The following is a 144,179-nucleotide window of genomic DNA, read 5'->3' as shown; positions in this document are numbered from 1 at the left end:
CCATGCATTGCACGAAACATCAAGATGCATTTGTATGAGTAGTTTATCTTGTGGGAGAAAAGGATGAATGAGGGAAGGCCTTATTTACAAATGTGGAGAGGGGTGTGGGTATCCTTTTGCAAAATTGCCAAAGTTTCCTTCATATCCGTCTGATATAAATCGGGAAAGGACTCTTATAAAAAACAGAGTTGGTGATGATGGTGTGCCTACCATCCTGCAATATAGGTCGTCTGATTTATATCTGATGGATAGGAAGGAAACTATGGCAATTTTGCAAAAAGGTACCCACTCACCTCTCCACAATTGCAAATGCATCTTGATGTTACGTGCAACGCACGGGCATCTTGCTAGTAGGAGTAGAAATATGATCATTTACAATAGCAAATATATATGATGTGAAAGTATATTCAATAATGAATCTAATGGTATTGATTTGTTATTGTATATGTTATTATTTCTGTCTATGAACTTTGTAAAAGTTTACAAAGTTTGACTTTGAGCAAAGCTAAAATGCAGAGTAAATAAACATAGAGGGCGTACATAGTGACTAGTATAGTTACTACTGCCGGGACATGGTAAGTTGGACCCCTAAATGCGGGCACGGACCAGGCACACCTCAATTATTCTTTCAAACAGTCAGACACCTATATTTAGCACACCATCCGACTACTTAATCAAGTGTTATGCTTCACTACTTGAAAAGGAAAAGGGCGGTACCGTACACAAAACCACCACACTTGGGGCTAGGGTAACAACTTGGTGTTGTACCACATTTGAACCAGGGCACAAAAACCACCTGTTCTACGCCTAATGTGCAACGCAGAGCACCGATGCTCGAATATGGCCGGGAAAACAGGGAAATCGACATGTGGGGCACACCTGTCGGGACGACGTGGCGCAGACTAGTCCAATGGAGGACCTGGCCCATGACCTCCTCGCCACCGGCAACCGTTCATGTGGGTCGTGGGGGCCAGCAATGTGGCGCAGCTCCATCACCGCCTCCAGACAAGGCGACCGCGGTGAGCGACACGCTCATCGTTGTTGGACACGGTCGGTTTCAGTGTGCCGAGGGTGGCGTTAGCGCTGGGGCATGACCAGCAGATCAACACCCGACACGTCGAGGATGCACGGGGCGCCGAAGTGCGCACGCACCGCGACGCTTCCGCGGAGTGGTGTAGCGCGACCACCTGCATCCCTAGGACCTGAGACCATGCCAGGTCGTCTTGCTTTTTTAATGACATGTGGGGTGGCATGTGAGCAAAGGGCATCTCCAACGTTGCCACGATCGCAGTTGACTATCCTTGCACACCAAAAACCCTCATCCCTCATGTCGTCATGCAGTGTGTTCCTAGACAGCGCCAGCTGCCCGCATTCATGTCGTCCGTCTGTATGCCGTCATTAAGAGGCTCGATGCCCGAGGAACAAACTCTGGCGACTTAATGACGTTTCCGGATGCTTTGGCCTCACCGGAATGCGCTACTTAAAGCGGCAATGCGCAGCTAACCTCCACAGCATAGCGCATCGTCCTGCTACCTGGCACCACATCCGCCATGACCGCGAGCGCGAACGCTCTGCGGAAGAGCTTTGTCTTCGGGGATGAAGCTCGAGGTCACTGCCCTCGCTCAAGTCGCCGCTCGTGACGCAATAGCGGAGTAGCTGGACACGGACGCGACCGCACAAGCAGTGGCCACGATGGCGGCCGACGACGGGAGCACCGTCAGCCATGCGTCCTACTTGCCGCCGCCCAACGTCCGGCACCACCGAGGTCGGGGACTCCTCCGAGGATGAGTAGGGCATGGGAGGCGGCAGGGCATGGTGTGCCAACTGGCCGGTCTGTCTCCCATGTTCTACTCTTCCTCGCCGGAGACCACACCTTCGTCTTGAACCCTGCCCCCGTACATGGAGATCGCAGATGGAGGACATCAGTCGCCGCCGTAGAATAGGTTTGGGGTCGGGTTTCTTTTATTTTTCTGCCCTATAAAAGTTTGAAATGTAATGAAAATCTACCTTGTTTGCATTAATCTCGGCTGGTGTATATGAACTTTCACAATAATATAGTATATTGTAGGAGTACTAGCAAGATCCTCGTGCATTGCACGGAACATCAAGATCTTGTGGGAGAAAGGATGAACGAGGGAAGGCCTTATCTACAAATGTGGAGAGGAGTGCGGATAAATTGTCATAGTTTCCTTCCTATCTGTTAGATATAGATTGAACGGCCTTTATTGTAGGATGGCAGGCACACCATCATCACCAACTCTGCTTTTTATTGAACCGAGACAAAGCTAACATGCGAAGTAAATAAACACATAGGGTCTACATACACAATTTATCTTACGCACTCCAATAGTACGTCCACTACACATTCATGCATTTCACATCTGTCTACATCTACAGGAACCTACGAAAGGGTTAACGTAAATTGCCCCTCTCTCTCCTCCCTGATTTTCTTGGTGGTGGGCCCCTCCCCCCAATCTATAATCGACATCTCTCACGTTTCACATTATGTTAATTACGTAACTGGGATTACATAGGTGTTGAAGGAAATATGCCCTAGAGGCAATAATAAAGTTATTATTTATTTCCTTATATCATGATAAATGTTTATTATTCATGCTAGAATTGTATTAACCGGAAACATAATACATGTGTGAATACATAGACAAACAGAGTGTCACTAGTATGCCTCTACTTGACTAGCTCGTTGATCTAAGATGGTTAAGTTTCCTAACCATTGACATGGGTTGTCATTTGATTAACGGGATCACACCATTAGGAGAATGATGTGATTGACTTGACCCATTCCGTTAGCTTAGCACTCGATCATTTAGTATGTTGCTATTGCTTTCTTCATGACTTATACATGTTCCTATGACTATGAGATTATGCAACTCCCGTTTACCGGAGGAACACTTTGTGTGCTACCAAACGTCACAACGTAACTGGGTGATTATAAAGGTGCTCTACAGGTGTCTCCAAAGGTACTTGCTGGGTTGGCGTATTTCGAGATTAGGATTTGTCACTCTGATTGTTGGAGAGGTATCTCTGGGCCCTCTCAGTAATGCACATCACTTAAGCCTTGCAAGCATTGCAACTAATGAGTTAGTTGTGGGATGATGTATTACGGAACGAGTAAAGAGACTTGCCGGTAACGAGATTGAACTAGGTATTGAGATACGACAATCGATCTCGGGCAAGTAACATACCGATGACAAAGGGAACAACGTATGTTGTTATGCGGTCTGACCGATAAAGATCTTCGTAGAATATGTGGGAGCCAATATGAACATCTAGGTTCCACTATTGGTTATTGACCGGAGACATGTCTCGGTCATGTCTACATAGTTCTTGAACCCGTAGGGTCCGCACGCTTAACGTTTCGATGACAGTTATATTATGAGTTTATATCTTTTGATGTACCGAAGGTTGTTTGGAGTCCCGGATGTGATCACGGACATGAAGAGGAGTCTCGAAATGGTCGAGACATGAAGATTGATATATTGGAAGCCTATGTTTGGATATCGGAAGTGTTCCGGGTGTAATCGGGATTTTACCGGAGTACCCGGAGGTTACCGGAACCCCCCGGGGACTTAATGGGCCTTAGTGGAAAGAGAGGAGAGGCGGCCAGGGCATGGGCCGCGCCCCCTCCCCCCTAGTACGAATAGGACAAGGAGAGGGGGGCGGCGCCCCCCTTCCTTCTTCTCCTCCACCTCTTTCCCCTCTCTCTCCTAGTCCAACAAGGAAAAGGGGGGAGTCCTACTCCCAGTAGGAGTAGGACTCCTCCTGGCGCGCCCCTTCTCTAGGCCGGCCGCACCCCCCTTGCTCCTTTATATACGGGGGCAGGGGGCACCCCATAGACACAACAATTGATCGTTTGATCTTTTAGCCGTGTGCGGTGCCCCCCTCCGCCATAGTCCACCTCGATAATACTGCAGTGGTGCTTAGGCGAAGCCCTGCATCGGTAGAACATCATCATCGTTACCACGCCGTCATGCTGACGAAACTCTCCCTCAACACTCGGCTGGATCGGAGTTCGAGGGAAGTGATCGGGCTGAACGTGTGCTGAACTCGGAGGTGTCGTACGTTCGGTACTTGATCGGTCGGATCGTGAAGATGTACGACTACATCAACCGCGTTGTGCTAACGCTTCCGCTTTCAGTCTACGAGGGTACGTGGAAAACACTCTCCCCTCTCGTTGCTATGCATCACCATGATCTTGCGTGTGCGTAGGAATTTTTTTTAAATTACTACGTTCCCAAACAGTGGTGTTAGAGCCAGGTTTTATGCATAGATGTCATATGCACGAGTAGAACACAAGTGAGTTGTGGACGATATAAGTCATACTTCTTACCAGCATGTCATACTTTGGTTCGGAGATATTGTTGGATGAAGCGGCCCGGACCGACATTACGGGTACGCTTACGCGAGATTGGTTCTACCGACGTGCTTTGCACACAGGTGGCTGGCGGGTGTCAGTTTCTCCAACTTTAGTTGAACCGAGTGTGACTACGCCCGGTCCTTGAGAAGGTTAAAACAGCACCAACTTGACAAACTATCGTTGTGGTTTTGATGCATAGGTAAGAACGGTTCTTGCTAAGCCCGTAGTAGCCACGTAAAATTTGCAACAACAAAGTAGAGGACGTCTAACTTGTTTTTGCATGGCATGTTGTGATGTGATATGGTCAAGACATGATGCTAAATTTTATTGTATGAGATGATCATGTTTTGTAACCGAGTTATCGGCAACTGGCAGGAGCCATATGGTTGTCGCTTTATTGTATGCAATGCAATCGCCCTGTAATGCTTTACTTTATCACTAAGCGGTAGTGATAGTCGTGGAAGCATAAGATTGGCGAGACAACAATGATGCTACGATGGAGATCAAGGTGTCGCGCCGGTGACGATGGTGATCATGATGGTACTTCGGAGATGGAGATCACAAGCACAAGATGATGATGGCCATATCATATCACTTATATTGATTGCATGTGATGTTTATCTTTTATGCACCTTATCTTGCTTTGATTGACGTGTTGGAAATATGCCCTAGAGGCAATAATAAATTGGTTATTATTATATTTCCTTGTTCATGATAATCGTTTATTATCCATGCTATAATTGTATTGATAGGAAACTCAGATACATGTGTGGATACATAGACAACACCGTGTCCCTAGTAAGCCTCTAGTTGACTAGCTCGTTGATCAATAGATGGTTACGGTTTCCTGACCATGGACATTGGATGTCGTTGATAACGGGATCACATCATTAGGAGAATCATGTGATGGACAAGACCCAATCCTAAGCATAGCACTAGATCGTGTAGTTCATATGCTATAGCTTTTCTAATGTCAAGTATCATTTCCTTAGACCATGAGATTGTGCAACTCCCGGATACCGTAGGAATGCTTTGGGTGTATCAAACATCACAACGTAACTGGGTGACTATAAAGGTGCATTACAGGTATCTCCGAAAGTGTCTGTTGGGTTGGCACGAATCGAGACTGGGATTTGTCACTCCGTGTAAACGGAGAGGTATCTCTGGGCCCACTCGGTAGGACATCATCATATGCGCAATGTGACCAAAGAGTTGATCACGGGATGATGTGTTACGGAACGAGTAAAGAGACTTGCCGGTAACGAGATTAAACTAGGTATTGGATACCGACGATCGAATCTCGGGCAAGTAACATACCGATAGACAAAGGGAATTGTATACGAGATTGATTAAGTCCTTGACATCGTGGTTCGTCCGATGAGATCATCGTGGAACATGTGGGAGCCATCATGGGTATCCAGATCCCGCTGTTGGTTATTGACCAGAGAACGTCTCGGTCATGTCTACATGTCTCCCGAACCCGTAGGGTCTACACACTTAAGGTTCGGTGACGCTAGGGTTGTAGAGATATTAGTATGCGGTAACCCGAATGTTGTTCGGAGTCCCGGATGAGATCCCGGACGTCACGAGGAGTTTCGGAATGGTCCGGAGGTAAAGAATTATATATAGGAAGTGCTATTTCGGCCATCGGGACAAGTTTCGGGGTTATCGGTATTGTACCGGGACCACCGGAAGGGTCCCGGGGGTCCACCGGGTGGGGCCACCTGCCCCGGGGGGCCACATGGGCTGTAGGGGGTGTGCCTTGGCCTATATGGGCCAAGGGCACCAGCCCCAAGAGGCCCATGCGCCAAGAGATGGGAAAAGGGGAGAGTCCTAAAGGGGGAAGGCACCTCCGAGGTGCCTTGGGGAGGATGGACTCCTCCCCACCCTTGGCCGCACCCTTCCTTGGAGGAAGGGGCAAGGGCTGCGCCTCCCCCTCTCCCTTGGCCCTATATATAGTGGGGAAAAAGGAGGAGCAAACCAATCTAAGGCATGGCGCCTCCCTCTCCCTCCCGTGACACATCTTCCTCCTCCCGCAGCGCTTAACGAAGCCCTGTTGGAATCCCGCTACTTCCACCACGCCGTCGTGCTGTTGGATCTCCATCAACCTCTCCCTCCTCCTTGCTGGATCAAGGCATGGGAGACGTCTCCCTTCCGTACGTGTGTTGAACGCGGAGGTGCCGTCCGTTCTGCACTTGATCATCGGTGATTTGAATCACGACGAGTACGACTCCATCAACCCCGTTCACTTGAACGCTTCCGCTTAACGATCTACAAGGGTATGTAGATGCACTCTCCTTCCCCTCGTTGCTGGTTTCTCCATAGATAGATCTTGGTGATACGTAGGAAAATTTTGAATTTCTGCTACGTTCCCCAACATGACGGTAGCATTATAAGATTATCCCTCACTAAATTATCAAAGTATAAGTGTTCTCCCTGAGTATGCGCCATTGCAAAAGTTCTTCGTGCTGAGACACCACGTGATGATCGGGTGTGATAGGCTCTACGTTCAAATACAACGGGTGCAAAACAGTTACACACATGGAATACTCAGGTTAAACTTGACGAGCCTAGCATATAACAGATATGGCCTTGGAACACGGAGACCGAAAGGTCGAGCATGAATCATATAGTAGGTATGATCAACATAGTGATGTTCACCATTGATTCTACTCCATCTCACGTGATGATCGGGCATGGTTTAGTTGATATGGATCACGTGATCACTTAGAGGATTAGAGGGATGTCTATCTAAGTGGGAGTTCTTAAATAATATGATTAATTGAACTTAAATTTATCATGAACTTAGTACCTGATAGTATCTTGCTTGTCTATGTTGATTGTAGATAGATGGCCCGTGCTATTGTTCCGTTGAATCTTAATGCGTTCCTTGAGAAAGCAAAGTTGAAATATGATGGTAGCAATTACACGGACTAGGTCCGTAACTTGAGGATTATCCTCATTGCTGCTCAGAAGAATTACGTCCTGGAAGCACCGCTAGGTGTACCACCAGCACCAGCAACTGCAGACATTGTGAATGCCTGGCAGATACGTGTTGATGACTACTCGATAGTTCAATGTGCCATGCTTTACAGCTTAGAGCCGGGACTTCAACGACGTTTTGAACGCCATGGAGCATATGAGATGTTCCAGGAGTTGAAGTTAATATTAGATATGAAGTCTCCAATAAGTTCTATAGCTGCAAGATGGAGGAGAATAGTTCTGTCAGTGAGCATATACTCAAGATTTCTGGGTACTGCAATCACTTGATTCAACTGGGAGTTAATCTTCCGGATGATAGTGTCATTGACAGAATTCTCCAATCATTGCCACCAAGCTACAAGAGCTTCGTGATGAACTATAATATGCAAGGGATGGATAAGACAATTCCCGAGCTCTTCGCAATGCTAAAGGCAGCGGAGGTAGAAATCAAGAAGGAGCATCAAGTGTTGATGGTCAATAAGACCACCAGTTTTAAGAAAAAGGGCAAAGGGAAGAAGAAGGGGAACTTCAAGAAGAACAGAAAGCAAGTTGCTGCTCAGGAGAAGAAACCCAAGTCTGGACCTAAGCCTGAGACTGAGTGCTTCTACTGCAAGCAGACTGGACACTGGAAGCGGAACTGCCCCAAGTATTTGGCGGATAAGAAGGATGGCAAGGTGAACAAAGGTATATGTGATATACATGTTATTGATGTGTACCTTACTAATGCTCGCAGTAGCACCTGGGTATTTGATACTGGTTCTGTTGCTAATATTTGCAACTCGAAACAGGGGCTACGGATTAAGCGAAGATTGGCTACGGACGAGGTGATGATGCGCGTGGGAAATGGTTCCAAAGTCGATGTGATCGCAGTAGGCACGCTACCTCTACATCTACCTTCGTGATTAGTATTAGACCTAAATAATTGTTATTTGGTGCCAGCTTTGAGCATGAACATTATATCTGGATCTTGTTTGATGCGAGACGGTTATTCATTTAAATCAGAGAATAATGGTTGTTCTATTTATATGAGTAATATCTTTTATGGTCATGCACCCTTAAAGAGTGGTCTATTTTTGCTAAATCTCGATAGTGGTGATACACATATTCATAATATTGAAGCCAAAAGATGCAGAGTTGATAATGATAGTGCAACTTATTTGTGGCATTGCCATTTAGGTCCTATCAGAGTAAAGCGCATGAAGAAACTCCATACTGATGGACTTTTGGAACCACTTGATTATGAATCACTTGGTACTTGCGAACCGTGCCTCATGGGAAGATGACTAAAACGCCGTTCTCCGAAACTATGGAGAGAGCAACAGATTTGTTGGAGATCATACATACAGATGTATGTGGTCCGATGAATGTTGAGGCTCGTGGCAGATATCGTTATTTTCTCACCTTCACAGATGATTTAAACCATGAGTAGGGCAATTACGTGATGATTCCTCCCGCGGATACAAAAATTTTATGCCGGATAATCCGGCATAAAAATTTTGTATAATCCGGCATAAAAGTGCCTCCCGCGGCCGAATCTAAAAGATTTCTAGAAGCAAAATTCAATCCAGCATAAAAAATTGTATAATCATCCATAAATTTAAACCATGAGTAGGGCAATTACATATCATTAATTTCATTCTCTCCCAAGCTTGTGCAACATGTTCATAATCAAGTTGCTTAAAGTTCATAATATCGTTTCTAAGAGAGATGATCTTAGCAGGAGGAAAATACTTACAGATAAAAACATCTTTGCACTTGTTCCATGAATCAATACTATTTTTAGGCAAAGACGAAAACCAAGCTTTAGCACGATCTCTAAGCGAAAAAGGAAATAGTCTGTTCTCTGGCCTTCCTAGTGAAGATGCCGCTACCCATCTAAATAGCTTCGTTGATTTGTGTGACATGCAAAAGAATAAAGATGTGGATAATGATATTGTTAAATTGAAGCTATTTCCTTTTTCGCTTAGAGATCGTGCTAAAGCTTGGTTTTCGTCTTTGCCTAAAAATAGTATTGATTCATGGAACAAGTCCAAAGATGCTTTTATCTCTAAGTATTTTCCTCCTGCTAAGATCATCTCCCTTAGAAACGATATTATGAACTTTAAGAAACTTGATCATGAACATTTTGCACAAGCTTTGGAGAGAATGAAATTAATGATACGTAATTTCCCTACTAATGGTTTAAATTTAGGGATGATTATACAAAAAATTTATGCCGGATTGAATTTTGCTTCTAGAAATATTTTAGATTCGGCCGTGGGACGCACTTTTGTGGAAATCACTTTAGGAGAAGCTACTAAACTCCTAGATAATATTATGGTTAATTATTCTCAATGGCACACTGAAAGATCTACTAATAAAAAGGTGCATGCGATAGAAGAAATTAATGTTTTGAGTGGAACGATGGATGAACTTATGAAATTATTTGCTAATAAGAGTGTTTCTTCTGATCCTAAGGATATGCCCTTGTCTACTTTGATTGAGAATAATAATGAATCTATGGATGTGAATTTTGTTGGTAGGAACAATTTTGGTAATAACGCGTATAGAGGAAATTTCAATCCTAGGCCTTATCCAAGTAATCCCTCTAATAATTATGGTAATTCCTACAACAATTCTTATGTAAATTATAATAAGATGCCCTCTAATTTTGAATCTAATATTAAAGAATTTATTACTTCGCAAAAGAATTTTAATGCTATGATTGAAGAAAAATTTCTTAAGATTGATGATTTGGCTAGGAACGTTGATAGAATTTCTCTTGATGTTGATTCTTTGAAACTTAGATCTATTCCACCTAAGCATGATATCAATGAGTCTCTCAAAGCCATGAGAATTTCCATTGATGAGTGCAAAGAAAGAACCGCTAGGATGCGTGCTAAGAAAGATGCCTTTATAAAAGTGTGTTCTTCTAGTTCCTATGAAAATAATGATGAAGATCTAAAAGTTATTTATGTGTCCCCTATTAAATCTTTGTTTTGCAATATGAATCTTGATAATGATGGGACTGAATATGATCCACCTTTACCTAGAAGGCGTTCCAAGAATTCTGAATCTTTTGATCTTGATGCTAAATTTGATAAAAGTGGGATTGAAGAAATTAAAACCATAGATGTTGCTAAACCCACTATTATGGATTTCAAGGAATTTAACTATGAAAATTGCTCTTTGATTTATTGTATTTCCTTGTTGCAATCTGTAACGCCCCGAGACCGATGTGCCAGGTGTCTCCCGGTTATTCGCCGTCGTTGCCATGTCATTTGCTTGCGTGTTGCATCTTGTCATGTCATCATGTGCATTGCATCATCATGTTTTCAAAACTTGCATCTGTTCCGGTCTCCTCGTTCTCTTTGTTGTTCGTTCTGAGCCCAGACACACTTGCACGCGCCCGCGGCATGTCCGAAATATTTTTTATAAGTGGACGGAAAATGTTCTCGGAATGGGAAGAATGTTGGCATGCGGTGTTTTTATGTTGTAGGTAGGCCGCCTGCCAAGTTTTATCGCGTTCGGAGTCCGTTTGATAGCCCAACCGTTAACTATAGCGGCAGTATAGCCGGTCTAACGTCGGACATTTTCGGTCTCCGAAAACTATTGCCGGGCCTCCCTCTCTTATCTTCTCTCAGCTCGAGAACGTCTCCACAGTCCCCTACCTACCGCCAGGCCCAACCTAACCTCTCTCGTCAGCCCGTGGCCCTCCTCTCGCATGCGTGTCCGAAATTGTCCCGGACCCGACCCGAACAGTTGTCACCGTTGTGTCCGGATCATCCCCAAACATCTACAAAACGTCTCCGTTTTGTTAATTGGACTCCCTAGCCTATTTTTCCCAACAGTCCGATTTCGATCGGAGGGACGAGGTAGTCCCTATCCAAATATCCACATGCTATATATATATGTATCAGTCCAACCCTAAAATCAAGGAGAGCTGTCCCATCCTTCCCCCTCGCATCGCCACTCTCCAGATCCCACATCGGGATCCTCCCTGATCCCCTCGATCTGCGCCGGCGAGCGAACCAGCAGCCAACCAGATGAGCGCCGAAACCGCCTCCTCCTTCCTTGTTTTCCCCATTGAGCCTACCACCTTCCCTGATCCAGCTAGATCGATCCATCCGTCGTCCTACCACCTCGCCTCCTCGTTCCTGTGCCTGCAGCCAACCTCCACCTTCCCGATCCGCCCGTGCACACAGGAGCCCGAGCTCCCAACCGAGGAGACCGCGTCCCGCCTCACTGCCGTTTGCCTCCAGCAGTTGCGCCGGCGAGCTCTGCCGCCGGACCACCGGATCTCCTCCCCCGCACCTCGTTCTCCCCTTCCTCTGTCTGCCTTATTTTCTCTTCCCTACTCTCAAACTCTCTCCTTGTCTTGTTCTGGGCAGGGAACCAAAGGAGGCGCAATGGCCTGAGCTCGGCCTCAAGGGCTCATCGCCGTCACCGGGGGAACGCCGGATACAGCCGTCCCGAACATCTGCCTCCCCCGCCTCGGATCCGGCCATTTCCGCGCCAAGTTTGCCGTCGCCACTCCCCTGCATCGCCATGACCTGCAACTGTCTTTGTTTTCAGACGAGAAGGAGCAGCTCGCTCGCCTTCCGTTGACCACGGCCAGGCCATGTCTCGCGCCTCTCGGCCTAGCGCCAACTCCTGCGGCCCCATTCGCCTGGCGGCCCGCCTCCCCTTCGCCCGTTTGACCGCGGCCCAGCTGCCCCTCTCACCCGACTGGGCCTGGCCCATGGTGAGCGCACAGACTGCCCCGATTCAGCCCGCCTATGTTTTTTCTGTGCTCTGCGATTTTGTCTAATTATCCAGGAGTTTGCAGTTTTATAGAAAACCCCCCTAGTTTCATGCATTTAATAACTTCACAACCGTGCATCGGATCTAAATAAATTATATATGAAAGTTGTTTAGAATTTTGTCTAGTTTAATAATATCCAACTTTCATCCATGTTTGAAATGTTTAAAATGCTGTTTGGTTAAATTTGCCCCTATGCCATGCTAAAATGCTTTTATTCATAACTATTTAACCGTAGCTCCGATTTTAACAAACTTTATATGTAAATGGGGTAGAAAAATGCCTAGTTTAACATGATGCACTCTTCTAGCATGTTTAACAACTCTAAAATTGTGTTTAGGGCAGATCAGTACCAAACCTAAAATATGCACATGAGGAGTTTCCGGACTTGTTGTTTGTTGTACCGGCCTCATTTAAATTTTCCTAGATAGGTAGTTTTAATATGCTTCACCCTCTTTCCATGTTAATCAACATTTTAATATTGTTTGGTACATAAACAAGATCGAACTAAATAAGTCACATGGTGTTCCGTCAATATGCAACTCGTTGCATATTGAGCTCCACTTAATTTGTAGGATTGTTTGTGCATCTTTGCCATGCCTCATTAAACCGGACATGCATCATACTTGTTTGCGCATCGTGCCATGTTGTTGCCGTGGTTGTTTACTATGCTGTGTGCTTCTTTCCAGTGTTGCTTCTTTGGGTTGGTTCCGATAACGTCGCGTTTGTGAGGATCCGTTCGACTACGTCCGTTTGTCTTCTTCATGGACTCGTTCTTCTTCCTTGCGGGATTTCAGGCAAGATGACCATACCCTTGAAATCACTTCTATGTTTGCTTGCTAGTTGCTCGCTCTTTTGCTATGCCTATGCTGCGATACCTACCACTTGCTTATCATGCCTCCTATATTGTTGAACCAAGCCTCTAACCCACCTTGTCCTAGCAAACCGTTGTTTGTCTATGATACCGCTTTGCTCAGCCCCTCTTATAGCGTTGTTAGTTGCAGGTGAAGATTGAAGTTTGTTCCTTGTTGGAACATGGAGATGTTGTTCCTTGTTGGAACATGTTTACTTGTTGGGATATCACAATATATCTTATTTAATTAATGCATCTATATACTTGGTAAAGGGTGGAAGGCTCGGCCTTATGCCTGGTGTTTTGTTCCACTCTTGCCGCCCTAGTTTCCGTCATATCGGTGTTATGTTCCCGGATTTTGCGTTCCTTATGCAGTTGGGTAATAATGGGAACCCCTTGACAGTTCGCCTTGAATAAAACTCTTCCAGCAATGCCCAACATTGGTTTTACCATTCGCCACCTAGCCTTTTCTTTTCCCTTTGGGGTCGCGCGCCCAAGGGTCATCATTTTTTTAAACCCCCGGGCCAGTGCTCCTCTGAGTGTTGGTCCAACCTGTCAGCTGTCGGTGGCCACCAGGGGCAACTCTGGACTGGCCTACCCGTACCTAAGACAATCTGAGTGTGCCCTGAGAAAGAGATATGTGCAGCTCCTATCGGGATTTGTCAGCACATTCGGGCGGTGTTGCTGGTTTAGTTTTACCCTGTCGAAATGTCTTGTAACCGGGATTCCGAGTCTGATCGGGTCTTCCCGCTAGAAGGAATATCCTTCGTTGACTGTGAGAGCTTGTTATGGGCTAAGTTGGGACACCCCTGCAGGGTTTTGAACTTTCGAAAGCCGTGCCCGCGGTTATGGGCAGATGGGAATTTGTTAATGTCCGGTTGTAGAAAACCTGAAGTTGACCTTAATTAAAAATGCATCAACCGCGTGTGTAACCGTGATGGTCTCTTTCTGGCGGAGTCCGGGAAGTGAACACGGTGTTGGAGTTATGCTTTACGTAGGTTGTTCTAGGATCACTTCATGATCATAGTTTCTCGATCGTGCTTTGCCTTCTCTTCTCGCTCTCATTTGCGTATGTTAGTCACTATATATGCTAGTCGCTTGCTGCAGCTCCACCTCATACCTTTACCTTACCTATAAGCTTAAATAGTCTTGATCGCGAGGGTGCGAGATTGCTGAGTCCCTGTGGCTCACAGACACTTCAAAAACTAGCTTGCAGGTGCCGTTGAGTCCGTGCAGATGACGCAACCAAGCTCAAGGAGGAGCTCGATGAAGATCTTGTCCTTTATGTTGTTCCGCTTCCAGTTGATCAGTAGTGGAGCCCAGTTGGGGTCGATCGGGGACCTTGTAGCATTTGGGGCAGTCTTCTTTTATTTTGGTTCCGTAGACGGACCTTGATTGTATTTGAATGATGTATTGCTTTATTCATGTATTGTGTGAAGTGGCGATTGTAAGCCAACTATGTATCTCTTTCCCTTATGTATTACATGGGTTGTGTGAAGATTACCTCACTTGCGACATTGCTTTCAATGCGGTTATGCCTCTAAGTCGTGCTTCGACACGTAGGAGATATAGCCGCATCGAGGGCGTTACACAATCCGTGCTAAATTCTCCTCACGCTTATAGTCAAAATAAAGCGTTTACTAAACATATCGTTGATGCCTTGATGCTATCTTATGAAGAAAAACTTGAATTGGAAGTTTCTATACCTAGAAAACTTTATTATGAATGGGAACCAACTATTAAAATTAATATTAAAGATCATGAATGCTAGGTTTCCATGATTCCAAAGACTTTGTGTGATTTATTGCTAGTGTTTCCATGATTCCAAAGACTTTGTGTGATTTGTTAGGTTTCCGTGATTTTGATGATTGCTCTCTAAACTTGCACCTTGCGGATTCCACTATTAAGAAACCTATGGGAATAATTAATGATGTTCTTATTGTTTCAAATAGGAATTATGTGCTCGTATATTTTATCGTTCTTGACATAGATTGCAATCCTTCATGTCCTATTATTCTTGGTAGACCTTTCCTTAGAACGATTGGTGCAATTATTGATATGAAGGAAGTAAATATTAGATTTCAATTTCCATTAAGGAAAGGCATGGAACACTTTCCTAGAAAGAAAATTAAATTACCTTATGAATCTATTATGAGAGCCACTTATGGATTGCCTACCAAAGATGGCAATACCTAGATCTATTCTTGCTTGTTATGCCTAGCTAGGGGTGTTAAACGATAGCGCTTGTTGGGAGGCAACCCAATTTTATTTTTATTCCTTGCTTTTTGATCCTGTTTAGTAATAAATAAATTATCTAGCCTCTGTTTTGGTTGTGTTTTTTTGTGTTTAATTAGTGTTTGTGCCAAGTAGAACCGTTGGGAAGACTTGGGGAAAGTCTTGTTGAACTTGCTGTAAAAAACAGAAACTTTAGCACTCACGAGAACTTCTTTCATTTTTATTTGGAAAGTGATATTTAGTTAATTATTTTTGAAGATGATTAATAGATAAATTACTCACGTCCAGAAATTTATTTTAGAATTTTTGGGGTTCCATATCTTGCTCTAGCTACAGATTACTACAGACTGTTCTGTTTTTGACAGATTCTGTTTTTCGTGTGTTGTTTGCTTATTTTGATGAATCTATGGCTAGTAAAATAGTTTATAAACCATATAGAAGTTGGAATACAGTAGGTATAACACTAATATAAATAAAGAATGAGTTCATTACAGTACCTTGAAGTGGTATTTTATTTTCTTTCGCTAACGGAGCTCACGAGATTTTCTATTTAAGTTTTGTGTTGCGAAGTTTTCAAGTTTTGGGTAAAGATTTGATGGATTATGGAACAAGGAGTGGAAAGAGCCTAAGCTTGGGGATGCCCATGGAAACCCCAAGATAATCTAAGGACACCTAAAATCCAAAGCTTGGGGATGCCCCGGAAGGCATCCCCTCTTTCGTCTACTTCTATCGGTAACTTTACTTGGAGCTATATTTTTATTTACCACATGATATGTGTTTTGCTTGGAGCGTCTTGTATGATTTGAGTCTTTGCTTGTTAGTTTACCACAATAATCCTTGCTGTACACACCTTTTGAGAGAGCCATACATGATTTAGAATTTGTTAGAATACTCTATGTGCTTCGCTTATATCTTTTGAGTTATATAATTTTGCTCTAGTACTTCACTTATATCTTTTAGAGCACGATGGTGGATTTGTTTTATAGAAACTATTGATCTCACATGCTTCACTTAGATTATTTTGAGAGTCATAATAGCATGGTAATTTTCTTAAAATCCTAATATGCTTGGTATACAAGATTAATAATAAAACTTTCTTATGAGTGTGTTGAATACTATGATAAGTTTGATACATGATAATTGTTTTGAGATATAAATATGGTGATATTAAAGTTGTGCTAGTTGAGTAGTTGTGAATTTGAGAAATACTTGTGTTGAAGTTTGTGATTCCCGTAGCATGCACGTATGGTTAACCGTTATGTGATGAAGTCGGAGCATGATTTATTTTTTGATTGCCTTCCTTATGAGTGGCGGTCGGGGACGAGCGATGGTCTTTTCCTACCAATCCATTCCCACTAGGAGCATGCGCGTAGTACCGAGGTTTTTGATGACTTGTAGATTTTTGCAATAAGTATGTGAGTTCTTTATGACTAATGTTGAGTCCATGGATTATACCCACTCTCACCCTTCCATCCTTGTTAGCCTCTTCAGTACCGTGCATTGCCCTTTCTCACATTGAGAACTGGCGCAAACTACGCCGGTGCATCCAAACCCCGTGATATGATATGCTCTTTCACACATAACCTCATTATATCTTCCTCAAAACAGCCACCATACCTACCTATTATGGCATTTCCATAGCCATTCTGAGATATATTACCATGCAACTTTCCATCATTCCGTTCATCATGACACATTCATCATTGTCATATTGCTTAGCATGGTCATGTAGTTGACATAGTATTCGTGGCAAAGCCACCGTTCATAATTCTTTCATGCATGTCACTCTTGGTCCATTCCATATCCCGGTACACCGCCGGAGGCATTCATATAGAGTCATCTTTGTTCTAGTATCAAGTTGTAATCATTGAGTTGTAAATAAATAGAAGTGTGATGATCATCATTTTCTAGAGCATTGTCCCATGTGAGGAAAAAAAAAAAGAAGAAAGGCCATAAAAAAGAGAAAGGCCATAAAAAAGAAAAGGCCCAAAAAGAAAAAAAAATGAGAGAAAAAGAGAGAAGGGACAATGTTACTATCCTTTGCCACACTTGTGCTTCAAAGTAGCACCATGATCTGCATAGTAGAGAGTCTCTCATGTTATTACTTTCATATACTAGTGGGAATTTTTCATTATAGAACTTGGCTTGTATATTCCAACAATGGGCCTCCTCAAGTGCCTTAGGTCTTTGTGAGCAAGCAAGTTGGATGCACACCCACTAGTTTCTTTTGTTGAGCTTTCATACATTTATAGCTCTAGTGCATCCGTTGCATGGCAATCACTACTCCTTGCATTAACATCAATTGGTGGGCATCTCCATAGCCCATTGATTAGCCTCGTTGATGTGAGACTTCCTCCTTTTTTGTCTTCTCCACATAAACCCCCTCATTATATTCTATTCCACCTATAGTGCTATGTCCATGGCTTGCGCTCATATATTGCGTGAAAGTTTATAGGTTTGAGATTACTAAAGTATGAAACAATTGCTTGGCTTGTCATCGGGGTTGTGCATGATGATAGCATTCTTGTGTGACGAAAATGAAACATGACTAAACCATATGATTTTGTTGGGATGAACTTTCTTTGGCCATGTTATTTTGAGAAGACATAATTGCTTAGTTAGTATGCTTGAAGTATTATCATTTTTTATGTCAATATGAACTTTTGTCTTGAATCTTTCGGATCTGAATATTCATACCACAATAAAGAAGAATTACATTAGAATTATGCCAAGTAGCACTCCGCATCAAAAATTCTGTTTTTATTATTTACCTACTCGAGGACGAGCAGGAATTAAGCTTGGGGATGCTTGATACGTCTCCAACGTATCTATAATTTTTGATTGCTCCATGATATATTATCTACTGTTTTGGACATTATTGGGCTTTATTATCCACTTTTATATTATTTTTGGGACTAACCTATTAACCGGAGGGCCAACCCAGAATTGCTGTTTTTTGCCTGTTTTAGGGTTTCGAAGAAAAGGAATATCAAACGAAGTCCAAACGGAATGAAACCTTCGGGAACGTGATTTTCTCATCGAATACAACTCAGGAGACTTGGACCCTACGTCAAGACACGTAACAGGAGGCCACGAGGTAGGGGGAGCGCCTACCCCCCCCCCCCCGGCGCCCCCCCCCCCCCCGTGGGCCCCCTGTTGCTCCACCGACGTACTTCTTTCTCCTATATATACCCACGTACCCCCAAACGATCAGATACGGAGCCAAAACCCTAATTCCACCGCCGTAACTTCCTGTATCCATGAGATCCCATCTTGGGGCCTGTTCCGGAGCTCCGCCGGAGGGGGCATCGATCGCGGAGGGCTTCTTCATCAACACCATAGCCCCTCCGATGAAGTGTGAGTAGTTTACCTCAGACCTATGGGTCCATAGTTAGTAGCTAGATGGCTTCTTCTCTCTTTTTGGATCGCAATACAATGTTCTCCCCTCTCTTGTGGAGATCTATTCGATGTAATCTTCTTTTTGTGGTGTGTTTGTTGAGACCGATGAATTGTGGGTTTATGATCAAGTCTATCTATGAATAATATTTGAATCTTCTCTGGATTCTTTTATGTATGGTTGGTTATCTTTGCAAGTCTCTTCGAATTATCATTTTGGTTTGGCCTACTAGATTGATCTTTCTTGCAATGGGAGAAGTGCTTAGCTTTGGGTTCAATCTTGCGGTGTCCTTTCCCGGTGATAGTAAGGGCAGCAAGGCACCTATTATATTGTTGCCATCGAGGATAACAGGATGGGGTTTTCTTCATATTGCATGAGTCTATCCCTCTACATCATGTCATCTTGCTTAAGGTGTTACTCTGTTTTTAACTTAATACTCTAGATGCATGTTGGATAGCGGTCGATGAGTGGAATAATAGTAGTAAATGCAGGCAGGAGTCGGTCTACTTGTCTCGGACGTGATGCCTATATACATGATCATACCTAGATATTCTCATAACTATGCTCAATTCTGTCAATTGCTCAACAGTAATTTGTTCACCCATCGTAGAATACTTATGCTCTCGAGAGAAGCCACTAGTGAAACCTATGGCCCCGGGGTCTATCTTTATCATATCAATCTCCTACTACTTAGTTATTTACTTTGCCATTTACTTTGCCTTTATTTTACTTTGCACCTTTATCATAAAAATACCAAAAATATTATCATATCATATCTATCAGATCTCACTCTCGTAAGTGGCCCTATAGGGATTGAAAACCCCTATTTGCGTTGGTTGCGAGGATTTATTTGTTTTGTGCAGGTGCGAGGGACTCGCGCATAGCCTCCTACTGGATTGATACACTGGTTCTCAAAAACTGAGGGAAATACTTATGCTACTTTGCTGCATCATCCCTTCCTCTTCGGGGAAAACCAACGCAGTGCTAAAAGAGGTAGCAAGAAGGATTTCTGGCGCCGTTGCCGGGGAGGTCTACGCAAAAGTCAACATACCAAGTACGCATCACATACCCTTATCTCCCGCATTACATTATTTTCCATTTGCCTCTCGTTTTCCTCTCCCCCACTTCACCCTTGCCCTTTTATTTGCCCTCTCTCTCTATCCTCCCTCTATTTGCCTCTTTTTTCCCGCTTGCTTTTTGTTTGCTTGTGTGTTAGTTTGCTTGCTTGTCACGATGGCTAAAGATAATACTAAATTGTGTGACTTCACCAATACCAACAACAATGATTTTATTAGCACTCCGATTGCTCCTCTTACCAATGCTGAATCTTGTGAAATTAATGATGCTTTGCTGAATCTTGTTATGAATATCCGTTCTCCGGCCTTCCTAGTGAAGATGCCGCTACCCATCTAAATAGCTTCGTTGATTAGTGTGACAATCAAAAGAAGAAAGATGTGGATAATGATATTGTTAAATTGAAGCTATTTCCTTTTTATCTTAGAAGTCGTGCTAAAGCTTGGTTTTCGTCTTTGCCTAAAAATAGTATTGATTCATGGAACAAGTGCAAAGATGCTTTTATCTCTAAGTATTTTCCTCCTACTAAGATCATCTCTCTTAGAAACGATATTATGAACTTTAAGCAACTTGAACATGAACATGTTGCACAAGCTTGGGAGAGAATGAAATTAATGATACGTAATTGCCCTACTCGTGGTTTAAATGTATGGATGATTATACAAAAAATTTATGCCGGATCGAATTTTGCTCCTAGAAATCTTTTAGGCTCGACAGCGGGTACAACGTGCCTCCCGACTGGGGATGACTCCTCGGAAGGTCGTGCTGCTTTGCTCAATGCGGATTCTGTCTATTTCCATTTTTTTGAAGAGTCTCCTCAGAAATGAGGTTTAATCCGCTGCCGCCGTCCATGAGCACTTTAGTAAGCCGAAAGCCGTCCACAATTGGACTGAGGACCAAGGCGGCTGGTGCTCGGGCTGTTCGGAATTTAGGTTCGTCACTGGCATTGAAGGTGATAGCCGTGTCGCTCCATGGATTTATTGTTGCCACGTGGCAGACTTCGGCAAGGCTGCGGAGTGCTCGCTTATGCCTATTATTTGAGGGGAAGGTCTCAAAGACTGTCAATACTGTATTGTTATCCACGGGATGATGCTCTGTGGTGTTTTGAATGAGGAGATCCTCACCACTCTTGGCCACCTGCCGGAGTACCTAACATGCTCTAAGGCTGTGTGTTGGTATGGTATCCGCTGTACTATGAATTTTGCAGGGCCCATTAAGCCATCCCTCCAATACGGTTCCACGCCCTGCAGTGGGCTTTTGCTTCTTTGTAATTGAGTCGGGTGACTTATGAGAGTGCACCCTTTTAGTTCGGACTGGGGGGTTTGTCAGAGCCGGATTATCCCAAAATTTTGGTTGGGTTTTCCAGGAGCTTTCCATCGCACAGTACTTCCGTACTATGGCCACCAAGTCAGCGAAGTGTGCAATGTCACGGCGACTTATGGCGTTGAGGATTCCCTTGTCCGTGCAATTGTTGCAGAAGAACGAAATTGCGTCTTCCTCACGATAGTCCTTGACCTTGTTCATTACAAGGAGGAATCTAGCCCAATGGTGATGTACTGTCTCTTGGGGCTCTTGCCTAATGTGAGAAAGATCGTTTATATCTGGGTGGGTTGGTGGATTTAAGTCCATACCTTGACCCAATCTAAAACCCAGGGGAGGAGGAGTTTCCGATCTTGGAAGTTCGGGCTCCGGGATGTTGCCCCACAGGTTTGGCATGCAGCCTGGTTCTAGGTTCAGGTTTAGGGCGATGTCCTCCCGTGGACGGGTATTCGGCTCGGAGAGCTCGGGAATCCGGACATAGTTCGTCCTCAGGATAGAGGAAGAATCGCCGCATTGCTCCTCTACCACCGCTATCTGATGGGTGACCGGCGGAGAGTTAATCTCCCTTTGGTCGGGTTTAAGCCCAATCCGATCATAGTCCGTAGCGACTCCCAGAGCGGCGATGCGATCCAAGAGCTCGTTCAAAGAGGAGAGCTCCATTGGATCCATCTGCTCGGTGAATTTCGAGCCAATGTGGAGGCTATTTTTGATGACCCGAGAAGTCATTGTCGGTGCAGCGGCCGAGCGGGCGGTCATGACAAAGCCGCCTAGTCGGAGAGTTTGGCCTACAGCCAGGGCTCCCCCAGAGGTGATGTTGTTCTTGACAACGAGACGAGCCATCCCTCCTTATGAGGACGACACAGTGGAACTCTCAATGAAAGCACCAATGTCGGTGTCAAAACCGGCGGATCTTGGGTAGGGGGTCCCGAACTGTGCGCCTAAGGCGGATGGTAACAGGAGGCAGGGGACACGATGTTTACCCAGGTTCGGGCCCTCTCGATGGAGGTAATACCCTACGCCCTGCTTGATTGATCTTGATGATATGAGTATTACAAGAGTTGATCGACCACAAGATCGCAGAGGCTAAACCCTAGAAGCTAGCCTATGGTATGATTGTTGTTGTCCTACGGACTAAACCCTCCGGTTTATATAGGCACCGGAGGGGGCTAGGGTTACACAGAGTCGGTTACAAGGGAGGAGATCTGCATATCCGTATTGCCAAGCTTGCGTTCCATGCCAAGGAGAGTCCCATCCGGACATGGGACGATGTCTTCAATCTTGTATCTTCATAGTCCAACAGTCCGGCCAAAGGATATAGTCCGGCTGTCCGGAGACCCCCTAATCCAGGACTCCCTTAGTAGCCCCCGAACTTGGCTTCAATGACGATGAGTCCGGCGCGCAGATTGTCTTCGGCATTGCAACTCGGGTTCCTCTCCAAATTCTGAATATCTGCTGAGTAGTGTCTGACTCCCCATAAATGGTGCACTCCTTGGCTTCCGCGCCCAATAAGGGCTATCTTCCACGTGTCGAGCGAATGAGAGGAGCCAGGGCATTTTTACATTTGCCACCTGAGCCATGTAAGTAAGCTGTCTATTAAAGAGACGGGGATTCTTAGATCCAGACCACACCATCCTCCCTCGGCGAGTATCCATCGGAGCGCGCTCGGAAAAATCCATTCCAACATGGCTGGCCATCGCAGCTGCTCCTCTCGCTCCCGTAGCCCTAAGCCCGGTGATTGGGAGAAGTGTTCCATCCCGCACAGCCAATTAGTAGGGTTACAGACCCAGGGGTTTCTCCCTCCAGCGTATATGGTCCCTGTTCGAGCCGGGCTCGGCACCTATAATGGCGGGGAGCAAGCGGAGAGCTTCCCTAATCCCTCCAAGGGGGTGCGGGTATGCCTCGTCCCTTATTTACTAAGGGGACTTGGATTTCCAATCCATCTGTTCCTCCGCGGGCTCCTGGAGTTTTATGGCCTCCAGTTGCATAATTTCACCCCTGCTTCCATATTACATATCGCTGGTTATGTTGCCTTTTGTGAGCTGTTTCTGGGCTGCGAAGCTCATTTCGAGCTGTGGAAGAGGCTATTCTGCCTTGTGCCCCGCACAAAGGAGGGGTCAATATATCAAGTGGGTGGAGCCGAAATATGGCGCATCGCCGGGACCGAATACCTGTCCGGTACCCCGAAGAAGACGTCCAAAGACTGGCCTTCGGAGTGGTTTTATATGGACGACGTCCCCCTTCCAGATCCTATTCGGATGGGTCTTCCTGAGTTCGACAATGCCCCTTTGAAGAAACGCCGAAGCTGGCGTCCACGGAGCCCTCAAGAGGAAGATAACGAAGAAGTCCTTTACCTGATGGGCCGGATAAAAGTGTTGGCTCAATCAGGACTGACAATAATCAAAGTTATGTCCATATGTATAATGCGGGGGGTGCAGCCTCTTCAATATCGAGGGCACCCCATGTGGCGTTTTAACGGGGAAGATGACACCACCCGCTGCGGGCGTAAGGGACCGGACTCAGCTGCCGCTCTAGCAAAAATTCTGTCCGATCTGTTCAAGGGAGAGGAAGAGGAGTTCATCCGTATTAAGCCATGGGATGGATTCTCCATGTACAACCCTCCAAGCTAGGTGAGCTGTCACTTTTTACTCCCAACCTTCCCGCATTCTTCGTCATAAGTACTCACCTTGCCGTTTCATGGCAGGAACTGCGAAAGGCTATAGGGGAGGTCAACAGCCCACCTCCACAACCGGAGGATCCTGACCGGGCCCTCGATCCCAGACTCGAAGAGGATCCGTACATATTTGTGGAGTTGATCGATAGAAGATTTTATCAATTGAGCTGCGATGATGCCATGGTGGCCATCATAGCCGACTATCCTGGGCTACTCCCTGCATCGCATGTAAGAAAAACTGGAGCCCCAGCTTCCGAGGAGGATCACCTTTAATGCACTTCACCTACTATGCCGAACCCGCAGTGACTCGCAAACAAGGGACACCAAAGCCGGGTAGGCCAAAAAGGAAGGCGGTCAGGACTGAGACGCCGGCGCAGAGGTATGATACAGAACCTCGCTCCATGGTTGTCGTCTTTCTTAAAATATAATGACGTCCATGTTTCCTAGTAGGAAAAACGCTTGCCGGACTATATCCGGAGAGGTTGCCAATCATGCCTCCACCAGTCGGGCTCTAGGGCCAGACATAGAGGCGGAAGCTAACACAGGGCGAACACCGGATGCTCCTCCTACAGAGGATGCGGATAGATTATCCGCTACAAATTCCGAAGTGGAGAGCGCCATGAATCACAGGCGTCACCGGGCCGTACTTCGTAACGCTTGTTTCTCCCAAGAGGCGTTCGATGCCTTCAACTCAGGTAAGGATAGCAATGGGTCGGGTTTGGATCGGGTTGAACAATATTAAATCCATATCCATATCCATGAAGACAGTCTTTGTCCATCCACGAAAAAATCCATGGGTGATAATTTGTGTCCATGTCCAAACCCGATGGATATCCATACCCACTGGATATCCATTGGGTCCTCTCAAGAAATATAAATTACACATAACACAGCATTAACATAAGCTCCTCCATTCTTCACCTTGTGGCAGGCTAGGCCTCACTTATGCTAAACATCAACTTATGGTAAATCAACATCCACTAACATGCTAAGATCATTTAGTATTTTTCTAATAGTTGTGAATGACGAGTCATTTAACAAGGAGGTAAAAATAAGGGAAGGGGCATTGGAGTATGTTACAGAGGGAATTGAATGTCAACTAATAAAAGTTACGACGGAGATTGTGCAATTTCTTTTACATGTTTTAGATAACAAAGTGTAAAATTGTAGTGGGACATGTGACTGTGGGGTAGGGATAGCAGATTTTGGCCCATTAAGTCACACTATCGAGTCGGATTTGGATATATCCACGGGTACAATATTATATCCATGACCTACCCATGAGCAATCGGGTCGGGTTTGGGCGGCGTCCATGGACACAAAAGCATATCCAGACCCTGTCCATTCGGGTCGGATATCCATGGATATCCATGTCCATGGGTAAAATTGCCATCCTTAAACTCAGGAGACGCGTACATCCCTGCTGCTCAAAATGGTCTTGCCAGAGCCACAGAGCAGTATGTAAAGGATATACGGGTAAGAAAATCTGACGATTATATATATATATCAGTAGCCCCTGAGACTTGAAACAGTTGACACAACTAATTTAAGGATCATTATTTGTGTAGGTTCTTACAGAGAATAATACCCAATTGTCTCAAGAGCTGGAAGATTGCAAAGCCCAGCTACGGACCGCGGTTGCCGCGTTGAAGGAGTCTGAGAAAGCCCCCTCTGGTAACACTTGTTTCCATTTCAAAGAATGACAGGTACCAGATAGTATGCGGCAGGCATGCAAATCTAACAATAGACGTTGCAGATGACTCCGGAGTGAATCCGGAGGCCGTGCCGGAGAATGCGCAACGTGCTAATCGACAGCTAAATGCTGGCGAGCGTGTGCTTACGCAGGTCAGGCAGGAGAAAAATAATCTCCAGGACGCCAATATCCGGCTGGGCGTGGAACTGAAAGATGTCCCAGCCCAACTTGCGGACTCCGTGAAGGAGAATAAGCGGCTTCGACGCTGCATTTTTAGTAAGTGCTTGAGCGAACTTTTGAAAGAGTTCGGTGAAGAAGCCGGCTAACAGAGTTATGTCTGCAGGTATGATGACGGGTCGTCCCGCGGAGGAGATGCCCGGGTCTGCGGGTGATCTTCTACCAGAGCTCTCACAACTGCACGAACAAGTTCGACAGGTGGTGCAGGGTATTGCCCAAGCCTTGTGGCCATCCGTCTCCCCGCCAGGAGGCATGGGGGAGCTTATAAAGAAGCTCAAGGGAGCACGGCGGCGCTTCCGATTATGGAAGATGTCAGCCTGCCGACAAGGTGCAAGGGAAGCCTGGGCCATGGTGAAGACGCGATATACCAAAGCTGACCCAAACCACATGGCCGAGGTCGGACCTGTGGGGACCGATGGGAAAGAGATCCCCGTCAGTTTGGTGTATGACCAAGTAGAATTAGCCGCAAAGTATTCCCAACAGGATTGTAGGATAGACAGCCTATTGGATGGTATAGAAGAAGAATTTAATCAGTCTTAGTGATTGTGTACTTTAAGTGACATGTATAATGTCCCTAGCCGGATTGTAAAAATCATTTGTCATGGCGGACCTTTTCACTTCGACCTCTGGACCCGATAGTCCGGAGTGTATCCGAATACCCGCTCGGTTATGTAAAAACCGGGGTATGCATGGAAACCTGGCGTAGGGGTCATAAGTGCTTGAACAGACAAGTACCCAACTAGCTATGTTATATTACATGGATAGTAAGAAACATCTTCCAGGGAGAATAGTTCCGTTAAGGGTTCCTTTCCCTGGGTACGTATGCCCTAATGTGCATGTCCGAACTGCGAAAAGAGACGTGGGCTATAAACATCTGGGGGCATGTATCAAAATAAATAAAAGTCATCTTTTGTTCACCGACCGAATATTCCCTTAAGAACGCTAGCTTTCGGCTTCACCCAGTCTGAGGTACAGATCAGGCTGACCCGGCAGTAACAATCACAGAGGTGCTCCCCTTATGCCCTAGCCGAATTAACGGGAACATAGGGCATAAATACAAGAGCCAAGCAACCCAGCTTGGCCAAAACTTAAGTCATATCGATGCATATAATGGAGAAAAAAGGTACATGTGGAAGAATGACACATGGAACATGTGTGGGGCATTAGGCCAAGAAAAATAGTTATATTAAGCTTCTGTATAAGAAGCCCCCAGGTATAATGAGCGCGGTTAGCGCGTCAAGATTGTGTAACGAAGACACAAGTTAGACTTTTAAGGCCTTGAGGAGAACAAAAAAAGAAGAGAGAAAGAGAGAAAAGATAGATAATTGATATGCAAAAAATTGACGGAGGTTAGGAGACGAACATAGAGTCCGGCACTAGGCGTAGAATCTTTGGAGTCTGGATGCGTTCCATGGGCTTGGCTCGAGTCGATTGTCCGATGCATCCCACAGACGGTACGCTCCACCGGTCAAAACCTGGTCAATAATGAAGGGACCTTCCCATTTGGGCTTGAGCTTGTTCTTTTTCTTCTCCGGCAAGCGTAGAACTAGTTCGCCAACGTTATAGGTTTTGGCCCGTACTTCTCTGCTTTGATACCTTCGAGCCTATTGCTGATAGAATGCGGAACGGGCTTTTGCCACGTCGCACTCCTCCTCCAAGGCGTCCAAACTGTCCTGCCGATCGAGCTCGGCCTCTTTTTCTTCATACATGTGCACAGGAGGTGAGTCATGAATTATGTCGCAAGGCAGAACCGCCTCTGCACCGCACACCATAAAAATGGTGTGTATCCGGTAGTGCGATTCGGCATGGTCCGCAGCCCCCATAGTACGGAGTCGAGCTCCTCTACCGAGTGCGTGTTTGATTCCTTTAAGGACCGCACTAATCTGGGTTTGATGCCGCTCATGATAAGACCATTTGCTCGCTCGATTTGACCGTTAGTTTGCGGGTGATAGACAGAAGCATAATCAAGCTTGATGCCCATCTTGCTGCACCAAAGTTTTACCTCGTCGACTGTAAAGTTCGTGCCGTTGTCAGTGATGGTGCTGTGGGGGATGCCATAACGGTGTACAACCCCATATATGAAGTCTATCACCGGTCCAGATTCAGCCGTTTTAACGGGTTTTGCTTCTATCCATTTGGTGAATTTATCCACCATGACCAGTAAGTATTTTTTCTTATGGGTTCCCCCTTTAAGGGGTCCGACCATATCAAGCCCCCAGACCGCAAAGGGCCAAGTAATGGGGATTGTTTGGAGAGCGGTAGGCGGCATATGGCTTTGGTTTGCAAAAAGCTGTCATCCGACGCAATGTTGGACCAGATACTGTGCATCTACTCGGGTCGTCTGCCAATATAAACCTGTACGGAAGGCCTTGCTTACAAGGGCCCGGGCTGCGGCGTGGTGGCCGCCGAGTCCAGCATGGATTTCTGCCAAAAGCTTCCGCCCTTCCTCTTCAGAGATGCACCTTTGAAGGATTCTGGTAGTGCTTTTCTTATAAAGCTCTCCCTCGTGGACCTTGCAGGCTTTAGATCGCCGCACTATGCAGCGTGCCTCATTTTGGTCCTCGGGTAGTTCTTGCCTGGTTAGGTAGGCCAGGAATAGTTCTGTCCACGGGGCGATGACGGCCATTATCACGTGGGCTGAAGGTGTTATTTCTATGGCAGAGCCTCCGATTGTGTCAGAATGTTCGGTATCTGGTGTTGTGGCTGGGTCCGGACTATTGTTAGCGGTGTCCCCTTCCGATACCATGGATGGCTTAAACATCCTTTCCAAGAAGATGTTAGGTGGGACAGGATCACGCTTAGTGCCGATACGGCCGAGGATATCCGCCGCCTGATTGTTTTCCCGAGCCACATGGTGGAATTCAAGCCCCTCGAACCGAGTTGACATTTTGAGGACGGTGTTGCAATATTCCGCCATTTTCGGATCCTTGGCATCGAAGTCTCCATTTATTTGAGATATTGTGAGGTTCGAGTCCCCATGCACCTCCAGGCGTTGAATGACCATGGAAACTGCCATCCGAAGACCATGTAATAGGGCCTCGTATTCGGCTGCATTGTTGGAGTCTATATATAGTATTTGGAGTACGTATTGGGCTGTATCTCCAGTAAGGGACGTCGGGACGACGCCAGCCCCCAGACCAGCCAGCATTTTAGAGCCGTCAAAGTGCATGATCCAATTGGAGTATGCGCCGTACTCTTTAGGGAGTTCGGCTTCTATCCATTCGGCGACGAAATCGGCCAGAACTTGCGACTTAATGGCTCGCCGTGGTCTATATGTTATGTCGAACGGGAGGAGCTCGATAGCCCATTTGGCAATCCAGCCCGTGGCATTGCGGTTGTTTATTATGTCGTTGAGTGGTACTTCTGAGGCCACCGTGATTGAACACTCTTGAAAGTAGTGTCGTAATTTCCAGGATGCCATGAATACCGCGTATGCTATCTCTTGATAATGTGGGTACCGTGATTTGCATGGAGTGAGGACAGTGGATACATAATATACCGGCTTTTGAAGTGAGAACTTATGTCCGTCCGTCTCTCGTTCGACGACGAGCACTGCGCTTACAACTTGGTGAGTTGCCGCTATATATAACAGCATTGGTTCGCCAACATTTGGCGCGGCCAAGATTGGGTTGGTGGCTAGGATGGCTTTTATTTCTTCCAATCTGGCTGTGGCTGCGTCCATCCACTCGAAGTGTTCGGTGCGCCGAACAAGGCGATAAAGGGGGAGTGCCTTTTCTCCTAACCGGGAGATAAAGCGGCTTAAGGCCGCCACACATCCAGTTAACTTCTGGATTTGCTTGAGGTCAGTTGGTATAGCCAACTGCGACAGAGCTCGGATTTTAGCCGGATTTGCTTCAATTCCTCTACTGGAGACTATGAAGCCCAGGAGCTTTCCGGCGGGTACGCCGAAAACGCATTTTTCTGGATTGAGCTTAATGTCGTATGTTCGGAGATTGTCGAACGTGAGCCTCAAGTCGTCTATTAAGGAGTTGACGTGTCTAGTTTTAACGACCACATCGTCTACGTATGCCTCCACTGTTTTGCCGATCTGCGTTTCAAGACATGTCTGAATCATGCGTTGATACGTTGCGCCGATGTTTTTGAGCCCGAAGGGCATTGTGTTAAAATAGAACGGGTCGTATGGAGTGATAAATGCCATTGCGGCTTGATCGGACTCCGCCATCTTAACTTGGTGGTAACCGGAGTATGCATCGAGGAAGCACAATGAGTCGTGTCCTACGGTGGCGTCGATAATTTGATCGATGTGAGGGAGGGGGGAGGGGTCCTTTGGGAAAGCCTTATTAAGGTCCTTGAAGTCGACGCATAGGCGCCAGGATTTGTCCTTGGTACCATTACCAGGTTTGCTAGCCAGTCCGGATGTTTTATTTCTCTAATGAATCCGGCCTCCAGTAATTTGGCTAGCTCCTCTCCCATGGCTTGTCGCTTAGGTTCGGAGAAACGCCGAAGAGTCTGCTTGACCGGCTTGAATCCCTTTAGAATGTTAAGGCTATGCTCGGCCAGCCTGCATGGGATTCCTGGCATGTCTGAAGGATGCCGACCGCCAGATCTTGGAGGAGCACCTCGTCTTCGAGGCCACCGTCGACACCGCCACGCGATTGTCTACTTTGAAATACAGTTCGTGTTGTTTTCTCGAGGCCACCGCCAGTGCCTTCTAGTGATTTGTCCTCTATAATGTTAAGATGCAATCTGATGTTCAGGTAACAGTTTGGTCCACTGAAATGTAATGTTCAGTTAATAGTTTGGTCCTCTGAAATGTAATGTTTAGTTAACAGTTTGGTCCAACAATTGCTACATTTCGTAGTACTATTCTCAAGCGTTGTTTGTTTTGTTAGCTGTCTTATCTTCTAGTACATGCTTCTATTCTGCAATGTTGTGCTCCGTTAACTGTTTTGGTTCATTTGGTCTCCTGTCCATTTAACTATTTGGTTCAATTCTGCAATTTGATTTTCATTTGCCGTGGTTACAATTTTGTATTGTTAGGCATGTGAGAAATAAATCGAATTTGGCTGTACTCAATACATATTCTACTGATAGTATGGCAACTCTCAGTTAACCTGATGAAGATCTGCCTTATGTGTGTTGCAGGGAAACAATGGGAGACACTGCGGTTTACCATCAAGGTTTGCTCATGCATGGCCCTTTCGCTAATAGCACATTATTGTGTAGTTTCAAGAATCATTCTAATATTTAGGTTTCTTACAATTTGGTTTTGCACATGCAGGTCCTGCTATCAGAGCCTTAGACCCACTGTTCAACCCATTTTGTATATGGGGAAATGAGATGTCCATGAATATCAGTCAAGTCAAGAAACTCAGAAAGATTGTTAGGATGAAAGAAACTTGTGACGAGTAACAACAAGATCTTTGTTTCCACAATGAAGAAGACATCAGTCAACTATAGGATGGTACTATCTCTTTTACCTTGTTTTTAGCCCTTGTGCTATTTCAAAATTTATAACTGCATATCTTTGTTTTCAGTACTTTTCAAAGCAGTTCATTGATAATTACCTCTCAAACCACCTGCATGGTCAAGAGGCGAGGAAGGCATTCATTCAACACCCATGGTACAATATTGAGGTCTTCCTGAAGAGGACGAAGGTTGGGTGGGCAATTATCCATAGCCACCGGCCTAAAGTTGCAAGGACATTCAACATCACTGAAGGCTCAGTGTTTGCCTTCCGCTTCTCCAGTTTCCCAGATGAGATTCATCTCTCTATTTACTGTGTATGATGCTACTTTCCAAAGGTTTTCGATGTTGCATGTGAAACTTGGTGTTGTTGTGTAATGGCGTAACTGAGTGTCGAAGCTATACGATGTAATTCAATTATGAATTCCTGGTTGCCGTTATACGGATATGAAATATCTGGTGTGTTTTATAAGAAATGTCAATTTGATTACTACATGGATTATCAGTAATAGGCTAATTACCCCGCTAATTGGGTTTTTCTATTTCAGAGGTTACTCAGACAAGCCGTGGGCGATGAACTCAAACAACCCACACAATTTCTAGAAAGTAAGCGTGTTCGATCAACTAACAATCACACACGGCTTCCGGCAGAGAAATGTTTGTGTTAGGCCACCATGCACAAACATTTCCACACAAAAAACTATGTGTGATATACATACGAACATAAATGTTTTTATGGGATTCACCGTGTGGGATGTACATACGAACAGAAACGATTGGATTTCGATGCCTCGCCAGATCGCACACGAGCTCATTTTGCCCCAGCCTATGTGCCAGGAGGGCCTATCCTCGACGGTTTCTGGGTCGTGTGCGAAGGACCCCCTATCGCCCACACTCACTTGACGGTTCCAAATGCCGTCACGGAAAGGGGTTAAAAACCATTTGTATAGTAGGTCTCTGCACCAGTGTGTCGTGTTGGGGACGAAGCCCAACAAGGAAGTTCCTCTGCTTCTTTGTCGTTCGCCCAACTACCTCCTATTCCTTCGCCACGTCTCTGGGACAAGTGGCAGTGAAGTTGATCTTCTGGAAATGCGCTGACACATGCCCCGACAAGCCTCACCTAATGACTAGCCCACAAGACACCTATTGACAAGCGACTAGTTGGTCCTTGAGGTGGAGAAGTGGAAAGGTAGTGGGAGCTTGCCGGCACGAAGCTTTCCGGCTCAATACTTGCTGGTGTACGGCTTGCCGGGAACTTGATGCTTGATCTTCAGTACTATCTTAGTACTTTCGATCACCTGCTTGGAGGTCTTCTTCACGGTTTTATCAACCAAGTCTTGAGTCTTGATTAAAGCCATCCTCCGGCAAGCCCGCGCCGTCGGGAAAGCTTCTACTACTTGTGCACAAGTCAGGGTATTAAAGCACCCATGTTTTAGTACACCGACACTTTGTGTAAATGTAACCAAACAAGATCTCCTGGTCAAACACAATATGTCTTCTACCCTTATCGTCAACAAGTCTGTATAAAGCATTCATGCGCTCAATGTTTTCCTTAGTTAGCTTGTGCATTTTTAAGATCAATTTAGCACGTTGTTTAGCATCAAAATTAACCTTCTATCAAGATGGAAGAGTCAACAAATCAATGGGTGTACGAGGTAGAATACCATAGATAGTTTCAAAAGGGCACATCATAGTAGTTGAATGCAGCGAACAATTATAAGCTAATTCAATATGAGGCAAGGATTCTTCCCACCTTTTAAGGTTATTCTTCAAAATAGCCCAAAGCATACTTGACAATGTTCTATTGAGTACTTTAGTTTTTCCATCAATTTGGGGTGACATGTAGTACTAAAAAGCAATTTCATCCCCAACTTATCCCATAAGTATCTCCAAAAGTGGGTAAGAAATTTAGTATCACGATTTGAAATAATAGTATTTGGCACACCATGGAAGAACAATTTTACGAAAGAACAAATCAGCAACTTTAGCAGTCATCACTTTTATGACATGGTATAAAGTGTGCCATTTTCGGAAATCTATCCACGAAAACAAATATGTTATCCATCCCCTTCTTTGTGCTAAGTAAACCTAAACTAAATTCCATAATATGTCCTCCCACTAAACATTAGGTATAGGAAAAGGCATATACATACATACGTACATATATAAACCATGAGGATTGAGTTGTTACTTAGATTTTTGACATGTCGTGCAACGAGTAACAAAACGCTCAACACCCTGTCTCATCTTTGACCAGAAGAAATGTGTAGCAAGTACAACCTCCATCTTCTTTACGCCAAAGTGTCCCATTAAGCCACCTCCACAGGCCTCCTGCAAAAAAAGACGAACGGAGCTAGCTGGAATGTATAGCTTATTAGCACGGAACACAAATCCATCATTAATGACAAACTTGTTCCATGTTCTTCCTTCTTACAATTTCGCATCACATCTTCAAATTCAGCATCATGCACATATTGATCTTTAATGGTCTTCAAACCAAATATTTTAAAGTCAAGTTCTGAAAGCATAGTATAACAATGATACAATGCATCAGCAATAACATTTTCTTTACACTTGTGTTTAATGACATAAGGGAATCATTTAGCATGTCCATAGTTCAATTTTTCTTGACTTCTAATATGTTTCAAAGATTCATGATCAGAATATATAACAAATTATTTGGGCCATAAATAATCTTGCCATGTTTCTAAAGTCCGAACGAGAGCATTAATTCTTTATCATAAGTAGAATAGTTCAAACTAGGACCAGTTAATTTTTCAGAAAAGTATGCAACAACACTGGTACAACGAGGTGCTATACAAACGGTTTTTAACCCCTTTCCGCGACGGCATTTTGTACTGTCACCAAGTGAGTGTGTACGATAGGGGGGTTCCTTCCCACACAACCCAAAAACTGTCGGGGATAGGGAGCCACGATGCGTACAGTTGTCCCTATAAAACTATTTCTGATATCTTGAATATCCCAAATGCTTCATCCTTGCAACTCGTTTGTGCTCGCATTGCCATCGCAGTCGGACTTCTGTTGTTTTACCTAAAGCCAGGGGCAGTCCAGGCACATTCCAGGCACGGGATTTTCCAGGCACATACCAAAATAGCTCTACATTTACGATGCCTGGCACATCACAAATAGTTCATGAATGTAAAATGTGTACCATAGGTCGACAATCACACACATTTAGTTTTCCCGCACCATTTGTGATATTGTCTGACATCACACACGCTTTGCAAATGGCAATTTTTTGCATGGTTACACACGTTTCCTCTCCGCCAACCATGTGGGATTATGATGTATATCGCACACGCTGTGCTTTATAGACCGTGTGCACCATAATGACCTACAGAGCGTAATTTCACCCTAATTTAATTGCTGCTATTTAAAATTGTACCTAATTTGAATTTGAAAGTAGGCTATAGCTTTATCGTATCCATCAGGATCAAACAACCAATGCATTATTCGATTCACAGGTACATATGTTCAAGAATTACATAAGCACCAAATAAAGAATAATGAACCAAGGTTGTATATTAAAGATGGCAAAGAAAGAGGCGAAAGACATTCAGGTTGCTGAGCAAGGTGAAGCGGAATGGCCCCATTGTGCTCTCCTCGATGCAGAAGGCACGCATGACTCTAGTACAACCCCTTGTGATGGTCGACCGTCAATCATGTAGTTTGAGAGGTAATCTTGAGTAAACTTCTTCAGGATCCACTTTAAAGGAAAAGGATTCTGGCATTGCCATCTAACACAACTCAGTACTGGCAGTAAAAATAAGGCTACAGAGTTCTCACTTACTGATACGTCTCCAACGTATCTACTTTTCCTAACGCTTTTCCTCTTGTTTTGGACTCTAATTTGCATGATTTGAATGAAACTAACCCCGGACCGACGCTGTTTTCAGCAAAACTACCATGGTGTTGTTTTTGTGCGGAAATAAAAGTTCTCGGAATAGAACGAAACTTTGCGAGGAATTTTTATATAATATATAAGAATTTCTGGAGCCAAGACCTACCGGAGAGGGGCCCCTGGGTGGGCACAACCCACCAGGGCGCGCCCCCCCTCTCCTGGTGCGCCCAGGTGGGTTGTCCCCACCTGGTGGCCGCGCAGACCCTGAACCCAACGCTATAAAATCCTATTTTCGGAGAAAAAACCAGGGAGAAAGAATTATTGCGATCCACGAGACGGAGCCACCGCCAAGCCCTACTCTTCCTTGGGAGGGCGGATCTGGAGTCCGTTTGGGGCTCCGGAGAGGGGGATCTTCGTTCTTTGTCATCACCAACCCTTCTCCATCGCCAATTCCATGATGCTCCCCACCGAGAGTGAGTAATTCCTTCGTAGGCTCGCTGCTCGGTGAGGAGTTATGAGATTCATCATGTAATCGAGTTAGTTTTGTTACGGCTTGATCCCTAGTATCCACTATGTTCTTAGATTGATGTTTCTATGACTTTGACATGCTTAATGCTTGTCACTTTGGGCCCGGGTGCCATGATTTCAGATCTGAACCGTTTATGTTATCACCATTATATTCATGTTCTAGCTCCGATCTTGCAAGTTATAGTCACCTACTACGTGTTATGATCTGGTAACCCCAGAGTGGCAATAACCGGGACTTCTTACGGTGATTATTGTAGTTTGAGGAGTTCATGTATTCACTATGTGTTAATGCTTTGTTCTGGTTGTCTATTAAAATGAGGCCTTAATATCCTTTAGTTTCTGATAGGACCCCGCTGCCATGGGAGGGTAGGACAAAAGATGTCATGCAAGTTCTTTTAATAAAGCACGTGTCATGGATTTGTCACGGCAGATGTCCTAGTGTGAGGACTTAGTCGTGAGGCCAACGCATCTATGTGGTAGCTTGAGAGGGGTTGATCGGAATGAGAGACGCGAGGAGGATTAACACACAAGACAAGGGTTTAGATAGCTTTGGGCCCTGAGAAACATCATCTGGTAACAACCCTACATGTTGTTTGTGGCTAGGTCTCATAATGATCATGATGGAGTCGCCGTAAACCAGTTCTCCTAGTTGTGTCTAGGCTTAACAATTATTCAGCCCATTCCCTCTCCCTCTTGGGGTGCCCCTCCCCTCCTTATATTAGTTGAAGGGGTGGGTTACATGTAGAGTCCAACTTGGATTGGGACTTAAACTATTCTGAATTCTCATCACGGGCTTCTCTCCATGGGCTTCTTAACGTCTTGGGCTTCTTAACGTCTCAGGCTTATTAACCCCATGTGACTCTGTTACAATCTGACTTACCATCTGACTTAACATCTGCCGGCTTACCATCTCGCTTAACATCTGCCAGCTTACCATCTGACTTAACATGTATCGGCTTACCATCTGGCTTAACATCTGCCGGCTTACCATCCGACTTATTATCTACCAACTTACCATCTGGCTTAACATCTGTTGGGTCACCAACGAGTCACCAGGCTCGGGTGGTTTGTCAATGAAACACCAAGTCCTAGCTGGGTCATACTTCCGTCCGGGTCATACTGCGGGGTATATCCCCGACATTAGCCCCTAGTTTAATTTGGGTTTATCCATGTTAAACTGATCCTGCAAAATAAACACAAGAACAAATTTGACAGGTTGTGCTCCGGGTTAAGAGTTCTTGTAAGCCGGCACCTGATCATCCTTAATTCCTTGTCATTTCCTTCTTCTAGAAAATCCGGGTTAATAAGCCAGCTTCATAATCAATTTGCTAACGTTGGTTTCTCACCGAGAAACATTGTAAAGAATAAATCATTTGACTCAGATCCCAATGCTTTAACAAAAATATTGGTCTTTGAAATACTCATCTGATCTTCAACAGGCTTGAAGATGTAAAACTTGTCGGTTTATCATTGCCAAAACTGCCGATTTGTAAATATTTATGACACCCTTATATGCCTATCACCTGTAGCCCCCAAGTCTTAAAAAGGGAGCATAGTAACACCTTAAGACTTGCTTCAATATAAATGTTACAATGTTGAAGATATCCAAGTAGTTCAACTCAGTCACTAGTCAAAACCGAATATTCCACATATGTAGGCCCCAAGTGCCGGGTTGTCATGCTTGTAGCAACATGGGACTTATAATTGCCTTATGCTCATAAAAAACTTCAACCAGTGTAGTCCCCAAGGGTCAGGTCATTATGCAATAATGAGCAAGGACTTTGTAGATATGATCATGTAAACTTAAGCAGCAACATGAGTAGCCCCCAAGGGCCGGCTCAGTAAGATAATACTGAGCTGGGACTTTATATAAGCTTCATTGAAAATAACATCATATGATGTAAACCCCACCTTGAGGCTCGAACCCACGTCCATAAGGTTAAGAGCTTTGTACTCTACCAACTGAGCAATGAACCCTTCAAAATAATGGATTAAGGCTTGTGTACCTTGAATTTTTGACAGGAGCAATTGGTAGCCCCCAAGGGCCGGCTCATTACGATGTGATGAGTCGGGTCTTCAATAAGGCAAGTAAAAAAGAATGATCTTGCATTATCCCCCAAGTGTCATGATGCATGCTTGCAGCGAAATGGGACTTCCATATTTGCTATAATCATGATTTGAATAATGTAGCCCCCAAGTGCCGGGTCGTAAGCCTATAGCGACTCGGGACTATTCCTTTCATTGCAGAATAAATCATATCCATTGATAAAGAAATAATAGCCATTGCGCTGAAGCGACTTTGAAAACCTCAGTCATAATACTGGTTATTGATAATCATAATAAAAATCCAGCCATGTTGGCTATTCATGTTTTGAATAATATAATCCGGTATGAAACTCTCAATCATTCAATACCATCATAACAATCCAGCCAAGTTTTGGCTATTAAATATTTGAATAATATAATCCAAATGATTTATAAGTGCATGATTCCAATGGTGCAATCCAAAATATACTGGCGACTTAACGTCCAAAACCAGGGCCGGTTTAATAACAACCTCATAACAAAATATCATACCTGTGATATTTGCTCACACGGCCGGCTCATCATACCTGTACGGTATGGGTTACAACCCAAAAGGTTGAGCGCACAATGCCCTGTTCAATTGATATATACTGCCGGCTTACAACTCCGTATGCAGCAAGGGGAATATCCCAAAACTTAGAGCATAACGCTTCCAAGTATATAAGATCATCATACACTGGCGACTTATAGTCCAAAGCCAGGCCGGGTTAATAAACAATGGGTAATTTCATATATGAATCATAAGGCATCATAGCCCTCATCAGTTTTTAACCATGTATTAATATGTCACAGGAGAGGAACCTCAAAAAATATTCAAATCAAATATCAAAAAATCAAGCCTGACACGGGCGGCCAGGCCTAAAAATCAAGTGCGTTCAAGGGCTGCACAGCCACTGAGTTAAACCTTCACACAAACCTTATAATCCGGACCTCACATAACCAATCGTTGTTTTAACTTTGACAAATTCAGGGTCTGTATAAGATTGACTTATCAAAAGTACTGTGGGTCGTTCCAGGATTACCTGGGCGGAGTGGCAGACTTAAAAAGGCAGGATAACCTGGGTTTTTAGGTGAATACACCTGGCTTCCAAGCCCGGCTTTTAAGCCTATTACAAGGGTCATAAAAACTCTTGTCCGTTGAACAAAGAGCCCCCAAGTAACATTTTATTTTAGGCATATAAGTCGGATCAACAAGGGTAGTCATAGCTATGCTCGATGAGCAGGAAGCCCCCAGGTGATATATTTCTGAGCTGTGCTCGCCGAGTACCTATGTTTGAGTTGTGCTGCACAACATACTCTCTTTGGTCCCTATAACTCGGGCATCAAGCCTCCAAGTGATCTGTAATAAGGCGTGTAAGCCGGAGCAAGAGGGTAAGCACAGCTATGCTCATTGAGCAGGAAGCCCCCAAGTGACCAATAAGATAAGCCAATAAGGCAGGATACCCATGTTTGAACCACGCATCATGGCAGCAAGCTCTCTTGGGCAACCTTTAGTTTTGCTGAGAATTCGAACTTGCGAGAGATGGATTCTTTTTGAACCGGATGTTAAACCGGATATTGGGAGCATCAAAGCTTTAGGGTAGAGAGATGTCCCTTGAGCCGGACTTTAAACCGGAATCTTCATTTTGAGCCGGAAATTTTCTGACTGCCTTTAAATTTTCATCAATATGGCAGCAGCATCCGGGACAGGGTTATCTTCCCCTTGAACGTCCTGGGGTTCTTGAATTTTCTGAAACTAGCAAGACTTGCTGAGTCATATCATTGTGTAGCCCCCGAGTCTAAAGACAACTCGAGGAGTTGGCTTGAGATTCTCCATACTTGACCGTGATATAAACCGGCATATAGTTGAACTGCGAAACGCTGGAATGTGTTGAAGCTGGAGGCAAGGTGGCGAGTTGATGATCTTCGCAACACTCATTGTATATTCTTAGCGTTGATAACGCGAGATAAATCCACAGAAGGTTGAGGCCGACCATACCGGGTTATCAATGATCCCGTATGAGCTGTATCAGTAATCCGACCGATGATTCCTTCCGGCTGGTTGTTGAAGTTTAACCAAACCGCAGTGGCGATGACTTGTGGATCTGTCCATTAAACAACGAGCAAGCGTGATCCCGGCAAATTGATGTAGACTGGGCCGCAAGAGTGGCGGCTTGTGCGCGTTCATTCATTAGGTAATGTGGTACGGACTATTGTCGGGCGGAATATTGCCAGTGCGTGCTTCATATCCGTGGTATAAACCACATTTGTAACAAATAATTATCCTGCATATAAAAATATATGGATCAAAGTAACTGTTCTTTGATGAACACAGTATGTGCTAAAAATAAATAGAAAATATAGCATCTGGTATTTTTCATCGGATAAATAGAGATGGAGCACACCAGGTTTCAATACGCAGATATATCCATAGTTTGAATTATGGACAGCATCCAGCAGCCCAGCGGCAGGTCAAATTGTCTGGCATCTTTGACGTGATATTGCTTTAAGTGGTAAAGTAACAACAACACCCTCCCCGTCTTTTCCTCCTTTGTCTTTTCTTGTTTTTACATGAGGTGAAGTTGTACGTTCATAGAACGTCTTGATTGAAGTACCATCGGAAGCTGCGGTTAAACCCCGTGTTGGCGGCTTCCTACGAGTGGATACATAGGCGACTTGAGGCCACGCGGTGTGTAAGCAAACGCAGTAGAAACGAAGCAGGGCGGGGCGGCAGGCCAGTTCAAGGTGCGGCAGTAGTCGTAGAAGGCGGCTCAGACGGAGTCGAGGACCATGACGGTAACTCGGAGCAGGGGCGAAGGCAAGACCACTTCAGCGACTCAGCGCGGGACGGAAAAGGCCGTCGGCCCGAGCGGCTAACGGTGAGTCAATCGGGCGGCTCACAGGATCCGGCGGCCGCAGCTCAATGTCGTGGCGGCAACCCACCCGTGGCGTGGGTCGCAAATACGTGAGCCCATTGTAGCTCGCATCAAGCTCAACTAACAATATGTACTTTGAGATGCTATCTGGCAGTGTTCTTAGCTTGTTAATCGACATATTCAGAATCTTCAGATTGGACCGAAGCCCAATAGTATCTGGGAAAGTCGGCTCAGTAGATGCGGCCCTCGGCGTAAGCGGCGCGTGGTCTTGGTGGTCCAGCAACAGAGGCCGAGGTGATTCAGAGTCGGAGACAACTCGCAGCGGAGGGAAGGGCCGTGGAAGGTCATGGAAACTCCGAGCGGGTGGCTAGCCGGCTGCGGATCAGCAACAAGGGTGGCAGTGGCGACTTTTTGTGAGGCCGAGGCGGCTCACAGACTCGAAGTAGGAACGGCTCTCATATGCCACACTTGAGGAGGCCGTGGAGGAAGGCAGCGCGGTCGCGCCGACGAGCCCACAGCGGTGAGGCACGGCTCACGGCGGAGGCTGACAAGGCACAGAGGCATAGCAGAGGCGCCTTGAGGCCAGGCGGCTCACAAACTGAAGCGGGTCGACCGTAGCAGCGGCTCGGCACACCGACGAGGGAGGCTCGGAGGCCGCGAGGGTTGCGGCGGCTCACAGTCCGGCCACAGCAGAGGCGGATTCGATCAGACGGCAATGGCGGCTCAGAGGCGGGAGCAAGGCCGCGGCCTGGAGGTAGCGGCTCGATGAGGCCGGCCACGACAATAGTGGCAGAGGCCGGCTCGTGGCGGTGGAGGTGCCCCGCCGAGGCGGCTCAGCGAAAGCCAGCGGAGGCGGCGATTCACGTCGACGGAAGCGGCGACTCAAGGTGAATTGAGATAGGTGGAGAAGAGGTCGCACGGGGGTGACTCAGGGCAACCGGCCAGCTTGCAAGTGTAAGTAAGGTGCGACGACGACTCCGCTAGGCGGCGACTTGGCAAATCGGTAGGTCGACGGCAAAGGCAAACCGGACGGGCCGACGCGCAGCCGCCACTGCAACAGAGACAGAAACCATGGAGATGCGGAGGTTGGCCTGCAAGTGCGGCCGCAGTAGAGATAGATCGAGGCTAGACGGCGGAAGCCGGCAGGGCGACCGAAAGCAGCAGGGCGGTTCGCGCTCAAACGCGGGCTGACTCTCGGGCGCGGTGACTCGAGGCAGAAGGCCAGCAGCCTGATCCACCGGAGGAAGTGGCGATTCGAAGGTCGAAAAATTCGAGGCGAAACATGGCCGCGACAACTTGAGGCGAACAGATACGGCCTCGTCAGCTGTGGTGAATCCAGGTCGTGCCCGGGCAGGGCCACGTTGACCCGAGGCGGCTTCAGTTTTTGTGGCCCGACGCACCAAGACCCGGACAGGAGATGAGGTGCGATGGCGACTCGGACCAGCGGCGAGGTGCAATAGCGACTCAGACGGGATGTAACTCGCAGCCCGTGGTTGCCGAGGGCGGAGCTGGCGATTTGGTAGCTCGAACCATGGTCCCAGTCCTTCACCGGGTCAAGGTTGATTTGACCATAGTTTTCACGTTGAAACAATGATAATACGTCTGTGACTGCTTCCTCGGCGACTTATGATGGCTCTGTTGATCTCGGCGACTTGTGGTGGTACACAGACGTCGTCTTAATCTTAAATTTCGCCGATTATAACTCTGAACTGATGAATATGAAGCGAACTAGCATCAACTACAAGAAGTAATCAACATTACTAGCAACCCACAGGTACCAATCTGAGATTTGAATACAAAGATTGGATATAAGAGATGAACTAGGGTTTGAGATAAGATGATGCTGGTGAAGATGTTGATGGAGATTGACCCCCTCCCGATGAGAGGATCGTTGGTGATGACGATGGTGATGATTTTCCCCTCCTGGATGGAAATTTCCCCGGTAGAACAACTCCGCCGGAGCCCTAGATTGGTTCCGCCTCGTGGCGGCGGAGTTTCGTCCCGTGAGCTAGCTTATTATTTTTTTCTCGGACGAAAGACCTCATATAGCAAAAGATGGGCATCGGAGGGCCATCAGGGGGCCCACGAGGCAGGGGGCGCGCCCATGGGGGTAGGGCGCGCACCCACCCTTGTGGCCAGGGTGTGGGCCCCTTCTGGAACTTTCTTCGCTCATTATTTTTTATATATTCAGGAAATAACTTCCGTGAAGTTTCAAGACTTTTGGAGCTGCGCAGAATAGGTCTCTAATATTTGCTCATTTTCCAGCCCAGAATTCCAGCTGCCGGCATTCCCCCTCTTCATGTAAACCTTGTAAACTAAGAGAGAATAGGCATAAGTATTGTGACATAATGTGTATTAACAACTCATAATGCAATAAATATCGATATAAAAGCATGATGCAAAATGGACGTATCAACTCCCCCAAGCTTAGACCTCGCTTGTCCTTAAGCGAAAACCGAAATCGAAAAATATGTCCACATGTTTGGAGATAGAGGTGTCGGTAAAAATAAAATACATACATGAGGGCATCATGATCATTCTTAGAGCAGCAACATATATATATATATATATATATATTGTTGGGGAACGTAGTAATTTCAAAAAAATTCCTACGCACATGCAAGATCATGGTGATGCATAGCAACGAGAGGGGAGAGCGTTGTCCACGTACCCTCGTAGACCAAAAGCGGAAGCGTTAGCACAACGCGGTTGATGTAGTCGTACGTCTTCATGATCCGACTGATCAAGTACCGAACGTACGGCACCTCCGAGTTCAGCACACGTTCAGCTCGATGACTTCCCTCGAACTCCGATCCAGCCGAGTGTTGAGGGAGAGCTTTGTCAGCACGATGGTGTGGTGACGATGTTGATGTTCTACCGACGCAGGGCTTCGCCTAAGCACCGCTACAATATTATCGAGGTGTACTATGATGGAGGGGGGCACCGCACACGGCTAAGAGATCAATGATCAATTGTTGTGTCTCTGGGGTGCCCCCTGCCCCCGTATATAAAGGAGCAAAGGGGGGGGTGCCGCCGGCCATAGGAGGAGGCGCGCCGGAGGAGTCCTACTCCCACTGGGAGTAGGACTCCCCTCCTTTTTCCTAGTTGAATTAGAAATTGGGGGGAAGGAGGAGAGAGGGGAAAGGAAAGGGGGGGCGCCGCCCCCCTCCTTGTCCAATTCGGACTTGGGGGGAGGGGCGTGCGGCTGCCCCTTGGCCGCCTCTCCTCTTCCTCCACTTGGGCCCATAAGGCCCAATAGCCTCCGGCGGGGTTCCGGTAACCCCTCCGGTACTCTGGTAAAATCACTATTTCACCCGGAACACTTCCGATATCCAAACATAGGCTTCCAATATATCAATCTTCATGTCTCGACCATTTCGAGACTCCTCGTCATGTCCGTGATCACATCCGGGACTCCGAACAACCTTCGGTACATCAAAACACATAAACTCATAATAAAATTGTCATCGTAACGTTAAGCGTGCGGACCCTACGGGTTCGAGAACTATGTAGACATGACCGAGACACATCTCTGGTCAATAACCAATAGCGGAACCTGGATGCTCATATTGGCTCCTACATATTCTACGAAGATCCTTATCGGTCAGACCGCATAACAACATACGTTGTTCCCTTTGTCATCGGTATGTTACTTGCCCGAGATTCGATCGTCGGTATCTCAATACCTAGTTCAATCTCGTTACCGGCAAGTCTCTTTACTCGTTCCGTAATACATCATCCTGCAACTAACTCATTAGTTGCAATGCTTGCAAGGCTTAAGTGATGTGCATTACCGAGAGGGCCCAGAGATACCTCTCCGACAATCGGAGTGACAAATCCTAATATCGAAATACGCCAACCCAACAAGTACCTTCGGAGACACCTGTAGAGCACCTTTATAATCACCCAGTTACGTTGTGACGTTTGGTAGCACACAAAGTGTTCCTCCGGTAAACGGGAGTTGCATAATCTCATAGTCATAGGAACATGTATAAGTCATGAAGAAAGCAATAGCAACATACTAAACGATCATGTGCTAAGCTAATGGAATGGGTCAAGTCAATCACATCATTATCTAATGATGTGACCTCGTTAATCAAATGACAACTCATGTCTATGGCTAGGAAACTTAACCATCTTTGATTCAACGAGCTAGTCAAGTAGAGGCATACTAGTAACATATTGTTTGTCTATATATTCACACATGTATTATGTTTCCGGTTAATACAATTCTAGCATGAATAATAAACATTTATCATGATATAAGGAAATAAATAATAACTTTATTATTGCCTCTAGGGCATATTTCCTTCAGTCTCCCACTTGCACTAGAGTAAATAATCTAGTTCACATCGCCATGTGATTTAACATCAATGGTTCACATTACCATGTGATTAACACCCATAGTTCACATCGTCATGTGACCAACACCCAAAGGGTTTACTAGAGTCAATAATCTAGTTCACATCGCGATGTGATTAATACCCGAAGAGTACTAAGGTGTGATCATGTTTTGCTTATGAGGGAAGTTTAGTCAACGGGTCTTCTACATTCAGATCCGTATGTATTTTGTAAATTTCTATGTCAACAATGCTCTGCACAGAGCTACTGTAGCTAATTGCTCCCACTTCAATATGTATCCAGATTGAGACTTTGAGTCATCTGGATCAGTGTCAAAACTTGCATCGACGTAACCCTTTTACGACGAACCTTTTGTCACCTCCATAATCGAGAAACATATCCTTATTCCACTAATGACAATTTTGACCAATGTCCAGTGATCTACTCCTAGATCACTATTGTACTCCCTTGCCAAACTCAGGGCAGGGTATACAATAGGTCTGGTACACAGCATGGCATACTTTATAGAACCTATGGCTGAGGCATAGGGAATGACTTTCATTCTCTCTCTATCTTCTGTCGTGGTCGGGTTTTGAGTCTTACTCAACTTCACACCTTGTACACAGGCAAGAACTCCTTCTTTGACTGTTCCATTTTGAACTACTTCAAAATCTTGTCAAGGAGTGTACTCATTGAAAAACTTATCAAGTGTCTTGATCTATTTCTATAGATCTTGATGCTCAATATGTAAGCAGCTTCACCGAGGTCTTTCTTTGAAAAACTCCTTTCAAAACATTCCTTTATGCTTTGCAGAATAATTCTACATTATCTCCGATCAACAATATGTCATTCACATATACTTATCAGAAATGTTGTAGTGCTCCCACTCACTTTCTTGTAAATACAGGCTTCACCGCAAGTCTGTATAAAACTATATGCTTTGATCAACTTATCAAAGCGTATATTCCAACTCCGAGATGCTTGCACCAGTCCATAGATGGATCACTGCAGCTTGCATATTTTTTTAGTACCTTTAGGATTGACAAAACCTTCTGGTTGCATCATATACAACTCTTCTTTAATAAATCCATTAAGGAATGCAGTTTTGTTTATCCATTTGCCAGATTTCATAAAATGCGGCAATTGCTAACATGATTCGGACAGACTTAAGCATAGATACGAGTGAGAAACTCTCATCGTAGTCAACACCTTGAACTTGTCAAAAACCTTTTTGCGACAATTCTAGTTTTGTAGATAGTAACACTACTATCAGAGTCCGTCTTCCTCTTGAAGATCCATTTAATCTCAATGGCTCGCCGATCAATGGGCAACATGGATCTCATCTCGGATTTCATGGCCTCAAGCCATTTTGCGGAATCTAGGCTCGTCATCGCTTCCTCATAGTTCGTAGGCTCGTCATGGTCAGGTAACATGACCTCCAGAACAGGATTACCGTACCACTCTGGTGCGGATATCACTCTGGTTTACCTACGAGGTTCGGTAGTAACTTGATCTGAAGTTACATGATCATCATCATTAGCTTCCTCACTAATTGGTGTAGTAGTCACAGGAACAGATTTCTATGATGAACTACTTTCCAATAAGGGAGCAGGTACAGTTACCTCATCAAGTTCTACTTTCCTCCCACTCACTTCTTTCGAGAGAAACTCCTTCTCTAGAAAGGATCCATTCTAAGCAATGAATAACTTGCCTTCAGATCTGTGATAGAAGGTGTACCCAACATTTTCTTTTGGGTATCCTATGAAGACGCACTTCTCCGATTTGGGTTTGAGCTTATCAGGTTGAAACTTTTTCACATAAGCATTGCAACCTCAAACTTTAAGAAATGACAGCTTAGGTTTCTTGCCAAACCATAGTTCATACGGTGTCGTCTCAACGAATTTAGATGGTGCCCTATTTAACGTGAATGTAGTTGTCTCTAATGCATAACCCCAAAACGATAGTGGTAAATCGGTAAAAGACATCATAGATCGCACCATATCTAATGAAGTACGGTTACGACGTTCAGACACACCATTACACTGTGGTGTTCCAGGTGGCGTGAGTAGTGAAACTATTTCACATTGTTTTAACTGAAGGCCAAACTCGTAACTCAAATATTTTACTTCTGCGATCATATCGTAGAAACTTTTATTTTTGTTACGATGATTCTCCACTTTACTCTGAAATTCTTTGAACTTTTCAAATGTTTCAGACTTGTGTTTCATCAAGTAGATATACTCATATCTGCTCAAATCATCTGTGAAGATCAGAAAATAATGATACGTGTCGCGAGCCTCAATATTCATCGGACCACATACATTAGTATGTATGATTTCCAACAAATCTGTTGCTCGCTCCATTGTTCCAGAGAACGGAGTCTTAGTCATCTTGCCCATGAGGCATGGTTCGCAAGCATCAACTGATTCATAATCAAGTGATTCCAAAAGCCCATCAACATGGATTTTCTTCACGTGCTTTACACCAATATGACCTAAACGGCAGTGCCACAAATAAGTTGCACTATCATTATTAACTTTGCATCTTTTGGCTTCAATATTATAAAAATGTGTATCACCACGATCGAGATCCAATAAACCATTTTCATTGGGTGTATGACCATAGAAGGTTTTATTCATGTAAACAGAACAACAATTATTCTCTAACTTACATGAATAACCGTATTGCAATAAACATGATCCAATCATATTCATGCTCAACACAAACACTAAATAACATTTATTTTAGGTTTAACACTAATCTCGAAAGTATAGGGAGTGTGCGATGATGATCATATCAATCTTGGAACCATTTCCAATACACATCGTCACTTCACCCTTAACTAGTCTCTGTTCATTCTGCAACTCCCGTTTCAAGTTACTATTCTTAGCAACTGAACTAGTATCGAATACTAAGGGGTTGCTATAAACATTAGTAAAGTACACACCAATAACATGTATATCAAATATACCTATGTTCACTTTGCCATCCTTCTTATCCGCCAATTACTTGGGGTAGTTCCGCTTCCAATGACCAGTCCCTTTGGAGTAGAAGCACTCAGTTTCAGGTTTAGGTCCAGACTTGGGTTTCTTCACTTGAGCAGCAACTTGTTTGCCGTTCTTCTTGAAGTTCCCCTTTCTTCCCTTTGTCCCTTTACTTGAAACTAGTGGTTTTGTTTACCATCAACACTTGATGCTTTTCTTTATTTCTACCTTCGTCGATTTCAGCATCACGAAGAGCTTGGGAATCGTTTCCGTTATCCCTTGCATATTATAGTTCATCATGAAGTTCTACTAACTTGGTGATGGTGACTAGAGAATTCTATCAATCACTATTTTATCTGGAAGATTAACTCCCACTTGATTCAAGCGAGTGTAGTACCCAAACAATCTGAGAACATGCTCACTGCTTGAGCTATTCTCCTCCATCTTTTAGCTATAGAACTTGTTGGAGACTTCATATCTCTCAACTCGGGTATTTACTTGAAATATTAACTTCAACTCCTGGAACATCTCATATGGTCCATGGCATTCAAAACGTCTTTGAAGTCCCAATTCTAAGCCGTTTAAGCATGGTGCACTAAACTATCAAGTAGTCATCATATTGAGCTAGCCAAACGTTCATAACATCTGCATCTGCTCATGCAATAGGTTTGTCACCTAGCGGTGCATCAAGGACATAATTGTTCTTTGCAGCAATGAGGATAAACCTCAGATCACGGATCCAATCCGCATCGCTGCTACTAACATCTTTCAACTTAGTTTTCTCTAGGAACATATCAAAAATAAAACAGGGGAGCTAAATGCGAGCTATTGATCTACAACATAGATATGCTAATACTACCAGGACTAAGTTCATGATAAATTTAAGTTCAATTAATCATTTTACTTAAGAACTCCCACTTAGAAAGACATCCCTCTAATCTTCTAAGTGATCACGTGATCCAAATCAACTAAACCATAACCGATCATCACGTGAAATGGAGTAGTTTTCAATGGTGAACATCACTATGTTCATCATATCTACTATATGATTCATGCTCGACCTTTCGGTCTCAGTGTTTCGAGGCCATATCTGCATATGCTAGGCTCTTCAAGTTTAACCTGAGTATTCTGCATGTGCAAAACCGGCTTGCACCCATTGTACATGGACGTAGAGCTTATCACACCCGATCATCACGTGGTGTCTGGGCACGACGAACTTTGGCAACGGTGCATACTCAGGGAGAACACTTTTATCTTGAAATTTAGTGAGAGATCATCTTATAATGCTACCGTCAATCAAAGCAAAATAAGATGCATAAAGGATAAACATCACATGCAATCAAAATATGTGACATGATATGGCCATCATCATCTTGTGCCTTTGATCTCCATCTCCAAAGCATCATCATGATTTCCATCATCACCGGCATGACACCATGATCTCCATCATCTTGATCTATATCAATGTGTCGTCACATGGTCATCTCGCCAACTATTGCTCTTGCAACTATTGCTATCGCATAGCGATAAAGTAAAGCAATTATTTGGCGCTTGCATCTTATGCAATAAAGATACAACCATAAGGCTTCTACCAGTTGCCGATAACTTCAACAAAACATGATCATATTATACAACAACTTATATCTCATCACGTCTTGACCATATCACATCACAACATGCCCTGCAAAAACAAGTTCGACGTCCTCTACTTTGTTGTTGCAATTTTACGTGGCTGCTACGGGCTGAGCAAGCACCGTTCTTACCTACGCATCAAAACCACAACAATAGTTTGTCAAGTTAGTGCTGTTTTAACCTTCTCAAGGACTGGGCGTAGCCACAATCGGTTCAACTAAAGTTGGAGAAACCGACACCCGCCAGCCACCTGTGTGCAAAGCACGTCGGTAGAACCAGTCTCGCGTAAGCGTACGCGTAATGTCGGTCCGGGCCGCTTCATCCAACAATACCGCCGAACCAAAGTATGACATGCTGGTAAGCAGTATGACTTATATCACCCACAACTCACTTGTGTTCTACTTGTGCATATGACATCTACGCATAAAACCAGGCTCGGATGCCACTGTTGGGGAACGTAGTAATTTCAAAAAATTCCTACGCACACGCAAGATCATGGTGATGCATAGCAATGAGAGGGGAGAGTGTTGTCCACGTACCCTCGTAGACCGACAGCAGAAGCGTTAGCACAACGCGGTTGATGTAGTCATACGTCTTCACGATCCGACCGATCAAGCACTGAACGTACGGCACCTCCGAGTTCAGCACACGTTCAGCTCGATGACGTCCCTCGAACTCCGATCCAGCCGAGTGTTGAGGGAGAGTTTCGTCAGCACGACGGCGTGGTGACGATGTTGATGTTCTACCGACGAAGGGCTTCGCCTAAGCACCGCTACAGTATTATCGAGGTGTACTATGGTGGAGGGGGGCACCGCACACGGCTAAGAGATCAATGATCAATTGTTGTGTCTCTGGGGTGCCCCCTGCCCCCGTATATAAAGGAGCAAGGGGGTGCGGCCGGCCATAGGAGGAGGCGCGCCGGAGGAGTCCTACTCCCACCGGGAGTAGGACTCCCCTCCTTTTTCCTAGTTGGATTAGGACTTGGGGGGGGGGGAGGAGGAGAGAGGGAAAGGAAAGGGGGGCGCCGGCCCCCCTCCTTGTCCAATTCGGACTTGGGGGCGGAGGGGCGCGCGGCTGCCCCTTGGCCGCCTCTCCTCTTCCTCCACTTGGTCCCATAAGGCCCAATAGCCTCCGGGGGGTTCCGGTAACCCCTCCGGTACTCCGGTAAAATCACTATTTCACCCGGAACACTTCCGATATCCAAACATAGGCTTCCAATATATCAATCTTCATGTCTCGACCATTTCGAGACTCCTCGTCATGTCCATGACCACATCCGGGACTCCGAACAGCCTTCGGTACATCAAAACACATAAACTCATAATAAAACTATCATCGTAATGTTAAGCGTGCGGACCCTACGGGTTCGAGAACTATGTAGACATGACCGAGATACATCTCCGGTCAATAACCAATAGCGGAACCTGGATGCTCATATTGGCTCCTACATATTCTATGAAGATCTTTATCGGTCAGACCGCATAACAACATACGTTGTTCCCTTTGTCATCGGTATGTTACTTGCCCAAGATTCGATCATCGGTATCTCAATACCTAGTTCAATCTCGTTACTGGAAGTATCTTTACTCGTTCTGTAATACATCATCCCGCAGCAAACTCATTAGTTGCAATGCTTGGAAGGCTTAAGTGATGTGTATTACCGAGAGGGCCCAGAGATACCTCTCCGACAATCGGAGTGACAAATCCTATTCTCGAAATACGCCAACCCAACAAGTACCTTCGGAGACACCTGTAGAGCACCTTTATAATCACCCAGTTACATTGTGACGTTTGGTAGCACACAAAGTGTTCCTCCGGTAAACGGGAGTTGCAAATCTCATAGTCATAGGAACATGTATAAGTCATGAAGAAAGCAATAGCAACATACTAAACAATCGTGTGCTAAGATAACGGAATGTGTCAAGTCAATCACATCATTCTCTAATGATGTGACCCCGTTAATCAAATGACAACTCATGTCTATGGCTAGGAAACTTAACCATCTTTGATTCAATGAGCTAGTCAAGTAGAGGCATACTAGTGACATATTGTTTGTCTATGTATTCACACATGTATTATGTTTCCGGTTAATACAATTCTAGCATGAATAATAAACATTTATCATGATATAAGGAAATAAATAATAACTTTATTATTGCCTCTAGGGCATATTTCCTTCATATATATATATATATGTATATATATATTGTCATATGATCTCTTATGCTAAAGTAACACTTAAATCACAATTTCAAGTATGAATCATAAACTTCATTGAACCAAAAAACTCTAATCTCAGTCATTGAGGCAATTGCAATTTATCATAACGTAGGAAAGAGTCGATATTAGAGCTTTTCAGCAAGTCCACATACTCAACTATCATTTAGTCTTTCACAATTGCTAACACTCATGTAATATTTATGGGTATGAAGTTTTAATCAGACACAGGGAGAGATAGGGGCTTATAGTGTCGCCTCCCAACGTTTTACCTCCAGGGTAATGTCAACAATAATAGTTCATGCAAACCCACATCCAACTAGCCATATATATCAGGATCTTTCCAACACATTGTGCTTGCCAAAGGATAAAATGTAAAAAGGAAAGGTGAAGATCACCATGACTCTTATATAAGGTAGAAGATAAAAGTAAAAGATAGGCCCTTCGCAGAGGGAAGTAAAGGTTGTCATGCGCTTTTATGGTTGGATGCACAAAATCTTAATGCAAAACAACGTCACTTTATATTGCCACTTGTGATATGGACCTTTATTATGCAGTCCGTCGCTTTTATTTCTTCCATATCACAAGATCGTATAAAGCTTATTTTCTCCACATTAATAGATCATATATATTTAGAGAGAAATTTTTATTGCGTCCCCCGATGGCAACTTATTTGAAGGATCTTACTCAATCCATAGGTAGGTATGGTGGACTCTCATGGCAGAACTGGGTTTAGGGATATTTAGAAGCACAAGTAGTATCTCTACTTGGTGCAAAGAAATTGGCTAGCAAGAGAGGGAAAGGCAAGCTCAACATGTTGGATGATCCATGACAATATAATTTATCTCCGATGTAAGAAAACATAACCCATTACGTTATCTTCCTTGTCCAACGTCAACTCTTTAGCATATCATACTTTAATGAGTGCTCACAATTATAAAAGATGTCCAAGATAGTATATTTATATATGAACCTCTCTTTCTTTATTACTTCCTATTAATTGCAACGATGACCAAAACTATGTTTGTCAACTCTCAATAATTTTTATTCATCACACTCTTTATATGTGAGCTCATTACTCTCCATAAGATCCATATGATCTCTTTATTTATTTTTATTTCTTCTCTTTTATTTTATTCCCTCAAGATCATAGCAAAATAATCAAGCCCTTGAATCAACACTAATCTTTATTATATATAGCTCACGGACTCGATTACATAGAAAGATCATAAAGCAAAACTCACAACTAGATCATACTAAAACTTTATTCTACTAGATCAAGATGTTATCAAAAGGATCGAACTAAGAAAAACGGTAAAGATAAAAGGTGTGATGGTGATACGATACCGGGGCACTCCCCCAAGCTTGGCAGTTGCCAAGGGAGTGCCCATACCCATGTGATTATGTCTCCTTCTTTGTTGGTGAAGAAGGTGTTGGTGATGATGGATAGTCACACATCAAGCGTAGGAGATCCTCCAATTTGCGGATAATGCCCTTGAGTGCGATGATATGCTCCTTCAACAAAATATTTTCACTTGTGAGATACTTGTTTTGAATGTGAGCTAACTCAATCATCTTGAAAGCCTCAATCTCCGTTGGGGTAAAGAGATTGTGGCGAGGTTGAAGGATGTCTTCTTCTGCTACTGCCGGGGCTTGGTCCCCCATGGCCTTCTTGATACCATCATCCTTGTTGATCTCTCCAGGTTCTCTCTTCAGCTCTATCTGTTGGGTTCCGTAGTAATTTCAAAAAATTTCCTACGCACACGCAAGATCATGGTGATGCATAGCAACGAGAGGGGAGAGTGTTGTCTACGTACCCACGCAGACCGACTGTGGAAGCATTGACGCAACGTAGAGGAAGTAGTCGTACGTCTTCACGATCCAACCGATCAAGCACCGAAACTATGGCACCTCCGAGTTTGAGCACATGTTCAGCTCGATGACGATCCCCGGACTCTGATCCAGCAAAGTGTCGGGGAAGAGTTCCGTCAGCACGACGGCGTGGTGACGATCTTGATGCACTACAGCAGCAGGGCTTCGCCTAAACTCCGCTACAGTATTATCGAGGAATATGGTGGCTGGGGGCACCGCACACGGCTAAGGAATAGATCACGTGGATCAACTTGTGTGTTTCTGGGGTGCCACTGCCTCAGTATATAAAGGACTAGAGGGGGGGAGGCTGGCCGGCCATAGGAGGCGCGCCAGGAGAGTCCTACTCCCTCTGGGAGTAGGATTCCCCCCCCCCCCAATCCTAGTTGGAATAGGATTCCTTGAGGGGGGAAAGAGAGAGAGGGGGGCCGGCCACCTCTCCTAGTCCTAATAGGACTAGGGGAAGGGGGGAGGCGTGCGGCCACCTTGGGCTGCCCCTTTCTCCTTTCCACTAAGGCCCATCAAGGCCCATATGGTTCTCGGGGGGGTTCCCGTAACCTCCCGGTACTCCGGTAAAATCCCGATTTCACCCGGAACACTTCCGATATCCAAACATAGGCTTCCAATATATCAATCTTTACGCCTCGACCATTTCGAAACTCCTCGTCATGTCCGTGATCACATCCGGGACTCCGAACAACCTTCGGTACATCAAAATGCATAAACTCATAATATAACTGTCATCGTAACCTTAAGCGTGCGGACCCTACGGGTTCGAGAACAATGTAGACATGACCGAGACACGTCTCCGGTCAATAACCAATAGCGGGACCTGGATGCCCATATTGGCTCCTACATATTCTACGAAGATCTTTATCGGTCAGACCGCATAACAACATACGTTGTTCCCTTTGTCATCGGTATGTTACTTGCCCGAGATTCGATCGTCGGTATCCCAATACCTAGTTCAATCTCGTTACCGGCAAGTCTCTTTACTCATTCTGTAATACATCATCTCGCAACTAACTCATTAGTTGCAATGCTTGCAAGGCTTATGTGATGTGTATTACCGAGAGGGCCCAGAGATACCTCTCCGACAATCAGAGTGACAAAACCTAATCTCGAAATACGCCAACCCAACATGTACCTTTGGAGACACCTGTAGTACTCCTTTATAATCACCTAGTTACGTTGTGACGTTTGGTAGTACCCAAAGTGTTCCTCCGGTAAACGGGAGTTGCATAATCTCATAGTTATAGGAACATGTATAAGTCATGAAGAAAGCAATAGCAACGTACTAAACGATCGGGTGCTAAGCTAATGGAATGGGTCATGTCAATCAGATCATTCTCTTAATGATGTGATCCCGTTAATCAAATAACAACTCATTGTTCATGGTTAGGAAACATAACCATCTTTGATTAACGAGCTAGTCAAGTAGAGGCATACTAGTGACACTTTGTTTGTCTATGTATTCACACATGTATTATGTTTCCGGTTAATACAATTCTAGCATGAATAATAAACATTTATCATGATTATAAGGAAATAAATAATAAATTTATTATTGCCTCTAGGGCATATTTCCTTCAGTCTCCCACTTGCACTAGAGTCAATAATCTAGATTACACCGTAATGATTCTAACACCCATGGAGCCTTGGTGCTGATCATGTTTTGCTCGTGGAAGAGGCTTAGTCAACGGGTCTGCAACATTCAGATCCGTATGTATCTTGCAAATCTCTATGTCTCCCACCTGGACTAGATCCCGGATGGAATTGAAGCGTCTCTTGATGTGCTTGGTTCTCTTGTGAAATCTGGATTCCTTTGCCAAGGCAATTGCACCAGTATTGTCACAAAAGATTTTCATTGGACCCGATGCACTAGGTATGACACCTAGATCAGATATGAACTCCTTCATCCAGACTCCTTCGTTCGCTACTTCCGAAGCAGCTATGTACTCCGCTTCACATGTAGATCCCGCTACGACGCTTTGTTTAGAACTGCACCAACTGACAGCTCCACCGTTTAATGTAAACACGTATCCGGTTTGCGATTTAGAATCGTCCGGATCAGTGTCAAAGCTTGCATCAACGTAACCTTTTACGATGAGCTCTTTGTCACCTCCATATACGAGAAACATATCCTTAGTCCTTTTCAGGTATTTCAGGATGTTCTTGACCGCTGTCCAGTGATCCACTCCTGGATTACTTTGGTACCTCCCTGCTAGACTTATAGCAAGGCACACATCGGGTCTGGTACACAGCATTGCATACATGATAGATCCTATGGCTGATGCATAGGGAACATCTTTCATATTCTCTCTATCTTCTGCAGTGGTCGGGCATTGAGTCTTACTCAATTTCACTCCTTGTAACACAGGCAAGAATCCTTTCTTTGCTTGATCCATTTTGAACTTCTTCAAAATTTTGTCAAGGTATGTTGTTTGTGAAAGTCCAATTAAGCGTTTTGATCTATCTCTATAGATTTTTATGCCTAATATGTAAGCAGCTTCACCGAGGTCTTTCATTAAAAACTCTTATTCAAGTATCCCTTTATGCTATCCAGAAATTCTATATCATTTCCAATTAGTAATATGTCATCCACATATAATATCAGAAATGCTACAGAGCTCCCACTCACTTTCTTGTAAATACAGGCTTCTCTGAAAGTCTGCATAAAACCAAATGCTTTGATCACACTATCAAAGCGTTTATTCCAACTCCGAGAGGCTTGCACCAGTCCATAAATGGAACGCTGGAGCTTGCACACTTTGTTAGCTCCTTTTGGATCGACAAAACCTTCTGGTTGCATCATATACAACTCTTCTTCCAGAAATCCATTCAGGAATGCAGTTTTGACATCCATTTGCCAAATTTCATAATCATAAAATGCGGCAATTGCTAACATGATTCGGACGGAGTTAAGCATCGCTACGGGTGAGAAGGTCTCATCGTAGTCAATCCCTTGAACTTGCCGAAAAACCTTTCGCGACAAGTCGAGCTTTGTAGAAAGTAACATTACCATCAGCGTCAGTCTTCTTCTTAAAGATCCATTTATTCTCAATTGCTTGCCGATCATCGGGCAAGTCAACCAAAGTCCATACTTTGTTTTCATACATGGATCCCATCTCAGATTTCATGGCTTCAAGCCACTTTGCGGAATCTGGGCTCACCATCGCTTCTTCATAGTTTGTAGGTTCATCATGATCTAGTAGCATGATTTCCAGAACAGGATTACCGTACCACTCTGGCGCGGATCTTACTCTGGTTGATCTACGAGGCTCAGTAGTATCTTGATCTGAAGTTTCATGACCATCATCATTAGCTTCCTCACTTATTGGTGTAGGTGTCGCAGAAACAGTTTTCTGTGATGTACTACTTTCCAATAAAGGAGCAGGTACAGTTACCTCGTCAAGTTCTACTTTTCTCCCACTCACTTCTTTCGAGAGAAACTCCTTCTCTAGAAAGGATCCATTCTTAGCAACGAATGTCTTGCCTTCGGATCTGTGATAGAAGGTGTACCCAACAGTCTCCTTTGGGTATCCTATGAAGACACATTTCTCCGATTTGGGTTCGAGCTTATCAGGTTGAAGCTTTTTCACATAAGCATCGCAGCCCCAAACTTTAAGAAACGACAACTTTGGTTTCTTGCCAAACCACAGAACATAAGGCGTCGTCTCAACGGATTTTGATGGTGCCCTATTTAACGTGAATGCGGCCGTCTCTAGAGCGTATCCCCAAAACGATAGCGGTAAATCAGTAAGAGACATCATAGATCGCACCATATCTAGTAAAGTACGATTACGACGTTCGGACACACCATTACGCTGTGGTGTTCCGGGTGGCGTGAGTTGCGAAACTATTCCACAATTTTTCAAATGTACACCAAACTCATAACTCAAATATTCTCCTCCACGATCAGATCGTAGAAACTTTATTTTCTTGTTACGATGATTTTCAACTTCACTCTGAAATTCTTTGAACTTTTCAAATGTTTCAGACTTGTGTTTCATTAAGTAGATATACCCATATCTGCTTAAGTCATCTGTGAAGGTGAGAAAATAACGATATCCGCCACGGGCCTCAATATTCATCGGACCACATACATCGGTATGTATGATTTCCAACAAATCTGTTGCTCTCTCCATTGTACCGGAGAACGGTGTTTTAGTCATCTTTCCCATGAGGCACGGTTCGCAAGTACCAAGTGATTCATAATCAAGTGGTTCCAAAATTCCATCAGTATGGAGTTTCTTCATGCGCTTTACACCGATATGACCTAAACGACAGTGCCATAAATAAGTTGCACTTTCATTATCAACTCTGCATCTTTTGGCTTCAACATTATGAATATGTGTATCACTACTATCGAGATTCATCAAAAATAGACCACTCTTCAAAGGTGCATGACCATAAAAGATATTATTCATATAAATAGAACAACCATTATTCTCTGATTTAAATGAATAACCGTCTCGCATCAAACAAGATCCAGATATAATGTTCATGCTCAATGCTGGCACCAAATAACAATTATTTAGGTCTAATATTAATCCCGAAGGTAGATGTAGAGGTAGCGTGCCGACCGCGATCACATCGACTTTGGAACCGTTTCCCACGCGCATCGTCACCTCGTCCTTTGCCAGTGCCCGCTTATTCCGTAGTCCCTGTTTCGAGTTGCAAATATTAGCAACAGAACCAGTATCAAATACCCAGGTGCTACTGCGAGCTCTAGTAAGGTACACATCAATAACATGTATATCACATATACCTTTGTTCACCTTGCCATCCTTATTATCCGCCAAATACTTGGGGCAGTTCCGCTTCCAGTGACCAGTCTGCTTGCAGTAGAAGCACTCAGTTTCAGGCTTAGGTCCAGACTTGGGTTTCTTCTCCTGAGCAGCAACTTGTTTGCTGTTCTTCTTGAAGTTCCCCTTCTTCTTTCCTTTGCCCTTTTTCTCGAAACTAGTGGTCTTGTTAACCATCAACACTTGATGCTCCTTCTTGATTTCTACCTCTGCAGCTTTCAGCATTGCGAAGAGCTCGGGAATAGTCTTGTTCATCCCTTGCATATTATAGTTCATCACGAAGCTCTTGTAGCTTGGTGGCAGTGATTGGAGAATTCTGTCAATGATGCAATCATCTGGAAGATTAACTCCCAATTGAATCAAGTGATTATTATACCCAGACATTTTGAGTATATGCTCACTGACAGAACTGTTCTCCTCCATCTTGCAGCTATAGAACTTATTGGAGACTTCATATCTCTCAATCCGGGCATTGGCTTGAAATATTAACTTCAACTCCTGAAACATCTCATATGCTCCATGACGTTCAAAACGTCGTTGAAGTCCCGATTCTAAGCCGTAAAGCATGGCACACTGAACTATCGAGTAGTCATCAGCTTTGCTCTGCTAGACGTTCATAACATCTGGTGTTGCTCCAGCAGCAGGCCTGGCACCCAGCGGTGCTTCCAGGACGTAATTCTTCTGTGCAGCAATGAGGATAATCCTCAAGTTACGGACCCAGTCCGTGTAATTGCTACCATCATCTTTCAACTTTGCTTTCTCAAGGAACGCATTAAAATTCAACGGAACAACAACACGAGCCATCTATCTACAATCAACATAAACAAGCAAGATACTACCAGGGACTAAGTTCATGATAAATTTAAGTTCAATTAATCATATTACTTAAGAACTCCCACTTAGATAGACATCCCTCTAATCTTCTAAGTGATCACGTGATCCAAATCAACTAAACCATAACCGATCATCACGTGAGATGGAGTAGTTTTCAATGGTGAACATCATTATGTTGATCATATCTACTATATGATTCACGCTCGACCTTTCGGTCTCCGTGTTCCGAGGCCATATCTGCATATGCTAGGCTCGTCAAGTTTAACCTGAGTATTCTGCGTGTGCAAAACTGGCTTGCACCCGTTGTAGATGGACGTAGAGCTTATCACACCCGATCATCACGTGGTGTCTGGGCACGACGAACTTTGGCAACGGTGCATACTCAGGGAGAACATTTCTTGATAATTTAGTGGGAGATCATCATATAATGCTACCGTCAATCAAAGCAAGATAAGATGCATAAAAGGATAAACATCTCATGCAATCAATATAAGTGATATGATATGGCCATCATCATCTTGTGCTTGTGATCTCCATCTCCGAAGCACCGTCGTGATCACCATCGTCACCGGCGCGACACCTTGATCTCCATCGTAGAATCGTTGTCGTCTTGCCAAACTTATGCTTCCACGACTATCACTACCGCTTAGTAATAAAGTAAAGCATTACATCGCGATTGCATTGCATACAATAAAACGACAACCATAAGGCTCCTGCCAGTTGCCGATAACTCGGTTACAAAACATGATCATCTCATACAATAAAATTCAGCATCATGTCTTGACCATATCACATCACAACATGCCCTGCAAAAACAAGTTAGACGTCCTCTACTTTGTTGTTGCAAGTTTTACGTGGCTGCTATGGGCTTAAGCAAGAACCAATCTCACCTACGCATCAAAACCACAAATAGACTCCGTTTTAACCTTCGCAAGGACCGGGCGTAGCCACACTTGGTTCAACTAAAGTTGGAGAGACAGTCGCCCGCAAGCCACCTGTGTGCAAAGCACATCGGGGAAACCGGTCTCGTGTAAGCGTACGCGTAATGTTGGTCCGGGTCGTCTCGTCCAACAATGCCGCCGAACCAAAGTATGATATGCTGGTAGGCAGTATGACTTATATCGCCCACAACTCACTTGTGTTCTACTCGTGCATATAACATCAACATAAATAACCTAGGCTCTGATACCACTGTTGGGTTTCGTAGTAATTTCAATAAAATTCCTACGCACACGCAAGATCATGGTGATGCATAGCAACGAGAGGGGAGAGTGTTGTCTACGTACCCACGCAGACTGACTGCGGAAGCGTTGATGCAACGTAGAGGAAGTAGTCGTACGTCTTCACGATCCAACCGATCAAGCACCGAAACTACGGCACTTCCGAGTTCGAGCACACGTTCAGCTCGATGACGATCCCCGGACTCCGATCCAGCAAAGTGTCGGGGAAGAGTTCCGTCAGCACGATGGCATGGTGACGATCTTGATGCACTACAGCAGCAGGGCTTCGCCTAAACACCGCTATAGTATTATCAAGGAATATGGTGGCTGGGGGCACACGGCTAAGGAATAGATCACGTGGATCAACTTGTGTGTTTCTGGGGTGCCTCTGCCTCAGTATATAAAGGACTAGAGGGGGGAGGCTGGCCGTTTCTGGGGTGCCTCTGCCTCAGTATATAAAGGACTAGAGGGGGGGAGGCTGGCCGGCCATAGGAGGCGCGCCAGGAGAGTCCTACTCCCTCTGGGAGTAGGATTCCCCCCCCCCCCAAATCCTAGTTGGAATAGGATTCCTTGAGGGGGGAAAGAGAGAGAGGGGGCCGGCCACCTCTCATAGTCCTAATAGGACTAGGGGAAGGGGGAGGCGCGCGGCCACCTTGGGCTGCCCCTTTCTCCTTTCCACTAAGGCCCATCAAGGCCCATATGGTTCCCGGGGGGGTTCCGGTAACCTCCCGGTACTCCGGTAAAATCCCGATTTCACCCAGAACACTTCCGATATCCAAACATAGGCTTCCAATATATCAATCTTTACGTCTCGACCATTTCGAGACTCCTCGTCATGTACGTGATCACATCCGGGACTCCAAACAACCTTTGATACATCAAAATGCATAAACTCATAATATAACTGTCATCGTAACCTTAAGCGTGCGGACCCTACGGGTTCGAGAACAATGTAGACATGACCGAGACACGTCTCCGGTCAATAACCAATAGCGGGACCTGGATGCCCATATTGGCTCCTACATATTCTACGAAGATCTTTATCGGTCAGACCGCATAACAACATACGTTGTTCCCTTTGTCATCGGTATGTTACTTGCCCGAGATTCGATCGTCGGTATCCAATACCTAGTTCAATCTCGTTACCGGCAAGTCTCTTTACTCGTTCTGTAATACATCATATCGCAACTAACTCATTAGTTGCAATGCTTGCAAGGCTTATGTGATGTGTATTACCGAGAGGGCCCAGAGATACCTCTCCGACAATCGGAGTGACAAAACCTAATCTCGAAATACGCCAACCCAACATGTACCTTTGGAGACACCTGTAGTACTCCTTTATAATCACCCAGTTACGTTGTGACATTTGGTAGTACCCAAAGTGTTCCTCCGGTAAATGGGAGTTGCATAATCTCATAGTTATAGGAACATGTATAAGTCATGAAGAAAGCAATAGCAACATACTAAACGATCGGGTGCTAAGCTAATGGAATGGGTCATGTCAATCAGATCATTCTCTTAATGATGTGATCCCGTTAATCAAATAACAACTCATTGTTCATGGTTAGGAAACATAACCATCTTTGATTAACGAGCTAGTCAAGTAGAGGCATACTAGTGACACTTTGTTTGTCTATGTATTCACACATGTATTATGTTTCCGGTTAATACAATTCTAGCATGAATAATAAACATTTATCATGATTATAAGGAAATAAATAATAACTTTATTATTGCCTCTAGGGCATATTTCCTTCACTATCTTCATTAGCCAAGCATCGTTGCCCTCATTGTTGGAGGAGGGAGACGACATGATGATTGGCCTTGACAACCCTGGCAGAAAACAGCTCGAAACAAGTACAGGAGATTTTTGCGTGATATGGTGGTCAAAACCTTCGGAAGATTATATAATGATTTTTTACCGACGAAAAGAAGTATCGTGCAAGAAAACGGAGTCCGGAGAGCACACGAGATGCCCACGAGGCAGGGGGCGCGCCCAGGGGGTAGGGCCCGCCCTCCACCCTCGTGGAAGCCTCGTGTCCTTTCTGGTTTTCTTCTTATTTTTCTATTTTCTTAAATACTCCAAAACGGAGAAAAATTGCCATTAGAACTGTTTTGGAGTCAGTTTACTTACCGTACCACGTACCTATTCCTTTTCGGAGTCTGAAACGTTCTGGAAAGTGTCCCTTATGTACTCCTCGGGGGTTACGGTTTCAATAACATTATTTTCAACATTTATAGGATCACCTAACATATAATGTTTGATTCTTTGACCATTCACCACCTTCGGATTTGTGCCTTCAAAGTTGTTGATTTTTATGGCACCGGAATGATAGACCTCCTCGATGACTGATAACCCACAAGTATAGGGGATCAATTGTAGCCTCTTTCGATAAGTAAGAGTGTCGAACCCAATGAGGAGCTAAGGTAGAACAAATATTGCCTCAAGTTCTATCGACCACCGATACAACTCTACGCACGCTTAACGTTCGTTTACCTAGAACAAGTGTGAAACTAGAAGTACTTTGTAGGTGTTTTTGGATAGGTTTGCAAGAATATAAAGTGCACGTAAATAAAAAGTAGGGGCTGTTTAGGTAAAGAAGCAATAAAGTTAGTATAGAGAGTGTCGAAAAGTGGTGGCAGGAGTTGCGAAATTGTCCCTAAGCAATTGACTATGTTACTAGACCGATAGCAAGTTTTATGTGGGAGAGGCCACTGCTAGCATGTCATCCCCGACTTGGAATTCTATGCACTTATGATTGGAACTATTAGCAAGCATCGACAACTACTAACGTTCATTAAGGTAAAACCCAACCATAGCCTTAAGGTATATTGGTCCCCCTTCAATCCCGTATGCATCAATTTCTATGCTAGGCTGAAGTTTCTGTCACTCTTGCCCTCCAATACATAGTCCTATCAACATACAACTAACCCTATGGTGTGATCCACGCGCGCTCTCATATGATGGGCACCAAAGGACAGCAACATAACCACAAGCAAATTAAATCAATCATAGCAATTCATCAACCACCGATATGACAACGAAAATCTACTCAGACATCATAGGATGGCAACACATCATTGGATAATAATATGAATCATAAAGCACCATGTTCAAGTAGAGGGTACAGACGGTTTCGGGAGAGTGGACCGCTGTAGATAGAGGGGGAAAGGTGATGGAGATGTTCGTGAAGATGGCGGAGGTGTTGGTGTAGATTGTGGTGATGATGATGGCCCCCGGAGGCGTTCCGGCTCCACTGGAAGCGAGGGGGAGAGAGCCCCCCTTCTTCTTCTTCTTCCTTGACCTTGTACCTAGATGGGAGAAGGGTTTCCCCTCTGGTCCATGGCCTCCATGGAGGTGGAGGGGCGAGAGCCCCTCCGAGATTGGATCTGTCTCTCTGTCTATCTCTGTTTCTGCGTTCTCTGATTCTTCCCTTTCACCGTTTCTTATATTCCCGGAGATCCGTAACTCCGATTGGCCTAAAATTTTAACACGATCTCTATCCGGATATTAGCTTTCTTGCGGTGAAAGAAGGGCATCAACCGCCTTACAGGGTGGCTACAAGGGCCCAGGGCGCGCCCCCTGCCTCATGGCCCCCTCGTGCATCGTCTCGTGTTGATTTTTCTTCGCAAAAATCACATATATTCCAAAAAAATATTTGTCAGTTTTTATCCTGTTTGGACTCTGTTTGATATGGATTTACTGTGAAACAAAAAACATGCAACAAACAGGAACTGGCACTGGGCACTGGATCAATATGTTAGTCCCAAAAATAGTATAAAAAGTTGCCAAAAGTATATAAAAGTTGTAGAATATTGGCATGGAACAATCAAAAATTATAGATACGACGGAGACGTATTAGCATCCTCAAGCTTAATTCCTCCCCGTCCTCGAGTAGGTAAATGATAAAAAAGATAAATTTCGATGTGGAATGCTACCTAGCATAATCTTGATCATGTAATCTAATCATGGCATGAATATTAAGACACGAGTGATTCAAAGCAATATTCTATTATTTGACATTAAGATAATAATACTTCAAGCATACTAAAAAAGCAATCGTGTATTTTCAAAATAACATGGCCAAAGAAAGTTATCCCTACAAAATCATATAGTCTGGCTATGCTCCATCTTCACCACACAAAATATTCAAATCATGCACAACCTCGCTGACAAGCCAAGCAATTGTTTCATACTTTTGATGTTCTCAAACCTTTTCAACTTTCACGCAATACATGAGCGTGAGCCATGGATATAGCACTATAGGTGGAATAGAATATGATGGTGAAGGTTGTGTGGAGAAAACAAAAGGGGGAAAAGTCTCACATCAACGTGGCTAATCAACGGGCTATGGAGATGCCCATCAATTGATGTCAATGTGAGGATTAGGGATTGCCATGCAACGGATGCACTAAGAGCTATAAGTGTATGAAAGCTCAAACTGGAAATTAAGTGGGTGTGCATCCAACTTGCTTGCTCATGAAGACCTCAGGCATTTGAGGAAGCCCATCATCAGAATATACAAGCCAAGTTCTATAATGAAAATTCCCACTAGTATATGAAAGTGATAACTCCATGAGACTCTCTATATGAAGAACATGGTGCTACATTGAAGCACAAGTATGGCAAAAGGATAGTAACATTGTCCCTTCTCTCTTTTTCTCTCATTGTTTTTTTTGTTTTTTTCCTTTTTTGGTGGGCTTCTTTGGCCTATTTTTTTGGGCTTCTTTGGCCTCTTTTATTTTGATAACCTCACATGGGACAATGTTATAATAATGATGATCATCACACTTTTATTTACTTACAACTCAATACTAGAACAAAGATATGACTATATGAATGCCTCCGGTGGTGTACCGGGATGTGCAATGATATAGCATAGCAATGACATCAAAAAACGGACAAGCCATGAAAACATCATGCTAGCTATCTTACAATATCATGCAAAGCAATATGACAATAAATGCTCAAGTCATGTATATGATGATGATGGAAGTTGCATGGCAATATATCTCAGAATGGCTATGGAAATGCCATGATAGGTAGGTATGGTGGCTGTTTTGAGGAAGATATAAGGAGGTTTATGTGTGATAGAGCGTATCGTATCACGAGGTTTGGATGCACCGGCGAAGTTTGCACCAACTCTCGAGGTGAGAAAGGGCAATGCACGGTACCGAAGAGGCTAGCAATGATGGAAGGGTGAGAGTGCGTATAATCCATGGACTCACATTAGTCATAAAGAACTCATATACTTATCGCAAAAGTTTATTAGCCCTCGAAGCAAAGTACTACTATGCATGCCCCCAGGGGGATAGATTGGTAGGAAAAGACCATCGCTCGTCCCCGACCTCCACTCATAAGGAAGACAATCAATAAATACCTCGTGCTCCAATTTCGTTACATAACGGTTCACCATACGTGCATGCTACGAGACTTGCAAACCTCAACACAAGTATTTCTCAATTTCACAATTACTCAACTAGCACGACTCTAATATCACCACCTTTGTATCGCAAACTATTGCAAGGAATCAAACATATCATATTCAGTGATCTACAAGTTTTATGTAGGATTTTATGACTAACCATGTGAATGACCAGTTCCTGTCATCTCTCTAAATAGATATAAGTGAAGCAAGAGAGTTTAGTTCTTTATACAAAAGATATGCCCATGCTCTAACAAATATAAGTGAAGCAAAAGAGCATTCTACAAATGGTGGTTTTCTATGTGAAGAGAAACAGGCAATCCAATCTTCAAATGATATAAGTGAAGCACATGAAGCATTCTATAAAGCCATACTCAAAAGATTTAAGTGAAGTGCAAAGATCATTCTATAAATCAACTAAGGACTATCTCATACCAGCATGGTGCATAAAAGAAAAATGAAAACTAGTTGCAAAAGACGCTCCAAGATTGCACAAATCGCATGAACGAAACGAATCCGAAAACATACTGATACTTGTTGAAGAAAGATGGGATGCCTTACGGGGCATCCCCAAGCTTAGATGCTTGAGTATCCTTGAATATTTACTTGGGGTGCCTCGGGCATCCCCAAGCTTGATCTCTTGCCTCTCTTCCTTCTTCACACATCGAGACCTCCTCGATCTTCGAACACTTCATCCACACAAAACTCAACAGAAAGCTCAGTAAGATCCGTTAGTACAATAAAGAAAATCACTACTCTAAGTACTGTTGCAAACCAATTCACATTTTGTTTTTGCATTGTAGCTACTGTAATATAACTTTTCCATGGCTTAATCCACTGATATAAATCGATAGTTTCATCAAAACAAGCAAACTATGCATCAAAAACAGAATCTGTCTAAAACAGAATAGTCTGTAATAATCTGAACATTCACCATACCTATGGTACTCCAACAATTCTACCAAAATTAGGAAAAAAATTGTATAGAAAGACAGTGCAGAAAGTTTTAGAACCGTTTGATGTTCCAGTAAAAAATGTAAAATCGCGCACTATAGCCAAAGTTTCTGTCCTGCACCGTACAAACCAACAAGCATCTAAAACATCCGAAAGGCAAACCTTGGCTCATTATTTTTATTTTTAAACCTTATAAAAGCACACAACAGAAATAAATGACTCTCTAAAACTTCCGGGTTGTCTCCCTGGCAGCGCTTTCTTTAAAGCCATTAAGCTAGGCATATAGTGCTCAAGTAATGGATCCACCCGGATCCCAAGGTATATCAAAGCCAATTTAATTAACAATGATTTGTAATTTAGTAGTGAGCACAAAGTAACATATATCAAGAAATGATGAAGTCTAACTCTCTTCTTATGCATCAGGATGTCATACAAGAACAATTCATGCACATCAAGTAAAGGCCAATACATAGCATAAGCAGTTTCCTGCAATTTTTTCGTGTTGGAAACATAAAGAGGCGGAGATGTAGTTCCTCTCTCATAATAATTGCAAGTAGGAGCAGCAAGCACATGCATATTATATCTATCAAAATCATCCTGTGTAATAGTAAAACGCAACCCATCAATATAATCCTTAATAAGGGCAAACTTCTCTGATATAGTGTAGTCGGGAGAATTCAAAAAGATAATAGGACTATCATGCGTGGGTGCAATAGCAACAATTTCATGTTTAACATAAGGAACTATAGAAAGTTCATCTCCATAAGCATAATTCATATTGGCATCTTGGATAGCAAGCATAATCAGAAAGGGATATTTCAAGATAATCAACGGGGTCATAACAGTCATCATAGCAATCATCCTTCGGTAAGCACGAAGGGAAATTAAACAATGTATGAGTTGAAGAGTTACTCTCATTAGAAGGTGGGCACGGGTGATCAATCTGCTCTTCCTCCTTTTGTTCTTCGCTCTCCTCCTCATCTTTTTCATCCAATGAGCTCACAGTTTCATTAATTTCTTCTTCCATAGACTCCTGCAAAATATTAGTCTCTTCTTGGATAGCGGAGGAGTCCTCAATATATGGTTTAACATAGGCATTAGAAGCATAATTATCATAACAATATTTAAGTATGGCAAAATTTTCTGATTTGTAAAGAGTAGCATCATACTTTTCAATCAAAGAAGAAATTTCATAAGCACCCTTAAAAGCAACAAATTCTTCAATTTGTTGAACATCATATTAAGTATAAACACCCTTAGCATATGAAGATACAATTCCATTATCACTAAACTCACATTGATAGGGAAGGTGTTTCTTAGGGTTTTCAGAACAACAAGTAACATCATATATTTCACATAAATTCCAAGCATAGCACTACAAACGATGAATTTGATCCAGTAAAAGTTCCCCTTTTGAGATAAGCGGTGTTGCACATAACAAGCATGCTCATTTAAAGATTTGCCCTCAACTAAGCTAGTTGGGGTTTCAGCACGAGCACAAAGGGACCGAAGATTATCCAAGTAAAAAGCTTTATGAGTGTGATGGATTTTGAGTAGTTCTTCAACAATTGGTGTAGCAGGTACAACTAATTGTTTTGGTATTTTGCGTTTCCTACCCATAACTAAAGATAGAAAACAACTTAGAACAACAAATAAAAATTACTTAGTGATAAAGCAAACAAGCACACACGAGAATATTCACCCCATGCTATAACTCCCCGGCAACGGCACCAGAAAAAGGTCTTGATAACCCACAAGTATAGGGGATCAATTGTAGCCTCTTTCGATAAGTAAGAGTGTCGAACCCAACAAGGAGCTAAAGGTAGAACAAATATTCCCTCAAGTTCTATCGACCATCAATACAACTCTACGCACGCTTAACGTTCGCTTGACCTAGAACAAGTATGAAACTAGAAGTACTTTGTAGGTGTTTTTGGATAGGTTTGCAAGAATATAAAGTGCATGTAAATAAAAAGTAGGGGCTGTTTAGGTAAAGAAGCAATAAAGTTAGTATAGCGAGTGTGGAAAAGTGGTGGTAGGATGTAGCGACCCGACCTCAGACGGTCAAGTCTCTGTGTATCTGTGCCATCCCTGGATCGGTATGCTAGCACACATAGTACATCAATGTATATATCAAAGTGCAATCACATGTATAAATACTGTAAAACTGATATATACCTCATAAGTCTCGACGGAAACAAATAATCGGGTATGGAGTCCAATCAACGCCATCGGCAGGTTGAGTGTAGACCGTAACCCTGTACCGTACTCTTACTCGTCGGAAGGAACATATCTGCAACATGAGATGTTGCAGCCGTGTAGGTCGGTACATTGAATGTACCGGCAAGATCACAATATGAGGAAAGCAGATGATAAAACTATTCTATATGCAATATGGCTTTGTGGCTCTGTGTCTGATGTTTTTGCGTAAAAGCTGGTTTTATTTTCCCTACAGCAAAGGAGTATCAGGAGTCTGTACTATGGAGTTTTCTGTCATGACATGGTTCCGCCAACCGATGTCTCATACCCAAAGCATCATAAGTTGCCCACAATTAAATTATCAGTCCGGTGTTGAGAGTTCCGAGATAGATCCAAGTCCAGAGGCTCAAATTGTCCATAACCGGGGACACGGCTAATCGATTAGGTTTTAACCCTCTATAGAGGTTTGTACACTTTACTCGCAAGATTCGATCCCTCTCTTTACATTCTCGCACTTCAGGGTGTTTGAGAACAAGATGACCGAAACATGGTCTTTCGAAGAGTTCCTCTGACCACTGTCCGGTGCTCATCCAATCCTACCGTAGTTCTACATCTGCTAGCACCGTCCCAGCCAGAGTCACAACTAAGGTCAACCAAGCCAGAGCCCATAGTGACTTGCGGTTGCACAGGTAAGCTTCCGGGCATGAAGTATTCTTCCGTCTCTTTGAGTCTGGGTGAAGCTTTCCACAAGATGTCATGGCGCTTCTCCATGCATCCCGGCCAACCACTGGCTTCTCCAGGGTGCCCGTCAACCGTCCTTCACCCAGTAGTGTGTATTGAATATTGTCTCGAGTCTCGAAATCTTGAGGAGTCCTGAAGATGCAATCCTTGCAGATGCCATCATGAAGTTGTCATCTTTGACGTAAAGTCCTTCATTCTCACACCACTCCCGAGCACTCATACCAAACCCCGTCTACTACAGCGTAGCATTAAAACTATATACGTCCCGGGCTTGGTAATAGGGAGGTGGGTTCCTACCTCATGCATTCTACTCAACTACAAGAATTCAATATCACTACTGGAGGGATTGAAATAATGGTGCCACTAAACGCAATAAAAACATTGGTATGAAAATATGGTCAAAGTGAACTTGCCTGGCCAGTTGTTGAAGATATTATCGCTCTTAAAAACTTGATAAACTAGTCGTCACTCTCCGATGAAATCTATACAAGCAAGCATAGTATTCACATAAGCAATCATTCTAGCACTCAATCATAACAATCAAAATAACAACGAAATCGAAATAGGATCGAAGGTAAAAACCAAAGAAAACTCCAAATCACTCAAATAATCTTATAGGGCTAATCTACACCACAACAACTCTACCTAACAACAAGTAAAAATCCTAAAACAAAAAAAATACTTAACACACGGTAAAAATAATTATCCGCTATGTAACATAAAGTATTTTTCCTATAATAAAATTCTAACAGTACCTAGAACCTCTAACACTATTCCTATTGCTAGCAACTAGTCATACAACAAACAACACCTAGAACCTCAAGAATACTAAGTCTAATAAATCCTAGAAATCGCCTACTGTTAACCAATAGAATATATGACACACTGGCGAAAACTAGCAAAAGAAACTAATTAAAACTAATTTATAATAATTAAACTACAAACAGTACTAAAAACAGAGTAATCAGTACTGTTTACAATAAAAAGCTAATCTAACTAACTCACTAACATGCAAATTAAACACTACTGCGTAGCTAGTCTAATAAGTAACCAGGAGCAAAAAGAATCGGTCAAAAATAATATTCCTAACTCAAAATAGCTCAAATCTAGTGATTTGAGCAAATTCATACAAACACAAATTTAAACTCCTCAAATGTGAAATAAAATTGAACTAACAGAAACTTCATAAAATTTGTGATCGAAGGCAGTTGGAATCACTCAAAAGTACCTCGTAGATAATTAACTATGGATTTTACAAGATTGAAACTATTCTGTTTTAAAAACAGAACGAAACAAAACAGTAGGTCGGGATTTACTGTAGCAGTTCCGGTGATGGGGTCCTGGTGGAGCTCCGGCGACGTCCTCCGGTGGCCCTCTGGCGTCGGGGAAGGGACGGTCGGGGGCGATAGTGAAGGAAATATGCCCTAGAGGCAATAATAAAGTTATCATTTATTTCCTTATTTCATGATAAATGTTTATTATTCATGCTAGAATTGTATTATCCGGAAACATAATACTTGTGTGAATACATAGACAAACCAAACGTCACTAGTATGCCTCTACTTGACTAGCTCGTTAATCAAAGATGGTTATGTTTCCTAACCATAGACATGTGATGTCATTTGATTAATGAGATCACATTATTAGGAGAATGATGTGATTGACATGACCCATTCCATTAGCTTAGCACTCGATCGTTTAGTATGTTGCTATTGCTTTCTTCATGACTTATACATGTTCCTATGACTATGAGATTATGCAACTCCCGTTTGCCGGAGGAACACTTTGTGTGCTACCAAACGTCACAACGTAACTGGGTGATTATAAAGGAGCTCTACAGGTGTCTCCAAAAGTAAATGTTGGGTTGGCGTATTTCGAGATTATGATTTGTCACTCCAATTGTCGGAGAGGTATCTCTGGGCCCTCTCGGTAATGCACATGACATAAGCCTTGCAAGCATTGCAACTAATGAGTTAGTTGCGAGATGATGTATTATGAAACGAGTAAAGAGACTTGCCGGTAACGAGATTGAACTAGGTATTGAGATACCGACGATCGAATCTCGGGCAAGTAACATACCGATGACAAAGGGAACAATGTATGTTGTTATGCGGTCTGACCGATAAAGATCTTCGTAGAATATGTGGGAGCCAATATGAGCATCCAGGTTCCGCTATTGGTTATTGACCAGAGACGTGTCTTGGTCATGTCTACATTGTTCTCGAACCCGTAGGGTCCGCACGCTTAAGGTTTCGATGACAGTTATATTATGAGTTTATACATTTTGATGTACCAAAGTTTGTTCGGAGTCCCGGATGTGATCACGGACATGACGAGGAGTCTCGAAATGGTCGAGACATAAAGATTGATATATTGGAAGCCTAAATTTGGATATCGGAAGTGTTCCGGGTGAAATCGGGATTTTACCGGAGTACCGGGAGGTTACCGGAACCCCCCGGGAGGTATATGGGCCTTAGAGGGCTTTAGTGGAAGAGAGGAGAGGTGGCCAGGGCTGGGCCGCGCGCCCCTCCCCCCTAGTCCGAATAGGACAAGGAGAGGGGGGCGCCCCCCTTCCTTCTCTCTCTCCTCTTTCCCACTCCCGAATCCTATTCCAACTAGGAAAGGGGGGGAATCCTACTCCCGGTGGGAGTAGGACTCCTCCTGGCGCGCCCTCCTCCTGGCCGGTCGCACCCCCCCTTTGATCCTTTATATACGGGGGCAAGGGGCACCCCTAGAGACACAAGTTGATCCACGTGATCATATTCTTAGCCGTGTGCGGTGGCCCCTTCCACCATAATCCTCGATAATATTGTAGCGGTGCTTAGGCGAAGCCCTGCGACGGTAGAGCATCAAGATCGTCACCACGCCGTTGTGCTAACGGAACTCTTCCCCGACACTTTGCTGGATCGGAGTCCGGGGATCGTCATCGAGCTGAACGTGTGCTAGAACTCGGAGGTGCCGTAGTTTCGGTGCTTGATCGGTCGGGCCGTGAAGACGTACGACTACATCAACCGCGTTGTGCTAACGCTTCCGCTGTCGGTCTACAAGGGTACGCAGATGACACTCTTCCCTCTCGTTGCGATGCATCACCATGATCTTGCGTGTGCGTAGGAATTTTTTTGAAATTACTACGTTCCCCAACAGTGGCATCCGAGCCTAGGTTTTATGTGTTGATGTTATATGCACGAGTAGAACACAAGTGAGTTGTGGGCGATATAAGTCATACTGCTAACAGCATGTCATACTTTGGTTCGGCGGTATTGTTGGACAAAGCGGCCCGGACCGACATTACGCGTACGCTTACTCGAGACCGGTTCTCCCGACGTGCTTTGCACATAGGTGGCTTGCGGGTGACAGTTTCTCCAACTTTAGTTGAACCGAGTGTGGCTACGCCCGGTCCTTGCGAAGGTTAAAACAACACCAACTTGACAAACTATCGTTGTGGTTTTGATGCGTAGGTAAGATTGGTTCTTGCTTAAGCCCATAGCAGCCACGTAAAACTTGCAACAACAAAGTAGAGGACGTCTAACTTGTTTTTGCAGGGCATGTTGTGATGTGATATGGTCAAGACATGATGCTAAATTTTATTGTATGAGATGATCATGTTTTGTAACCGAGTTATCGGCAACTGGCAGGAGCCATATGGTTGTCGCTTTATTGTATGCAATGCAATTGCGCTGTAATGCTTTACTTTATCACTAAGAGGTAGGATAGTCGTGGGAGCATAAGATTGGCGAGACGACAACGATCCTACGATGGAGATCAAGGTGTCGCACCGGTGACGATGGTGATCACGATGGTGCTTCGAAGATGGAGATCACAAGCACAAGATGATGATGGCCATATCATATCACTTATATTGATTGCATGTGATGTTTATCTTTTATGCATCTTATCTTGCTTTGATTGACGGTAGCATTATAAGATGATCTCTCACTAATTGTCAAGAAGTGTTCTCCCTAAGTATGCACCATTGCAAAAGTTCTTCGTGCTGAGACACCACGTGATGATCGGGTGTGATAGGCTCTACGTTCAAATACAACGGGTGCAAAACAGTTGCACACGCAGAATACTCGGGTTATACTTGACGAGCCAAGCATATACAGATATGGCCTCGGAACACGGAGACCGAAAGGTCGAGCGTGAATCATATAGCAGATATGATCAACATAGTGATGTTCACCAATGAAACTACTCCATCTCACGTGATGATCGGACATGGTTTAGTTGATTTGGATCACGTAATCACTTAGAGGATTAGAGGGATGTTTATCTAAGTGGGAGTTCTTAAGTAATATGATTAATTGAACCTAAATTTATCATGAACTTAGTACCTGATAGTATCTTGCTTGTTTATGTTTGATTGTAGATAGATGGCCCGTGCTGTTGTTCCGTTGAATTTTAATGCGTTCCTTGAGAAAGCAAAGTTGAAAGATGATGGTAGCAATTACACGGACTGGGTCCGTAACTTGAGGATTATCCTCATTGCTGCACAGAAGAATTATGTCTTGGAAGCACCGCTGGGTGCCAGGCCTGCTGCTGGAGCAACACCAGATGTTATGAACGTCTGGCAGAGCAAAGCTGATGACTACTCGATAGTTCAGTGTGCCATGCTTTACGGCTTAGAATCGGGACTTCAACGACGTTTTGAACGTCATGGAGCATATGAGATGTTCCAGGAGTTGAAGTTAATATTTCAAGCAAATGCCCGGATTGAGAGATATGAAGTCTCCAATAAGTTCTATAGCTGCAAGATGGAGGAGAACAGTTCTGTCAGTGAGCATATACTGAAAATGTCTGGGTATAATAATCACTTGATTCAATTGGGAGTTAATCTTCCAGATGATTGCATCATTGACAGAATTCTCCAATCACTGCCACCAAGCTACAAGAGCTTCGTGATGAACTATAATATGCAAGGGATGAATAAGACTATTCCCGAGCTCTTCGCAATGCTGAAAGCTGCGGAGGTAGAAATCAAGAAGGAGCATCAAGTGTTGATGGTCAACAAGACCACTAGTTTCAAGAAAAAGGGCAAAGGGAAGAAGAAGGGGAACTTCAAAAAGAATAGCAAGCAAGTTGCTACTCAAGAGAAGAAACCCAAACCTGGACCTAAGCCTGAAACTGAGTGCTTCTACTGCAAGCAGACTGGTCACTGGAAGCGGAACTGCCCCAAGTATTTGGCGGATAAGAAGGATGGCAAGGTGAACAAAGGTATATGTGATATACATGTTATTGATGTATACCTTACTAATGCTCGCAGTAGCACCTGGGTATTTGATACTGGTTCTGTTGCTAATATTTGCAACTCGAAACAAGGACTACGGATTAAGCGAAGATTATCTAAGGACGAGGTGACGATGCGCATAGGAAATAGTTCCAAAGTCGATGTGATCGCAGTCGGCACGCTACCTCTACATCTACCTTCGGGATTAGTATTAGACCTAAATATTTGTTATTTGGTGCCAGCGTTAAGCATGAACATTATATCTGGATCTTGTTTGATGCGAGACGGTTATTCATTTAAATCAGAGAATAATGGTTGTTCTATTTATATGAGTAATATCTTTTATGGTCATGCACCCTTAAAGAGTGGTCTATTCTTATTAAATCTCGATAGTAGTGACACACATATTCATAGTGTTGAAGCCAAAAGATGCAGAGTTGATAATGATAGTGCAACTTATTTGTGGCACTGCCGTTTGGGTCATATCGGTATAAAGCGCATGAAGAAACTCCATACTGATGGGCTTTTGGAACCACTTGATTATGAAACACTTGGTACTTGCGAATCGTGCCTTATGGGTAAGATGACAAAAACACCGTTCTCCAGTACTATGGAGAGAGCAACAGATTTATTGGAAATCATACATACAGATGTATGTGGTCCGATGAATGTTGAGGCTCGTGGCGGATATCGTTATTTTCTCACCTTCACAGATGACTTAAGGAGATATGGGTATATCTACTTAATGAAACATAAGTCTGAAACGTTTGAAAAGTTCAAAGAATTTCAGAGTGAAGTTGAAAATCATCGTAACAAGAAAATAAAATTCCTACGATCTGATCGTGGAGGAGAATATTTGAGTTACGAGTTTGGTGTACATTTGAAACAATGTGGAATAGTTTCGCAACTCACGCCACCCGGAACACCACAGCGTAATGGTGTGTCCGTACGTCGTAATCGTACTTTACTAGATATGGTGCGATCTATGATGTCTCTTACTGATTTACCGCTATCGTTTTGGGGATATGCTCTAGAGACGGCCGCATTCACATTAAATAGGGCACCATCAAAATCCGTTGATACGACGCCTTATGAACTGTGGTTTGGCAAGAAACCAAAGTTGTCGTTTCTGAAAGTTTGGGGCTGCGATGCTTATGTGAAAAAGCTTCAACCTGAAAAGCTCGAACCCAAATCGGAGAAATGTGTTTTCATAGGATATCCAAACGAAACTATTGGATACACCTTCTATCACAGATCCGAAGGCAAGACTTTTGTTGCTAAATTCGGAAATTTTCTGGAGAAGGAGTTTCTCTCGAAAGAAGTGAGTGGGAGGAAAGTAGAACTTGACGAGGTAACAGTACCTGCTCCCTTATTGGAAAGTAGTACATCACAGAAACCTGTTTCTGTGACACCTACACCAATTAGTGAGGAAGCTAATGATAATGATCATGAAACTTCAGAACAAGATACTACTGAACCTCGTAGATCAACCAGAGTAAGGTCCGCACCAGAGTGGTACTGTAATCCTTTTCTGGAAATCATGCTACTAGATCATGATGAACCTATGAACTATGAAGAAGCGATGGCGAGCCCAGATTCCGCAAAATGGCTTGAAACCATGAAATCTGAGATGGGATCCATGTACGAGAACAAAGTATGGACTTTGGTTGACTTGCCCAATGATCGGCAAGCAATTGAGAATAACTGGATCTTCAAGAAGAAGACTGATGCTAACGGTAATATTACTGTCTACAAAGCTCAACTTGTCGCAAAAGGTTTTCGACAAGTTCAAGGGATTGACTACGATGAGACCTTCTCACCCGTAGCGATGCTTAAGTCTGTCCGAATCATGTTAGCAATTGCCGCATTTTATGATTATGAAATTTGGCAAATGGATGTCAAAACTGCATTCCTGAATGGATTTCTGCAAGAAGAGTTGTATATGATGCAGCTGGAAGGTTTTGTCGATCCAAAGGGGGCTAACAAAGTGTGCAAGCTCCAGCGATCCATTTATGGACTGGTGCAAGCCTCTCGGAGTTGGAATAAACGGTTTGATAGTGTGATCAAAGCATTTGGTTTTGTACAGATTTTTGGAGAAGCCTGTATTTACAAGAAAGTGAGTGGGAGCTCTGTAGCATTTCTGATATTATATGTAGATGACATATTGCTAATCGGAAATGATATAGAATTTCTGGATAGCATAGAAGGATACTTGAATAGAAGTTTTTCAATGAAAGACCTCGGTGAAGCTGCTTAAATATTGGGCATTAAGATCTATAGAGATAGATCAAGACGCTTAATTGGACTTTCACAAAGCACATACCTTGACAAAGTTTTGAAGAAGTTCAAAATGGATCAAGCAAAGAAAGGTTTCTTGCCTGTGCTACAAGGTGTGAAATTGAGTAAGACTCAATCCCCGACCAATGCAGAAGATAGAGAGAAAATCAAAGATGTTCCCTATGCTTCAGCCATAGGCTCTATCATGTATGCAATGCTGTGTACCAGACCTGATGTGTGTCATGCTATAAGTCTAGCAGGGAGGTACCAAAGTAATCCAGGAGTGGATCACTGGACAACGGTCAAGAACATCCTGAAATACCTGAAAAGGACTAAGGATATGTTTCTCATATATGGAGGTGACAAAGAGCTCATCGTAAATGGTTACGTTGATGCAAGCTTTGACACTGATCCGGACGATTCTAAATCACAAATCGGATACGTGTTTACATTAAACGGTGGAGCTGTCAGTTGGTGCAGTTCTAAACAAAGCGTTGTGGCGGGATCTACATGTGAAGCGGAGTACATAGCTGCTTCGGAAGCAGCAAACGAAGGAGTTTGGATGAAGGAGTTCATATCCGATCTAGGTGTCATACCTAGTGCATCGGGTCCAATGAAAATCTTTTGTGACAATACTGGTGCAATTGCCTTGGCAAAGGAATCCAGATTTCACAAGAGAACCAAGCACATCAAGAGACGCTTCAATTCCATTCGGGATCTAGTCCAGGTGGGAGACATAGAGATTTGCAAGATACATACGGATCTGAATATAGCAGACCCGTTGACTAAGCCTCTTCCACGAGCAAAACATGATCAGCACCAAACCTCCATGGGTGTTAAAATCATTACTGTGTAATCTAGATTATTGACTCTAGTGCAAGTGGGAGACTGAAGGAAATATGCCCTAGAGGAAATAATAAAGTTATTATTTATTTCCTTATTTCATGATAAATGTTCATTATTCATGCTAGAATTGTATTATCCGGAAACATAATACTTGTGTGAATACATAGACAAACCAAACGTCACTAGTATGCCTCTACTTGACTAGCTCGTTAATCAAAGATGGTTATGTTTCCTAACCATAGACATGTGATGTCATTTGATTAACGAGATCACATTATTAGGAGAATGATGTGATTGACATGACCCATTCCATTAGCTTAGCACCCGATCGTTTAGTATGTTGCTATTGCTTTCTTCATGACTTATACATGTCCCTATGACTATGAGATTATGCAACTCCCGTTTGCCGGAGGAACACTTTGTGTGCTACCAAACGTCACAACTTAACTGGGTGATTATAAAGGAGCTCTACAGGTGTCTCCAAAGGTAAATGTTGGGTTGGCATATTTCGAGATTAGGATTTGTCACTCCGATTGTCGGAGAGGTATCTCTGGGCCCTCTCGGTAATGCACATCACATAAGCCTTGCAAGCATTGCAACTAATGAGTTAGTTGCGAGATGATGTATTACTAAACAACTAAAGAGACTTGCCGGTAACGAGATTGAACTAGGTATTGAGATACCGACGATCGAATCTCGGGCAAGTAACATACCGATGATAAAGGGAACAACGTATGTCATTATGCGGTCTGACCGATAAAGATCTTCGTAGAATATGTGGGAGCCAATATGAGCATCCAGGTTCCGCTATTGGTTATTGACCGGAGACGTGTCTTGGTCATGTCTACATTGTTCTCGAACCCGTAGGGTCCGCACGCTTAAGGTTTCGGTGACAGTTATATTATGAGTTTATACATTTTGATGTACCGAAGTTTGTTCGGAGTCCCGGATGTGATCACGGACATGACGAGGAGTCTCGAAATGGTCGAGACATAAATATTGATATATTGGAAGCCTAAATTTGGACATCGGAAGTGTTCCGGGTGAAATCGGGATTTTACCGGAGTACCGGGAGGTTACCGGAACCCCCCGGGAGGTATATGGGCCTTACTGGGCTTAAGTGGAAGAGAAGAGAGGTGACCAGGGCTGGGCCACGCGCCCCTCCCCCCCTAGTCTGAATAGGACAAGGAGAGGGGGGCGGCGCTCCCCTTCCTTCTCTCTCTCCTCTTTCCCACTCCCGAATCCTATTCCAACTAGGAAAGGGGGGGAATCCTACTCCCGGTGGGAGTAGGACTCCTCCTGGCGCGCCCTCCTACTGGCCGGCCGCACCCCCCTTTGATCCTTTATATACGGGGGCAGGGGCACCCCTAGAGACACAAGTTGATCCACGTGATCATATTCTTAGCCGTGTGCGGTGCCCCCTTCCACCATAATCCTCGATAATATTGTAGCGGTGCTTAGGCGAAGCCCTGCGACGGTAGAGCATCAAGATCGTCACCACGCCGTCGTGCTAATGGAACTCTTCCCCGACAATTTGCTGGATCGGAGTCCGGGGATCGTCATCGAGCTGAACGTGTGCTAGAACTCGGAGGTGCCGTAGTTTCGGTGCTTGATCGGTCGGGCCGTGAAGACGTACGACTACATCAACCGCGTTGTGCTAACGCTTCCACTGTCGGTCTACAAGGGTACGTAGATCACACCCTTCCCTCTCATTGCGATGCATCACCATGATCTTGTGTGTGCATAGGAATTTTTTTGAAATTACTACGTTCCCCAACAGGTAGAGCGGGGCGGAGCGATTGGTGGGGTCCGTGGGTGGCGGGGATGGCCGGAGGTGGTGGGTCGGGGCGGCAATGGTGGCGGTGGTCCGCGAACTCCGGCGAGGTGGCGCGGTAGTGTGGGGCGAGGAGAGGCAGCTCTAGGGGCGGGAATGGGTGCGGGAGGTGGCCTTTTTATAGGGGGGGAGGTCGGTTTGGAGGAGGGGGCAAGGGATTTCACGAATCCCGCGATCTCCGCCGATGGCCGACGCGGCTGTGCTCGGGAACGAAATCCCGTTCATGAGGAAGGAGATGATCTGGCACTATCGGGCCGGATTTGTCCCAAAACAAAAAATACCTTTCCTTTTTAAAAAGATTCCGCGAACAAAAATCATTTAAATAAAATAAAATATAGGAGTATTATATATCAAAACGATCAGAAAATTAAGCACAATTTAATGGGATAATTTCCAAGGGCAAATAAAATACTTTTTGAAAAATCATTTTTTTAAATTCAAACAAAAATCCAAATGACTTTCAAAACTCTATGAAAAAAATATTCCAACATTTTGGGGTGTCATGTTACTCCCTCTCAACACTTTTGTTCAAGTGTTCTTTGTCAGAAAAGTTTTTGAATAAAACTCAAATGCCACTTTGAGTTAAAATAAATAAATTAAATGACAACTTCAAAATGAAATTTTTCTTTACTTCCCACTCTCTTTCATTGAAGAAATCATGAGGATCATTGAGTGGCATGAAGTTTGAAATATTTCCAAATTCAAATATTTTCAAACAGAAACTTTTTTTTGGAAAGTCCTTTTTATTCCCTCTCAACAAAACTTCAAAAGTTTAAAATTCTAATAAATTTCACTCAATCAATCACTCAACAATCATATATTTTAATTATTATAACATTCCAAAATTTATAATTTTGGGGTGTTACAAACTACCACACTTAAAATGAATCTCGTCCTCGAGATTCGAAGAGGCTAGCAAGAAAAGGTTAGGGGTTGGGGGTCTTCTAGAAAATATTTTGGCTGGAAGGGTTAGGGGTGCTACCACACTTAAAAGCAAGGTTACAGTTCCAATAAACTCAGATACTTCCTCCGGAGTGCCGACAATATCTATCTCTTCACATATCTTACAATAGCTCCTTCATTAATGCTCTTCTGTCAGAAGCATAGCGTTTTCCTCAAAATCTTTGGTCGCTTCGTCAAAGATGAAGTTCGTCCGAGACTGGATCTTAGCTGATAGGTCTGCGTCCATTATAGACAACTATCGAAATACTCATGGTGGCCTACCATTAAAGGTTTCTACAGAAAAAGGGCATTGGCTTCATTCTCACCGTATAATCTACGATTGGCAACAGCTGCCATGTACATGGGTTTATCATCATACCATTCTAAGGCTTAAGAAAGGCTTCAACGAGCGTCGTTACTTTACTATGGGTAGGTCTCTCAGATTTACCATTCCAAATATCAAGAGTGAATGATAAGAGTAAGACGGTATGGTGATCAATTCATTCCGCACCCAGATCATTACCCTGTATAAGGTTTAGTGAATCTCGTATTTCTAACAGTCGGGCATCCTCACAAGCTTTGCAGAAATTTCTCTTGTCCTCGAACTGGGTTCGGGTAAACCAATTGATTCTGCAAGCTGAACAAAACATCAATCGTTCTTCACAATCTCGGGGTTTACGTAACATCCTATGTAACGTCTACTGATCAATTCACAGCTTCTTCCAGAATTCTTCCTTCAACAAGATTGTGCTTGTGCCTTTGTCAAATCCTGGGCATGTGGGTTATGGGTCCACTTCAGTGCTTGCATAATGTTAACTCATCCGTGGAGTTACAGTTGTTCCATATTCCAACATTAAACCTCCTTTAAATCCAATAGTACTTCATTTTGTCATACTCTTGGGGTAACGATCATACAAAACTCCAACTTATTTGGTCCCGCTCCCTTCTATGGACCGTCATGAATAACACATTTCTTTCTTCATTGATCTTGTGGCTTTACGGAGTACTACCACACCAAAAAGCACTAGTTTATCCATAAATAATATTATTTTCATATCAAATCTTTTATTACATCCTTAACCATTTTTCGTAAATCCAAATTCCAAAAAGTACTTTGTTACAAATGCTGCCACCCACATGGTTTGGTATGGTCAGGCATTACTTCCTACTTTATTCATTTTTCCTCCTTGAGGATTCTTCAGTCCCACTGGAATTGTGCGACATGCGCCTTGAAATCTTCAATCTTCTGTTTCATCGTGGTGGCCTTGAGCTTCATTTCCATCATCTCTGCATGCACTTCTCTTAGGTATTCCTGAGTATAACGGAGTCTTGCTTCAAGTATTTCTCCGATCTGGCGTATGGCTTCCATGGCTGCTTCACGAACAGCGTCGAAGAAAGTTTCTTGTGGTACACGTGAGATGAAAAAGTACTGCCCCATCATCTTCGGGCAAACTCCTTTCATACGGTGAAGGTGTACCTCCACATACCAAAGTTCCACTCCCTTTTGCATGAAGGGGTAGCCTTTGTAGACTGCATCTCCTTCAAGGTGAATATGCTTCATCATGTCCTTCAGGATCTTCGGGTAATCATGATCACTTGTCAGGGTCATGATCGTTTCCGGAACTTTAAGGAAAGACTCATAAAGGGTCGTCATCTGCAGTTGTAAAACAAAAATGGTGCTCAGAATAAGGTACATATCTCCTTGGGTACACATTCATATCATCCAAACAGAACTTCAAACTCAATTTCCAACATCCAGTTTATGCATCACAACTCATTTTCTTCCATGTTCACCCAGAATATTAATTTCCAAGATAAAACATAACAACTCCTTAAAGCCTTTCAGCATAGGACATATCAAATTTATTGAGTCATGAATTTTTTTTACAATCTCTGAGTAATCTATTACATAACTCAGCCCCGCATTCTCACGAAAAAGTGTTTTCCATACTACCCTTATTACTGATATCAACATCTCCACTACTCAGCTCTAGCTTTCTCATGATTTGAACAATCCCTAGCAAAATGTCCTGCTTCCTTGCAACGGAAACAAATAACTTCCGGCATGTCTCGAGTCTTCTTGGTGATGGTGCCTGCTCCTTGAGTACCTTGCTTCCTTTCGAGACAATCATTGGCATAATGCCCGACGTCCTTACATTCAAAACAGGTAATATGACTCTTGTCCCTCTTTGCAGAAATTGGGATGTTCTGAGGGTGTCTTTGTTTTCTCTTCTTGGTTTTCTTCGTTCTGATCAAATGTCCTATTCCCTGTGGATCAAACTCCACTGCTTCTGTCGGGAAGTATCCCAGATACTCTTTTCTTTCCTTGGTGCAATACTGTGAAAAATGTCCTTCTCCACATGAATAACAGGCATTGGAGTAAAATCTGTTGAGGCTTTCTCCATCAGGGTCTTCAACACTTTCCTTAATCATATGTTCTTTCATAACTTCTCGGAGGGCTTCTTTCATTCCTTCTTCCTGCTTCTGAATAGTTTGTTGCACCGTGGGGTAAAGGTGACACTGAGCTGGGTAGTGGGTGGTTCCTTCACACAAGAAACAAGTCACCTGACTAGTTGGGCATTCCTCAGCTGGGTGTTTCTCCTCACAATGAGGGCATCCATCCTTGTGTTCCTCCTGGGTGTGTCCTATTTCTCCGCAAATCTTGCAGGCACAAGGTTTATTTCTTGGGATATCATGGTGCTTCCGGATAAGACGGGATCTTGTCAGAGTCTTCTTGAATTCTTCCCAAGTCCTTGCTCCATTCCATCCCTGTATAGCTTGATGCATCTGCCACCATGTTGCAGCATTTCCTTCAAAGTACTGAAGAGCATACGATACTTCATTCTTCCTTGAAACCAAATTGCTCCCGAAGTGATTCTCCATGTTCTCAATCCATAGCTCTGCTTTCGGCTGGGTTTTTGGTCCAGAGAATACCAGTCCAACTTCATTCATCATCTACTGGGTCCAAGGGTTTTATGGTGAGATAAGAGAGAGGTGGGAAGGAATATACACAATACAAACAATAGTTTTTGAAGAAATGAGTTTTATTTTATGGCTGTCGGAAAAACATCAAACAAATGACAGCTCACAATCGTCGCATCTAACGTAAGTGTATAATAGGGGTTTGGTCCTCTAACGGTTGAATAATTCTTCTGATTCTTCAAGTCGTCGGAGTCTTCGACTGGTGTAGCTTCAACTCTTCTAATGCATGGTCAAATCCTGTTTACTCTGAAATGGTCATCGGTTGTCCGATATCTTGTCCTTCTTGGAGCAGCTTCGGTTGATCCTCTGTGTGGTCAAAAGGGAAAGGGGTATATTCTAACTATTTGAGGTAAGAGAGGATATTTGATAAAATCAGAAAAATATGAGAAGTAATGGATTCTTTTGAAAATAGAGTTTTAGAGATTTCCTGTCCTAGGGGCTTTCTGATTTCTAGGGTCACGTCCTACAGTCAACATGTGCTCTGATACCATATCTGTAGCGACCCGACCTCAGACGGTCAAGTCTCTGTGTATCTGTGCCATCCCTGGATCGGTATGCTAGCACACATAGTACATCAATGTATATATCAAAGTGCAATCACATGTATAAATACTGTAAAACTGATATATACCTCATAAGTCTCGACGGAAACAAATAATCGGGTATGGAGTCCAATCAACGCCATCGGCAGGTTGAGTGTAGACCGTAACCCTGTACCGTACTCTTACTCGTCGGAAGGAACATATCTGCAACATGAGATGTTGCAGCCGTGTAGGTCGGTACATTGAATGTACCGGCAAGATCACAATATGAGGAAAGCAGATGATAAAACTATTCTATATGCAATATGGCTTTGTGGCTCTGTGTCTGATGTTTTTGCGTAAAAGCTGGTTTTATTTTCCCTACAGCAAAGGAGTATCAGGAGTCTGTACTATGGAGTTTTCTGTCATGACATGGTTCCGCCAACCGATGTCTCATACCCAAAGCATCATAAGTTGCCCACAATTAAATTATCAGTCCGGTGTTGAGAGTTCCGAGATAGATCCAAGTCCAGAGGCTCAAATTGTCCATAACCGGGGACACGGCTAATCGATTAGGTTTTAACCCTCTATAGAGGTTTGTACACTTTACTCGCAAGATTCGATCCCTCTCTTTACATTCTCGCACTTCAGGGTGTTTGAGAACAAGATGACCGAAACATGGTCTTTCGAAGAGTTCCTCTGACCACTGTCCGGTGCTCATCCAATCCTACCGTAGTTCTACATCTGCTAGCACCGTCCCAGCCAGAGTCACAACTAAGGTCAACCAAGCCAGAGCCCATAGTGACTTGCGGTTGCACAGGTAAGCTTCCGGGCATGAAGTATTCTTCCGTCTCTTTGAGTCTGGGTGAAGCTTTCCACAAGATGTCATGGCGCTTCTCCATGCATCCCGGCCAACCACTGGCTTCTCCAGGGTGCCCGTCAACCGTCCTTCACCCAGTAGTGTGTATTGAATATTGTCTCGAGTCTCGAAATCTTGAGGAGTCCTGAAGATGCAATCCTTGCAGATGCCATCATGAAGTTGTCATCTTTGACGTAAAGTCCTTCATTCTCACACCACTCCCGAGCACTCATACCAAACCCCGTCTACTACAGCGTAGCATTAAAACTATATACGTCCCGGGCTTGGTAATAGGGAGGTGGGTTCCTACCTCATGCATTCTACTCAACTACAAGAATTCAATATCACTACTGGAGGGATTGAAATAATGGTGCCACTAAACGCAATAAAAACATTGGTATGAAAATATGGTCAAAGTGAACTTGCCTGGCCAGTTGTTGAAGATATTATCGCTCTTAAAAACTTGATAAACTAGTCGTCACTCTCCGATGAAATCTATACAAGCAAGCATAGTATTCACATAAGCAATCATTCTAGCACTCAATCATAACAATCAAAATAACAACGAAATCGAAATAGGATCGAAGGTAAAAACCAAAGAAAACTCCAAATCACTCAAATAATCTTATAGGGCTAATCTACACCACAACAACTCTACCTAACAACAAGTAAAAATCCTAAAACAAAAAAAATACTTAACACACGGTAAAAATAATTATCCGCTATGAACATAAAGTATTTTTCCTATAATAAAATTCTAACAGTACCTAGAACCTCTAACACTATTCCTATTGCTAGCAACTAGTCATACAACAAACAACACCTAGAACCTCAAGAATACTAAGTCTAATAAATCCTAGAAATCGCCTACTGTTAACCAATAGAATATATGACACACTGGCGAAAACTAGCAAAAGAAACTAATTAAAACTAATTTATAATAATTAAACTACAAACAGTACTAAAAACAGAGTAATCAGTACTGTTTACAATAAAAAGCTAATCTAACTAACTCACTAACATGCAAATTAAACACTACTGCGTAGCTAGTCTAATAAGTAACCAGGAGCAAAAAGAATCGGTCAAAAATAATATTCCTAACTCAAAATAGCTCAAATCTAGTGATTTGAGCAAATTCATACAAACACAAATTTAAACTCCTCAAATGTGAAATAAAATTGAACTAACAGAAACTTCATAAAATTTGTGATCGAAGGCAGTTGGAATCACTCAAAAGTACCTCGTAGATAATTAACTATGGATTTTACAAGATTGAAACTATTCTGTTTTAAAAACAGAACGAAACAAAACAGTAGGTCGGGATTTACTGTAGCAGTTCCGGTGATGGGGTCCTGGTGGAGCTCCGGCGACGTCCTCCGGTGGCCCTCTAGCGTCGGGGAAGGGATGGTCGGGGGCGGTAGAGCGGGGCGGAGCGATTGGTGGGGTCTGTGGGTGGCGGGGATGGCCGGAGGTGGGGGGGCGGGGCGGCAATGGTGGCGGTGGTCCGGCGAACTCCGGCGAGGTGGCGCGGTAGTGTGGGGCGAGGAGAGGCGGCTCTAGGGGCGGGAATGGGTGCGGGAGGTGGCCTTTTTATAGGGGGGGGGAGGTCGGTTTGGAGGAGGGGGCAAGGGATTTCACGAATCCCGCGATCTCCGGCGATGGCCGACGCGGCTGTGCTCGGGAACGAAATCCCGTTCGTGAGGAAGGAGATGATCTGGCACTATCGGGCCGGATTTGGCCCAAAACAAAAAATATCTTTCCTTTTTAAAAAGATTCCGTGAATAAAAATTATTTAAATAAAATAAAATATAGAAGTATTATATATCAAAACGATCAGAAAATTAAGCACAATTTAATGGGATAATTTCCAGGGGCAAATAAAATACTTTTTGAAAAATCATTTTTTTTAATTCAAACAAAAATCCAAATGACTTTCAAAACTCTATGAAAAAATATTCCAACATTTTGGGGTGTCATGTTACTCCCTCTCAACACTTTCGTTCAAGTGTTCGTTGTCAGAAAAGTTTTTGAATAAAACTCAAATGCCACTTTGAATTAAAATAAATAAATTAAATGAAAACTTCAAAATGAAATTTTTCTTTACTTCCCACTCTCTTTCATTGAAGAAATCATGAGGATCATTGAGTGGCATGAAGTTTGAAATATTTCCAAATTCAAATATTTTCAAACAGAAACTTTTTTTGGAAAGTCCTTTTTATTCCCTCTCAACAAAACTTCAAAAGTTTAAAATTCTAATAAATTTCACTCAATCAATCACTCAACAATCAATCAACAATCATATATTTTAATTATTATAACATTCCAAAATTTATAATTTTGGGATGTTACATAGAAGTTGCAAAATTGTCCCTAAGCAATTGACTATGTTACTAGACCGATAGCAAGTTTTATGTGGGAGAGGCCACTGCTAGCATGTCATCCCTGACTTGGAATTCTATGCACTTATGATTGGAACTATTAGCAAGCATTCGCAACTACTAACGTTCATTAAGGTAAACCCAACCATAGCCTTAAGATATATTGGTCCCCTTCAATCCCGTATGCATCAATTTCTATGCTAGGCTGAAGTTTCTGTCACTCTTGCCCTCCAATACATAGTCCTATCAACATACAACTAACCCTATGGTGTGATCCACGCGCGCGCTCATATGATGGGCACGAAAGTATAGAAACATAACCACAAGCAAATTAAATCAATCATAGCAATTCATCAACCATCGATACGACAACGAAAATCTACTCAGACATCATAGGATGGCAACGCATCATTGGATAATAATATGAAGCATAAAGCACCATGTTCAAGTAGAGGGTACAGACGGTTTCGGGAGAGTGGACCGTTGTAGATAGAGGGGGAAAGGTGATGGAGATGTTCGTGAAGATGGCGGAGGTGTTGGTGTAGATTGCGGTGATGATGATGGCCCCCAGAGGCGTTCCGGTGCCACTGGAAGCGAGGGGGAGAGAGCCCCCCTTCTTCTTCTTCCTTGACCTTGTACCTAGATGGGAAAAGGGTTTCCCCTCTGGTACATGGCCTCCATGGAGGCGGAGGGGCGAGAGCCCCTCCGAGATTGGATCTGTCTTTCTATCTCTCTCTGTCTCTGCATTCTCTGATTTTTCCCTTCCACTGTTTCTTATATTCCCGGAGATCCGTAACTTCGATTGGGCTGAAATTTTAACACGATTTCTATCCAGATATTAGCTTTCTTGCAGTGAAAGAAGGGCATCAACCGCCTTACCGGCTAGCCACGAGGGCCCAGGGCGCGCCTGCCCCCCCTGGGGCGCACCCCCTGCATCGTGGCCCCCTCGGGCATCATCTCGCGTTGATTTTTCTTCCCAAAAATCACATATATTCCAAAAAAATCTCCGTCAGTTTTTATCCCGTTTGGACTCCGTTTGATATGGATTTACTGCGAAACAAAAAACATGCAACAAACAGGAACTGACACTGGGCACTGGATCAATATGTTAGTCCCAAAAATAGTATAAAAAGTTGCCAAAAGTATATGAAAGTTGTAGAATATTGGCATGGAACAATCAAAAATTATAGATACGACGGAGATGTATCAATGACATAAGGACCTTCCCATTTAGAGAGAAGTTTGCCTGCAAAAAATATTAAGCGAGAGTTGTATAACAATACATAATCACCTACATTGAACTCGCGTTTTTTGTATCCTTTTATCATGCCATCTTTTAACTTTTTCTTTAAACAGCTTGGCATTTTCATAAGCCTGGGTTCTCCATTCATCAAGTGAGCTAGTGTCAAAAAGCCTCTTCTCACCGGCAAGTTTGAAATCATAATTGAGCTCTTTAATGGCCCAATATGCCTTATGTTCTAGTTCAAGAGGTAAGTGACATGCTTTACCATAAACCATTTTATAGAGAGACATACCCATAGGATTTTTGTAGGCAGTTCTATAAGCCCATAATGCATCATCAAGTTTCTTGGACCAATTCTTTCTATATCTATTAATAGTCTTTTGCAAAATTAATTTAAGCTCTCTATCACTTAATTCTACTTGACCACTAGACTGTGGATGATATGGAGATGCAATTCTATGATTAACATCATACTTAGCAAGCATTTTACGGAAGGCACCACAAATAAAATGTGAACCACCATCAGTCATTAAATATCTAGGGCTCCAAACCTCGGAAAAATAACTTCTTTAAGCATCTTAATAGAGGTGTTATGATTAGCACTACTAGTTGGAATAGCTTCTACCCACTTAGAACGTAATCAACAACAACTAAGATATGTGTATACCCGTTAGAGGAAGGAAAAGGTCCCATATAATCAAAGACCTAGACATCAAATGGTTCAATAACAAGTGAATAATTCATAGGCATTTCTTGACGTCTACTAATATTACCAATTCTTTGGCATTCATCACAAAATAAGACAAACTTACGGGCATCCTTGAAGAGAGTAGGCCAATAAAAACCGGATTGCAATACCTTATGTGCAGTTCTATCTCTAGCATGGTGTCCTCCATAAGCTTCGGAGTGGCACTTGCGTAGGATCTGTTCCTATTCATGCTCGGGTACACAACGTCTAATAACACCATCTACTCCTTCTTTATTAAGGTGTGGGTCATCTTAGAAGTAATGTCTTAAATCATAGAAGAACTTTTTCTTTTGTTGGTATGTGAAACTAGTTGGTATAAATTTAGCAACAATATAATTAGTATAATCAGCATACCATGGAGCACTGCGAGAAGCATTTATGACATTTAATTGTTCATCAGGAAAGCTATCATCAATAGGTAGTGGGTCATCAAGAACATTCTCTAACCTAGAAAAGTTATCTACAACGGGGTTCTCAGCTCCCTTTCTACCAATAATATGCAAATAAAATTCTTGTAGCAGGAGAACCCATCTAATAAGTCTAGGTTTAGCATCTTTCTTTTCCATAAGATATTTAATAGCAGCATGATCAGTGTGAATAGTTACTTTAGAATCAACAATATAAGGTCTGAACTTATCACAAGCAAATACAGCTGCTAAGAATTCCTTTTCAGTAGTAGCATAATTTCTCTGGGCATTGTCTAGAGTTTTACTAGCATATTGAATGACATTTAATTTTTTATCAACTCTTTGTGCTAGAACAGCCCCTACAGCATAATCACTAGCATCACACATAATTTCAAATGGTAAATTCCAATCAGGTGGCTGAACAATAGGTGTAGAAATTAAGGATTTCTTAAGTATTTCAAATGTTTCTACACAATCATCATCAAAGACAAAAGGAATATATTTTTGTAATAGGTTAGTCAGAGGCCGAGAAATTTTTGAGAAGTCCTTAATGAACCTCCTCTAAAACCTGCATGATCAAGGAAACTTCTTATACCTTTGATGTCCTTGGGACACGGCATCTTTTCAATAGCATCAACTTTAGCTTTGTCAACTTCAATACCTCTTTCAGAGATTTTATGCGCCAAGACAATACCTTCATTAACCATAAAGTGGCACTTCTACCAATTCAAGACAAGGTTAGTTTCCTCACATCTCTGCAAAACTCGATCAAGGTTGCTCAAGCAATCATCAAAAGAGGATCCATAAACAGAGAAATCATCCATGAAAACTTCACAAATCTTTTCACAAAAGTCAGAGAATATAGCCATCATGCATCTTTGAAAGGTAGTAGGTGTGTTACATAAACCAAAAGGCATACGTCTATAAGCAAAGGTACCGAAAGGGCAATTAAAAGTAGTCTTTTCTTGATCATCAGCTGACACAGGTATTTGAGAGAAACCAGAGTAACCATCTAGAAAGCAGAAATGTGTATGTTTGGATAATCTTTCTAGCATTTGATCAATGAAAGGTAAAGTGTAATGATCTTTTTAGTAGCTTTATTTAATTTGCGGAAATCAATTCCACCCTATAACCTGTAATAATTCTTTGTGGAATCAATTCATCTTTATCATTAGGAACGATAGTAATACCTCCCTTCTTAGGGACGCAATGGACATGACTTACCCACTGACTATCAGCAACAGGATAAATTATACCTACTTCAAGGAGCTTTAATATTTCCTTTCTTACCACTTCTTTCATTTTAGGATTTAGCCGTCGTTGGTGATCAATAACTGGTTTTGCGTCTTTCTCCAAATTTATTTTGTGTTGACATAGAGTGGGACTAATGCCCTTAAGATCATCAAGAGTATATCCAATAGCAGCACGGTGCTTCTTCAGAGTTTTCAATAATCTCTCTTCTTCGTGCTTTGAAAGGTTGGCACTAATAATAACATGATATATCTTCTTTTCATCAAGATAAGCATATTTAAGAGTATCGGGCAATGGTTTAAGCTCAAACACAGGATCACCCTTAGGTGGAGGAGGATCCCCTAGGATTTCAACAGGCAAGTTGTGTTTCAGAATAGGTCCCTGTTTAAAGAATACTTCATCTATTTCCCTTCTTTCATTCATAAACATATCATTTTCATGGTCTAGCAAATATTGTTCTAAAGGATCAGTAGGAGGCACGACAATAGAAGCAAGACCAATAATTTCATCTTTACTAGGCAATTCTTTATCATGGGGTTGTCTACTAAATTTAGCAAAATTAAACTCATGAGACATATCCCCTAAACCAACAGAAACAATATCCTTGTTGTAGTCTATCTTAGCATTAACAGTATTCAAGAAGGGTCTACCAAATATAATGGGACAAAAGCTATCTTGTGGGGAACCAAGAACAAGAAAATCAACAGGATATTTAACCTTCCCACACAAGACTTCAACATCTGTAACAATCCCAATCGGTGAAATAGTATCTCTATTGGCAAGTTTAATGGTAACATCGATATCTTCTATCTCAGCAGGTGCAATATCATGCATAATTTCTTCGTATAAGGAATGAGATATTGCACTTGCACTAGCACCCATATCACATAAGCCATGATAACAATGATCTCCTATTTTAACGAAAATAAGAGGCATGCATACAATAGGCCTATGTTTATTTTTAGCATTAGGTCTAGCAATTCTAGCAGCTTCATTGCAGAAGTAAATAACATGCCCATCAATATTATCGGCCAAGAGATCTTTAACCATAGCAATTTTAGGTTTAACTTTAATTTGCTCAGGGGGTGTAGGTGTCTTAATGTTACTTTTGTTAACCACAGTCGAAACTTTAGCATGATCCTTTATTCTAACAGGGAAAGCTGGCTTCTCAATATAAGCAGCAGGAACAACAGGATCATCATAAGTGATAGTCTTTTCTTCAACTTTAATAGGTGCAACTACTTTTACTTCAATGGGAGGATTATATTTAAACCACTTCTCCTTAGGGAGATGAACATGAGTAGCAAAGGATTCACAAAAAGAAGCTACTATCTTAGAGTCAAGTCCATATTTAGTGCTAAATTCACGGAAAGCATCAGTATCCACAAAATATTTAACACAATCAAACTTAGGTGTTATACCTGACTCCTTACCTTCGTCGAGGTCCCAATCTTTAGAGTTGTGTTTAATTCTTTCCAATAAATCCCATTCGAATTCAATAGTCTTCATCATAAAAGATCCAGTACAAGAAGTATCAAGCATGGAGCGATTACTGAGAGAAAGTCGAGCATAAAATTTTTGAATGATCTTGTAGCGACCAGACCTCAAACGGTCCAATCTCTGTGCTCTTGTGTCATCCCTAGATTAGTAATGCACACACCGCATAGTACTTGAAGGATTTATAACAGAGTAGCAATCACACACTTATTACATCGAATGTCTCAAAAGAGAACTTATTACAATAAAAATATGGCTTAAGGCCATCTAATAACGATAATAGCGGAAGGCTTGGAAGATAAGTGAGTCCATCAACTCGAACAGCATCACTGAGTATAGAACCACGACCTAGAGGCACCTTACTCGTCGTCTGAAAAGTCTGCAACATAAACGTTGCAGCCCGAAATGGGTGAGCACATGGAATATGCTGGCAAAGTAACACATAGAGAGCATTGAAAGAATAAGGCTATACTACATGCATATTTGGCTGGTGGAAAGCTCTATGGTTACAGTTTTTGCGTAAAGCCAATTTTTCCCTACTGCAAAGGAATAAATTTTATTTAACTATCATGGTAGTTGTTAAACATTGAGAGTGCAGACACCATCTCAATCCCAATTAAGTATCATCATTAAAACCCAACAAAATTAATTAGAGTAACATGATGAGATTCACATGATAATCCAGGTACTAGATACTCAAGCTGTCCATGATCGGGGACACGGCTAACCATGATTAGTTTATACACTCTGCAGAGGTTTGCGGACTTTTCCCCACAAGACTCGATCTCCTCCTTGGAGATTCTCGCACTACATGGTGTTTGAGAAACGGATGACCGAGACATAGTCTTTTAGAAGCGCTTGCACCTTACGAACGGGTAGACCGTACCAACCTACATCCCCTACATCTGCTAGTCTACCACTGTAAGATTTCGCATGACTTAGTCAACTATGCTAGACCCCATAGTAGTTTGTGGCTACACACGGAAGTTTCTAGTATGAATAATCTCATGATCCCTTTGAGCCTGGGTGGCGGTCCAAAAGAAAACAGGCAATCGCTGGAATACCTAGGTGCCTCAATCCACCCAGATGTGTGTTTAGTTGCCACCTTAGATAAACCATTAGTTTTTATCAATCTCACATCTGTCATGGATACACTCACCCAATCCACGTCTACTAGCATAGCATGCCATAATAAGCAAATGTAGAAGTAACTCCCAAAGGTTTGAATAATAAAACAGGTGATAGGTACTACCTCATCTACTTCCCAAAACCCACAATTTAATTAGATCCTAATCATGCAATGTGTGAGAATTGATCTAATGCAATAAAAACTGGGTAGTAGGAGGTATGATCAAAGTGTTACTTGCCTTGCTGATGATCCGCAAAACCTAGCGATTCGAAGTAGCAAGCGGCGCACTCCGGATACTCTATCACAAACAAACAAGCATATAATAAGCACTCATCTAATGCATAGGTAAACTCTAATAAGAGATCTAACCAGATAGTTCAATTTAAGAACTCCGGTTGGCAAAAAGAATCAAATCGAACGAAGCAACGAAAGACAAACGGCAAAAGAAACAAGCTTCGTTTACTAGTCTGGATCTAGGACAAATTTTACAGAAGCAAAAACTTGTTTTAGTTGGTTAAACGGAAAGAGGGTTTCGAGAAGAAACTCCAAGCGCTTGAATCGCCTGATTCCGATAAACGAGCGAAAAGTTATACTAAAGCGAAAATCGGATCAGAAATCGCGATCAGAAATAATCGCGGAAAATCCGAAAAAAAAGAAAAACGATGAACAGATTAACGAATGAACGTTCGTTATCTGGATCTAAACGATGAATGCATTCGTTAAAACGAACGAACGAGCGAACGCTCGCTAAATAAACTAAACCGAAAAAATGGATCTATCTAAAAAACGGATCTAAAAAACCGATAAAAAAACCGAATGGTTTTTCTAAAAAACGGCGGTGGCGGGGTCAACCTCGGCGAGCGGGGCGGCGGGATCCGGCGTCAGCGGCGGCGGCGGCGCGGGGCGGCGTGGGGCACGGCGCGGGCTAGGGTTCTTGGCGGCGGCGGCTTGGGCTGAGGCGGCCCGGGGCGGCGCTATTTAAAGGGGTCCGGCCAGAGGAGTCCTGGCCGATCCCGGCCCGAAGTCGGTTCGCACTTTTTTTAAATAATTATGTGCAGAAAAACAAACAAAATAAATAGTAAACGGACTCCAAAAATCCCGAAATAAATTTTCTCGGTTTCTAAAATCAAGCCGCACAGGATGAACATTTATTTGGAGCCCAAATGCAATTTTGAAAAACGCGCATTTTTCCTAAATTCAAATAAAATAGCAAATAAATCCAAAATAAAATCTTATTTGATTTTATTATTAAATCCTCAATATTTCTTTATTTTGGGAAAGTCATTTTATTCCCTCTCTCATTTTTTATGATAGAAATAATTGAAGATAAAATAAATAAAATCAAATGATCCTATTTTCAAAATTTGAGAAAACTCAAATATGAAAATAACGAAATCCCCAACTCTCTTCGAGGGTCCTTGAGTTGCGTGAAATTTCTGGATCAATCAAAATGCAATAAAATATGATATGCAATGATGATCTAATGTATAGCATTCCAAATTGAAAATTTGGGATGTTACAAACCTACCCCCCTTAAGATGAATCTCGCCCTCGAGATTCGGGTTGGCTAGAAAATAGGTGAGGGTGGTCCTTCAGCAGATCTTCCTCTCGTTCCCAGGTGGCTTCATCCTCCGTGTGGTGGCTCCACTAAACTTTGCAAAACTTAATGACCTTACTACGGGTGACTCGGCTGGCATACTCAAGAATCTTGACTGGTTTCTCCTCATAGGTCAAATCACTGTCCAACTGAATCGCTTCCAGCGGCACTGTATCTCTTAGCGGTGTATCAGCCATCTCTGTGTGGCACTTCTTCAACTGGGAAACGTGGAATACATCGTGAACTCCTGACAATCCTTTGGGCAATTCCAACTTGTAGGCTACTTCTCTCATACGCTCCAAAACCTTGTATGGTCCTACAAAACGTGGCGCTAACTTTCCCTTAACTCCAAAGTGCTTAACTCCTCGAAGTGGAGATACTCGAAGGTAAACTCGGTCTCTGACTTCATAAACTGTCTCCTTGCGTTTAGAATCTGCGTAGCTCTTCTTCCTGGACTGGGCTACCTTGAGCCTATCGCGAATCAATTTCACCTTCTGTTCAGACTCCTTAATCAGACCCGGTCCAAACAACTGGCGGTCTCCAACTTCATCCCACGACAATGGGGTCCTGCACCTCCTTCCGTACAAGGCTTCAAAAGGGGCCAGCTTCAAACTAGATTGATAGCTGTTGTTATAAGAGAACTCTGTGTATGGCGAATTGTCGTCCCAACTAGATCCATAATCTAGCGCACAAGCTCTTAGCATATCCTCCAAAATCTGATTGACTGTCTCGGTCTGTCCATCTGTATGCGGATGGAAAGATGTACTGAACTCTAGCCTAGTACCCAAAATTTTGTGCAACTGATTCCAGAACTTTGAGGTAAACTGGGTTCCTCTATCCGATGCAATGCTCCTTGGAACTCCATGCAGACATACAATCCTGGTCATGTATATCTTTGCCAACTTAGCACTGGTGTAGGTAGTCTTCACTGGGATGAAATGAGCTACCTTTGTCAAACGATCGACTACAACCCAAATCGAGTCATAGCCTGAACGAGTTCGGGGCAAACCCGTAATAAAATCCATGCCTAGCTTATCCCACTTCCATTCGGGTATTGGCAATGGCTGTAGCAATCCCGCTGGCTTCTGATGCTCTGCCTTTACTCTCTGACATACATCACAAACTGCTACATACTCTGCGATATCCTTCTTCATTCCTGTCCACCAGAAAGTATCTTCAAATCCAAATACATCTTGGTATTTCCTGGGTGAATCGAATATGGTGAATCATGGGCCTCCTGCAGAATTAACTTCCTGATCTTCGGGTCATTAGGCACATAAACACGGTCTTCAAACCATAGGGTATCGTGCTCATCCTCACGAAACCTTTAACTTTTCCTTTGCTCATTTTCTCCTTAATAGAAGCAACCTCCTTGTCAGTCTTCCGGGCTTCTCTGATCTTATCCATCAAAGTAGACTGAATCTCTAATGCTGCTACATAGCCTCTTGGAACTATCTCCAAACATAGCTCATGAAGATTTTCGGCTAACTCCCTTGGTAAATCTCCCGTCATTAGGGTGTTGACATGACTTTTACGACTCAGCGCATCGGCTACTACGTAAGCCTTTCCGGGATGATAATGCAAGCTCATATCATAATCCTTGATGAGATCCAACCATCTCCTTTGCCTGAGGTTCAACTCCTTCTGTGTGAAGATGTACTTCAAACTCTTGTGATCCGTGTACACTTCACAATGGTTTCCAATGAGAAAATGTCTCCAAGTCTTTAATGCATGCACTACGGCTGCTAACTCCAAATCATGTGTGGCATAATTCAACTCATGAGGCTTAAGCTATCGTGAGGCATACAAAACAACTCTTCTTTCCTGCATAAGTACTGCTCCAAGTCCTCGGCGTGAAGCGTCGCAATACACCTCATAATCTTTGTTCTGATCCGGCAAAATCAACACAGGTAATGTAACCAAACGTTTCTTCAACTCCTGGAAACTGGCCTCACATTCCTCGGTCCATTTGAACTTGGCATCCTTCTTCAACAACTCCGTCATAGGTTTTGCAATCTTCGACAAATTTTCAATGGATCTCCAGTAGTATCCTGTAAGTCCCAGAAAACTCCGGATTTCTCCAACTGTTGTTGGGGCTTCCCAATTTGTCACAGTGTCAACCTTGGTGGGATCTACTTCTATACCTTCTTCGGATATAACGTGTCCGAGGAATCCAACTTCCTTCAACCAAAACTCACATTTGCTAAACTTGGCATATAACTGATGTTCTCTGAGCTTCCCAAGTACCAAACGCAAATGCTCCTTATGCTCCTCTTCATTCTTAGAATAAACTAGGATATCATCAATGAACACTATGACGAACTTATCCAAAAACTCCATAAATACTTTGTTCATCATGTTCATGAAATATGCAGGGGCGTTAGTCATGCCAAATGACATAACGGTATACTCGTACAACCCATACCTGGTGGTGAAAGCTGTCTTAGGTATATCCTGTTCTCGGATCTTCAACTGATGGTATCCTGATCGCAGATCGATCTTGGAAAATACCTTAGCTCCTTGCAATCGATCAAACAGATCATTGATCATCGGTAGTGGGTACTTGTTCTTGATGGTTACTTCATTCAATTCTTGGTAATCAACAACCATTCTTAACGATCCATCCTTTTTCTCCACTAGAAGTACTCGCGATCCCCACGACGAAGAACTTGGGCGAATATAACCTTTATCAAGTAACTCCTTAATCTGCTTCTTAATCTCCTCCAAATCCTTTGCGGGCATCCTCTATGGTCTCTTAGATATTGGCCCTGTGCCTGGCAAAAGCTCAGTCAAAAACTCAATATCTCTATCCGGTGGCATGCCTAGCAACTCCTCTGGAAATACGTCAGGGAAATCCTTCACCACTGGTACTTCCTCCTGCACAACTCCTGTTAGGGAATTTACTTGAGTCCTCTTCGGCACATGCCGGGATACATACTTGATCCTTCTTCCTTCTGGCGTTGTAAGCAAAATTGACTTACTGGTGCATTCAATGTTCCCTTCATACTTCGATAACCAATCCATGCCTAATATCACATCCAATCCTTGAGATTCCAATACTATTAGGTCCGAAGGAAATACATAGTTACCAATGCTTAATGGTAACCGATCACACCATAGAATAGCCATATATTCTGCTCCAGGTGAGGTTACTAACATGGGTGACCTAAGGGCTTGGGTTGGCAGTTTATACTTATCCACAAATCCCCTTGAGATGTATGAATGCGATGCACCAGTATAAAAAAGAATGAGTGCAGTAAATGACTTAACCAAAAACTTGCCTATTACTGCATCTGGCTGAGCTTCAACCTCCTCCACGTTTACGTGGTGCACCTGTCCCCTATTGAAAGGGTTCAGCTTCTTCCTAGAGCTTCCATTGCCATTTCCATTCTGGGATTCAAGACATTCATTTGCATAATGTCCGGTCTTCTGGCACTTAAAGCAAGTGACTTGGCTCAGGTCTCTCTTGGCTGGGGTTGATGGGTTGGTACGGTTCTGGCCGTTGCTTCCTCCATTCCCATTCTTGGGGCCATTGTGATTGTGCGAGCTACCTCCTCCATGGGTATGCTGAAAATGTCCTCCCGGTCTAGGGGTAAAACGCGGCTTCTGCTGAGCTCCAGAATTGTACTTCCCTTGTCCATACTTCCTTTTGTGGTTCTCAATTTGCTGCTGCTTCCCTTCAATCATAAGAGCATGATCTACCAACTCCTGGTAGTTTTTGGAGGTTGCTAGCATCAACTGCATGCTCAACTCGTCATTCAGTCCTTCCATAAACTTCTCCTGCTTAGCTGCATTCGTAGCAACGTCATCTGGGGCATAACGTGCTAGCTTACTAAAATCCTCCACATACTGGCCAACTGTCCGTCCTCCTTGGCGCAAGTTGCGAAACTCACGCTTCTTCATGGCCATAGCTCCTGCTGAAACATGGGTAGTATAGAAAGCCTGCTAAAACTGGTCCCATGTGATAGTGTCGATAGGGAAAGTGGCTGTGAAGTTCTCCCACCATGATGCTGCGGGTCCGTTAAGCTGATGTGCGGCAAACTTCACCTTTTCCGCATCTATGCATCCTGCCGTGGTCAACTCCCTTGCTGTCTTGCGGAGCCAATCATCTGCTACTATAGGCTCGGTGCTACTGGAGAACACCGGCGGATTCAGCCTAAGAAAACGGGCTAAGTGATCAACAAGTGGTGGTGGGTTGTTGTTGTTGTTGTTGTTGTTCCCCTGATTCTGGTTCTGGACTAGCAACTGCATCAATGTGTTCTGCTGCTGGATCAACTGAGTGAGCTCCGGTGGGAAGGTAAATCCGGGGTCACGTCTCGGAGGCATCTGATGGGTTTAGAAAAGATGAGATTTAAGAATAGAGAGGGGTCTAAAGAGAAAACACTACCCATATGCACATGAGGCAAAAGCAAACAATTCACTTCATTCAATCAAACAAGGGCATACAATCGGTCTAACTATCGCAGAAGTGCTCGGACTACTATATTTACATGGTGGAATACTACTACTGATGGGGTGGTCTACTAGAAATATTCTTCGGTTGCAGACTCCATGATATCTGCTCCAGCTTCATCAACATAGTCATCATCGCTATCGTCTGGGTCCGAGTCGGTGCCGTCGATGATGATGTAGTCTTCCGGGTGAATCTCCTTGGGTTCTTCGTCTTCTTCTACTGGTGTAGGGCCTCCCATGAATATTCCGATCTTCATTGTTAGGTCGGCATTCTTATCCACTAGTACTTCGATTTCCTCTTCATAATCTTCACGTGTAGCCTTGAGTTCTTCCTCCAGTTCCTTGATTCTTGTCCTCGCCTTCTTTAGATCTATCATGTCTACGCACATCTGGTTCTCCTGACATCGAATGTGCTGGTTCAACTCCTGGATAAAAGCTTCAATTGATCTATCCTTCTTGTCTCCCAGTGCTCATCTCGGCGCCCACAAATCTGGTAGATAGTATCCTTGAGATCATTGCGGTAAACTTCTCCAATACGTCCCATGGCGATGTGAGCTGCCATGCTCTTTCCTAGACTCCATGTTGGTGCATCAAAGGAAAACTCTATGGGCTCAGTGACTGGCATGAACGTCCTTCCGGGAACTTGAACTTGAATCATCCAACGCTCCTCTTCCGGTAAAGTGGCGTTGTAGGTTCCGGTGAAGCTTGGTACTCCGATGTTCAGGTACTTAGTGACTTCCTTCAAGTGACGTCCAAAGGGTGTATCTTCATCCGGTTGTGTGAACTTGTTCCTTGCATCCGCCATCCTAAAAGAGTAGAAAAGATGAGGAGTCAGAATGGGAAGAGTGAGTAATGATCTAGGGCTTTAGCTTAGTGGTCGTGTCCTATAGTCAACGTGTGCTCTGATACCATCTTGTAGCGACCAGACCTCAAACGGTCCAAACTCTGTGCTCCAGTGTTATCCCTGGATCAGTAATGCTGACACCGCACAGTATTTGAAGGATTTATAACAGAGTAGCAATCACACCCTTAGTACATCAAATGTCTCAAAAGAGAACTTATTACAATAAAAATATGGCTTAAGGCCATCTAATAATGATAACAGCGGAATGCTTGGAAGATAAGTGAGTCCATCAACTCCAACGACATCACTGAGTATAGAACCACGACCTAAAGGCACCTTACTCGTCGTCTGAAAAGTCTGCAACATGAACGTTGTAGCCCGAAACGGGTCAGCACATGGAATATGCTGGCAAAGTAACACATAGAGAGCATTGAAAGAATAAGGCTATACTACATGCATATTTGGCTGGTGGAAAGCTCTATGTTTACCATTTTTGCGTAAAGCCAATTTTTCCCTACTGCAAAGGAATAAATTTTATTTAACTATCATGGTAGTTGTTAAACATTGAGAGTGTAGACACCCTCTCAATCCCAATTAAGTATCATCATTAAAACCCAACAAAATTAATTAGAGTAACATGATGAGATTCACATGATAATCCAGGTACTAGATAGTCAAGCTGTCCATAACCAGGGACACGGCTAACCATGATTAGTTTATACACTCTGCAGAGGTTTCCTCCGTTGAGATTCTCGCACTACATGGTGTTTGAGAAACGGATGACCGAGACATAGTCTTTCAGAAGCGCTTGCACCTTACGAACGGGTAGACCGTACCAACCTACATCCCCTACATCTGCTAGTCTACCACTTTAAGAGTTCGCACGACTTAGTCAACTATGCTAGAGCCCATAGTAGCTTGTGGCTGCACACGGAAATTTCTAGTATGAATAATCTCATGATACCTTTGAGCCTGAGTGGCGGTCCAAAAGAAAACAGGCAATCGCTAGAATACCCAGGTGCCTCAATCCACCCAGATGTGTGGTTAAGTTGCCACCTTAGATAAACCATTAGCTTTTATCAATCTCACATATGTCATGGATACACTCACCCAATCCACGTCTACTAGCATAGCATGGCATAATAAGCAAACGTAGAAGTAACTCCCAAAGGTTTGAATAATAAAACAGGTGATAGGTACTACCTCATCTACTTCCCAAAACCCACAATTTAATTAGATCCTAATCATGCAATGTGTGAGGATTGATCTAACGCAATAAAAACTGGGTAGTAGGAGGTATGATAAAAGTGTTACTTGCTTTGCTGATGATCCGCAAAACCTAGCGATTTGAAGTAGCAAGCGGCGCACTCCGGGTACTCTATCGCAAACAAACAAGCATACAATAAGCACTCATCTAATGCACAGGTAAAACTCAAATAAGAGATCTAACCAGATAGTTCAATTTAAGAACTCCGGTTGACAAAAAGAATCAAATCGAACGAAGCAACGAAAGACAAACGGCAAAAGAAACAAGCTTCGTTTACTATTCTGGATCTAGGTCAAATTTTACAGAGGCAAAAACTTGTTTGAGTTGGTTAAACGGAAAGAGGGTTTCGAGAAGAAACTCCAGGTGCTTGAATCGCCTGATTCCGATAAACGAGCGAAAAGTTATACTAAAACAAAAATCAGATCAGAACTCGCGATCAGAAATAATCGCGGAAAATCCAAAAAAAAAGAAAAACAACGAACAGATTAACGAACGAACGTTCGTTATCTGGATCTAAACGATGAACGTGTTCGTTAAAATGAACGAACGAGCGAACGATCGCTAAATAAACTAAACCGAAAAACCGATCTATCTAAAAAAACCGACGGAAAAACCAAACGGTTTTTCGAAAAAAACGGTGGCGGCGGGGTCAACCTCGGCGTGTGGGGCGGCGGCGCGGGGCAGCGGCGGCGGCGCGGGGCGGCGTGGGGTTCGGTGCGGGCTAGGGTTCCTGGCGGCGGCGGCTTGGCTGAGGCCGCCCGGGGCGGCGCTATTTAAAGGGGCCCCGGCCAGAGGAGTCCTGGCCGATCCAGGCCCGAAGTCGGTTCACACTTTTTTTAAAATAATTACGTGCAGAAAAACAAACAAAAGAAATACTAAACGGACTCCAAAAATTCTGAAATAAATTTTCCCCGGCTTCTAAAATGAAGCCGCACAGGAGGAACATTTATTTGGGGCCTAAATGCAATTTTGAAAAACGCGCATTTTTCCTAAATTCAAATAAAATAGCAAATAAATCCAAAATAAAATCTTATTTGATTTTATTATTAAATCCTCAATATTCCTTTATTTTGGGAAATTCATTTTATTCCCTCTCTCATTTTTTTATGATAGAAATAATTGAAGTTAAAATAAATAAAATCAAATGATCATATTTTCAAATTTTGAGAAAACTCAAATACGAAAATAACGAAATCCCCAACTCTCTCTGAGGGTCCTTGAGTTGCGTTAAATTTCTGGATCAACCAAAATGCAATAAAATATGATATGCAATGATGATCTAATGTATAACATTCCAAATTGAAAATTTGGGATGTTACAGATCATTTCTTTTGTAAGCTCATGATTGGGGCATGAATATAACATTGACTTAAGCCTCCCCCAAGCTTGAGCGATGATTTCTCCTTCGCTAGGCCAAAAATTATATATATATATATATATATATATAATTACGATCACAATGAACAAGATGTATAAGATAAAACTTTTGATGAAATTCCAATTTCAATCGCTTGTAGTCCCATGATCCCATATCATCACATAGCCTATACCATGTCAATGCCTCTCCCTTCAAAGATAAAGGGAAGACCTTCTTCTTGATAACATCATCGGGCATACCTGCAAGCTTAAATAATCCACAAACTTCCTCCACATAGATTAAGTGTTAATCAGGATGCAATGTCCCATCTCCTGCAAAAGGATTAGCTAGCAGTTTCTCTATCATACCCGAAGGAATTTCAAAGTAAACATTTTCAGTAGGTTCAATAGGTTGAGGAGCAACTCTTTGCTCTACTGGTCGAGGTGAAGATACCCCGAACAAGCCCCTCAAAGGATTATGTTCCATAGTAACAAGTGACAGTAAATTTCAGCACACTATATAAATTTTTCTTTACCAAATTCCACCTACCAAAGGCGCTTCACTCCCCGGCAACGGCGCAAGAAAAGAGTCTTAATGACCCACAAGTGTAGGGGATCTATCGTAGCCTTTTCGATAAGTAAGAGTGTCGAACGCAACGAGGAGCAGAAGGAAATGATAAGCAGTTTTCTGTAGGTATTCTCTAGTGGTATTCTCTAGTGGCTTCTTTCAAGAGCATGATAAATGGTAAGCAGTTTTCTGTAGGTATTTTCGATAAGTAAAAGTGAGATCTGATAGAGATGATAAATAATATTTTTGGTATTTTTGGTATAAAGATGCAAAGTAAAAGCAAAGCAATAATAAAGTGATGGAGATTGATATAATGACAAAGAGACCCGGGGGCCATAGGTTTCACTAGTGGCTTCTTTCAAGAGCATAAGTATTCTACGGTGGGTGAACAAATTACTGTGGAGCAATTGACAGAATTGAGCATAGTTATGAGAATATCTAGGTATGATCATGTATATAGGCATCACGTCCGAGACAAGTAGACCGAAACGATTCTGCATCTACTACTATTACTCCACTCATCGACCGCTATCCAGCATGCATCTAGAGTATTAAGTTAAAAAACAGAGCAACGCCTTAAGCAAGATGACATGATGTAGAGGGATAATTTCATGCAATATGATAAAAAATACCATCTTGTTATCCTCGATGGCAACAATACAATACGTGCCTTGCTGCCCCTTCTGTCACTGGGAAAGGACACCGCAAGATTGAACCCAAAGCTAAGCACTTCTCCCATTGCAAGAAAGATCAATCTAGTAGGCCAAACCAAACTGATAATTCGAAGAGACTTGCAAATATAACCAATCATACATAAAATAATTCAGAGAAGATTCAAATATTATTCATAGATAGACTGGATCATAAACCCACAATTCATTGGTCTCAACAAACACACCGCAAAAAGAAAGATTACATCGAATAGATCTCCACAAGAGAGGGGGAGAACATTGTATTGAGATACAAAAAGAGAGAAGAAGCCATCTAGCTACTAGCTATGGACCCGTAGGTCTGAAGTAAACTACTCACACTTCATCGGAGGGGCTTGGATGATGATGTAGAAGCCCTCCGTGATCGATGCCCCCTCCGCCGGAGCTCCAGAACAGGCCCCAAGATGGGATCTCGTGGATACATAAAGTTGCGGCGGTGGAATTAGGTTTTTGGCTCCGTCCCCGATCATTTGGGGGTACGTGGATATATATAGGAGGAGGAAGTACGTCGGTGGAGCTTCGAGGGGCCCACATGGCAGGGGGCGCGCCCTAGGGGGGTGCGCCCCCTACCCTGGTGACCACCTCGTGGCTTCCTTGACGGATGGTGCAAGTCTCCTGGATCTTATCTGATGAGAAAATCACGTTTCCGAAGGTTTCATTCCGTTTGGACTCCGTTTGATATTCCTTTTCTTCGAAACCCTAAAACAGGAAAAAAACAGCAATTCTGGGCTGGGCCTCTGGTTAATAGGTTAGTACCAATAATAATATAAAAGTGGATAATAAATCCCAATAATGTTTAAATCAGTAGATAATATAGCATGGAGCAATCAAAAATTATAGATACGTTGGAGACATATCAAGCATCCCCAAGCTTAATTCCTGCTCGTCCTCGAGTAGGTAAATGATAAAAACAGAATTTTTGATGCGGAGTGCTACTTGGTATAATTTTAATGTAATTCTTCTTCATTGTGATATGAATATTCAGATCCGAAAGATTCAAGACAAAAGTTCATATTGACATAAAAATGATAATACTTCAAGCATACTAACTAAGCAATTATGTCTTCTCAAAATAACATGGCCAAAGAAAGTTCATCCCTACAAAATCATATAGTTTAGTCATGTTTCATTTTCGACACACAAGAATGATCTCATCATGCACAACCCCGATGACAAGCCAAGCAATTGTTTCATACTTTAGTAATCTCAAACCTATAAACTTTCACGCAATATATGAGCGCGAGCCATGGACATAGCACTATGGGTGGAATAGAATATAATGAGGAGGGTTATGTGGAGAAGACAAAAAAGGAGAAAGTCTCACATCAACGAGGCTAATCAATGGGCTATGGATATGCCCATAGATTCATGTTAATGCAGGGAGTAGGGATTGCCATGCAACGGATGCACTAGAGCTATAAATGTATGAAAGCTCAACAAAAGAAACTAGTGGGTGTGCATCCAACTTGCTTGCTCACGAAGACCTAGGGCACTTGAGGAGGCCCATTGTTGGAATATAAAAGCCAAGTTCTATAATGAAAAATTCCCACTAGTATATGAAAGTGATAACATGAGAGACTCTCTACTATGAAGATCATGGTGCTACTTTGAAGCACAAGTGTGGTAAAAGGATAGTAACATTGTCCCTTCTCTCTTTTTCTCTCATTTTTTGGGCCTTCTTTTTTTATGGCCTTTCTCTTTTTTGGGCCTTCTCTTTTTTATGGCCTTTCTTTTTTTATATATTCCTCACTTGGGACAATGCTATAATAATGATGATCATCACACTTCTATTTATTTACAACTCAATGATTAAAACTCGATACTAGAACAAAGATGACTCTATGTGAATGCCTCCGGTGGTGTACCGGGATATGCAATGAACCAAGAGTGACATGTATGAAAGAATTATGAACGGTGGCTTTGCCACAAATACTATGTCAACTACATGATCATGCTAAGCAATATGACAATGATGAATGTGTCATGATGAACGGAATGATGGAAAGTTGCATGGCAATATATCTCGGAATGGCTATGGAAATGCCATAATAGGTAGGTATGGTGGCTGTTTTGAGGAAGATATAAGGAGGTTTAAGTGTGAAAGTGCGTATCATATCACGGGGTTTGGATGCACCGGCGAAGTTTGCGCCAACTCTCAATGTGAGAAAGGGCAATGCACGGTACCGAAGAGGCTAGCTAGGATGGAAGGGTGAGAGTGCGTATAATCCATGGACTCAACATTAGTCATAAAGAGATCACATACTTATTGCAAAAATCTACAAGTCATCATAAACCTCGGCACTACGCGCATGCTCCTAGGGGGATAGATTGGTAGGAAAAGACCATCGCTCGTCCCCAACCGCCACTCATAAGGAAGACAATCAAATAACACCTCATGTTTCAAATTTGTTGCATAACGTTTACCATACGTGCATGCTACGGGACTTGCAAACTTCAACACAAGTATTTCTCAATTTCACAACTACTCAACTAGCATGACTTTGATATTATTACCTCCATATCTCAAAACAATCATCAAGCATCAAACTTTTCTTAGTATTCAACACACTCATAAGAAAGTTTTATTATTAATCTTGCATACCAAGCATATTAGGATTTTAAGCAAATTACCATGCTATTAAGACTCTCAAAATAATCTAATTGAAGCATGAGAGATCAATAGTTTCTATAAAACAAATCCACCACCGTGCTCTAAAAGATATAAGTGAAGCACTAGAGCAAAACTATAAAGCTAAAAAGATATAAGTGAAGCACATAGAGTATTCTATCAAATTCCAAATCATGTATGGCTCTCTCAAAATGTGTGTACAGCAAGGATGATTGTGGTAGACTAAAAAGCAAAGACTCAAATCATAAAAGACGCTCCAAGCAAAACACATATCACGTGGTGAATAAAAATATAGTTCCAAGTAAAGTTACCGATAGAAGTAGACGAAAAAGGGGATGCCTTCCGGGGCATCCCCAAGCTTTGGCTTTTAGGTGTCCTTAAATTATCTTGTGGGTGCCATGGGCATCCCCAATCTTAGGCTCTTTCCACTCCTTGTTCCATAATCCATCAAATCTTTACCCAAAACTTGAAAACTTCACAACACAAAACTTAAAGTAGAAAACTCGTGAGCTGCGTTAGCGAAAGAAAACAAAAGACCACTTCAAGGTACTGTGAACTCATTCATTATTTATATTGGTGTTAAACATACTGTATTACAACTTCTCTATGGATTATAAACTATTTTACTAGCCATAGATTCATCAAAATAAGCAAACAACACACGAAAAACAGAATCTGTCAAAAACAGAACAGTCTGTAGTAATATGTAGCTAGCGCAAGATCTGGAACCCCAAAAATTATAAAATAAATTGATGGACGTGAGGAATTTATATATTAATAATCTTCAAAAAGAATTAACTAAATAACACTTTCCAAACAAAAATGACAGCAGTTCTCGTTAGCGCTAAAGTTTCTGTTTTTTACAGCAAGTTCAACAAGACTTTCCCCAAGTCTTCCCAACGGTTCTACTTGGCACAAACACTAATTAAACACAAAAAACACAAACAAAACAGAGGCTAAATAATTTATTTATTACTAAACAGGAGCAAAAGGCAAGGAATAAAAATAAAATTGGGTTGCCTCCCAACAAGCGCTATCGTTTAACGCCCCTAGCTAGGCATAACAAGCAAGAATAGATCTAGGTATTATTGCCATCTTTGGTAGGCAATCCATAAGTGGCTCTCATGATAGATTCATATGGTAATTTTATTTTCTTTATAGGATGGTGTTCCATGCCCTTTTTAAATGGAAATTTAAATCTAACATTCCCTTCCTTCATATCAATAATTGCACCAACCGTTCTAAGGAAAGGTCTACCAAGAATAATAGGGCAAGAAGGATTGCAATCTATATCAAGAACGATAAAATCTACGGGCACATAATTACTATTTGCAACAATAAGAACATCATTAATTCTTCCCATAGGTTTCTTAATAGTGGAATCCGCAAGATGCAAGTTTAGAGAGCAATCATCAAAATCACGGAAATCTATCACACAAAGTTTTGGGAATAGTAGAGACACTAGCACCCAAATCACACAAAGCATAAAACTCATATTTTTTTATTTTAATCTTAATAGTTGGTTCCCACTCATCATAAAGTTTTCTAGGGATAGAAACTTCCAATTCAAGTTTTTCTTCATAAGATTGCATCAAGGCATCAACGATATGTTTAGTAAATGCTTTTGTTTTACTATAAGCGTGAGGAGATTTTAGCACGGATTGCAACAAGGAAATACAATCAATCAAAGAGCAATTTTCATAGTTAAATTCCTTGAAATCCATAATAGTGGGTTGAGCAACATCTAGGGTTTTAATTTCTTCAATCCCACTTTTATCAAATTTAGCATCAAGATCAACAAATTCCGAATTCTTAGAACGCCTTCTAGGTAAAGGTGGATCATATTCAGTCCCATCATTATCAAGATTCATATTGCAAAACAAAGATTTAATAGGGGACACATCAATAACTTTTAGATCTTCATCATTATTTTCATAGGAACTAGAAGAACACGCTTTTATAAAGGCATCTTTCTTAGCATGCATCCTAGCGGTTCTTTCTTTGCACTCGTCAATGGAAATTCTCATGGCTTTGAGAGACTCATTGATATCATGCTTAGGTGGAATAGATCTGAGTTTCAAAGAATCAACATCAAGAGCAATTCTATCAACATTCCTAGCCAAATCATCAATCTTAAGCAATTTTTCTTCAATCATAGCATTAAAATTCTTTTGCGAAGAAATAAATTCTTTAATATTAGGTTCAAAATCAGAGGGCACCTTATTATAATTTCCATAAGAATTGTTGTAGGAATTACCGTAATTATTAGAGGGATTACTAGGATAAGGCCTAGGATTGAAATTTCCTCTATACGCGTTGTTACCAAAATTGTTCCTACCAACAAAATTCACATCCATAGATTCATTATTATTCTCAATAAAAGTAGACAAGGGCACATCATTAGGATCAGAAGAAACACTCTTATTAGCAAATAATTTCATAAGTTCATCCATCTTTCCACTCAAAACATTAATTTCTTCTATCGCATGCACCTTTTTAGTAGATCTTTCAGTATGCCATTGAGAATAATTAACCATAATATTACTTAGGAGTTTAGTAGCTTCTCCTCAAGTGATTTCCATAAAAGTGCCTCCGGCGGCCGAATCTAAAAGATTTCTAGAAGCAAAATTCAATCCGGCATAAAAATTCTGAACAATCATCCACAAATTTAAACCATGAGTAGGGAAATGGCGTATCATTAATTTCATTCTCTCCCAAGCTTGTGCAACATGTTCATGATCAAGTTGTTTAAAATTCATAATATCGTTCCTAAGAGAGATGATCTTAGCGGGAGGAAAATATTTAGAGATAAACGCATCTTTGCACTTGTTCCATGAATCAATACTATTTTTAGGAAAAGATGAAAACCAAGCTTTAGCATGATCTCTAAGCAAAAAAGGAAATAGCTTCAATTTAGCAATATCATTATCGACATCTTTCTTCTTTTGCATGTCACACAAATCAACGAAGCTATTAAGATGGGTAGCGGGATCTTCACTAGGAAGGCCGGAGAACAGATCTTTCATGACAAGATTCAACAAGGCAGTATTAATTTCACAAGATTCAGCATCGGTAAGAGGAGCAATCAGAGTGCTAATGAAATCATTATTATTGGTAATGTTGAAGTCACACATTTTAGTATTATCTTGAGCCATCGCGACAAACAAGCAATCCAACACACGAGCAAACAAAAAGCAAACGGGCAAAAGAGGCAAATAGAGAGGGAGGATAGAGAGAGAGGGCGAATAAAACGGCAAGGGTGAAGTGGGGGAGAGGAAAACGAGAGGCAAATGGCAAATAATGTAATGCGGGAGATAGGGATTGTGATGGGTACTTGGTATATTGACTTTTGCGCAGACTCCCCGGCAACTGCGCCAGAAATTCTTCTTGCTACCTCTTGAGCACTGGTTGGATTTCCCCGAAGAGGAAGGGATGATGCAGCAAAGTAGCGTAAGTATTTCCCTCAGTTTTTGAGAACCAAGGTATCAATCCAGTAGGTGGCTACGCTCGAGTCCCTCGTACCTACACAAAAACAATAGCTCAACACAACCAACGCGCTTAGGGGTTGTCAATCCCTTCACAGTCACTTACCAAAGTGAGATCTGATAGAGATGATAAATAATATTTTTGGTATTTTTGGTATAAAGATGCAAAGTAAAATAAAGTAAAATCAAAGTAAAAGCAAAGAAATAATAAAGTGATGGAGATTGATATAATGAGAAAGAGACCCGGGGGCCATAGGTTTCACTAGTTGCTTCTCTCAAGAGCATAAGTATTCTATGGTGGGTGAACAAATTACTGTTGAGCAATTGACAGAATTGAGCATAGTTATGAGAATATCTAGGTATGATCATTTATATAGGCATCACGTCCGAGACAAGTAGACTGAAATGATTCTGCATCTACTACTATTACTCCACTCATCGACCGCTATCCAGCATGCATCTAGAGTATTAACTTAAAAACAGAGTAACGCCTTAAGCAAGATGACATGATGTAGAGGGATAATTTCATGCAATATGATAAAAAACCCATCTTGTTATTCTCGATGGCAACAATACAATACGTGCCTTGCTGCCCCGTCTGTCACTGGGAAAGGACACCGCAAGATTGAACCCAAAGCTAAGCACTTCTCCCATGGCAAGAACAACCAATCTAGTAGGCCAAACCAAACTGATAGTTCGAAGAGACTTGCAAAGATAACCAATCATACATAAAAGAATTCAGAGAAGATTCGAATATTATTCATAGATAGACTGGATCATAAACCCACAATTCATCGGTCTCAACAAACACACCACAAAAAGAAGATTACATCGAATAGATCTCCACAAGAGAGGGGGAGAACATTGTATTGAGATCCAAAAAGAGAGAAGAAGCCATCTAGCTACTAGCTATGGACCCGTAGGTCTGAAGTAAACTACTCACACTTCATCGGAGGTGATGTAGGGCAGAACCCTATGGCCCGATCTTTCACGATAGGAGCGGAATCCCGCGAAGAACACGAAGAACACGAGGAGGAAACATGAGGGGAAATCACAAAGGGGCACAAAGAGGAACACTCAAACCAACAAGATAGTCACACATGTGCTAGATCCTCGAATACATAAGAGAAGATACACGATCCATGGACAACTAAGGACGATACAAGGGTAGCCGGTCTTCTCCGTGAGGAGGTCTTGAATCCACGGGGGGATCTTCCCATAGAAAGGGGGCTTGAATCCAAAGGGATCTTCTCCGTAGAGGCCGCGGTCTCTCTCGTGGAGTAGATCCGATATGGATGAGCGTAGCTCTATCTCTCAAATGAGCTATCACAACACTGGCCCTAGAAAGTTGTACGGGATAGAGTATTTATAGTCTAGGTAACGAAAGGGTACACGGGCCTTGGCCCAAGTGACTGCGCGCAGGCAGGGCCGGTAGTACCGGTCAAGGGGGCGGTTGTTCCGCTAGGAGCTCATGCAGGGCGGAAGTACCGGTCCTGGAAGGCGGTAGTTCCGCTGGGAGGTCTGGCGCTGGCTTGCGGAGATGGACGTCGAAGGGGCCAATGGTTGTACCGGTTGTCGGGGCGGCAGTACCAGTCTTCTAGTAGTTACCGGCACATCCGGTGTAGTGCCGGCCTTGCACCGCTCGATCACAGAAGGCAGACCAGTTGTTGGGCGGTAGTCGGCCGGTTGTTCCGCCCGGGCGGTGGTCGGGCGGTTGTTCCGGTCCTTCCGGGCTGGGCAAAATGTCTCCATGCTCTTGATGTCCATCCTGCATCGTTCCATCTCCTTGGTTGCTTATATGGTACCTAAGCACACAGAGCAACTCCGATTGAGGTAGTAGCCATGTTTCACGTGGGTCAAAGGGAAGTTCAACAAGGAGAGAGTTAACCTCGTTCTCGATGGTTCTCGCACGGGCTCTTGTCATGGGTCCAAGTGGTGTCGTGGGAGATGTAGGTAGGTCCATGGGGATGGCCTTGGGATGCTCCGCATCATCTCCCCTCCCTTGGGGAAGATCCGTCCTCGGATCAAATTCTTCATCACCATGGAAGGGAGAGAGATCTTTGACGTTGAAAATGTCGCTCACATTGTACTTGTCGCGTGGGAGGTCGATCTTGTAAGCGTTGTCGTTGTAGCGTGCAAGCACCTTGAAGGGTCCATCCGCTCGTGGTCGAAGCTTGGACTTGCGTTCTTGTAGAAAGCGGTCCTTGCAAAGGTGTAGCCACATGAGATCACAAGTGTTGAAGACCATAGGTTGCTTGTTGACGTTGAGCTTGGTCGCAAGGCGTTGTACTTGGCGCTCGATGGTGTTTCTTGTATCTTCATGCACCTTCTTGATATGGGTCGCTCGTGCACTTGCGTCCAAGTTGATTCGCTCTTGGAGTGGTAGAGGTAGAACGTCCAATGGTGACAAAGGGTTGAATCCGTAGACGACCTCGAAAGGGGACTTGCCGGTTGTTGAGTGTCTTGCTCGGTTGTAGGCGAACTCGGCGATTGGTAGACACTCCTCCCACTCCTTGATGTTCTTCTTGATGAGTACTCGAAGTAGAGCGGAGAGTGTGCGGTTTGTGTCGTGGTTCTAACTCTGACAGTGAGGAAGGGGGGTATGTATGGAGAGGCTAGATCTCAGCTATGGAGAAGTTGTAAATACACAAGGATGTACGAGTTCAGGCCCTTCGCGGAGGAAGTAACAGCCCTACGTCTCGGTGCCCAGAGGCGGTCGACTGGATTATGTGTGTACGAATTACAGGGGTGCCAACCCCTGCTACTGAGGAGGGGGTGGCTTATATAGAGTTCGCCAGACCCCTCCGGTCCTTAGTAACGCAGGGTTAAGATACATTAAGACTGGGCGTTACTGGTAACGTCCCTATTAAAGTGCTATGATGACCATAAAGACTACTTAATGGCCGACCGTTTGCTTGCGGAGTGACTTTAGATCTCCTGTCAGTCGAGTGGTTGGTCTTCGTAGTCGAGTGGTAGCTTCCTGGTCGAGTGTCTTGAATCCGTCGAGTGGGATACCTTCAAGTCGATTGAAAGGTGACTTCTTCCAGGGATGTCCTTGGGTAGGGCTCTTAGGACAGGTCCATGCCCCTACCCTAGGTACATAGCTTCATCATTAGCCCCCGAATGGATCGAGGTTCGAGTGGGAAAGGAGTTGGGGGTCCTTCCGACTGATCCTTAGCGTTATACGAATGTCTTGTACTGGATCAATCGTCACGGACGACGTTGTCAACTTCTTTCGGTCACCTTGATCCATTCTCGGTATCTCGTCGAGTGAATTTCCTTACTTGTGGAATACCGAGTGCCGGCACGAGCGGGCTCTTCAGTTTGATGAGTTGTTCGGCACCCCGCGGATTTTGCGGCATTCGAATTTCGGGGAGCGAGCGGGATGGGGGCGGCCGAAGTAATCGGATGGGATAGGATGGAAGCTCCTCGATCTCCGCGCCTCCTTTTTCGCCACGTACCGCGCACGCGCCTGTTGCGGGATTTGACGGGATCGTCTAGGCCTACCGGTCAGCCACTCGGAAGCGGCTCCTTATAAGTTGCCGGCTCGGGGCTCCCCAACAGTGTGCTCTCGCTTTTCCTTCTCCCCCCGCAAGGTCCTCCGCCACCTCCGCTCTCACCCTAGCGCCGTAGGTCCGTTCGAGTCTCGCCGGCGACGATGGTGAAGGACAAGACGTCGGCTTTGGAGCGCGCGAAGAAGGCGGCGGTGCAGGGGAAGGGAAAGAAGTCCGCTCGGGGCGGATCTTCCTCGAGGACTGCTCTGCCCGGGGATTGGATCCAGGGCGACTGGATGCCCTCGGTGATTCGGTAGGAAGATCTTGATGACATGGTCGAGGGGGGAGTCATTCCCCACGAAGCTGCGCGTCTCCCGGGGGGAGAGGTCGAACCCCAACCTCGTGACAGTGAGTGCGTCCTCCTCGCCACCCATATCGATCGCGGATTTTCTCAACCTCCTCATCCTTTTTTCGGAGCTTTTTGAACTTCTTCGAAGCGCAGCTCCACCATTTCACTCCCAATTCCATCGTGTATCTTGCGGCTTTCGTTTCCTTGTGCGAAAGTTTCTTCGGTTGCCGCCCTCATTGGGGACTCTTTAAACACATCTTCACTTGCCGTTCCCAATCGGTAAAGAAAGCCAAGTCGAGTGACGAACGGACGCAAGTGATCCAGCTATGCGGGGGCCTAGCGATCTAGATGAGGGGTAAAAGTTCTTTCCCGTCTATCACTTTTCCCGAGTCGGTCCGTGGTTGGCAGTCGACCTGGTTTTATTGCCAAGACCAGGTGACCCCAGGGCAGTCGACTGGTCTTCCCCCTTTCTCTCTGGACCGAGCTCAAAAGCCTGCCTCTCTGAAAGTGCTGCCGGAGGAAAAGGCGCAAGTCAAGGTGCTGGTTGGTCGAGTGGTTCAGCTTGTCCGAGATGGCGTGACCGGCATGGACCTGCTGGAGGTCTTCCTTCGGAGGCGCATCCAACCGCTTCAGGCTCGTGACCACGCTATGTGGCTGTACTCGGGTCTCGACGACACCACTCGGGTTCACCTAGAGGAGGTCACTGACGAGATGCTAGAAGGGTGGCTGTCGAGCATCACAGGGAACAAAGACAACCCCCGAGGAGCCAGGAGGGTTGTCCCGCTTGACAGTACATATGAGGTGGACCAGGTCTGACCTTGTGTTCCGGACTGAGATCTCGCTTTCTTCATTTGCTCTCTTTGAATCGGTCGACTGACTTTTGACTTGTCTGCTATTCTCCAGGCAACTACAGAGATGTACTCGACACCCAACGGAGCACAGGGGCAGGCCGAGGAAGGGGAGGCGAGCGGAGGCGAAAGCGGAGATGAACAGGAGGAGTGGGAGTCCGACAGCGAAGGAGAGGGAGACGATGGCGTCAACTCCAGCGAAGAGGAGGAGGAGGAGGAAGCTGGACCTCCCCGCTCGGAAAGGCGATCCAAGCTTACACACGACCTTGTGCGGGAACGTGGTAAGGCGACTGCTCCCGTTGGGCAGTCATCGAAGCGCCCTCGGACCTCTTCTCCAGCGCCGACTGAGAAAGCTCCCAAGCACCCCCGCGCGGCGCCGTCCAAGCCACCCAAGGCTCTGCCCAAGATGAGGATGACTGTCCCCACCATTTCCAGGTAAAGATAGAACTTGTTCTCCTTTGTCGATCGTGGACGGATCCTTGGTCGATCCACTGCGCCGACTGATGGTCTTTCAAAATTTGCAGTGCTGCTACTTCTGAGATATTCTCCAAGGACGACGATCGAGAGATGGAAGATGCTGTTACTTCCAACCCTGGTATGATTACTGATGTTCTGCCTTGAATCGACTGACAATTTCTTATAACTCTGGTCGATTGAATTTTTCACGTAGCTCCTCCTCATGTTATCAGCCTTCCTGACGACAAAGATGAAGCGCCGTTGAGAGTAAGGCGGAACGGGAAAGCGTCGGCTGGCGAGACTCCACAATCCACTCTGGCGCCTAAGGCCGTAGCTCGAGACGGTGGCGATACCACCCGGGCTTCTGTGACTTTCGCCAATCCTCTGGCGAGTGCGTGGCCCTCGACGTCGACCGTAAATCCGCCATCACTCTTCGCCACACACCACGTCCCTGAGGACCAAGTGGGTGCAGCTAAGGAAGCTATACGCCAGGCAGGCATCATGATGGAGCAGGTCAAGGTGGTTTGAGAAGCCAGCCAAGCGGCTTATGACGCGAGTTCAGCTCTTCAGAGTAACGTCCAGGTCAGTCGATTAACTGCTTGTTCTGTTAGGGTATGCTGTCTGAAGAATCTCTTTTCCGAAGATCTTTTAAATCTGTACACCCACTGGGTGTTTCTGTTAAGTTTTTTGGTCGAGTGGGGGCACGCTGAGTGCACCCACTCGGTGTAGTCCCCGAGACTACGGTGGACTGCTGGCAATCGACTGTAGTCTTTATATTGCGTTGCTGTAGTTTTACCCCTTCACTCGGTCTGGCCAGGCCATGTCGAATGGAACTAAATCCGGTTGACTGCGGGCAGTCGAATTTTTTTTTTCAAAACCAGTGGGGGCACGCTGAGTGCACCCACTGGGTGTAGTCCCCGAGACTACTGTTGAATGTTTTTGATTCGGCTGTAGTCTTAGGAACGTCATCATTGTCTCTTGGTTACTCGGAAGCAACTTATATTGGACCTTTGTCGACTGACTTTTGCAGAAGTCCTGTGAACTTGTGGCTCTCTACACTGAGTTGGAGAACAAACAGATCCAGCTCGATCTTGACTTGAAGCTCGCTCAACAGAACCTGCAGAAGGCGCGAGACGAAGCAAAAGGTATGGCTGGCGAGGTTTCTCATTCTTGACAAGTGACTTCCCTTTCTTGCCCATTCTTGATGTTGAGTTCACTCGACGTTCTGTAGATGAACTGGAGGAAGCTCTGAAGAAGAAGGATCAAGATCTTGCCGAAGCACAAAAGGAGGCCTCGAGCAAAACGAAGCTTGCAGAAGAGAAACTGGCTTCGGTCGGAACTCTTGAACAGGAGAACTCCAGACTGAAAACTGCTCTCGAAACAGCTAATCGAGAGGTCAGTCGAATGAAGAAAGAAAAGATGGTTCTGCATGACAAGGCGGGTGAGCTGGCGGGGAAGGTAAACGATCTGGAGGCTTATCTCGGCGGACTCGCCAAGAAGCTGTTCGTCATGCTCGAAGGTAATTATTCTGACCCGGCTGTCTTGCAGTTACCAAGCCCGCGTAAGGCCACTGTCTTATTCTTGAACCGTGTTTGCAGAATTCTGCCAGAGCTTCGAAGAGGAAACCAATCGAGTGGAGCCAGGCTTGGATCCTGCCAATTCCCTCGTGAAGGATGAGGCTGCTATGAACGTGCTCTGACTGGAGTCTCGTGTTACCAGCGTTGTTGACTATCTTGCTCGGCTGAAGGTTGCGATGTCGCGGATCAACACATCACTCTGGCCTGGAACGACTCTTCAGAATGACCTTGAGTCCCTGATGGTTCGACTGGATGAAGTCCCAGGTCGAGTGGCGGAATGAAAGAAATCTTCTGCCAGATGTGGTGCTGATGTCGCTCTGTCTCTGGTCCGCGTCCATTGCAAGGAGGTGCGAGAAGAAAAGCCGGCCGCCATCCAAGTTGCCAATACCAGGAAGCACAGCTTTCAAGACTTCATGGAGACTTTCATTGCTGCTGCTACTCGTATTGCAGACGGGATCGACTTGGACGAGTTCGTCACCCCTTCGAGTCCTCCGCTTGAGGAATGAAAAACTTTTATGCTTCACTTTAAATTTGCCTCGGAATGCCGAGTGGATTCTGTAACCGTTAAACCCTGTCGAGCCAAGGGCTCGAGTACTTTGATCTGAGGTCTTGGACCTTTGGGTTTTATCCGAACTTGATTTATCGTTGAATATCTTCGGGAATTTTTATATACTTAGGCGAGTACTTGGACTGCAGCTAAGCCCCCGAGTGGGAGGTTTGCTCTCCACTCGGTAGGATTTTCAAACACTTAGGCGAGCACTGGGCTGCAGCTAAGCCTCCGAGTGGGAGGTTTGCTCTCCACTCGGTAGGATTTTCAAACACTTAGGTGAGCACTGGGCTGCAGCTAAGCCTCCGAGTGGGAGGTTTGCTCTCCACTCGGTAGGATTTTCAAACACTTAGGCGAGCACCGGGCTGCAGCTAAGCCTCCGAGTGGGAGGTTTGCTCTCCACTCGGTAGGATTTTCAAACACTTAGGCGAGCACCGGGCTGCAGCTAAGCCCCCGAGTGGGAGGTTTGCTCTCCACTTGGTAGGATTTTCAAACACTTAGGCGAGCACTGGGCTGCAGCTAAGCCTCCGAGTGGGAGGTTTGCTCTCCACTCGGTAGGATTTTCAAACACTTAGGCAAGCACCGGGCTGCAGCTAAGCCCCCGAGGGGGAGTCCGGCTCGCCACTCGGTAGGATTTTCAAATACTTAGGCGAGTACTTGGACCGCAGCTAAGCCCCCGAGTGGGAGGTTTGCCCTCCACTCGGTAGGATTTTTATATACTTAGGCGAGCACTGGGCTGCAGCTAAGCCCCCGAGTGGGAGTCTGGCTCGCCACTCGGTAGGATTTTTGCATACTTAGGCGAAACAGATTCGCAGCTAAGCCACCCACTGGGGGATTTCGTACGCAAACAAAAGTGACAGCAATTACAGGAAGAACTGGGACACTCTTGTCTTTGATAAAAAAAAACTACAGAAGCTCTTCTTATTACACCTCATCCGAGTGAGAATTCAAGTGTAAAATGGGCAGAGTAGTTCCGCATTCCAAGCTCGTGGCTCGTCGATCCGGCGACCAATGTTGTAGAGATGATATGCTCCATTGTGGAGGACTCTGGTGACGATGAAGGGGCCTTCCCAAGCAGGAGCAAGTTTGTGTGGTTTCTGATGATCCACTCGAAGGACCAAATCTCCTTCTTGGAAGGCTCGGCTCTTCACATTTCTGGCATGGAATCGATGCAAGTCTTGCTGATAGATGGTCGATCTGATCATAGCCATTTCCCTCTCCTCCTCTAGGAGGTCGACTGCGTCTTGCCGGGCTTGCTCTGCTTCGTCTTCGTTATAAAGCTCGACTCTGGGGGCATTGTGAAGTAGATCACTCGGCAGGACGGCTTCGGCTCCGTAAACCAGAAAGAATGGCGTTCTTCCAGTCGACCGGTTCGGGGTGGTCCTCAGTCCCCACAAAACTGACGGAAGCTCATCGACCCAAGCGCCTGCCGCGTGCTTGATATCACGCATCAGTCGAGGCTTCAGTCCTTTGAGAATTAGACCATTTGCTCTTTCAGCTTGTCCATTCGACTGGGGATGCGCGACCGACGCGTAGTCGACTCACGTGCCTTGAGAGGCGCAAAAAGCTCTGAACTTGTCTGAATCGAAGTTCGACCCATTGGCAGTGATGATGCTATGCGGGACCCCATATCTGAATATCAACTCTCTGACGAAACTGATAGCAGTGCTAGCATCAAGATTTTTGATAGGCTTGGCTTCAATCCATTTGGTAAACTTGTCGACTGCCACAAGCACATGTGTGAATCCGCTCCTGCCTGTTCTCAGTGGACCAACCATGTCTAGTCCCCAAATAGCGAAGGGCCAGACGAGTGGAATGGTCCTCAGAGCTGATGCTGGCTTGTGCGACATGTTGGAGTAGAACTGGCAGCCTTCACACTTGTCGACTATCTCTTTCGCCATTTCGTTTGCCCTGGGCCAGTAAAAACCCGCTCGGTATGCTCTGGCCGTGATGGTCCGAGAGGACGCATGGTGACCACAGGTCCCCGAGTGGATGTCATCAAGGATTATCTGACCTTCTTCTGCGTTATGCACTTCTGACCGATTCCAGTTGCGCTTTCTCTATACAACTGCCCTTTAATGACTGTGAAAGCTTTAGATCGATGGATGATCTGTCGAGCCTCTTCTTCGTCCTCTGGAAGTTCTTTCCTCAAGATATACGCGATGTATGGTATCGTCTAGTCGGGAGTGATTGCCAAGACCTCCATGACTAGGTCGACCACAGCAGGAATTTCGACTTCGGTCGGATCTGTGGCACTTTTCGGTTGTGGGGCTTCTTCTGTAAAAGGATCCTCCTGGACTGACAGCGAGCGGATGTGCTCCAAAAACACATTGCTGGGAATGGCTTCTCTCTTGGAGCCTATCTTTGCCAGACCATCAGCTGCTTGATTTTTCAGTCGGGGGATGTGATGAAGCTCTAACCCCTCGAATTTCTTTTCTAGCTTTCTTACTGCGTTGCAGTAGCCAGTCATAGCTGGGCTTCTGACGTCCCACTCCTTCATCACCTGATTAACCACCAAATCTGAGTCGCCGTAGACCATGAGGCGCCGGACGCCGAGTGAAATGGCCATGCGCAACCCATACAAGAGTGCTTCATATTCTGCTTCCTTATTGGAGGAATCGAAGTGAATCTGGAGAACATATCTAAGCTTATCTCCTCGGGGGGAGACCAATACTACCCCAGCACCGGAACCATTCAGCATCTTAGATCCATCGAAGAACATGGTCCAGTGCTCCGAGTGAACTTGAGTCGGAAGCTGCTGTTCAATCCACTCGGCGACGAAATCTGCAATTGCTTGGGACTTGATAGCCTTCTTTGCTTCAAACTTGATATCTAGGGGAAGGAGTTCAATCGCCCACTTCGCCACTCGACCAGCTGCATCTCTGTTGTGCAAAATCTCTGACAGTGGAGTGTCGCTGACGACTGTAATGGAATGGTCAGAGAAGTAGTGTGCAACCTTCTTCGTGGTCATGTAAATCCCATATACAAGCTTCTGGTAATGGCGATATCTTTGCTTCGAAGGAGTCAAAACTTCACACACATAATATACTGGGCGCTGAACTCTGAAGGCCTTTCCTTCTTCTTCCCGCTCGACCGTAAGTACTGTACTGACAACTTGTCCCGTGGCCGCAATGTAAAGCAGCAGAGGCTCTTTACTGATTGGGGCAGCAAGCACCGGCTGGGTGGAGAGCAGAGCTTTGAGCTCTGCGAACGCTGCATTAGCTTCTGGAGTCCACTCGAACTTGTCAGACTTCTTCATCAGTCGGTAAAGAGGCAACGCCTTTTCACCGAGACGAGAAATGAATCGACTTAGAGCGGCCATGCAACCTGTAAGCTTCTGGACATCGTGTACACGCACAGGGCGCTTCATCCGGAATATGGCGCCAACTTTCTCGGGATTGGCGTCGATTCCTTGTTCGGAAACGAGAAAACCGAGTAGCTTTCCACCTGGAACTCCGAATGTGCACTTTGATGGATTGAGCTTGATATCATATCTCCTGAGGTTAGCAAAGGTTTCGGCAAGGTCAGTCAGTAGGTCGGAACCTTTCTGTGACTTAACCACAATATCATCCATGTATGCTTCTACGTTCCGACTGATCTGAGTGAGCAAACACTTATGAATCATCCTCATGAATGTGGCTCCAGCATTCTTGAGGCCGAAGGGCATGGTGATATAATAGAAGCACCCGAATGGGGTGATGAAAGCCGTTTTGATCTCGTCGGGTCCATACAGACGGATCTGATGGTACCCTGAATAAGCATCTAGAAAAGACAAACGCTCACACCCCGCGGTCGAGTCGACTACCTGGTCGATGCGGGGGAGAGGGAAATGATCTTTTGGGCAGGCCCGATTGATATGTTTAAAGTCAATGCACATGCGAAGTGACTTGTCCTTCTTGGGGGCCATGACAACATTGGCGAGCCACTCGGAGTGGTAAATCTCTCGGATGAACTCCGCTGCTAAGAGCCGAGCCACCTCCTCGCCAATAGCTTTCCTCTTCTGGATGGCGGACCGTCGAAGATGTTCTTTCACAGGCTTGAACTTCGGGTCGACTCATAGACGGTGCTCAGCCAGCCCCCTGGGAACTCCAGGCATGTCAGAAGGCTTCCATGCAAAGATATCCCAGTTCTCATAGAGGAACTGGATGAGCGCTTCTTCCTATTTGGAGTCGAGCGTCGTTGAGATGTGAGTCGGAGCAGCATCAGGGTCGGTCGGGTGAATGTGAACTGGCTTAGTTTCACCGGACGACTGAAAAGCTGATTCTGAAGTTGGCTTCTTGGCTCGCAGCAATTCACTCGGATCAGCAGTCTTCTGGTACTCTTGCAGTTCGACTACTGACATCTGAGCATCAGCGATCTTTGATCCTTTCTGAAAACACTCCTCTGCTTTCTTCCGATTGCCTGTAACGGTGATCACACCTCTGGGGCCGGGCATCTTCAACTTGAGATACACATAGCACGGTCGAGCCATGAAGCGTGCATAAGCTGGCCGGCCCAGAATAGCATGATAAGCACTTTGGAAGTCCACAACTTCAAATGTCAACTTTTCCTTGCGGTAATTCTTTGAATCACCGAAAACCACATCGAGAGAAATCTGGCCGAGTGACTCGGCTTTCTTTCCAGGAATGACTCCATGGAAGCTCATGTTGCTGGCACTGAGTCTGGACATCGGAATGCCCATCCCTTTCAACGTTTCTGCATACAGTATGTTCAGGCCGTTGCCACCATCCATCAGGACTTTGGTCAGTCGAGTGCCTTCGACAATTGGATCGACCACCAGAGCTTGCCTCCCAGGGATGGCAATGTGCGCAGGGTGATCGGACTGGTCGAACGTGATGGCAGTCTGAGACCACTTCAGGTAGCTGGGTGTTGCTGGGGCAACCATATTCACTTCACAGTTAATGACTTTCAGTCGACTTTTGCTTTCGACATCAGCAAAAATCATCAAGGTGGAATTGACTTGGGGGTATCCATCGTCACTATCTTCTTTGTCCTCAACTCTGTCTGACTCTTTTTCCTTGTCTTTGGACTGCTTGCCCTGAAAATGCTGCATCAGGAGCCGGCACTGTCGAGTGGTATGCTTTGGGTAAATAAGGTTACCCTCTTCATCTTTCTTGGTGTGGATGTGACATGGCAGATCCAAAACATCATTTCCATCTTGATCCTTGAATTTCTTGGGGTTCCAGGGCCCCTTGGGTTTTCCCTTGAATTTTCCCTGGGTTACGGTCAGGGCCTCCCCAGGAGCGGCTGGCTCGGCCTTCCACTTCTGCTTCTGACTGGAATTGCCTCCGGTTTCCTGGGCGACTGCTTTCTGCTTGCCACTCCGGAGTCGATCTTCATCTTCTCCGTTAGCGTATTTGGTGGCAATTTCCATCATCCGATTCAGAGACATTTCTCCGGTCCGACCGAACTTCAGGTTCAGCTCTCTGTTCTTGACGCCTTCTTTAAAGGCACAAACTGCTTGGTGATCCGGTACGTTCTCAACTATGTGATGCAAAGTGATCCACCTCTGGATGTAATCCCTCAGAGTTTCACTCGGTTTCTGCACGCAAGACCGCAATTCTGTAAGGCCTGCTGGTCGCTTGCATGTTCCTTCAAAGGTCGTGACAAACACTCGAGAGAGATCCTCCCAAGTGTAGATGCTGCTGGGTGCTAACTGATTCAGCCACGCTCTGGCTGAGCCCTCTAACAGGAGAGGCAAATCCTTCATAGCCACCTCATCATTGCCGCCACCAATCTGGACAGCCACTCGGTAGTCTTCGAGCCAAGTGTCAGGCTTAGACTCGCCGGTGAACTTGCTGACTCCAGTCGCCAACTGAAAGTTGGGAGGAATCACTGCGGCCCTGATGGCTCGACTGAAATACTCTAGCCCCGAAACACGCACTCTGCTGCTGGTAGGCGCATCCCTGTCGTGGCCTTCTCGGTGAGCTCTGTTCCTGTCAACCAGACCCTGAACGAGGATGGATCTCGCATCAAAGCCTGGGTCCCTGGGGTCGACTGGAACTCTCCGCCCAACACTATGAGGGTGTCTGTCATCCTGCTGTCGAGGCGCATATGACCCACTCCTTGGGGGAGGGGTTGGCACTTGACGTCGATCAAACCAGTGATCATACTGCTCATTTCTTCTGTACTGATCGTGCCGGTCTCCGCGTCCCTCACGCCTCGGGGGCGATCTTGGGCTGTGAGTCGACTGGACTGTATCCGTTGCAACGGATCGATTGTGGATCCTATTCCGCGACTATACCTGCGTAGGCGGGAAGAGCTGACGTCGACTGGACTCGGGAGCTCGCTGACGCGCTTGCTCGTCGAGTATCCGCTGGAGATTCTCCAGTCGAGTGCGCTCGGCCAAGTTAGCCAAGCGCGCGTCCTCCAAGGCCCGGGCCTCGGGGGTTTCTCCGACGATAGGAGTGCGGAGTGCATCCATGTTCCGGCGGCGGAGCTCCTCTCGCTGCAATGACGTGAGAGGTTCGGGAAGATACTCATCGTGGGGATGCGACGGGTCGCCTCCACCCGCGCCTCCGTCGGTGCGAGGGAAACCGGGAGGACTGTGTGTTCCATCGACCGCCAGAACCTCAGCCGCTGGGTCGCTGCTGCCGCACTCGGATGCGGTCTCCGCGGAGCCAGTCGAACAGGCCGTAGAGGGGTTCGTCGGGCTCAATTTCCGCGACTTGTGGGGCTGCCGACTGGCGGGCCACGACATGCCTCACCCACCTCTGAAGTCTCGACCGGCCGGAGCGCTTGCGCCGGTGGGAGACAGGGCGGGAAGATGACACGGGAGCCGACCGATACTGGGTCGACGGCTGCCGCAGGAGGACGCCACGAACACATGCGCGGAAGTGCGTCGCACCGCAGACGGGGAGGGCGTCGATGTCGAGCGGAGCCTCCTGAAGCCAAGCGGAGTTGTCGGTGATGAACGTGAGTGCGCCGAGACGGATCTCGCGGCCCTCCACCAAATCTCCGCACGAAAACATGATCAAAGGGATCGGAAAAATCGCAACTTCTCCAACTAGGCGCTAAGACTCCTGCCCCATGGTGGGCGCCAACTGTCGTGGTTCTAACTCTGACAGTGAGGAAGGGGGGTATGTATGGAGAGGCTAGATCTCAGCTATGGAGAAGCTGTAAATACACCAGGATGTACGAGTTCAGGCCCTTCGCGGAGGAAGTAACAGCCCTACGTCTCGGTGCCCGGAGGCGGTCGACTGGATTATGTGTGTACGAATTATAGGGGTGCCAACCCCTGCTACTGAGGAGGGGGGGTGGCTTATATAGAGTTCGCCAGACCCCTCCGGTCCTCAGTAACGCAGGGTTAAGATACATTAAGATTGGGCGTTACTGGTAACGTCCCTATTAAAGTGCTATGATGACCATAAAGACTACTTAATGGCTGACCGTTTGCTTGCGGAGTGACTTTAGATCTCCTGTCAGTCGAGTGGTTGGTCTTCGTAGTCGAGTGGTAGCTTCTTGGTCGAGTGTCTTGAATCCGTCGAGTGGGATACCTTCAAGTCGATTGAAAGGTGACTTCTTCCAGGGATGTCCTTGGTTAGGGCTCTTAGAGAGCGTGGCGAACGTCTTGTCGCGTCCGAAGTGTCCCATTAAGCCGCCTCCATGAGATTCCTACAAAAGCAACAAACGAAGCGAGGACTCGGGAATGCAAAGTTTGTTAGCTCTCATAAGGTAGCCATCTTTGATGTAATAGTGTTCCCAAAATGTATTCGACAAACACTTGGCATATGGAATGGCAAAAGTCGTATCATGCTCATATAAGTCTTTGATATTCTCGAAGCCAATGATATCTAACTCAAGTTGCGTGACAAGCATGCAAATGCGGGAAAGCGCATCCACCACAACGTTTTCTTTACCCTTAATGTACTTGATGACATAAGGAAAAGACTCAATAAATTCACTCCATTTAGCATGACGCTTGTTCAACTTAGTCTGTCCCTTAAGATATTTGAGAGTCTCATGATCGGTATGAATGATAAACTCATGGGGACGAAGGTAGTGTTCCCATTCATGCAAAACGCGGACTAAAGCATATAGCTCTTTGTCATAGATGGGGTAATTGAGTTGCGCTCCGGAAAGTTTCTCACTAAAGTAAGCTACGGGGCGCTTCTCTTGCGTTAACACGCCTCCTATGCCATTACCACTAGCATCGCAATGAATTTCAAAGGGTTTGTCGAAGTTGGGTAAAGCAAGCACGGGAGCATGAGTAAGCAAATTCTTAAGCTCATTGAATGCGGTATCTTGGGATGGTCCCCAAACAAAAGGCTCATTCTTCTTGCTCAAAGCATGCAAAGGCGAAGCAATGGTGCTAAAATCCTTTACAAAGCGACGATAGAAGCCCGCAAGGCCAAGGAAACTACTCACATGATGCAAGTTGGTTGGTTGCGGCCAAGTCTTAATAGCATTGATCTTGGACTCATCTACATGAACACCCTTAGAAGAGACAACAAATCCTAATAAAATGAGCTTATCAACCCCAAAAAGGCATTTCTCCACATTAGCATAGAGATGCTCTTTCCTAAGAGTTTGTAGAACGGTGCGGACATGGGTGACATGCTCTTGTATAGATTTGCTAAAGACAAGAATGTCATCGAAGTAAACCACAACAAATATACCAATGTAAGGGCGAAAGACACGATTCATAAGGAGCATAAAAGTGCCCGGTGCTTCCGAGAGACCCATAGGCATGACTAACCACTCATACAAACCAAACTTGGTTTTGAAGGCGGTTTTCCATTCATCGCCCTCTTGTATGCGGATTTGATAGTAACCACTCTTAAGATCAATTTTGGAAAATATAGTGGCACCGCTAAGCTCATCGAGCATATCATCTAGGCGTGGAATGGGATATCTATAACGAACGGTGATAGCATTGATAGGTCTACAATTGGAGCACATGCGAAAACTACCGTCACGCTTTGGCACAAGAATGACCGGTACGGCACAAGGGCTCAAACTTTCACGCACATGTCCATGGTCTATGAGATGTTTTACTTTCCTTTGAATTTCTTTGGTTTCTTCGGGGTTGACGTGGTAGGGAGCTTTGTTCGGAAGCGGTGCTCCAGGTATGAGGTCGATTCGGTGCTCAATGCCTCGGAGAGGGGGTAGTCCCGGAGGTAGCTCATCGGGAAAAACATCTTGAAATTCCTGCAAAAGAGAAGACAACACTAGAGGAAGAGTGTGAGAGGTGTTAGTTTGTGGTGTATTGTCCTTGCACACAAGGACGTAGTGTAGGACACTAGATGGGTTCTCACACACTTCTCTCATCTCACGTTTGGTTGCAAATAGAACGAAGTTCTTGTTTTCGCGCATCGTGGAGGCACTCAATTTGGGCTTGTGGCGCTCACTCTCTTTTTGGTGGCTCACTCTCTCACCATTCTCTCCACGATGGGTGGTATGTTTGTCGGCGATCACTTGACTTGGCGACATTGGACGGAGGACGTACTCCTTGCCCGTCATCTTGAAGATGTAGTGGTTCGTTCGACCGTTGTGGATGACTCGACAAACGGTCATTAGAACAACGTTACACTCCAGGTGTCTTCGTATGCGCCGATCTTGAAGGAGACTTGTACTCGGTGCTCGACTTGGATGGTGCCGGAGTCACTAAGCCATTGCACTTTGTAAGGATGTGGATGCTTCGTCTTGGGCAATTGGAGTTTGGAGCAAAGTTCTTCACTTGCGAGATTGTGACAACTCCCTCCATCGATGATGACCTTGACGGATCGTCCATTGATGCCGGCCTTGGTGTGGAATATGTGGCATCATTGGTCTTCTTCTTGGTGATGTTGGAGAGTCAAGACTTTGGAGACAACAAGTGCGGGACTCGAGTCTTCATCACAAAAGACTTGTTCTTCTTCATTGTTCACTTGGCGGTGCATGGCGACTTGCTCAAGTGCGTCCATTTCACCTTCACTCATGGAGTCATAAGTGCCATCGTCGTTGAAGACCATGGTCCACTTGTTGGTGCACTCGTAGGACTTGTGGCCTCGGCCTCCGCAAGTGAAACACCTGAAGGAACTTGTCTTGACGGTCTCATCGGTTGGGGTTGATGATGATGAAGCTCTCGGCTTGAAGTTGCTCGTAGGAGGATGACTTGTAGTTGACGAAGCTTTCTTGGAATTCGGCTTGTCGGTGTTGGAAGTAGACATTCTTGTAGGCGGTGTTGGAGTCATTGAGGCTTGGTTATCGGAGAAACTGTAGGACTTGGATGAGAACTTGGCGTACTTGAAGTCATCTTGCACTTGGCATTCCGCTTTGGTAGCTTGGTGCACGAGCTCGATGAGATTTGAGTATGGTTGGAAGTCGGCGATCTTCTTGATAGGGTGATTGAGTCCATTCAAGAAACGTGCCATAGTTTGCTCATCATCTTCCGTCACATTGGCTCTTATCATTGCAATCTCCATCTCCTTGTAGTAATCTTCAACGCTCTTTGTTCCTTGCTTGAGTTGTTGGAGTTTCTTGAAGAGGTCGCGGTTGTAGTAGGTAGGCACGAAGCGTGCTCTCATGACATCCTTCATTTGTGCCCAAGTAGTGATGGGTGGATCACCTCTTGTCTCGCGGCGTTCAATGACTTGTTCCCACCAAATGAGGACATAGTCTTGGAACTCAAGGGATGCCATCGCGATCTTCTTCTCTTCTTCATAATTGTGCAAACGGAAGATCTTGTCGACTTTCAATGCCCATGAAAGGTATTCTTCGGGATCATTGCTTCCGATGAACTTGGGCATGGTGAACTTGAGCTTGCCGTAGCGTTGCTCTTCATTGTGTTGGGGTCGGGGATGATGACGCCGATGTTGTAGATGATTGTTCAACTCGTGGTGCTCTTGTCGCGGAGGGTTGTCAACCTCGTGTTGCTCTTGTCGCGGAGGGTTGTCAACATCGTGTTGCTCTTGTGGCAGAGTATTCCCGATGTTTTCATGCTCTTGATGAACTTGATGGTCTTGGCGAGCTTGTGGAGGAGCGCGTCGAGCTCGAGGAGGAATTTGACGATTCATGCGAGCTTGAAGTCGTCGTTCGAGAATTTCTTCGCGAAGTGCTTCCTCGTCTTCACGGTCTTGATGGCCTCGGTCGGCAACGGCTCGACTCGCCTCGCATAGAGCTTGTTGCGCCTCAAGTGCTTGAGCGTCACGGAGTTGTTGTTCTTTACGTTGAGCCTCAACATCTTGTGCAGTTTGGTGTAGACGCGTGCGTTCTTCCTCTTCATGTTGGCGTTGTTGTTGCCGTTCTCGAGCTAGCGCAAAGGCTTCTTCGGCGTGACGTCGTCGGCGCTCTTGAGAGTCGGTGTCTCGAAGTGGATTGAGGTTTGCTTGACGGTCGGTGCGCGCGGCTCGACGAAGAGTGTTCGATGTCGGTGTACTTGAGCCGGAGAGGGTAAAGTCGGAATGGTGACTTGAACGGCTCCTTCTTGAAGTGGAGGAAGAGCGGTTGAGCAACAAAGCGCGAATCTCGTCCATCCTTGCGTCATTCTCTTGCTTGTGATCGTCGAGCTTGTTGTCAAAGTAGTCCCTTGTACGTTGCTCGGAAAGTGATAAGTCGGCGGCAAGGTTGTCGATGCGTTCACTCATAGCTTCTTGCTCTTGATGTAAAGCATGTTGTGCACCAAAGAGGTGACTCTTGGTGACGAAGGAGTTCATGTCGTCATCTTGCTCCATGAAGAGTGGGTTGGTAGAAGTACTTGGCCTATCCATCATTCCAAGACAAATGTGAGTGGTAGAAAGAGAAGAACGAATACCAAATGTACCTTGACCGAAGTTGAAAGTGGATCGAGGATCACTCCAATGTAGGACAAGGAAATAGCAGAATTGGTACGAGTTCTTGTCGGTTTCTCACACCTACACAAGTAAAAGCTTTTGGTGGAGCTTGGTTAGGATGGTGGCACAAAAATTTGATGTAATTGTAAGTGAGCTTCAATAATGTTGGAAAAGATTCGCAAGATGCAATGTAACAAGTAGACCAAGCATATAAGGTACACGGAAACACACGCGCAAAAAGATAAGTGGGGTTGTGCAACCAAGGGTGAGCCAAAGTGTAGAATCCACAAAAAATGCTCTTGTTGCACAACACTAGAGAGACGCTAGCATGATTGCACGATAGGCGGATACAAGAACTTGTGCACAACCTACTTAGCAAAAATGCAACGACTTCTATCCCAAATATTTTGTATGCAAGGTGTGGCTATGATACGATCCAAGATGATCGAGTATGACAATCTTAATGTTGTAGGATGCTATGGTTCATGCTTAAAAGCTCTTTGCGTATCTTTCCTTTTTGCTTAAAAGCTTGTTTGGCTCTTTGATGTTTGAGCTCTTTTCTCATGCAATGCTTGACGAACCAAGATAGCAAGTTAGTATGCGATGACAACTTTATGACACAAGAGATGATACCAATATAGGCAACAATGACGTATGTATGCTATAGGAAGTATGATCACTAATGTGCACAAGTCTCGTTGCCGGCAATACTCAATGGCTAGTCTCGATGGGTAAGCAACGCAAATGAGTAAGGCTATGATGGCTATCAATGTAATGGCAAGAGTGATGTGTCCAATACCAAAATGAGGTTACCGGTCTTGCTTCCGTATGGTGTCAAAATGGTGGCACGAATACCAAGTCGTAGTCGAGGTGGTCGTTGTTGATGACGCGTCCGTGGCGAAGATGAGCGGCGGTGGTGTCGATCTCGGACCGTACCTAAATAGCCGAAACACAAAAGGATACGGTACTGCAACTCAAATTCTCAAATCTCGAAGTGGCAACATGTGTCGGAGTGCGAAACTGGCACAAAAGGGGGTAGTATGCGGAAGTGGTGATGGTGTATAAGTGGTTGGCAGAGAGGCCAGTCGGTTTCAACTGAAACTGGGTGGGGTGGTAGTACCGCTTGTGAAGGCAGTGGTACCGGTTGGTGCCTTAGCGGTAGCTCCGCTCGTGGGGGCGGTAGTACCGATGGGGTCGGGAAGATCGCAAAATCTGGATCGGGGATGGGTTTTTGGGACGGAAAAGGATGATTTCGTAGTCGAAATTCGAGCGATTTCAAGGAAGGAATGTGGAGGGAAAATGGGGAGATGCTAGATCCACTTGAAACCAAGCAAATCCACGGATCAGATCCAACAAAAGATCAATACACCAACAAATCACAAAAAAAATTTGGGGCTATTTTTGGTGGGGATTTTCGAATTAGGACGAAAAACAACAAAATTAGGCTAGAAACACAACGGGGAGGCTCTGAAATCATGATCAACCTTGCTCACGATACCAAGATGATGGTATCAAGAGACAAGCTGGCTCTGATCCAAGATGATGTAGGGTAGAACCCTATGGCCCGATCTTTCACGATAGGAGCGGAATCCCGCGAAGAACACGAAGAACACGAGGAGGAAACACGAGGGGAAATCACAAAGGGGCACAAAGAGGAACACTCAAACCAACAAGATAGTCACACATGTGCTAGATCCTCGAATACATAAGAGAAGATACACGATCCACGGACAACTATGGACGATACAAGGGTAGCCGGTCTTCTCCGTGAGGAGGTCTTGAATCCACGGGGGGATCTTCCCTTAGAAAGGGGGCTTGAATCCAAAGGGATCTTCTCCGTAGAGGCCGCGGTCTCTCTCGTGGAGTAGATCCGATATGGATGAGCGTAGCTCTATCTCTCAAATGAGCTATCACAATGCTGGCCCTAGAAAGTTGTACGGGATAGAGTATTTATAGTCTAGGTAACGAAAGGGTACACGGGCCTTGGCCCAAGTGACTGCGCGCAGGCAGGGCCGGTAGTACCGGTCAAGGGGGCGGTTGTTCCGCTGGGAGCTCATGCAGGGCGGAAGTACCGGTCCTGGAAGGCGGTAGTTCCGCTGGGAGATCTGGCGCTGGCTTGCGGAGATGGACGTCGAAGGGGCCAGTGGTTGTACCGGTTGTCGGGGCGGCAGTACCGGTCTTCTGGTAGTTACCGGCACATCCGGTGTAGTGCCGGCCTTGCACCGCTCGATCACAGAAGGCAGACCGGGTGTTGGGCAGTAGTCGGCCGGTTGTTCCGCCTGGGCGGTGGTCGGGCGGTTGTTCCGGTCCTTCCCGGCTGGGCAAAATGTCTCCATGCTCTTGATGTCCATCCTGCACCGTTCCATCTCCTTGGTTGCTTATATGGTACCTAAGCACACAGAGCAACTCCGATTGAGGTAGTAGCCATGTTTCACGTGGCTCAAAGGGAAGTTCAACAAGGAGAGAGTTAACCACGTTCTCGATGGTTCTCGCAGGGGCTCTTGTCATGGGTCCAAGTGGTGTCGTGGGAGATGTAGGTAGGTCCATGGGGATGGCCTTGGGATGCTCCGCATCAAGAGGGGCTTGGATGATGATGTAGAAGCCCTCCGTGATCGATGCCCCTCCGGCGGAGCTCCGGAACAGGCCCCAAGATGGGATCTCGTGGATACAGAAAGTTGCGGCGGTGGAATTAGGTTTTTGGCTCCGTCCCCGATCGTTTGGGGGTACGTGGATATATATAGGAGGAAGAAGTACGTCGGTGGAGTTTCGAAGGGCCCACAAGGCAGGGGGCGCCCCCTACCCTCGTGACCACCTCGTGGCTTCCTTGACGGAGGGTCCAAGTCTCCTGGATCTTATCTGATGAGAAAATCACGTTTCCGAAGGTATCATTCCATTTGGACTCCGTTTGATATTCCTTTTCTTCGAAACCCTAAAACAGGCAAAAAACAACAATTCTGGGCTGGGTCTCCGGTTAATAGGTTAGTCCCAAAAATAATATAAAAGTGGATAGTAAAGCCCAATAATGTTTAAAACAGTAGATAATATAGCATGGAGCAATCAAGAATTATAGGTACGTTGGAGACGTATCATGGAGCTGTGCAGAATAGGTCTCTAATATTTGCTCCTTTTCCAGCCCAGAATTCCAGCTGCTAGCATTCCCCCTCTTCATGTAAACCTTGCAAAATAAGAGAGAATAGGCATAAGTATTGTGACATAATGTGTAATAACAGCCCATAATGCAATAAATATCGATATAAAAGCATGATGCAAAATGGATGTATCACCCTCCCCTCCTTATGTAAGTTGAAGGGGCGGGTTACATGTAGAGTCCAACTCGGATTGGGACTTAAACTATTCCGACTTCTCATCACGGGCTTCTCTCCATGGGCTTCTTAACGTCTTGGGCTTCTTAACGTCTCGGGCTTATTAACCCCAGGCGACTCTGTTACAATCTGACTTACCATCTGGCTTACCATCTAACTTAACATCTGTCGGCTTAGCATCTGGCTTAACATTTGCCGGCTTACCATCTGACTTAACGTCTACCGGTTTACCATCTGGCTTAACATCTGCCGGCTTACCATCCGACTTAACATCTACCGGCTTACCATCTGACTTAACATCTGTCGGGTCACCGACGAGTCACCAGGCTCGGGTGGTTTGTCAATGAAACACCAAGTCCTAGTCGAGTCATACTTCCGGCTGGGTCATACCGCGGGTATATCCCTGACAACACGTATGACTATTTACGGAATACATACATACATTATAGCGATGAACTGGAGCTAGTGTCGTATCGCCCTAGGTTATAACTGTCCCATGATGAATATCATCCAATGAGTCACCGATCCAACGCCTACGAATTTATTTTATATTGTTCTTGCTAAGTTACTGACGAGGACATGTATTGGGGGTAGGGTAATAGGCCTGACCTAAAGGCCCTACCCATGGGCACCGTATACTTTTTACTGGGCCCCTGGGCCAGATCGCCGTCCAGATCTACCGCAACTTGAAAGTCAATCGGACGACAACAACCACTCGGAGCACGACACTTCACTAGACGAGCTCATTCCACTCGACCGTGTAACTTACTCGAATATGCAAAGACCAATAGTCAGCATGACGGTTTTGTAATGGGCAGGCATTATGGCATTGATGCTCCATCATGTAACATAATGGGTGAGGGGGTGGCGCACTCTATATAAGCCGCCCCCACCACTAGACTAGGGGGCTCTTTTTTCTTCCATCTCTCTCTCTCTTTCACCATTAGTCTCAGGACTACGGGGATCCGTTCTCCTCTCATTGTAATCTCCGGATACATACTAAGATAAAACAAAGCCTCTCCGAAGCACGAGACGTAGGGTTGTTATCTCCACCATAAAAGGCCCGAACTCGCTAATACAGGGCATGGCGTCTATCGAGCCACGATGCATATTGTTTTTTCTTCAATCGCCGACAACAAACTAATTTCGGCACGCGGCCCAAGCTTTCTTGGGATGAACTCCCGCTACCAATTTTGACTATTGGAGTCCCGACCATCACACAAAATACTCATCATACAAAAAGATCAGGGAGTCGCTCATCTCAACTTATTCTCTTTAGAATCAACTATTGATCTAACTATTGTTTGTTCCTCTTCTGTATGCACACAAGCTTGGACACATGGCGGCTCCGCCCTCCAACATCTTCCTCTGTCATCGATTGCCCAAACGCCGCATGGAGTCTGTCTCCTGAGTTCTGCTTCATCCTCGACGGCCTGGCTCCCTGGCGATGGATTACTGCGCCTGGCAGCGCGCAGCTCCTCATTCCGATTGGCGGCTCGGCCGCAACTTCTGCACGGGCTGGGTAAGTCCCAGCCGGTCGGCCGACTCTCCGAGCGATAAGGCACAAGAGCTGGCAAGCAGGGCTTCATCCTCGTTAGATGTGGCCATGCCTCCACGACGGCTCGACGGTGGCAACGGGCCGACGGTTCGGCCATGACCTCACCAGGAGTCTCGAGCCCGGCGTAGCCCCCGACTGCAGCGGTGTCCTTCATCAACCACGCGGCCACGACCGCTATGGTGGATGCACGGACCGGACTCGGCACCAACGCCGGGGCTGTCCACGTCTTCGATCACAACATGACGGAAACCACCAGGTCGACTCAGCGCCAGCTCAAGCTCCACCCGCGCGCAACCTCGCAGGAGAACGTCGTCGACTCGCACTTGGATTCATCGCGGTCGCCTCACCTCGCGATGGATCCGCGTAAAAATTCGCCGCCGCCATGGCCGATCAGGGAGTTCTGCGCCCCGCCTTTCGCTTTCCTTTCTTAATTCCTTTCCATTTATGTCCTGCATGCAGGATATAAATGGCCGTGGGAAACGTCCATTACATGCACGAATGGCTTTAATTTGCGCTTAATTAACACTAACACCTCTTGCATGCAGACTCTGGACGTTGGCAATTGACTACAGGTTATCTCCACCAGCCAGTGGACCTCCCACGACATGGTAATAAACCGCATGCAGGAGATAAATGACCGAAACTTCCATCACATGCAATACCGGCCTTAATTTTTTCTTAACTACCGCTAATTAAGTTTTTTGCATGCGTGTACAGGTTTTGGACGTAGTCAACTCCATCAATGAATGGTAATGGCATCAGAAGTTGTAGGCATTCGCGAATCTTGGCGACCGATGGTCTCTGGCATGATGCCCCGGCGGTTCCTCCCTCCGATGCCAAGCGCTCACCGATAGCCTAAATATTGAAGTCAACACCACACCACCGCAGCCAGAAGCTGGCTCTGCCCTCGCACACGACTGCGTCTCCCGCGTTGGAGGCAGAAACACGAAGCGGCGTGGCGACCAGGAGTTGGCTATGTCGCCATGCTCAGCAGGTTTCTCTCTTCGGCATCATCCACTCGACAACAACTCCTTTCAGTCGGTATGGTCACTTGGATGGGCTAGCTCACTCGGATCGAACAGGACCACTGTCACTCAGCCGCCCCTGCGCCGCTACTCGGTCGCCCTGCACGCGGTCACGAAGCTGCTTGTGTCATCATCAACTTTCCCGACTTAGACGTCCCGCGCATCATCACTCCGCGGCACGCATCTACATCGGCCCGACGCCTCGGGCGTCGCCATTTTGCGTACGTCACTCGAACGCCTCGCTCGTCGCCACTCTGCGGGACGCGTCTGCGTCACTCAGACGTCCCGCGCATCGTCACTCCGCGGCACGTGTCTACATCACCCGGACGCCCCACGCGGTGCCACTTTGCGGGAGGCATCTCCGTCACTCGGACGCCCCGCGCATCGTCATTCCGCGGCACGCGTCTACATCGCCCGGACGCCCCGTGCGTCACCACTTTGCGGGACGCATCTACGTCACTCGGACGCCCCGTTGGTCGTCACACCGTGGGTGCGTCAACATCACTCGTCCGCCTTGCGCGTCGCTATCGGTTGGTCACCTCATCACCACTCGGCCGCTCCGCGCATCGCTACTTGGTTGGTCACCTCATCACCACTCGGCCACGCCGCGCGTCGCCACTCGGTTGGTCACCTCATCACCACTCGCCCCCCCGCGCGTCGCTATCGGTTGGTCACCTCATCACCACTCGGCCGCCCCGCGCGTCGCCACTCGGTTGGTCACCTCATCACCACTCGGCCGCCCCGCGCGTCGTCATCGGTTGGTCACCTCATCACCACTCGACCGCCCCACGCGTCGTCACTCGGTTGGTCACCTGATCACCATTCGGTCGCCCCGCGCGTCGCCACTCGGTTGGTCACCTCATCACCACTCGGCCGCCCTGCGCGTCGCCATCGGTTGGTCACCTCATCACCACTCGGCCGCCCCGCGCGTCGCCATCTGTTGGTCACCTCATCACCAATAAGCCGCCCCGCGCGTCGCCACTCGATTGGTCACCTCATCACACTGGTAGAAAAAGGGTCAAACGTGAAGCACATTAGTGTCGGTTTGTATTTGAGCCGGCACTAATGTATACATTAGTGCCGGTTCCAACGGCTAGCCGGGCCGCTTTCATTAGTACCGGTTCGTGGCGAACCTTTAGCACCGGTTCGTTCCACGAACCGGTACTAATGAGAGTGGTGGCAGGATGTTGTCAGACAGGTGCCCCTCCAGCCCCTTTAGTACCGGTTCTTGGCACGAACCGGTACTAAAGGTCGTCCTACATAAACCCTTGGTCCACCCGAGCTCGCGCTGTTCTTCCCCTTTCTCCTCTCCTCTCTGTTCTTCCCCTCTTCCTCTCGAGCTCATCACACATTTTGCCCAAAAATTTTCAAGATTTGAAGGCCCCCATCCATTCAAATGATCACAAAGGTTAGCAACTTTGTCCTTTCATCTCTCATTGCTAGATTAGCTCTTGCAATGCTTTATATAGTGATTAATTTGTGAGTTTAGTAATTTGGGAGGATATATATATATATGTGCTAGTATTTGATTTATATGCAATCTGAGGTCAAAAATAACACTTAGTTTGCATATGTCGGTGTGGTTTACTTAGTGCCTTCTAAATCTCCATCGTAGCCACCGTCGATCGCCCGCACCGTCCCGTCGCCGGCACCACCTTGTGGTGAGCCTCTAGTTCATGAAATTTTATATAAAAATTGATGTTTGTGTGATTTGGATATATAGTTACTCGTATAATTATCTTACCCGTACGTTGTTTGTTATACATATAGTGCCATGGTTTTGATATCCGTCCCCGTCGGCCCTAGTCCTTGTTATGATTCGGATGTGGTATGTATATTCTCTTTTAAAACTAGTTGCATTTCGTGTTTATGACAAATTATGTCTATCAAGTTGACATAGAAATTTTTTCTAGGAGGTGTGTGAACCGAAAATTCCAACCGACCCTATTGCCGAGAGGTTAAATTTAGTTGAAAGAGAAAACGAGTACTTGAAAGAAAAATTGAAAAGAATTGAGGGGGAGAAGATGGAATTGGAGTTGCATGTTGCCGATGTCATCGATGATCACAAGATGAAGATGGAGAAAATGCGCTTGAAGATTAGAAAGATTAGAAAATATGCCATCGATAGTGAGGCTTGGTATCATTATGCTGTTGGATCCATTGTTACCTTAGTTGCGATCTTGATCGTATTTGTTGTTGAATTTAAATGCTTTAGCTAGAGAGTTATTTGTTTGTTGCATTTAAGTGTTGTATGAACTTGTATTAATTTGGTCTATTCGGTGTTGTGTAATGAAGATGAGCCGGCAATGGATGTACGATGACCGATGCTCTCCCCAGTTCGTTGAGGGCGTGCATACTTTTCTGCTTGCGGCTGAGGGAAACAAGCGGGCGGATGGTTTTATGCCTTGTCCATGTGCTCGCTGTAAGAATGGTCACAATTACTCTACGTCAAGAACCATTCACGTCCACCTGTTTAAGTCCGGTTTCATGCCCCATTATAATGTTTGGACCAAGCACGGAGAAAGAGGGGTTATGATGGAAGACAATGAAGAAGAAGAGGACGACGACAGCTATCCTGGCCATGGGTTCCCTGAATACGATGATACAACAATGGGGGAAGAAGCTGAGCCGGTAATGCGGGAAGAAGCTTAGCCGGCAATGCGGGAAGAAGCTGAAGAAGAGGCATCAGATGAGCCCGTTGATGATCTAGGTCGGGCCATTGCCGATGCAAAAAGAAACTGCGCAAGTGATTTGGAGAAGAAGAAGTTGCAGCGCATGTTAGAGGATCACAAAAAATTGTTGTACCCGAATTGCGTAGGTGACAAGAAAAAGCTGGGCACCACACTGGAATTGCTGCAATGGAAGGCAGAGAATGGTGTATCTGACAAGGGATTTGGAAAGTTGCTGGTAATGATAAAGGATATGCTTCCAAAGGACAACGAATTGCCCGAGAGTATGTACGAAGCAAAGAAGGTTGTCTGCCCTCTAGAGTTAGAGGTGCAGAAGATACATGCATGCCCTAATGATTGCATCCTCTACCGCGGTGAGTACGAGGATTTGAACGCTTGCCCGGTATGTGGTGCATTGCGCTATAAGATCAGCCGCGATGACCCTAGTGATGTCGAGGGCCGGCGCCCCAGGAAGAAGATTCCTGCCAAGGTGATGTGGTATGCTCCTATAATACCACGGTTGAAACGTTTGTTCCAAAACAAAGAGCATGCCAAGGCGATGCGATGGCACGGAGAAGACCGTAAGAAAGACGGAAAGTTGAGAGTACTCGCTGATGGGTCGCAGTGGAGAAAAATCGAAAGAAAGTACGGGAAGGAGTTTGCAGATGACGCAAGGAGCGTATGGTTTGGTCTAAGCGCAGATGGCATTAATCCTTTTGGGGAGCAGAGCAGCAACCATAGCACCTGGCCTGTGACTCTATGTTTGTATAACCTTCCTCCTTGGTTGTGCATGAAGCGGAAGTTCATTATGATGCCAGTGCTCATCCAAGGCCCTAAGCAACCCGGCAACGACATTGATGTGTACCTAAGGCCATTAGTTGAAGAACTCTTACAACTGTGGAATGGAACAGGTGTACGTGCGTGGGATGAGCACATGGGGGAAGAATTTGACCTAAAGGCGTTGCTGTTCGTGACCATCAATGATTGGCCTGCTCTCAGTAACCTTTCAGGACAGACAAACAAGGGATACCGCGCATGCACGCACTGTTTGGACGATACCGACAGTATATATTTGGCTAATAAGAATGTGTACCTGGGACATCATCGATTTCTTCCGAGCAGGCATCCTGTAAGAAAGAAAGGCAAGCATTTCAAAGGTGAGGCGGATCACCGGACGAAGCCTCGCCACCGTACTGGTGCTGATGTACATGATATGGTCAAGGATTTGAAGGTGGTCTTTGGAAAGGGTCCTGGTGGACAACCTGTTCCGAATGACGCTGACGGACGCACACCCATGTGGAAGAAGAAATCTATATTTTGGGACCTGCCCTATTGGAAAGACCTCGAGGTCCGCTCCGCAATCGACGTGATGCACGTGACGAAGAATCTTTGTGTGACCCTACTTGGCTTCTTGGGCGTGTATGGGAAGACAAAAGATACACCTGAGGCACGGGAGGACCAGCAACGTATGCACGGAAAAGACGGCATACATCAGGGTCATGCAAGCTACGCTCTTACCAAAGAAGAGAAGGAAATCTTCTTTGAATGCCTGCTCAGTATTAAGGTACCGTCTGGCTTCTCATCGAATATGAAGGGAATAATAAACATGGCAGAGAAAAAGTTCCAGAACCTAAAGTCTCATGACTGCCACATGATTATGACGCAACTGCTTCCGGTTGCATTGAAGGGGCTTCTACCGGAAAACGTTCAATTAGCCATTGTGAAGCTATGTGCATTTCTCAATGCAATCTCTCAGAAGGTAATCGATCTAGAAATCATACCAAGGTTACAGAATGATTTGGTGCAATGTCTTGTCAGTTTCGAGTTGGTGTTCCCACCATCCTTCTTCAACATCATGACGCACGTTCTAGTTCACCTATGCGAAGAGATTAACGTTTTGGGTCCTGTATTTCTACACAATATGTTCCCCTTTGAGAGGTTCATGGGAGTCTTAAAGAAATATGTTCATAACCGTGCTAGGCCAGAAGGAAGCATCTCCAAGGGCCGTCAAAATGAGGAGGTCATTGAGTTTTGTATTGACTTTATTCCTGACCTTAAGCCGATTGGTGTTCCTGAATCGCGACGTAAGAGCAGACTGGATGGAAAAGGCACGCTAGGAGGGGAACAAATAATATGTATGGACGGACATTCTCTCACTGAAGCACACTACACAGTTCTACAGAATTCCGCCTTGGTGGCTCCGTATATGGATGAACACAAGAATTTGCTACGCTCCAAACACCCGGAGCGGTCTGATGACTAGATTACACGTGAACAAACCAGGAGTTTCGCCAGCTGGTTGCAAGCACGTACCATGCATGACACCTCTATTGAAGATGACATGTACTTGCTGTCCCAGTTACCATCTTCGAATATAATGACTTTCAAAGGGTACAAGATAAATGGTAATACATTTTACACGATCGCCCAAGATAAGAAGAGCACCAACCAAAACAGTGGTGTCCGCTTTGATGCAGAAACCATGACGGGAAAGAAAACATATTATGGTTATATACAGGACATATGGGAACTTGACTATCGACGTGGTTTGAAGGTCCCTTTGTTTCGGTGCAAATGGGTCAATATGACACGAGGCGGGGTAACGGAAGACCCGCAGTACGGAATGACAACAGTGGATCTCAACAATCGTGCGTATGCAGACAAACCATTCGTCCTAGCCAATGATGTGGCACAGGTTTTCTATGTGAAGGACATGTCTACCAAGCCAAGAAAAAGAAAAGATAAGGAAGCGAATGCATCGTACGATGAGCCAAAGCGGCACATAGTTCTTTCTGGGAAGAGAAACATCGTGGGAGTGGATGACAAGACAGACAAGTCAGAAGATTATGAAAAGTTTGATGAAATTGCTCCATTCACAGTGAATATTGACCCGAGCATCCCGTTAAATGATGAAGATTTTCCATGGCTACGACGCAAAAGGACACACGAGAAAGAAAAAGTTTCACACCCAAAGATCTGGGATGTGATCGGCTTAACTATCATCACTTTGTTCTGTGTTTCACACCCAGGAGGGAATCTCTGTAATAGTTAGGGTAGCTAGTTATGTGTTTTGGCATTTGAAACGCGAAGAAATTTTATGTGCAAGCAAATTCTTTCATGCATTTACTGATTTTTTCAGCTAAATGACCCTGAAATTGAAAAGCATTTCAAATGAACTCAGAAAAGGATGAAAGTTGGCATGGTATCATAATTTCACCCACATAGCATGATGTGCAAAAAAGTAGAGAGGGTTACCGCAAAAACTGGATGCACTTCGTGTACAAAATGGACAATCTGTTTCGAAGTATCAGGGTTTCGGACGAAAACTCATCCGTTACAAAGGCATTTCATTTTTTAAATAACCTAAGCATTACCAAATTGAATATAATGATAAAACACACTAATATTAAACATAAGAAAAAAGAATCACTGAAAAATCTATTTTCAAAGTTAAGTTATTCACAAAAATAAATAAAGCAAAAAAATAAGAAAAAAAGCCCACCTACTGGGCCACAGCGGCCTGCATACGACTAGAAACCCAAATTCAAGTTGGGCCAGGATGCAGGCCCGCTAGCCCAGTAGGCCCAACAGGGCATCGCAGAAGAGGTAGGCCCAGAAGGCCTGCTTAAGAGAGGAGCTCGAGACAGCAGCGACGGCGGGGCTTATAAGCAGGTGCGAGTGCCCCTCGGCTAGCGAGGTGGGACTAAACTTTTGTGCCCCTCGCCTGGCAGCGCACACCCTTTAGTACCGGTTGGCACCAACCGGTACTAAAGGGGGGGCCTTTAGTACTGGTTGAGCCACCAACCGGTACTAAAGGGGGTGCTTCCCGCCGCTTGGGCTAGCCAAAACAGACCTTTAGTACCGGTTGGTGGCTCCAACCGGTACTAAAGGTGGGTTCTATATAAGAAAACACTTCAAAATTTCGTCAGTTTCTCATCTCTCCCTCTGCTTCTTCTCCTCTGCACCGTCGCCCGCCGCCCCCGCCGTCTCCATATCCCTCGTCGCCGCCCCGGCCCCCGTCGCCCCGCCGTCCGCCCGTCGTCGCCGCCCCGTCGTCCCGTCCCCGTCGTCCCCGTCGTCACCGCGCCCCCGTCCCGGCCGCGTCGTCACCGTCCCCGTCGTCGTCGCCGCCCCGGCCCGTACGTCCCCGTCCCCGTCGTCGCCGCCCCCGTCGTCGCCGCGCCCGTCGCCGTCCCCGTCGCCGCGCGCCCCCCGTCGCCTCTCGCCTCGCCGGCCGGTGAGCGCGCACACACACACATACATTTTTAGTTATAGATTTTTCTGTTTTTAGAAATTGTTAGACATTTTTCTGTTTTTTAGAAATAGTTAGATATGTTAGAATTGTTAGAATAGTTAGAAATGTTAGAATTGTTAGAAATGTTAGAATTGTTAAATTTTTTCTGTTTTTTAGTTATAGAAATAGTTATAAAAAAGTTAGAATTGTTAGAAATTTTTCTGTTTTTTAGTTATAGAAATAGTTTAGTTATATGTAGCATTGTTAGAAATGTTATAGAAATGTTAGAAATTTTAGTTATCAAAATCTAATCATTAAAAAAATGTTACTTTTTGCGGGCATATAGCTAGTATTTGTTGTTGACGATGCCCAGCCCGCATCCTCGCCGTCGACACGTCCGCGACGACGTCCAGCTGACCCATGTCCGGGACTGGGCTCCGCCGGGCTGGCACTGGGAGGTGCTGCCTGGAGGGGCGCGCCGCTTGATGAGGAACCCGACCCCGGGTCCCGTCGTCGACCCTGATCTCGTTTGGTGGCATTCGCGTGGGCCAGTTTCGGTGCGGAGGGAGCCGGCCCCGCCGGAGGTGGTACGTCGTCGTGTCAGGGAGGAGGACGAGCACGTCCATCGCTACATGGTTGCGTTAGAGGGCGGCAGGTTCTCCAATACCTGGCAGTTTCTTCAGGGATGTCACTTCAGCTATGATCCTATGAGGGTACCTTCTCTTTGGGTGTCCACCGCCCGCGCCGCAGGAACCGCGAGTGTCCTAGATTCTTCTGTAGTATTCGATCTTTAATTAGCTACCTAGCCAGTGATGTACTATTCAATATTATATATTATTCGAGACGATGTATTTGAGATTAAATCTATTATTCGAGACGATGTATTCGAGATTATATCTATTATTCGAGACGATGTATTCGAGATTATATCTATTATTCGAGACGATGTATTCAAGATTATATCTATTATTCGAGACGATGTATTCGAGATTATACTAAATTGTTTTATATTTCTTTTGGCATAGTTAAATAAAAGCTATGGCGGACAATACCGACAGAGAGAGAGAACAGACCATGTTCGATATCATACGCGGGCCAGATGATGATCAGAATGAAGAAGATTTTGACGGCTCCGAATTTCTAAACAACACCGGAGAGGGTGATATGATATTCGATCGCGACGATCGAGAAGATGAAGTCATGAACTATGACGAAGAACATGTTGACCCTGAAACAACAAACACCGGCGAGGTATATATATTTATATAAGCAGGAATCTGGTGATCATCGCATGTTTTAAATGAGTTGAAGATATATTAACGAATCGATCTTTCTTCTTTCAGCCATCCGGATCGAGCAAATCTTCAGGCAAAAGGACGAAATGAGGCCCGAACAAAAAGTTGAAGGAGGGCGTAAAGTACAATATCGAGGCATTCAAACCTAATGGTGAACCATTAGCGCCTAAGAAGATTGCGGACAAGTTCGTTCGTCAGTGCGGAGTTCTTGTGAAGGACCAACTCCCGATCTCCCTTCAAGAATGGAGAAAGCCAGCAAAGCCACGTCCAAATGTTACTTTTGTCGACGAGAATAAAAAAAACTGCTTTGGGATACTCTCATGGAACATTTCACCCTACCAGATAATTTCACAGAAGCAGATGTGCGGAAAGTCAAGGACGCTGCTTTTAGGAAGATGGC

The sequence above is a fragment of the Triticum urartu genome, chromosome 1 (assembly GCF_003073215.2).
Source record: "Triticum urartu cultivar G1812 chromosome 1, Tu2.1, whole genome shotgun sequence".
Lineage (NCBI taxonomy): Eukaryota > Viridiplantae > Streptophyta > Magnoliopsida > Poales > Poaceae > Triticum > Triticum urartu.
The sequence above is the reverse complement of the archived record's forward strand: the minus strand, read 5'-3'. Positions refer to the sequence as shown.